Genomic DNA, 120883 nt, shown 5'->3' on the forward strand with positions numbered 1-120883 from the left:
TATATATATATATATATATATATATATATATATATATATATATATATATATATATATATATATTACATATATCTATATATATATATATTACATATATCTATATATATGTATATGTATATATACACACAGTTACATACCATTAGAAGTTCATCACTTGATTCTAAACTGGATTTTCACAATGAAAAAAATGAATGAGATGAGTAAATATGTTAAACCCCTGTTTTTCTATATAAAGGATAAGATTGAGTAGGCTGAAAAGAGTTAATTATGCTTGTGTTCCTTTCTAGTCCCTACAAATTTCTATAGGGTTGTCAACGACTTGGATTTATCTAAGCATTGACCTTAATCCGGATTAATTTAAATAAATAATCTCTATTTAATATCCATACATTTTAAAATTGGTTCTTAACACATCGCAATGCAATTCAAATTCGATTGTGCATCTAAAAGTTGAATTCAGAGACTCTGATGTAAATTAATGTCAAATTCAGATCAGATTCAAACTGAGAATCTAAAAATCAAATTCGAAAGTTGACAATCTTCGTTTTCATCACTACCTTATCACAAATTAGTAAGTAATAAATACTTTTTGTTTAATAAAACAACTTAATAATGTTGAAAAAAAAAATAACAATGGTGATGGAATGGGGGAACAATATATTTGAATCGCATAACAAATTATGCTGACAATACAAAGTATAAACACAATCTTATTTCTGTTAAGATCTAAATCAAATCTCACTAACAAAATTGATTCACATTTAATAATCTCTGGGAAACAATAAGATTTGCATAACTAAATTTGATTTAGAGGCCTACTCTAACTTATTATCCAAAAGCCTGATAATATAAAAGATATGACCTTGACTCCGGCTAAGGCAGGGCAGCATGGCTAATGAGTCTTATAACAATTTTTTTTTAAAAAAAAAGAGACGTAAATGTTTAGACATAAAGTAACGTGAAAAAAAAAATCAGACAGCATCATGTACATCTTGCATAAGCAGTAAATCCCGATACAAACATAAAACACGATTTGAAATTTTAGACATAAAAATAGGAATGTTAATAAATCCAATTTGAATATGTAACTGACTGAATTGCTTTAAAAAATATATACGAAAAAAAAGGATTAAATTAAAATTGGAACCGATTTGGATTAAAAAAAAATGATATCTAATCGAATTATCCTATTGGATTTAGGTTCTGATCAGATTTCATTTTAAATGAATATTCCATATTTAATGTCCATATATTTTGAAAGTTTGTTTGGACTTGGTTTAAGACTCAGCTTCAGATTTGGATATGGAATTAAAAATCCGAATCAGATTAGATTCAGACTGTGATTTCAGATTCAGATATGGTATAGACTTTCATTCATTCATATTTAAATCTGAATAGGTGGATATGAACAAGTGGATATAGTTAACAGTACATCAGATTCAAATCCGAACTATTAACATCCCTACATAAAGCATATAATTCATAGTTATCTTTTGTGAAAAATGATAAAAAGTTGGATTTTATATAGATGTAGACACATATATATATCAGGTAAACCTGAATACCAAATACATCCAAATAATGACAGAGACAATTTTGTCCTTTTTGAAGTTTGGATAACTCAAGACTGAGAAGGCTGCAAAGAGTTAAGTATGCATGATGTTGATTTCTAGTCCCTATAAATTTCTCTATGGTTGCCAACGACTCGGATTTATCTAAGTACTGACCCGAATCCATATTAATTTAAGCAGGTTTGCTGAGGAAAGCATGGATTTGGATAGGATATATGGTCAAACTACTTCAGAAAGTTGGTTATAACAAAAATTTAACTTCTAATTAAGAGACCATATCTGATTCGGATCCAAGAAACGCCATACGATCGGATATGGTTTTGGTTTTAAATGAATATCAGATTGAATCTGGATTCGGTCTTAAATAAATATTCTATACTTAATATCTACACATTTTGAAAGTTGGTTCTTAACACATCACAATGCATTTCAAATTCGATTGTTCTTTTAAAATTTGAATGCAGGTCTGATGTAAATGTAATGTCAAATTCAGGTCGGATTCAAGCTGTGAATCTAAAAATCAAATTCGAATATGGTATGGACTTTTCTTTTTTTGTATTTGTACTTGAATATGTAAACATCCAATAGATTGGATATGTTAAAGAGTAAATCCAATTCAAATCTGATACATTATCCCTTGTCAAACCAAATTACATATTAATCCAGACCTTATACTGAGTAGAATTTCTTCGGAATATTTCCAAGTTCAATAATATTTCCAATTTCAATACCAGATCAATTTGCTTGGATCCAATAACACCCTGGATCCGAATTGGGTCTGAACCTCTTCTTTGTGTTTACCTTAGACCTAAAATTATATATGTTTGTCGAAAAATGTACTCCTTTTTACATACCAAAAGCAAAATGTCCACATGTTGAAGGAAAACGACACTTCTTATTAAGAGAAGCAATAAAATTTCAAACATTGGTCTGTGATATTTACAAACCTATGTATCGATACAAACGTTGCCGATCTTCGTTTTCATCATTATCTTTTAGTTTATTCATGCAATTATATCTGTCTTGATAGTGACAGACAAATTCAGAATCGTCTTCTAGTTGACCATTCGAAATTAGTTTTTGTGGTAAAATTAGTAACTAATAAATACTTTTTGTTTAATAAAACAACTTAAAAAATACTAAGAAAGAGGAACGAAAAGAAATAACAATGGATGGAAAGGTGGAAGAATATATTTGAATCACATAACGAATTATGCTGACAATATAAAGTATAAATACAATCTTATTTTTGTCAGCATCTAAGTCAAATCACAAGTACACAATTGGTTCACATTTGACAATATCTGAAAAACAATAAGATTGGCATACCTACATTTTTCACATTAATAAATTTGATTTAGAGGCATACTCTAATTTATTATCCAAAAGCATAAAAATAGGAAATGTATGACCTCGGCTCCGGCTAAGGCGGGGCAGCATATGACTAATGAGTCTTATAACAAATTAAAAAAAAAAAGACATAAATGTTTAGACATAAAGTAACGTGTCTGTTTTTATTTTTTTGTGAATAATGATAAAAAAATCATATAGCATCATGTACATCTTGTGTAACTAGTAAGTCCCTATACAAACATAGAACACGATTTGAAATTCGAGACATAAAAATAAAAATGTTAATAAATCCAAATTGAATATGATATCCTACCTCCAACTGAATTACTTTAAAAATATATATGTGGCTAAAATTTAACATCAAATTAAAATTGGAATGATATTTGATCAAATTCGTATCAAAATTTAAATAAATATCCAATTGGATTTGGGTTCAGAGCTGATTCCATTTTAAATAAATATTCCATATTTAATGTCCATATATTTTGAAAGTTGGTTTGGATTTGGTTTAAAAGTCAGTCTCAGATTTGGACATGGAATTAGAAATCAAATTAGGATTAGATTCAGACTGTGAATTGTATAGACTTTCATTCATTCATATTTAGATCCGAATAGGTGAATATGAACAAGTGGATATAGTTCAAAGAACATCATATCCAAATCCAAACTATTAACATCCATACATAGAAAGCATATAATTCACAGTTATCTTTACTGAAAAATGATAAAAAATTGGATATTACATCAGACTATAATATGGATGTTGACACATGTATCTATCAGGTAAACCTGAATACCAAACACCCAAATATATGACAGAGACAGTTTTGTCCTTTTGGAAGTTTGGATAACTTAACAAGCAAGTCACATAATATACTTTTAATCCCTATAAATCATAAGAATGTTATATAACTAAGATTTTCTCTTCATTAAACTGAATTTTAAGTCATGCATACCAAGTAGTGACACATGGATTTTAACTAATCAGTTACATTATTTAATTTAAATACCTAAAGAAAATCATGGTAAAATCATATCCATCCTTTTCGCATTAAAACAAGACATGCCACTTTCGGTGTCCTCACGACGAAAGGCCGTTTAAAGATTGTAAAACTATTACATTTCTAAGAAAAAAATTTGGGATTCTTTTCGCAAAAATTTATGTAGGCAACTTCCTATTTAAGGCTTAATTTAAAAAACAGTCGTCAACTTCCAAGGTAGCATATCGACCTTATCTGCCAGTTACAGCAGCCATTTTAGAGAAACATGTAAAATTTGTCGCTTTTTTATATTATCTTCATGTTAAAAATGGTTATCACACTTCTAGAAGAAAAATATGCATTTTGAGTAATTAAATGTCTTAAATAACTTGACGTGTGTTAGCCCACAGTCTCAATTCATTAGTGATTAAATGGTTATTGCAATGTAAAGTGTAAACGATAAAGTAAATGCAAGTAATGAATTCTGTATTGTTCTCAATTATGTAAACGGTCTTGTATTACAAATTATAGAAGATAAAAGCTACAAGAAAAAAAGAAAAAAAGAGAGAAAAAAGAAACTGGAAAATGGAACACCCTTCTGAAATTGAGATTTACGATGCACTGGCTTCCAAAAATAAATACTACGTTTCATATTTACATATAAAATTAGATAAAGCTATAAACATATACCGTTACATCTTTACCATCTAAGACTCTATATACAGTTACACCCTTAATTGGAGATGGATGCAAAGTGGCAAACTGCACCACGCGCTGCAGTTTTTACATGCAGCATAGCTCCATGCAGCTATGGGAAGTCAGCAAGTGTTATTTATCCGCTATCAACATCTCCTAATGCACATTGATCTGCAACTGAAATAGTGCACAACTCACGAGTTTCAGATTCTATACTCATCACAGAGAAAGCGAGAGGAAGAGGGGGAGAGAGAGAGGTTGTTCATAGAGATAACCAGAGTATTAGGCCACACCCTACGGCAACATCTCTTTTCTGGTTTGAAAACCATCAAGGTCAAACCATATATATATATCACTTTGTAATTTTGGCTGCTAGGTAAAATATTCGCAAAGGTTTTATATTCAGATAAAACATTGATTACCTGCAGTGAAAGGCCCAATCAGAAAACAGAAGATCATCGCCAGTATTGTGCCCACCGATGTATGGTTTCAACCATTTGAGGAAACAAAGCACTGACACTATCATTGATGAGATCTTGAAAGAAGTGCACCGAAGCCTCATCATCTAAGTCTAACCGGAACTTTTCTTGAAGCTACAAAATGGAAAAAATGGAAAATTGCACGCTAGGAGGAGGAAGAAAAAGAAAAAGAAAGAACAAAGGATTGTTGTTACTACGATAATTACCTTGAGAATTCCTTTCTCGGGGTCAGATGCAATGTCAGGAATGTTTGATCCGGCCATCAGATGGAACAAATTCAGTATAAGATTGCTTGATTTCCGAAGAATGTTGTAAGCCTCACAGCAATAAGATTTGAAGCGGGTATAGTATTGGCTGGAAAGAAACGTAAAATTGTCAAGAGATAATCATGCTTGGAAATACAAACGAACAGCACCTACACAATTTGCTCCTAAATTGACCAATCCACACTGAAGAGTTACATCCTTTACCATCACGTGCACCCAACCACAATCTTGCCCAGCAAATGAAAGTGCAAAGAGTGCTAGGTGAAGCCTCTAATCACAGATAACTTTGAGGTGAAACTTCAAGTGGAAAGGCAGAGGATGATTTTCATTCTACCCAATTCACCGCTGAATTTAGATTATGGTACTTTACATCCTTGTGACACACAGCTAAAGGAACTTTTGATAACCCCATTACTAATGAAGTGAAGGAAAAAATCCAATCGACAGCTAGTCACAGGAACCCTAACTTCACCAAATGAGATAAACTATATATCATATGCAGCAGTCGTTTGACTCATACTGACAGTGATACACCAAGTGTATTATGCAGTAGTACCTTTAAAAGTTGCACAACCTATAAAATGATCCCCACAATCTGTCCCTCATTTATTTCCAGCATTGACTTCATTTCATAAGCGAAGTTTGTGCTTTTACATATTTCCATCCAACTTGTCTCACTCTCCAGCAAAAAGATATCATAAAAATTCTAACTGAATTAAACCAATACCAGCAATTCAAAGGCTTTTTCATCTTGTTTCGCCTCTTGCATTTACCACATGCAATCTATGCACTCATGTTTGTATGTCTAACATGACAATTTGCCTGTTTCATGCCACTTTTGCACCCTTGTTCACTACATCCATGTTAATTGAAGCTTTTTGCTTGAAGCGCATGAAGTAAGGTAGAACAACATTTTATTGCCACTTTGCATCCATCTCCAATTAAGGGTGTAACTGTATCAGTGTCACAGAAAACACGTTTTATTAAAAAAATGTGAAAAAAATTGTTAAAAACAAGTCAGCCAAAAGAAAGGGAAAGAGAAAAAAATGCCAAAATAAAAAAACGTGAATAAAACACATTTTATTCACGTTTTTGCGTTTGCTTGCATTTTTCACATTTTTTACATTTTCAGTTACTAGATTTTTATTTTCACATTTTTCACAATTTTATTTTCAGTTTTTTAAAATTTGCCACTATTTTCCAAAAAAAACAACTGTGCCGTATTGTACACAAGTAAAAACTTACCGTCTTATACATGAAAACGGTATTTGTTACAATGATTTTAACCAATGTATCATTTAGCCAAATTCTTCACAGGCCTACATTAAATAATTTTACCTCTCAGCTCCGCCCATAGCTTCCACCATTTCTTTACATAGTTTCATGGGTGGTGGAAAAGGTTTTGGATCCCGTCCAAGAATAAAACCAAAATCAACATGGAAAAGGCGTCCATCATCCCTGAGAAGAAGATTGTCCAGATGCCTGCAAGAAATAAAAAAATTTAGTACCTTGGTCCAGCTTCAGACATGTATACAACATGTTCATGTTGTTATAGAAGAATGAATGCCTATTAATGTTAAGTTCTGGAAAGCACAAGGCAACTATTAACTACTTTAGGTCAGACTGGAGGCAATGTTTGTGACCTAAATGAAGGCCCACAGACCAAACAAATACAGCTTTCGAATAAAAAAAGATCAAGACTACTGGACATTTTAAAAAATTACTACTACTACGCATTCAACTTATCCAATTATATATGACAAAAGGAAATGAGATATGCAAATGAAAGGGATGAAGAAGTGACTCTACCTGTCACCAATCCCCAAAATATAGGTGATGACAGAGTATCCAGCACAACTCTTTATAAAAGTCTCGAGACATGTTGCAGTTATTCCGAAAGGCCCATCTTCATCTGGGTGAAACTTTTGAAGATAGCTCACAATGCTGCGGTGTTCCAACAAAATCTGAAAGTTCAAAACCACATCCCAGGTCAGGTTCAAGAAATTGTTATTAGTGACAGAATATATTGGCCTCTCTCTCTCTCTCTCTATCTTGCTTCCTCGTTAGGGGCATGTAGCCAGCCCCCTAGATAAATATCCTTTTTCCATGCATATGTTGTATACGTACGTATGTATAGATAATTTGTGAAAAGAAACAAAAAGCTTCACTCTGTAAATTCTTAACCAAAATTATGAAACCTTGAGTCACAATTCAGACAAACCAAGAAGTCATTTCAAAGTTACAATCAGCATACCTGTGCAAGGGAACTAGAGGGTATAAACTCCAGCATTCCTTCATCTGGCCCTGTTGCAAGTACTCTATATGGAGTTAAGTGCAAGTCAAGATTCTCCAATTTAAGTAGTCGATCCATAAGAGAGACCATTTGAACAACCTATCATGTGAGAAACACCGTTGATAAGAAATTGACTGGAGGTAAGTTACAAGCTAGAGGGATATCCCATCCAATTAGTATAAGCGTACTCAGTTAAAGAAGCATGCTTCTTTGTTACGTATATTGTAAGCTTCATGAGTCTTGGTATTGTAAGCTTCATGATTTCTGGCTTTCAAGACACTAAAACACATGCATGATAATTTAGGAAGTTCTTAGAAAATGAACAATTTTCTCCTACATTAATGATTTTCTTTTTGAAGGAGTTTTCACAAAAACTGACGCCAAATGTTCCATGATGAAGTTAAAACCAGAATCAGGTAGATATGATCTAGGTTATAGAGGAAAGCTACTATAATGTCCATCTCATAAAAAAGCAACAGTTCCCGAGCCTGTTGATGTTCTTTTTAGCACACTCAAAATGAAACAAAACAAAATAACTACAAGTCATCTTTATCTACGAAATATATGTTATACACAGATAAAAACACCCATACTCAACACAATACGTTATTAAAAAGTTTATGTGCTGGAAAAAAATGTCCAATATTCCCACTGTAATATCAACTGAAAAAGATCTAGGTTCCACAAATACATACCAATTGATCTTGTCGTAAGTCATCTCCCTTCTTGAAGATCAATTTGCAACTTCCACCACTTGCCAAGCGAAACGTGAGACGGAGTGGATTCAAAGAGCTTTTAAAAATAGAAGATTCTGATGGTACAATCCCTGTGATAAGCATACCTGGTGCCAGAGGTGACCTTATTGGCTGGAAAATAAAAAATAATGGTCAAAATAATTTTGGATATACTGAAGATGAATGACACCTATCAATCAGCAGAAAATACAAAATCTTTGCAGAATTGTTAACTAATAAGGTTCTTTCTAACTAAGTATTTGATTTATCGCAGAAATCATGATGAAGAAGATACCTCCTCAAAATAGGTGAGTTCACTCAAAAGACCAGAAAGCAGCTGCCTTAGTTTTTCAATTTTCTTTTGCGTTCCACCACGTACATTCCTAACATCCCGCATTATGGAGCATAGCTGAGCAATAAGCTCTGTTTGACGCACCAAACTCTGCCACAACTTAAAGCCATCTTCATCTCCATTTGCACCTGCAGCTAACTATTGAGAGAGATAAAACCTTACCAAAAAAAGATATCTTGCATAACATCTCAAGAGTACCACGAAGGTCATAACACAACAAAAATAAGGAGGATCATCACAGCCATGACAAAATTCAAAAGAGAGAATCAAGAAAATCTCAGTGGGACGTACTTTCATCATATTGTCTTCTAGGATCTCATATGTGCAATAAAAGCGTTTCGCATATGCCGGATCATGAAGTTCTACAGCCACATACCACCGTAGGAAACTAGCCAATTCGATGTTGGATAAAGCTGTCAAATCACATAGCACAAAATCATAAAATTTATCATAAGAAAGCAAACAAAACATAAAGCGCTTCTATCTTACAAGAAGATTTTGCACAGCCAAAATGCATGAAATTAATTAAATGATTATTTACACGCCAAGTTCTCCAAAATCTGGGCACATGGAATAGAAAATGGAATTACTTTCTTAATGAATAAAAAGTAAATAGATGATGACAGAACACTCCAATTCTATGTCACATAGGTATGGGTACAGGTGCTGGTACGAGAAAGCGGGTACTGTTATGGCGTTTACACCAATCTTGGTATGGCGGTATGGTGATAATTATATACTTTTAATTAATTATATACATGAAATCAACAAAAAAAATAACATAAATATAAGAAACAGATGCCATTTTTGCCATAAATATGTTGTGTGAAAGTAAGAAAGAAGGAGGAAGAGGCATCAGGCCATTTAAAGTGGTTTGGATCGGTTCCAACTCATAGCTAGTCCAAACCATACCACCGTATTGGTACTGGTAGTGGGCATATCCCACGTACCACTGTGAAATAGCTCCAATTCCCAAGGCAGCAGCAAAGTAAACTGAAAATCATAGAACCATGCTAACTTTGCATTATAAGCACATTAGGTTTTTAAAAAATCTATAGTGACTAGAGAAACTTGCTCAACTATGTGAACCAGCTGCTTTTAGAAAAAACAGTAAATCAGAATCAATCTAGCATATCTTGAAACAAAAACGATCTAAGATGGTACCAATGTATAGCAAACTATGTGATTCAAGTATTAACCTAACACACCCACAACAATATTGCTTGTAGAAAATAGACCAAGGATTTGTTCTACACTATTATCAGTATAGAAGATCTTGCAACATGCCACACATGAATGAATAGAATAATTATACAAAAAATCACAGGACTTAACTGGTAAATGAACTTTACAGAAATTGTAACCTACATCTTTGCACCAGGAAAAGTGATAGGCAAGATTTGTCCGACCGTTCAAATCGAAGTGCCTGGACAAGTTGAAGCAAATAGCATTGGAGTTCTTCATCATCAGCTCTTTCAAGAATGCTTACTGCATAAGCACGGACCTGTTGGAATTGTTTTTAATATCTTCAGCAAAAAAATATATGGATAGCAATGAATTTTATACACAAATGCATGTTCAATCAAAGGAGACTGAGGAGAAGAGGGAAAAAACTGTTACAGAAAATAAATCTTTGGAATGGTAATGATCATGTGACAGGTCAGGGTCAACGATCACGTCATGTTTCCAGATTAAACAAAATGCCATGAAATTCTAAGATACCATGAATGCAGAAAAACATGTCTTGATTCACTACTTTGTGTCACAATCTGAATCCTGGTTGCATTCTTGCAACAAGTGTTGTCAAAAGGGCACAGAGAGGCACACTTTTTTGAACTTCAGTGTAATGCACACTGAAAAGCTTCAAAAACTTACGAAATAGCACGACTGGAAAAACACAGCTTTTCACACTTAGAGACGTGCACTAGAAAGCATGCCTCACAGGCATTGTGCATGCTATGTTCCATTTGCCCATGTATTTCTAAATGCATTATACACTTTATGATTTTGTTTATTTTCGTGCCTTACTCAGTTTGCCCTGCGTGAGCCATTTCTTCAGTAATCCTATTTTTCCTGTACAAATTTTTCTGTGTATTCATTTCAGAGTGTTTTCTCTACATCATTTGTGTGTGATTTACACATGCTAATGAAAATAATATTGTATTAACAATAAAAGTAACTGCAATCAGTGTAGAGACATTGCTGGGATATGGATTATGAACACTATTTCTTTTTGTAATTGCTATTTGCATTAAATTGCTTATTACATGATTCATATAGATATATAATAACTGATTGCCATTGTAATTCCTCAAATTTTGTGTGTGTATGCATCAATGTATATAATAGCTTTAGGTCTTTGTGTTATTATTCATTTTCCCATAGATAGATTATGTGTTTGTTTAATTTTTGTTTACTCAAGAAAGCTCATATTTTACTTTATGAGACACTTCAAGGCTGGCCATTGCACTTCGCTAAGCCTCAATGATTTTGGCAGTATTGCTTCAATGCATTTTTCTCATTGTACAATCACAAGTTTTCCTTCTTTTTAAGGACATAGAATGTTAATGACATGAGCATATATTACCTCTTCACTCTCAAATACAGGTGACAAAAGCTCCAAAGCATCAGTAGTGTCAATTGTTTCCCACTTTCCCATCAGTTCTACAGCCTGTTTTGCCTCCTGTAATTTGCACAAATGTTATACCTTGCGGATATATATATATATATATATAGAGGGAGAGAGAGTAAAATCAGCCGGCTTCCTCTATGGCTGGATAATTTTTGTCATTCTGTCACTAAAAACTGTCACAAAAAGTGCATTGGCAATGGCAAGTTGCTTCATCATGGTTATTAGAGACAGAATGCATTTTTTTGGGACGTTTATCAGCAACACAAAATAAACGACAACCATCCGGTTACAGAGGAGCAGCTATTTATATAAACATATAGAGTAAGGACCAAAAAGCAAAAGAAAAAAACATGAGATAATCATCCTAGGCAGCAGTCTGCAACTGCCAATGTGCACATAACTGATCCTTGTCTGTCATCACATAGCTCAAAGAGGCAACATGATGTAAAGAATGGATATCTCTTTCCAACTATGAGGCATGGACATATCAAGAAACAAGAAAGAATTCACATTACATGTTACTTGATGCAGGACACTAACACACTTTGTAGAAGTGTCCAAGAAACTGGATAAGGATGTCAAAGTGTCAGTCAACATCAAACATTGTTGGATGTTCCTAAAAAGGAATTAGAAATTATTTTGAACACTCACAAGTATCAGTGATATTTTGAAAATATTGTGTTTTTACTGCCAAAACAACATGATGATAGAAAAATCTTAGAATGTTTTAAAAGTCTACCAAAAATTCTCTCATGAAATTTCCCCTTTTTTATAAAAAAGTTTTCTAAATGTATTTTGAGTGCATGTTTGCATCTTTTATTCATTTTAAAATATTAAGAACTTTTTGAATATTAAACAATATGTTTGTAAAAAAATTAGTACAAAAAACTCTTAGCTTCATAGTTCAATTATTTTCTCATATATTTAAAATTTTAAAACCTTTTTGAATTCCTGAGATTTTCCCAAGGAACGCAAGACATACCTGAGAAGAACCTTGCTGATAAAGACCTGTAAATGATATTTATGACTATGATTCAAAAACCACAAAGGGCACTGAAAAGAACCATTAACACATTAACAAGCACTGAGTTGTCAGATATATCAAAAAAATTTAAACTCCAGTTCACTTTGACCAAATTACAGGACTATTATTCATGCTAGACAAAAAGTCATCCAAAACCAAATGTCACAAGGAAAAATAATTGAAATAACTGACATAAACCAAATGGGCAGCTTGGAGCATCAGGAAGAATAGAGAAAGTTCACAGTGAAGAAATATGGAAAATGAGCATATTCACAAAATTTATCTGGAAGCAGACAGATCCTGACCTGAACATCACTCCACTCAACACATCGAAGAAACTTTGTAAGGGCCTTTTTCTCTGACATCAACGAAAAACGGAACTTCCAAAGTAATTGTCTTTCATCCCCACTGAGGGTTCGTGTTGGAGGGTACTTGAGTATCCTCTGTATTGACCTAAAGAAATGAACATTTAGAAATTTTTGTATCGTACACACTTAAAAAGGATCCATCAAAGGTGTTGATTAGAGAGAGAGAGACATAGACTAATAACTTTCAGGAAGAGACCAAGAATTTGGAAAAGCAAAAGAAAATTCATAGTAAAAAGGTCAATCTTCAAGCAATCCAAAATAAAACATTAACATTTCTCAGACCTCAACGGCTCAAACCATTGGACGGATACTTACCAAACCCATTTTTGTCAATTTTTAAACTATTTACACAGTCCTGATTATTTCGTTCCTTCATCTTCTTGTTATCCATTTTAACTGTAAGGTTCAAAACTAAACAGAACCCAAGTCCTCATGACCATTTATCAATGACATACCATCTCAATCTGCCATTGACTTGGCCACGAAACATCTGAAAAATAGACACCTTTGATTCCCATTACAATCTGCATATCATCACCAAGCCTCATCGGACAAGCAACAAGTCATATCAAGCTTGAAATTATAGTCACCAACCATGTTACATGGACACTTCATAAGCATGAGGTGTTCATGACCGCACTTTCAGACCTGACAATATTGATGGTTATGCCCTTTTCTCATTTTTGTTCTTACTTGACAGAAAAAGAAACTCCATTTTTCCAGCCAAACTACAAAAAAGAGAAGATAGATGTTGACTGGCTATAAATAATAATATATTAAAAGGTTCTGTGAAGAAACATTTTTATTATCTGCAGTCATGCATGAGGAGAAAAACAAAAAACCTGTCCATTAAGCTCATGAACATGCCGATATAACGGCATGAACAGAAGCTTGACCTGATCTATGGAAGAATCCTTCATGCAGGGACACCCATCCCCTTAGTTGAGGGCCTGAGGCATCATGGGAAAAGATATCTCAAGTTCTGAAAGGTCATCCAAATTTCTTTTAGAGGAATTCTGCTTTTGCCACACAAATGCTTGCACAGTCGTAAAAGTGATTCTTTTCTTTGCATTCCTTGCATTCCATGACAGTACTTCCTGAAGGACTGACAATAGTGCTGCTTGAGTATGACTGGTAGACACAAGGGATGTTCAATCAGGGAAGCTAAGATAAACTCAGATTCTCAATATACATCAGCAAATGAACCATAAGTCCTGTAAGTGCAGCCAGTGTCAATATGGAATGACATGTGAGTAGAGATCCCCAACATCCCACTTGATGATGTCAAATAGGATTTGATGGAGTTAAATAGGGCATTAACATGCTGCCATTTCAGAGATATTAAGAACAAGATAAGGGACAAAGAATGGGAAATCTTCTGTTTCAAAAGTGAAGGTCCATCGTTCATGAGCAATGATGTCAACATTGCACTGATCACAATGCTTTTGATACAAGTTATTAAGATCAATAGATATCGCAACCAGTTCATAAATGTTAACATCAGTTCATGATGATCTATACATGTCAACTGAAACTAATGGTAAAATATTTCCTATGTTAATTTAGGAAAATACATTTAACTTGCCGTCTTGCAGTATGCTATTACATTAGTATCTTACTATTTTATGATTCTAAAACACAGGCTCAACAGCTTGCAACACATATCAAGACATTCAAACAACTAAATATTATATGCACAGACAAGAAGAGAAACCAACATAAAGATCGATATACTTTACACCACATGTCAAATCTCTTCGACCACCACAACAAACCATTATGTGATTTCAAAGCCAATTGTAGTCTTGTAGACAACAGAAAATAATCCTTACTTTCTTTCATTAGAGCTTGGTTTTAGATCTTTGTCAATAACTCCACGAGTCAAACTTCTTGCTAACTTGAGTTGCTTGTGCTCAGAAGGATTTATTCTTCCAACTTCAGGATCCCACACTATGACAAGTTCATTTGTTGAAGAAACAGGAGATGGAGAAAAAAGATTTGATCCTGTTTCCTGCATAGTCAAAAGAGAGAAGTTTAAGGCTTTGAACATATTTTTTTCCCATGCCAAATGATGTGAATACAGGAAGCTATAAAGATATATCAGCATTACATAATATCCACAAAGGGAAAATAAAATAATCAGACATCTTTTAAAAGAGAAATTTTATAGTCTTACTATACACAGATGAGAAGAAAGCTTAGAATAAACACATAATACAAATTCAACTGTGATGACACAACACCAAAATGTAAAACACATCGTTGCACAATATTACAGTATTTTATGGAGAATTAGCATCTGGCACAACGTAAAGAAAACAATGTGGCCACCACCATGAGTGTTCACTGAACAAAAGAAAACATCAGCTTCCGAGCAGCATGCTCATGTGTAAAGGAAGAGCACATGAAGATAGCTTTATCAGCCTACGCATTTTCCATTCTCAGATAAAAGTCAAAGAGGTGAAAACATCAGTTATTTGATAGGATGACAGAGTTTGTTCACGCTTAAAACATGCTAAATCTTCATATTTTCTAGTAAATTTCTTAACTACTGACCAGCTCATGGTATATCATCTTCTTTCATTCTACAAAGTCATCTAATCAATAATAACTGGCTTATTGAACTACAGATGCATATCATACCTGGAAAACAACTCGATGCTCAAAACTACCAAAGTCAACTACTAGATGCAAATGAGAGTCTCCATTTCTACCACTCTCTTTTTCTTTAATCTGCTCGATTGATTTAAAAGTAAGATGGTCCAACCAGTCAATCCGCTGAATCTGACCCCTTTCATACTTATTAACAAGCTTTTCTAGGCGCTCCATCTCTCCCCTCTCATGCCTAGGAACCTGCAACAGATGGAAGGGTCATGAATTATGTGAAACCATCAAGTAGTACACTTCAAAGTTCGATCAGAAGGATGTGCTACAACTGAGTAAAGATTAAACTTGTAAACAAAGATAAAACTTAGCAAAACAATCTGATAAAGTAGATGAAAACCTTTCCAGGAGTTGCTGTGGGAAATGAACCATCTGCTTCTTTGTGAAGCCAAAGCCTAAGTTTCTGTTTTCCTGTTTTAAGTTGTCTTTTGCTACTAAAAAATAGTATCGTCGCTCCACCAATAGGACCTTCCCTTGCAGATGAGACATCCCATACCTGTAGATTAGATAAAAAAGAAGGGCACGTGATGAAAACTCCAGTTAAGTACCAAAATTTGTACATTAATTTTGCAAACTCTATGCACCTATAAGAGTTGCGATTCTAGAATAACTAGCAATCTTATAAGCAAGAACTTTTAGAGCCCTTAGACCAATGTCCAGAAAGAGGGAGAGAGGATAAACAAGTGCATAATAAGATGTGTAGAAACACGAACCACAAGGAGAGAGCAGAGAAAGAACACACAATATACGTGGAAAACCTCAGAAAGAGGTGAAAAACCACGGGGAAGCTCTGACCTAGGGGCAAACCGCAACCCTAGGAGAGAGAAAATAATATTCACTTAACTCAACGATTACATGTAAGTGAAGAATATATAGGAGGGAGAGAAAGAGTGCCACCTAGGGATACCGAGGCTGCCTCGATATCCGTGCACCATAGGATCGGGTCCAGATATGGACCCGGTTCCCAATACAATATATTCTAACACTCCCCTCAAGCTTAGCATACATGTCAAACATGCCAAGCTTGCTAACATTTTTCTCAAATTGAGATGTACATAAAGACTTAGTTAAGACATCCGCAACTTGATCTTCAGACTTCATATAGGGCAGAATTAACTCCTTTGAATCTATGTGTTCCCGTATGAAGTGACGATCGATCTCCACATGTTTGGTCCTGTCGTGCATGACCGGATTGTTTGCCAAGTTAATCGCAGACTTATTGTCACAATACATCCTCATCTTCTCTTCCATTTTAACCCCAATATCTGCTAAAAGAATTTTGAGTCATAACATCTCTGTAACCCCCATAGCAACCGCCCTGTATTCAGCCTCAGCACTGGACCTGGAACAAACTTCTTGACGTTTACTTCTCCATACCACAAGGTTACCTCCAAGAAATATGCAGTATCCTGTGGTAGACCTCCTAGTATCTGTGCATCCTGCCCAGTCGGCGTCAGAGTATCATTCAATGCTTAGTTGATCTTGTCGAGTGTAGAGTAGTCCTTTCCCTGGATCATTCTTTAAGTATCCCAATACTCTTTTAGCACTTTTCCAATGACAATCAGTAGGGGCATGCATAAACTGACTTAACACACCCACAGCATACGTAATATCTGGGCGAGTAAGAGTGAGATAAATAAGTTTACCAACCAGACGCTGATACCTCCCTTTTCCTTCCTCATCCAAGATAGTCCCAGATTTGATACTTATCTTTGTGCCAGACTCCATTGGGGTAAGAAAGGGCCTGCATCCCAGTTTACCTGTCTCTTTTAGAAGATCCAACGTGTATTTTCTTTGGCTCATAACAAGCCCAGTCTCAGATCGCGCGATCTCAATCCCCAATAAATACCTTAGTTTACCCAGATCTTTGAGATCGAATTCTGCAGCTAACATTTCTTTCATCTTCCTTTTCTCTCCCTCGTCGTCACCTGTGACAATCATATCATCAACATATACAAGTAAAAGGCTCACCAGACCATTTCTCTGCTTGATGAAGAGGGTGTGATCACCATTTCCCTGTTTATACCCATTAGTCTTCATTACAACTCTTAGTCTTTCAAACCAAGCTCTAGGGGATTGCTTGAGACCATACAAAGCTTTCTTGAGATAGCAACACTTCCCGTTCCGAGCATACCCAGGCGGCTCATATAGACTTCTTCCTGAAGGTGACCATTCAAGAAGGCGTTCTTTACATCAAGTTGGTCCATGCTCCACTTCTTTTGCACTGCAAGAGCTAAGATGACCCTTACGATCTTCAGTTTCGCCACGGGAGCAAACGTCTCAAGATAGTCAATTCCATATTTCTGGCTAAACCCTTTAGCAACAAGACGAGCTTTATAGCGTTCTACAGTGCCATCAGGTTTGTACTTCACATTAAACACCCACTTGGAGCCAACTAAGTGAGTTCCCTTGGGGATATCAACAACCTCCCACGTATTGTTCTTTTCCAGGGCGTCCATCTCTTCTGTCATGACCTGTAGCCATTTAGGATCCTTCCTTGCATCTTCCACTGACCTGGGAATAATAGCCATAAATAAAGAGGTAACAAAGCACTTGTAGTCTTTACTGAGTTTTGCATATGAAACAAATCTCTGAATAGGATGAGAAGTACATGACCTGGTGCCCTTGCGCAGAGCTATGGGAAGTTCTTCATTCATTGGACTTGGATCATCCGGGGAGGTCACAAGATTGGGAAGATTGGGATTGGTAACATCAACATCTTTCTTCTTCCTGCTGTAAACCTGACCAAATAGGTGATCACGAGACTGTTCTTCCACAGGGCCCCCCTCCATCTGACTGTCTCTGTCTTCACTGACAACGTCTTCCACACTTGGAGAACTCACCGTATAATCCAAGAAATCCATGAACCGAATCAACTGATACGAAGAATACTCTTCCCTTCTGTCACCTAGACACTCCCCCTGAAGAGGATTCGCAGGAAAGTATGCCTCATGTTCATGAAAGGTCACATCCCTGGAGACATATACTCTGGAAGTGCTAGGGTCAACACACCTGTATCCCTTCTGGGTGGAGGAATATCCCAAGAAGACTGCTTTGATGGACCGAGGATCAAGTTTCTTGAGAGTGAGACTATGATCATGGACAAAACAAACACACCCAAACACTCGAGGGGTTAAAGGCCAGGGATTCTGAGTGGGCCACAACACAGAATAAGGGGAATGACCATCCAACACACGAGTAGGCATACGGTTGATAAGGTGAGCACTAGTGAGAAGTGCGTCCCCCCAGTACCTCTTAGGGACATGACGTTGAAACATAATTGCCCGGATAACATTTAACAAATGACGGTTTTTTCTTTCAGCCACGCCATTCTGAGAAGGGGTGTAGCTACAGGATGTTTCATGAATAATACCCTTGCTTCGCAAGAAGTCATCAAGGGATTGAGAGACATACTCTCGGGCATTGTCAGTACGAAAGGCCTGAACAGTGGTCTGGAATTGAGTTTCGACAAATGCCACAAAGTTTTTGACAATGTCGGGAACTTCACTACGTTCTTTCAACAGATACACAAACGTACACCGGGAGTAGTCATCAATAAGAGTCATAAAATAGTGAAAGCCACGACAAGTGGGTACTCCCGAAGGACCCCAAACATCAGAGTGAACCAAAGCAAAAGGACGGTTGGCTTTATTGAACGAAATAGGGTACGAGGCCCTAACATGCTTAGACAACTGACACACTTCACAGGCGAAGGTGTCCAAAGAAACAGAATGAAACATCCTAGGAAACAACTTTCTAAGCAACTGGAATGGAAGATGACCAAGTCTCTCATGCCAACGCATAATGACGGATCTGGCCTCCACGCCAGGCAACTGTCCACTGGTGGCTGAAATCAAAGCAGAAGCAACTCGAACGGGCAGTCTGTAGAGCCCATCAATAGCCGAACCAATCCCAATCTTCTGCCCCGTCCCCAAGTCCTGCAGGAAACAACGATCAGCAGAGAAAATTAGATTACAGTTTAGCTCTTTAGTAATACTGCTGACAGATAACAAATTTACGGGAATATTGGGAACATGCAGGGCATTATGAAGACAATATTTGTTCAGTAGTGATAAACTCCATTTTCCAGCCACAGAGATAGAAGAACCATCAGCCATAGACACACGCTACTGCCCAGAGGTCAACTTGTACTCTTGAAACATCGTAGGGTCCCCTGTCATATGATGAGTAGCCCCACTGTCAACAATCCAATCACCGAGAGGAGAATTACCTTGATCACTAGTAGCAACCAGAGCCTGGGCTAACTTAGCCCCCTCAGAAGTAGAAGCATCATCCTGGGTAGACAACCGACTAATGTAGGCTTGCAACTCTCTGAGTTGATCTGAGGATAGCTTGGATTTGGCAACATTGGACGACCCCGGGCTAGGCTCTGGCACAGAAGAAGCACGGCGATGAGGAGGAGGACGACCTCGGACGAGACGCTTCTCAGGATGAAGATCCCAACAAAAATCAACAGAATGACCCACTTTGTTGCAATGGCTGCATCGTCGAGTAGGACGCTGCCCCGTCCCTGAAGTATGGCTCACAAAGGCTGCTGGAGAACTCCCCTGATGGAAGTCAATATGCATAATCTGGCGCCGTTGCTCCTCAGACTCAATACGGGCATACACCTCTTCGATTCCAGGAATCTCATCACAGTTAAGAATCTGGCTTCGAATGGTTTCAAACTCATCACGCAGGCCTCCAAGGAAGATAAAAGTGCGGTCCATCCATTCCTTGTCCCAATACAGGGCATGATCTACACCACATTTCCAGTCATCATTCACATGATAGTCAAGTTCCTCCCATTTGGTCTTCAGGGCGGCATAGAAGGAGGCAACAGATAAATCACCCTGTTTAAGAGCATATATGCTACGTTGGATTTGATAGGCACGTAAAACACGCTTCTTACGACCATACATACGTGCAAGAACAGTCCACATATCATACGCCGTCGATTTACGCAAGATCAAAGGCTGAATATCTGCGGAAACCGAACTAATAATCCATACTTTAACCTGACTATCCTCCAACGCCCAGGTCGGCCATTGCGAATCAGTTTTAGAAGGTGCAAGCTTCTCCCCAGTGATATAGTGCAGGCGACCACGACTAGTAATCCCGATTTCTAGGGCAGCAGACCACGAGAGATAGTTATCCTTGTTCAGCCGAATGGAGGTGACATGAACAGGCAAGTTCTCACCCTTGGTATTGCTGCTCGTGTCGAGGGCATCATCAAGCTTGGGCATCGCTGCGTCAGCCATCACAATCCCCGAAGAAGGTCACAACCGGCGGCAGAGAGGGCACAACCCACGGCGGCGGAAACAAGACACCCGGCGGCGGCGCAGATAACCCAGGCGACGGCAGCAGGGCAGGGCAGCGCTGGGAACAGCGATGGCGGCAGGGCAGCGCTGGGAGCAGCGGAGGTAACCCAGGCGACGGCGGCGCTGGGAGCAGTGACGGCGGCGGCGTTCCTGGGCGGCGGAAAAAACGACGGCGGCGCTGGGAACGATGGACGGCGGCGGCGTTCCTGGACAGCGTCAGCATTGAAAACAGCAACAGCAGCGGCGCTGGGAACAGTGTCGGCGGCGGTGCTGGAAACGGCAACGAAGGCAGCACGTGAACGGCGGAAAAAACACTACTTGCACACCAACGATCTCACACGCGGTGGCTCTGATACCATGTAGAAACACGAACCACAAGGAGAGAGCAGAGAAAGAACACACAATATACGTGGAAAACCTCAGAAAGAGGTGAAAAACCACGGGGAAGCTCTGACCTAGGGGCAAACCGCAACCCTAGGAGAGAGAAAATAATATTCACTTAACTCAACGATTACATGTAAGTGAAGAATATATAGGAGGGAGAGAAAGAGTGCCGCCTAGGGATACCGAGGCTGCCTCGGTATCCGTGCCCCATAGGACCAGGTCCAGATATGGACCCGGTTCCCAATACAATATATTCTAACAAGATGAAATAGATTGTTCGTAAAGCTAATGTTACTGATAAAAAAAGTAAAAGAAAATTCTGTAAAAATCCTGCAAAAAACTTCTCAAGTGCAGCTGTGGAGAAGAGAGACCATGAATGTACCAGTCAGCAGGTGCTAAACTTTTGAAACCTGGGTTGGAATATAATTCATTCAAGGTGATCATAACTATGTTTACGTCATTGTGGATAATCCACAAACACAACTTTTTACATGAACTTTATGCCGTGTGATAATTGTGCCAAACAGAACGCCAAGAACAAAATAAGTTTATGATATCAACAAAAATCCAAATAAAAACAAAGAACCATCCCCATATCTATACGCCTCCAGCAAGTGAATAATGAATAATAGATTCTAGGAAATAACAGATAAGAAGAGATAAAACCTTTCCAGACAGACCCCATGTGCTATTCATGACTAGAACAATCTAAGTTGTCCAATTCATGTCAGTTCTATAAAAACTAGATGTTTTGAGAAATTATAAACATAAAAATCCACTAATTACCAACATACAGTCAATCCAAGTTGAGTATGAGCAGTTAAATCGCGATATTTGGCACTCAGTGTGATTAACTCATTCCAGCAATATGATTGTCCACCAGATTCCAACCTGGCACATGAAAAGTTAAGGAGCAAAATCAGGGCAAGCAGGAAGATGGTTGATATACAAAAACATATCGAAGCCATCAGTCTTATAGGTTAAGCAGACAATAACCTTGTCCTTGCACTGAGGCCAAAGGGAGCCCCATCTACATAGAGCATACACTCAACATATAGCTCAGGGCTTCCATTTTCTCCTGTTGAATCAATACCTGAGAGTCATTGATGTTAATTTGACACTTAAATGTTCCAAAGGTACAATTTAATCAGCCAAAAAAAAAAAAAACCATTTAAGAAGAGAGACACACTTTAGGCAATATTTAAAATTATACAAACTCTAAATAAAATCCATACTAACTAAAAAGGACAAATTCAAAACTGTATTATCCCGAGAAAATGCAGCAAGCCTAAATTAATGAAGTCATAAAAAATCAGATATTAGTTATGCATAGAACATACTTTCCATTGCTATATAGAACATTAAGCAAAGGAAGGGAGAAGAAGCAGCAAGGAAGTCAAACGAAACAATGGAGCTATCCTCATCATGATTAAATCAAATACTGCAATGACCTGTTAGTGTATGTCAAAAAGAACAAATGGAACTTAAGAATACTTCTTGGAAAGCAAGCAGAGGGACAAGCCCCTGATCCAAATTCGGAATTCTATCAGATGGGACCTCACCATCAGCTATGCCATCGGATGAAGAAACTGAAGGGCATAGAATTAACTATGGCATATTGGCATCAATCCCCTCACTTTATTTTCTCGAGTCTTTCAGCAAGGAGAACACCAATACAAATTCAAACCCCAGAAAAAAGATGTCGATGTAGACACCTGGTTCTTTTACTCTTTGTTACTGCAAATTGCAATTCTCATGCTAGTCATAAAAACCAATAACACAAAGAAGAATCTTTAGAGACGAACCCCTTGGGAAGGTCACCATCTGTCTTCATCCCAAACAAAAAACCAAATGCTCAAGAAACAAAGTTTCAATCCACCAATCTCTCATTATGCTTTCTTTCAGAGGAAGCTAAAGGGGAAAAGAGAAAACGAAAGAAGAGACAATAAAATCCTTTTCCCCTTGAGTTTTATTAAAATATACACTCCACATTATACTCAATTACGACACTCTAAGTCTTGATGCACTAAAATAATCAGAAACGAATGGGCAACCAAATTAGGCCGATAAAAGAGACCAAACAGTGTTTCGCCCGAACTAAACTAAACTACAGAGTACAGACCTAAAGAGGAGATCGCATCATAACCTCAATTGATTAGATGTATCAATAGAGAAGAGAATCATGAGAATCAAACCATCCTAACAAGAAATTAACCGCCCGTAAACCATCATCAATTCCACCCCACTTGACTCTAGCCAAAACCCCGTTATACTCCGATCAAACTCGAGATGGTATAACCAGAGTTCGAAGAAGAAAAGGGAAAACAGAGATCAATAGGCTAACCGGAACGAGTGTTTTTCGGCAAAATCCCTTCCAATTTCTCAACGCGGAACGTCACCGGCAGGTTGATGTCGCAAGAAAGGAAGAACCTGAACTCCTTTCCCGCGCTCATGGCGTACGGGACCTCTCCGCCGCTTTTTCCTCTCCGCAGAGCTTCTCCCCCGCGGAAAATAGAGTTTGGAGGCTAATAAATCACCCGGTGATGGTTCCGTCTATAGGACGGCATTTTAATCAACAAGCTTGGCTTCGGCCGCAACAAAAAACTGCTACCGTTGAGAACGACACATAAATGGAGAAAGTAGACTCCAGAAAATTTCATAAATAACTGCTTGATTTTTTATATATTACAAAATATTGAGAAAATTACGAGAACAAAAAGATTATTTTTAAAAATAATTTGGGTGGGTGAAAACGCTAAAAATGTACAAAAAAAAAGTTTCGTTTTTTTTTTTTAAAAATCCACAAATATGTAAGTAAAGATTTATCAACAATTTCACGTCTGTTCACACGTCGCTGGTCATTCGCCTTTTGTCATTGTAGTTACACAATAAAAGCAAATGAACCTTAGATCACGAAACTTCTCTATTTAAACATATTTGATTATAAAAATAAAAATAATTTTCAAAAAATAATATTTAATCTTCTTTGTATTTAGAACGCTTATGCATGTGGATGAGCATATAAACTTACAAGACTTGCCGCCAATGTCAAATGGAAGCTTCCCCATATTCGTGTTGCTATAAGGACACGGCAAAATGGATACTTGTCCATTTTTGGATCTGATTATTTATTCTTAGTGGATTTAGTTTGTTTTTAATTTGGTTTTTATTATATTTTAAAAGTTAATAGTCATTAACATGTATTGTTTTTATTTATATTATTTTCGCCTTAGATCTTTTATAATATATATATATATATATAGGTAACTACCAGACCCTTATATTAGATGGGAATAGTTTGAGCCGTCGATTTTAAAGAGATAAAAAAATAAAGATTAAGTTGAAAAAAATAAAAACCAAACTATATTTTCCAGAAACAAAAATACCCCTTATAAAAAGGCCATGCATGTCGATAAAGGAAACTGATTGTTTCCTCCTAGGCTTTGTTCGTGGCATCAATGGCGAGTGTGACAAAATATTTACAACATTCAAGCTACTTTTTTGACATGCCACGAAGCTCAAACTTCTTTATCATGTGACAAATTTGTCACAGTTAAGGATGTAAATAGATCGATCAGATATTCCTAATTCCTGGTTCAATTTTTAATTCATTTAGACAGACAATGATTGCAAAAGAGATACGAATTCCTTGGGGAATTTTATAGTTGAATTTGATTCTGAGTCTGTTTTAGGATCCAACAATGATTCTACCAGATTACATATAAATTTCATACCTTATATAATTTTCCCAAATTAAAGGACTAGAAACCAGAACATTCTATCTCTCTTGACCGACTCCTTTACACAGCTTCATTTTGCATTTTGTTTCTGCTGCTCTCTAGTTTTCTCCCAGTGCTAATAAGGAGTCAACAACATTCAGAGAATCTAAAACATTTACGTTTGAAGACTTCACAAAAGCATCTGGATCAATCAATGAGTCAATATGCAACAAATTAATTGAGTCAAGAAAATACTAACCATATAATCTGGTGCATGCCCCACCATTAATAAATGGTGGTCATCCAGGTGGATTTTTAAAGATTCGAGGCTACCAGCGCCTCCGCCGAACTTGGGATTTAATAAACGAGATTCGACCACCCTGTCCGATGGGCCAAACTCCAATTCTAACCTCTCAGACTTCCACCTTCCATTGAGGAACTCTATTGGATACAGGAAGAACCTTCTGAGGAACTTGAGCAGATGCTTCAAATTATGTGTGACTGTTCCCTTAATCTCTTTCACTGTAGCCAAATTAAATCGAGTCTTGTAATGCAGTCATTGTATCCTTGGACTCTGGCTTTTCTTTCAAGCTGGTGCGGTTGGAAGTGTCAAAGCCGTGTAGTCCTGTGGAAAGGCCATAACATTCTGGAGATGCACGAGCACGCAATTTCTTTTCTTTGTTCAATGAGTTTTTTTTGCTTGCCAAAACCCTGACGTAATAGAAAGAGAGCACGAGGGAGGGTTATAGTCTTTATCTTCTGTGAAGCCAGCAGTGACATAGGAAACATACTAATGGATTCCGTTTGATGGGGGAACTGACCTTGGTGCTCGAAGATAACTCTCGCTTGTTTCACAGTTGAATAATGTTGCTATACGACATACCCAGAGCAGCAACTTCCTTGAAGCCCTTTTACATGATTGATCAAGAGCAATCTAAGTTTGCCCATGGACGCAAAATCAGCAGATTTTACAGAACTTGTGATGCAAGAAGAATCAAGATTAAAGAAATCTTAATCCAACTGCATTTAAGTCTAAGCTAAAACTAAACTTAAACTAACTAAAACTCAAGCAAATGATCAAACTAACAAAAAGAAAAATAAGAAAACACTTCAAACTTTTTCTTGACTGTGTTACAAAATGACCCACGTCCCTTTATACAGAGAAAGGGATGGATTGCGGATATGGATCCATTTAACGAGTACCAAAAATCTAACTAGATCAAGTTACATGATTTGATTATGCTTCCATCTTGCATCAGACTCCTCTAGTTGGAGAATAGTCACCCTCGACGAGTTTAAATCTTTCATCCTACCAAAACTGGATCTGTTGAACAAAAAGGACCAACCACTCCCCTAGTTGGTGGTCCGCTCACTTCTCTTGAAGATGATCAAGGTGGCGGCTCAGGTGGTGGCTTTGGAGAAGAAACACAGGCTTGGATATGATCTAAGAGCATTCCTGGGACCTGATTCAATTCCAGTCTCAAGTGATGGGAAGAACTGGTTTGGATCCAAATCTGAACTCTTATACCCATGAATCGAGCGATATGGACCCGAACCAGGTCCAAAACCTGGTTTGGCTTGAACCAGTGCCAAAAGGAACTGGTCCAAACCCACGAGTGCCTCGAGCAGCAGCTCGAGGCGCTGCTCATGGTTACCCCTTTCCGCCTCAAACCGGGGCAAACCAGAGGGCTGAAGAGCAGCGCCCACCGCGGCCGCCCCATCTTGTCTGAATGGGAGAAGAGGCGGACAGCGGCTACCTGTTGCCTCCGGTCCGCCGGCAGGCGGCGATTCCATGGGCGGCACCCATTCAAGAGGCAGGGGAACCAAGACATTCACAAAGGCAGGACGTGGAAATGTGAAGCTGCCGCCGTTGCTGGCTGCGGTTCCCACACCACGTCCGCTGGGAGACAAAACCACCGGCATCTGCCACGCTGCCAGCCGAATACCCATGCCGATGGCAAGATTTTCTGCTAGAGGCGATGCCTGTTCAATCGAGCGATGGTGGGTGAACGGCGGTGGCGGGTGACTCCCCCTAGGTCCACAAACGTCGACGGAAAGCAAAGTGACGGGCAGCAGCCATATGGACAGAGGCACCACCAAATTTCACCCTACCAGTTGGGGAGGATTGCAGGCAACGTCCTTTTCACCTCCACGACTGGAGATGTTTGCCGCACCTCTTCCAGTGCACAGGAAGGACCTGATGTCATCGTCGCTCCCTTCGTTGGACATGGAGCCATCATCTGCCCACCGGTGAGCACACCCAGGAAGATCGGGACTTCTGCTTGACAATGGGAAGAAGACATGGTAGGTCCTCCATCTCCACCGGTTGAAATCAGGGGAGCTCCAGTGGGGAGACTAGACACTGGATTTGGTATGCCAACCAGCGATGGAGCTCCAACGAAAATCCCCTCCTTTGATGCATAATCACGATTCTAGATTTCCCCCAAAACCCCAACGCCTTTCTCAGAGGGATCCTATGACAGCTCGCGTCTTCTCGTTCCAGCGTCAGAAGCGCTGATGGCCGAATGAACGTCTGCAACAGCAAGTCCGTGAACGGTTTGCATGTTCTGCAGAGCCGGACGGAACATTTCTCTGAATTTGTCCATTAATCTATCGAGAGAGGCTTCCAATCCATCCACTTTTCTCGTAAAAGCAACAACTCCTTCTCTTAGACAAGATAAATCAGATTCCTGCCTTGCTACGGTCAACAGAAGGTTTGGTTTTCCATGTTGGTAAAAGCCTCGCTCTGATACCAATTGATGCAAGAAGAATCAAGATTAAAGAAATCTTAATCCATCTGCAAGTCTAAGCTAAAACTAAACTTAAACTAACTAAAACTCAAGCAAATGATCAAACTAACAATAAGAACAGAAGAAAAATAAGAAAACACTTCATTTCTTTCAACTTTTTCTTGATTGTGTTACAAAATGACCCACATCCCTGAGAAATGGATGGATTGCGGATCTGGATCCGTTTAACAAGTACCAAAAATCTAACTAGATCCAATTACATGATTTGATTATGCTTCCATCTTGCATCAACTTCTCTCCTCACTATCTTTGTGAACATCATCACTAGAGGCAAAATTAACATTCTCAATTTCTCCTACTTTCTACATATATTTTTCCTGCGACATTTCTGTGTACATCTCCACAACTGTCTATTGTGAGGAGTCCATTTGTATTTGGTGACATTCTTCAAAACTGGTTTTTCATCTCAAGTATGCTAAAGTGCATGACCAACAAACTGGTCTGTTGCTTTCCTTGTAGGCAAACTTTCCTTCTGATATTGTCAATTAATTAAGTTAGTACCTGCCATTCTTTCTCCAGATACCAATTCCTTCCAGAGTACGTTCATGAATTAGGTGACATAATTTTGCTTGTCATTCTCCATGTAAGAGAAGCAAGCCTTTCCTTAGTCCACCCGGCAAGTGTTTGAGCCTCCTGCATCCTCTTGCAAGAACCAAATCTAAGACCTCCAACTTCCTTAGGCGTGCCACTACCTCTGGCAATTCTTCCATTAATGTGTTTTGCAAGAGAAGTCCAGTCTGTGATTCAAGATCACTGATGGAATCAGGTAATCATAAACCTTATTACTACCTAAAAGATTCAAGCGCCTGAGGTTCTTCAGTAATCAGTAGTGTGAGGCAATCTAGTGATCCATGGGCAGTTAGAGAGTGATAGTTCTTCTAGAAGGGATAAATTTGCAATCCTTTTTGAACTTGTTAACCTCACCCATTCAATTCAATAAATGACTTTCACAAGGCTTTGATATGGTTCTTTCTCTTGTGAGAAAAAAATTAAATTAAAGTGAAGGCAAATAACCAGATGGGATTTCAGTATCAACAATATTAAGATCACACAAGCATCAAAGTGAAAGAGCAGAGGTTGAATTAGATTGGACATATGAATTAATTCAAATTCTCTTCTTATGAGGTTTATTGTAGGCGAAAAAAGTGGGCCCTAGATATAACTTAGATCCAAACCTGAATTTATGTGGAGAAAAGCCGGCAAAGTCTCGACGTCAAATAATTCTTAATAATAAAGTTGACAAAACTTACTTAATAAAAGCTTAATCACCAAACCAACTTAGTTCACAAAGTGATCTCAACAAATGATGACATAAATGCACCAAATATATTTAAATAATATACTTGCATTATTTGTCAACATAGAACTTACAAAATTGAGGTACAAGAACTCACCTCAACAAATTCACGTAGTGAATCTTAGACTCAGGGTTAATTTGAGAAATCTCCCTGAAAATATTTTTAACCTTTATAAAATATTCTGCTATCAACATGTTTCCCTAAATTAATGTAGCTAACTCATTTTCTAACGGTTGTAAGTTGACATCATTAGGTCGAGAACATAGCATTGCAAAAGCATCTCCTACTTCTTTGGGAGTCTTAGCATCACATATATGCTCTAATAAATCATTCTTAATTCCGGAGAACTGATGCTGGGGGTTTGCCCCAGAATTTATTAACAAAAAATGGTGAGAGTATATACAACAAAAATTAGGATCAGAGCAATCCTACACTTTACAAAATGTCCTCATATGGCCTCCAGTTTGGGGGAGGCCGATGCCAAACTTTGCTGGTAATAGTTATGTCCATCCTTTTAGGCAAATGAAACACCTCAGGCGCTGGGTCATCTCTGATAAAGACCAGCTTGTTTTGCACTCGACTATCGGAATCACCCAAAACCTACTGAATAGAATTGTTTCTCAAGCACTTGCAGCAATGACTAATGAAACTACTGTTGTTACAAATTACATTAACGATGCCATCAAACCTATCTATTTCTTGAACTGCTCGTAGGCAGAGCAGGAGGAGGCTTCCTTCATCAGTAGCTCTGCTGCCATCACTCTAACAAGCGATGCCAAAAATAAAACGCCCACTACCCTCTCTCACTAAAACAGACACATCCCTATTGTCCTTGTTAAGTTGCACTACAATGTGGATATTGTAGACAGTTCCATTTTCCCACCTCCAACAGCCCCAAGATAGCCCTACCTCTAACCATGTTTGGATAGCTTGCCTATCATTATGCTTCCAGTCTCTAGATATGATGAAATCAGTGCAATAACTCCATAGCGCCTTACCACTAAATTTCATAACGTGATTTCCCTCATGTTTGCAGCTATTGCGCTATTTCCATATATGTCAAAGGATAATGTGCAACAAATTCTTCCAGCACTTGAAAAGGAACTTATTTTTAAATTTGTGAAATGTCCACTAAACAAGAGCTTCCTTAACAGTTGTAGGCTGGAACTTACTCTGCCCAAACTTCCTTATAACCAACTCCCACAGGCTTTTGATTTCCATGCAATGAAGGAAAACATGGTTAATATCTTCTTGAGCATTATTGCATATATAACATTTGGAAGCAAGTTGAAGACCCCGCTTTTGGGCTCTAGCATCAACATGGAGGCGACCTTCAACTGCCAAGTAGGTTGTCCATGTAGCACGGAGAGGGGTCCAACTTTCCAAATGGAATTCCTCCAAGGTTGAACGGTACTGCTAGCACGCAACACATCCCAAATAAGGTATCGTGACAGTGGACGGTTGCCATAGTCCATCGATTCTAGTATGTCCTGCCGGTTATCCTCAAGGACAGGAAGTTGTAGTGAAATGTTCATAGAATAAAAAAACAGTTGGACATAGGTTTGCTGATCAGCAAGAACCTCCTTAATAGAGCAGTTTATGGTGTCTAGAACAAGGGGCCAATGAGCATGTGCAATCATGTTAGCGATGATAACACCATTCCACCGGTCACGCCAAAACTTGACTCTAGAACCATTATAGACTCTCCAATGAACTTGTGATTCAATAAACTGCCAACATTTGATCACCCTCTTCCATAAAAAGGATTCACTCCCGCTGAGTTTATAATGCCACAAACTTTTCTTAGCTAAATATTTGACCTTGACAAGATCAGTCCAAAGAGAATCCTGTGTGATTTCTTTGACCCCAAGTAAAAAGAAGTTGACCCTATTAACGTCCGCCATATGCCAAAGTCCAACTCCACCCTCCACCTTAGGCTTACAAAGAGTCGCCCAACTGATAAGGTGCGACCCTTTTGCCTCCATGTCGTCCCCCCATATAAAACCCGAACACAACCTATAAAGTTTATGGCAAATAGATAAGGGAATTCATACGACCATCATCCAATAGTTAGGGATAGACGACAAGACATGTTTAACCAGGCAAAGCCTACCGGCATAAGAGAGTAGCTTCTGTTTCCAGCCAGCAAGCTTCTGATTAACTTTAATCAGAAGATATTCACATTGGCTTGCAGAGATGACCTAGATTTGGAGAGGCAAGCCCAAATGTATGACTGGAAAATTGTCTCTTCTCCAACCCGTAATAGTACAAAGTCTGCTACATTCCAACTCCGAAAAGTTGAAAAAGAAAATAGATGTCTTGTTGGGATTAACTTTGAGACCCGAAGTCACCTCAAACTCAGCGAGACAATCTCTAAGGCCTAGAAAACACTTTTATTTTCCTTCAATGAAATGAAGAACATCATCAACATAAAAGGATGAGTGGATAGAACTTAAACAACTAACCTTGGGTGCCCGGATCCTTCCCACTTGCAAATAGGTCGGAAAGCTGCGGCTAAGTACTTCCATCGTAACGATGAACAGGTAGGGGGACAAGGGATTTCTCTGCCTCAGCCCCCTTTTGGTGTAAAACTAGAAACCTTCCCTGCCGTTAATGAGAAGCGAGGAGGACACAGTAAAAACTACAGTCATAATCCGCCTAATCCAGTTAGAACAAAAGCCAAAAAACTTAAGTCCATTCTCCAAAACTTGCCAATTCACTCTGTCATAAGCCTTGCTAAGATCGATTTTGATACATGATGCCTTAGACTTACTATGGGCAAGGGAATGGACCACCTCCTGGCTCAAAAGAAAGCTATCTTGAATGCTATGGCCCATCAAAAAAGTTGATTGATTTCGATAAAAAATACAACACAGAATAGGTCTCATCCGTAAGACCATGATACGAATGAGGAATTTGAGGATGCTATTGCATAGAGAGATAGGGCAGAACTTGTCCATGTTGCTGGCTCCCTCTTCTTTGAGTAGAAGAACAATGTGAGTTTTATTGATCCCCTTAACTATGCGACTGGATCGAAAGAATTCCTTAATAGCGAGGCTCACATTGGGTCCAATAATGGACCAAAACGATTGAGAAAATTGATTGTTAAATCCGTCTAGCCCAGTGGCTGAATCCTTATTCGCAGTGAAAACAGCCCACTGAATTTCCTCATCGCGAATAGGACTAACCAAATACTCATTTTCTTCTGCAGTCACCAACGGACCTGGAGAAGCATTAGAAGGAATGAGTCCAGTGCCAACATTCATCAGTCAACATGTCTTTGAAATATCTAGTGCAAGAAGCAAAAATATCATTCATCTCCGTAACCACTCTATCGCCATCCATGTTCATGCGGAGATGGTTTCTCCTTTGTCTGCCTTTAGCAATAGCATGGAAAAATTTGGAATTAGTGTCGCCTTCTCTCATCCACCTCACACGAGCCTTTTGTCTTAAACGCTCCTCATCCATCTTGATAAGCTTTAGGAGAGTGAGGCGAAGCTTCAACTCACGAGAGCTAGCTACCAGATCACCCTCTTCCACATGCTTTTAGGCCTCTTCCACTTGCAGTCGAAGTCTACCAATAATTGTCTAGGTCATTTGGACCTTGCTTAGACCAAACCCGAAGCTTATTTCTAACAAGTTGAAGTTTAGAAACCAATCTAACCATGGCAACCAATAGCCTGTTGAGCCCAACAGCCTACAATAAGGCGTCTACACTGGGGGAATTGTTCCCAATAGGTGAAGTAACGAAAGACTGATTTGCCACAGGTAAAGATGTGATTCCTCACACCCTCCATAATAATAGGGCTATGGTCAGAAGAGGTGCGAGGCAGAATGCAGAGAGACTGAAAAGCCAGTCACGGCAATCCCAACAGTCTTGAGAGACAAAGCAATGGTCAATCAGACTCTGCACATTATCGGGCCCCGATCTATTGTTAGACCAGGAAAATTTAACACAGGGATCAAGAATTTCAACGAACTGATTGGTCGTAATGAAATTATTGAAAAGAATGAACAGTCACAGGGCTGGGGGTCTACCTGATTTCTGCGACATGTTCCTTACCGAATTGAAATCTCCCAAGCAAACATTCAACTTACTTATGATAGAAAGCTCTGTGCTAAGCTCATCATACTGGAGCCTCCGAATACGAAAATCCGGATGGAGATACACCCCTAAAGCTGAAAAATTCTACCAGAGCTTTGGTGCTTAACCACGATAGAGATCCAATGAACTTGCACTTTCAAAGTTTGCACCTGCATCTTGTCTGCATCCCACAATAACCAAATCCTAGCCCACTGTCCATTGAGATGAATGTTAGAAATAGAATGATATCTGGGAAACTTGAAACTGAGCTTTTCCAAGGCTGTCTCATTCAATTTTGTATCTATGAGGACAACAATGTCTGGGTTAGCATGCTGAAAAATAAGCTATAGATCATGTTGGCCAGTGACACCGGCCAGCGCACAAGCGTTCCAAGAGAGGAACCTATTCGCGTCTCCATAGGGTGGTGGCATACACTACTACACCCTTCCAGGTCTTCTCTGTTAGGGCTATTTTCCTTTCCATCTATTTGGGTTTTATCATCTTCTTTAGGTAAAGGTACACTCATTTCCTGGTCCCCTGGATCTTCAGCAGCTGAGGAGGCTCTGGCTTCAGCTGCACTGAAGCTAGAGTGGTCCATAGTCTGAGGACTTAGTAGGTCTGTGTCTGTGCAAGAAATCATTAAACCAGTCAGGATCTTCTCTGGCTGAGGAAGACTGCTGAACCTCTTCTTAAAAGAGCTAGTAGTTTTGCTTTTCAATTGGCGTTTCTTCTCCATTGGGCTCTTCCGGTGAGACATCATGACACTAGATGGTTGATCATGAGCCTCATCTATGGCCACAGAATCCACACTCTACTGGGCTTGAATGCTGCTTGCGCTAGCCGTCATCTTAGATTCAGAGGGAGCATCCACTTTATTACCTAATCTATCATGTTCCACCACTACAACGTGAGTCTCCTTGCCCTGCGTAGGTATCCCCTTGGCCTGCTCCACCGGTTTCATTCTTGTGCTTAGTGATCCGCTCATAACTAGTCCCTCCCTCTTCTGCAGTAACACTCTTCTCCTTCTCGGGCAAACTGTGAAGGGCTGAAAATCTGTTGGCCTCATCGGCTGGACCAGCCATTTTGGTCTGAGCAAAGGACCGACATTCAAGGTTTTTAACTGTCATCCATGCCTTCCCATCTACTACTGTAGCAGGATCTACTGAGGGGGTTCTCAATTGATACCTTAATTGCAAATAGAGTTTTCCTTGCTTTGATCATCCATTTCTTCTTAGCTTCCTTATCGACAGGAAAATTTGTATTTGATCCCAATACTATATCCAATAATTCATGTCCTAAAAAATAGGACTCCATGCAAGATTTTCAATTGCTATAATTGCTATTGTTAAGTTTTTTAATATTATTTAATGCAACTGCTAATGTCGTCATAATTTTAGAATATAATTAGCCCAATTAATCTCACTACTAAACAAGCCCTTAGACTTAACCTTGCTCTGATACCAATTGTAGGTGAAAAAGTGGGCCCTAGATATACCTTAGATCCAAACATGAATTTATGTGGAGAACAATCGAGAGAGTCTCGACGTCCAAAATAATTCTTAATAATAAACTTGACAAAACTTACTTAATAAAAGCTTAATCACCAGACCAACAAAGTTCACAAAGTGATCTCAACAAATGATGACGTAAATGCACCAAGTATACTTAAATAATATACTTGCATTATTTGTCAAGATAGAATTTACAAAAGTGAAGTACAAGAACTCACCTCAAACAAACTCACGTAGTGAACTATCACGAAGTACCCAACTCCTTTGCACTTGAGCTCACACTTGAAACCCCCACACTTGAGCTCACGAAATGAACACACGAGCTAAACTCTTGCTCACTCACCACTCACTTGATTTTTTGATGCTTTACAAAATGGCTAGTCACTCCTATTTATAGGGAGGACAAGTCGGTGCCGAAGGTTCCACCACTTTTATTTTCTCTCCTTTTTTTTTATTATTAGTCACCGACTTAAGGGGAGGTTCACGAATTGCTTGAGTCTTCTCTACTCTTCCAAGAGAGTTGGTGATGACTCTTTACATTTATGTCTAATTCTTTCAGCAAAAAGGCTCTTTAGACATGCACCATATCCAAGAACATTTCCTGTGGATCAGATTTGGTTTACTACGTTGCTTTAAAGCAAAACTTCCAATATTTGATATAGCCTTTGATTAATCAAACAAGTACGTGACTCTTCACGTCGTAAGCGAATCACAAGCATGTTCATGAATGAGTTCAAATAATTTTATGTAAGAAAATACGGGGCCTTCGACGTGAATCTTATACCAATTTCAGATATTAGCTGGATACAAATGATGCATTAATATCTTAAAATTTAATGAGACAATCCGGCAGACTTCCAGTGTCTCAAAACAATATTCAATAACAAACTCAACAAAAAATCACTTAACCAATTGTCAGTAACCAAATCAATACAAGGTCACAAATTTAAATTAATCAAATAACATAATAACTGGCACAATACAAAAAATCACTTAACCAATTGTCAGTAACCCATATTTGTGGTAAAGGAGGGTCCGTGGCGGAACCTGCCCATTATAAGAACAAGAGGCACAAGTATGTTCTGAATCGTCTCAGACTTTCTTCTTGTCAATGATTCCTTCATATTTCTACTTGTGATTTGCCTCATAGGAGAAGCAAGTCTTCACTTAGTCCAACTGGCAAGTGTTTGAGTCTCTTGCATCCTGTTACCGACAACAATTCCAGCTTTTGTAACGATGTTATTGAACTTGGTATCTCCTTGATATTAGTGCCATGAAGGAGAAGCTGAGTCAGGTTTTCTAAATTTCCAATGGAAGAAGGCAATCTCTCAAGTTTCTTGCAAGAACCAAGATGTAAGATCTCTAGCTTCCTCAGAAATACCACAGACTCTGGCAGTTCCATCAATGATACGTTTTCCAAGAGAAGCTCAATGAGTGATCCAAGATCTCCGATGCAATCAGGTAAAGCTTGAATTCTATTACAACGTGAAAGGTTCAGATACCGGAGGTACTCTAGTGAGGCTATGGTGTGAGGCATTCCTGTGATCAATGGGCAGTTAGAGAGTGAAAGTTCTTCCAGAAGGCATAAGTCTGCAATCCATTCTGGTACTTCTGCTAGCAGTTGGCAGTTATTTAGATGCAACAAGTGAAGATTTTTCTGGAGAGAAATGGAGATCGGCAACTTCTGTATCCCTGTTCCGGAAAAATAAAGGTATTTTAAATGCCGGTCATCTAGGTGCTTCATTGCATATTGGTCCTTGGTTGAATGATTTGACTCATGCAAGCGGTATATTCCGGATGCAGGGTTACCAACGGGCTCCAAATTAGGGAACCCAATAATCTGAAGCTTTTTCAATGTCAATTCCCTCAATACTGAATCTGGCAGTTTATTCAAGCTACTGCAATTGGAAACGTCAAGTTCCTCAAGGGCTATCAATTGAACAATGCGGTCGGGCAGGCTTTCCAAGCTAGAGCAGTTTGCAAGGATTAGCCGTTTGAGTGAAGCCAAGGATGACATACAGTCAGGGAGCTCCTTCAGCTTTCCGCAGCTGCTCATACTCAATACCGCCAACCTCTTGGGATTTGCAATAGAATCATGGACCTTAAGCAAATTATCACAGCGATCCAGCACCAATTTCTCCAAGCCAGGGAATACAGACAGATTGGGAGTTTCGGTTAACTCATTGCAGGCGGTGAGATCAAGAAATTTTAGGCTTCGAAAGGCCGTTTTTGTTGCTTTTCTTTGTCCAGTAAGCCATCTCGCAATGCCTAAACCCTGACACAAAGAAAAGAGATAAAGAGAGAATCAGTAGCTATTTCTTCATCTTCTGCAAGACCAGCAGGGACATAAGAAACTAAATGAAATCTATCAAATGGAGGAACTGACCGCACTGCTCGAAGACAGCGCTTGCTTTGTTTGCACTCCAGTTAACTTGCTATATGACAGATCCATAGCAGCGACTTCCTTGAAATAAAAATCAGATGAAAGAAATTTCAGCGGGCACCCTTGCCACTGCAGCCACTTGATACCTCTAGGCATCCTTTTGCATTGACCAGATAAGTCAACATGATTGATCACGAGCAATCTAAGACTGTCCATCCAGGCAAAATCCACAACATTGATGGGGAATCTTAAGGCATGGCCATTTTCTCTCCGCCTTGGGTAAGTAAGGCTGATTCCTTCTATATTTCTTGCTCCCTTGTGAAAAACAAAATTTTTCAGAATGCATAAAGGGAGGGAAAGAGAGAGAGAGAGATAGCCGATAAAATGAAAATTATAACAAAATTCAGGAACAAGAAATCCCCTAAATAAAGGAGCAATCCGCAAAATCAGAACCAAAAAACAAAATATACAATACAATGCACAGTAAAACGAAATAAGATGAGTGAAAAAAGAGTAAGGCTGATTCCTTCTATATTTCTTGCTCCCTTGTGAAAAACAAAATTCTTCAGAATGCATAAAGGGAGGGAAGGAGAGAGAGAAAGAGAGAGAGAGAAAGAGCACCCATGAAATGAGAATTATAACAAAATTCAAGAACAAGAAGTCCCCTAGATACAAGAGCAATCCGCAAAATCAGAACCAAAAAACAAAATATACAATACATTGCACATTAAAATGAAATAAGAGGGGTGAAAAGAGAGTAGAAAGATGGAGTGACACATTCACTCAGCTGCAGACAGAGAACGGTGCCATAATTGAATGACAAAATGTACATCCCTTACACAAGACGAGCCACAGAATCCGGCAGAGAGAAGGTGCCCCAAAGACCATGTTGTTGCGTTTCTTTCAAATGTGCCACCAAGCTGAAATGAACCACAACTTCCAGAAAGAGAGAGAGAAAGAAAGATCATTTACTCTGGCTTAGTTTCTAAGATCATTACTTCCTCACCACATAGGATACCGGCTTTGTAAGTTTTGATCAACAACAATTACAGTACTGCTGAAACTTGTGAATTGCTTATTTTAGTAAAATCATCACATTATTTTCAATATATATATATATATATTTTAAGTTAAAGAAGTTATAACATGTTACGTAATTTCTTGCATCCTATTCAATTAGCCCTGATGCATGCTGTATGCCTCAGTAGCATTTTATGCTGCGTTCACATGTTCTTCCAAATGTTACTTGATGGATTCCTATTACTCCTGACGCCGATAAAGAAGTTCATAGTTTGGATGTATTTGTGTGTACATATATGTGTATTTGCATCCGCGTGAATGGATTCACCGAAACGTAGGAAAACTGAAGGATTAATTGAGCTCACAAAACTCATAATTTATGATTATTGTTTGCCATTCTGCGTCGCCTTACATCACTCTTACATGTCCCTTTCTCAAACGCCTAAATTCTTTAGCTACCTCATTCGTACTTCCCCTTTGTCACGATGTAAAAGAATGACTTCCTCCCGCGTTTCTATTTACTCACGCAGAAGAAAGAAATGAAAGAAAACCAAGAAGGTAATGTTACCTTTTGCAGCCGTAGCACATGCATCATTGCTTCTTGGGTCCACAACCTACTCCGCGTCTCGCGTCCGCTTCCAGGTTCATTTAAAACAATGTGCATGCCCAGTTCTCGCAAAGTGTCGTGCATCTCCAATTTGCCATTAACGATTTTTATTAGAGATTTGCGAGTAAGAGCTTCAACTGAAAGTCTTGACGAAAATCCACAAGCATCCCATATGAAAATGGCAGTTTCTTGATCAATTCCACTTAAGAAGCAGGCAACATCAAGGAAGATGGATTTCTGATCTCTGCTACTCAAACGGTCATAGCTCATTTTTAGCGTCCGGTAAATCCAGTAATCACCAAGTCTCCGGTAAAGCCAGTCACGACGAAGTCCTCGGTAAATCCAGTTATTACTAAGTCGGCGATAAATCCAACTATGACCAAGCCCCCTCATGGCGTTTAGTATTCTATGCCAATCGTTTGAATCTTTGTTATCAGTCAGAGTTGATGCCACGGTTCTAATAGCTAATGGCCAACCATGGAGGGCCCTAACTATTCCCAAGGATAGCTCTTCATATCCATCAGCTGGGGAGTTTTCTCTAAAAGCATACCAACTGAAAAGTTCGAGAGCTTCATTTTCATCCAGCTGTATTAGCGGCATGGAGATCTTATGTTTTTCCCAATCAGGAAGAGCATCGAGCACTCCCTCATCCCTTGTAGTGATAATGACTCTGCTGCCTGGATGGAACCATTCCTGTTTTCCAACCATTGCTTGAATTTGCTCTATACTATCAACGTCATCAAGAAAAATCAGTACCCTCTTCTTCTGCAAAATCTTCTGAAGTATAGCAGTTCCTTCACTGGCATTAGATATGTTATTCTGTACTCCAATTTCAGACATTTCAGACACCAATTTTCTTTGCAAGCCGACGAGTCCTTCTGTTCCGTGAGAATATTCTCCCCCAATGCTATCAATGAAGCAACAGGATTCAAACCATCTGTAAATTTTGTTGTAGACAGCCTTCGCAACTGTTGTCTTGCCAAGGCCTCCCACTCCTTGGATTCCCACCATTCTTGCGCCATCGTAAGAGTCGATTTTCAAATTCTTGATGATATCGTTTGCCCGCGACTTGATTCCAACAAGATACTCGCCTACATTTGGTGGAGCTTTATCTAATTCTTTTAGGATCCTCTGAACAATCATGTCAACTAGCGTTGCCTCCAGTCTGAAAATTAATTCAGCAAAAAAAGGATATATAAGAATTAGGAATTCGGCTGCTACATATCGATTTGGTCACCATGTTGATAAAGAACATAATGATTTTCTCGTGTAATAATTGGCATCAGCCGTCAGTACTACGATGACCCTCGGCCATGCTCGCCCAATGTCCTTGGTACTTCACGTTTCTTTAATCACAAATAAATTTTAAGAATATCTTTGCAACTATCTAACTTTTATGACTAAAAAATTTCTGCTTCATGGCTTCACGCAATGTCGATGTACACGTAATTTTCTAACGCATATTAGAAACTTGGTAAGACTTTAGAGTGTTGGCGTCTATGCTCTTCATGTTATAAGATTGAACTTAACACAGATAAGTTGGTTCTTCGGTTTTCAAATGTGCAAGTCTACGTGCAATTGGTTTCGAAATTCTTGTGTAAGCAAATATTGCGATTGCGTATTCCATAATATCCAACCCGCTTAAATATAAACTTCATATCATATTAGCCGTAGTGCTGGTCAGATCCGATTTTGGTTTTTAATTATAAGGTTTGAATCTGACTCTGAACCACAATCCGATTACATAGAATACAATTACATCCCCAATCATAGTTCATTTGGAGGGGAACTGGACTACTTTACCCGAATAGTTGAGTACCTCCATATGAAACACATCCATGTACACATGGTTGTGTTTATCAATTTCATCTCATTCATGTGGATACCCAATTGGTTAAAAAGGAAATTCAAATGATTGAAATCAAATTTATGGCTTTTATGTCAGTAGCGGAGTCAGAAGAATTATTTGGTTGAGGGACTTAGAGTCACTCGCCTGTGTGCCTCACGTAATTTTTAGTCTCTGGCAGGTAGCAAGGCGCTATAAGCGTCGAAGCAGTCGATTTGCGTCAAATAATTAACAACCCAGAAGCATGATATGAATTTTGAATGGCAGCCAAGTTAGAAAAGAGTGTGGGAAGTGGAGTTCATGCCTGTCTGGTATTTTCTCACTTTCATAACCAGGAAACTTTGATGCCTTCCTCAAAGCCTCCCTCCATTCCTTCACCGTCTCGTCGTTCACCCCCATATCTTTCTCGTGCTCCAGGACGGCGCCTGTGAACGGTTCCGTCTGCTGGCACACATCGGTTGGATCAATTCTATAGAAAACAGGAAGGATTAGCCTCCCAGCTTCTCCCGTCCTCGCTACCCACACGATCTTTTCATTCTCTGTGAGACACCAAGTGGAGCGTGCATAGTTCAAAGAAAAGACGACTACGAAGATCCGCGACCTCTCGATCACGTCAAAGAGCCTGCCGATCTCCTTGCGTTCCTCCAAAACCTTGCTGTCTCGAAATACTCGGACGCCGCTTTGGCGGAGAGCGTGGTAGAGATGGTCGGCAAATGTCTTGCCCGTGTCTATTTGCCGGAAGCTCAGGAAAACGTCATACTCGAACAGCTGTGCCGATGAAAAGGCCCTGGCCATGGTTCGTTGCAGCGGCGTTGCTTCTCCGTCGTTCAATCTTTTCGCCTAGCAATGCCAATGAACTCGCCTAGAAATGTCAAAGACACATCTTAAACCATAAAAAAATTATCTAGAAGGGCATAATGACCAAAATATCTTAAATAAAGTAACAAATGAAAAAAAGTTTAGAAAGACAAAAAATGAACAACAAAAATGTGAAGTCTAAAATATATATACTTTTATAAATTTTTAAAAAATACACCATACATCTTTTTTTTTTCTTAATTGTATATTTGTTGCGTGCATCCAAGTCCGTCACCCAAGGTCACATGGTCAAAAGGAAAGTTAAAATAGTTATAAATGAAGGTGTTTAATGACTATAATACCCTTCATTATAATTTTGAAAGCATTAATGAAAAAGTTAAAAGTGCATTTTTTTTTAAAAAAAATTCTAAAATACCTTACTCTGTTAATATTTTTTGAATGCACATATATATGTTATGTGTACATAGGAAAGCCCACATGGCATGGATTGATTTCAAGGCAAAGCCTGGAACTCTCCCCTTTCTAATATTCCCATGTTACTTAAACATGAAAATTTTAATACGTCCACCGTCATGGAAAATGAAAAAAAAAAAACTTGCAGTGTTTTTCATTTTTTCATGCCATTCAATGCTTGTTGGTTTCAACCTTTGTTTATTGATATAAAAATAGTTTCCATTGTGGTACAGTTCTACAAGTTGAACTGAAAAAGTTTAGAAACAGATATTTTTTTGAAAAATCCTTAAAATTCCCCAACTCTTACCTTCTTTTTTGGGGTGCATATATGTTGCACGACCATTTTTTTGAAAAATCCTTAAAATTCCCCAACTCTTACCTTCTGTTTTGGGGTTTGCATGCACCACCCTCATGCATACAACTCACTCTCTAAATTAACCAAATTAAAAGCATGAGATGAGACATCTTTTATTTTATATTAACTTGAAGGAGAATCAAACTTATTGTCACTATCAAACAAAAAAATAAGAAACAAAACGAAGAGGAGATTTAGATTACCTAAAACCAGCGGTGGAGTCCGAAAATGTGGCTGGAGGGGCATTTGTTTAAACAAACTCAAATTTGGTGGGATATATATATATATATATATATATATATATATATATATATATATATATATATATATATATATATATATATATATATAAAAGAATAAATATTTAAGAGTTCTATTTAAAAATAAAAAACTTTTAAGAGGCTGGTGTGGACAACTGCACACACCAGCCACAATGTGGCTATACCACTGCCTAAAACTAGTTTTTGAAGGCTAAATCTGGTTTTGATTATGTAACTAAGTTTTTGGAGTGTTTAAGTATAATCAAAATCGAGTTTGAAAAAAAACCTAATTTTAAAAAACCTGGTCTTGTAGAAAGGATTGAAAAACCTAGTAGTCTTAATCAAATGACTCACAAGAAGCCAGGTTTCAGAAATGTCACCTAGACAAACAACCGCAATATTCAGAACTCACTCAAAATATAGTTTTTATTGAACCAAGCTTCCATAAAACTAAGTTAGACTAAGGTGCCGTGGGCCTTCAGAACTATGTTTTTGAAATGGTTTGGTTACCAATAAATTTAGGTTGAAAGAAAATCCAATTTTGATAAAACCTACTTTTGTAAGAGAAACTGAGAAATGAAAACAACCAAATAAATAAATTGAAATTTTAAATTTCATTAAAAAACTTGGTTTCGTTGCCACTTGCATTTTTTAAAATTAACAAGAAAGTCATCGAGTACCCAATGGGTATAAAGTTAAGGGTCAATGACATCGAACCAGGACCAGCTCCACTTTGTATAGACTTGCACTGGCTTGACCCACTCAACCACAAGCCAAGTGTTTCTAAGGGTGCTATGGACAAGAAAGTCATTAATGATGTACTACAAGTTTTTAAGTCAGCCCATTGTTAGTATTGTACATTTATTTTTATATATAGGTGTGTGGTCCTTCAAGCCATATGATTTTTTTTTGGCCTACAATAGAAAATGCTTATTAATAAATCTTATTGAATAAATTTATATTATCCTTTACTTGCGGGAGCTTGATAGCACCTCATCCAACCTCTTCTTAATTTTAAAAATGCTAGTGGTAACCAAACCTAGTTTTACAATGAAATTTAAAATTTCAATGATGCAGACAAACAGATGCAAAAGTGACGAGACCTTTACAATGGTTGTGATGTCCGCTCGAAGATTGAAAAGTAAAACTTCAAAATTCTGCACTTGGCTTTTAAAGAAGTCGTTGTTTCGCATCATCCAAATGTGCCACGCATAAAACACATTGACTTGCCAACGAGAAACCTTTGCATGGGGAATGGGGCGCCCACATTGTGCATTAATACAGACCATCAGTTCCGCCTTGGTAACAAAATCCCTCCATCCAACGGCTCCATCTTTGCCCAAAACCCCAAAACCAATGTGAAGCACTTCCGCCTTCCTAGCAAATTCCTCAATCCAACGTCTCCATCTTTGCCCAAAACCCAGCCGTAACACTCAAGCAAGACTAAGATAAAGTAGAACGATGGCTACACGACAAGAAAGTTGTCTATCCGCTTCGGGAAAGGGTCGTGGCGGATGAAGCTAACCCGTCTCACTGGACCCGCTCTTTTATTTTACCGCGTTATTTAAGTGGAAGAGCAAGATGTGGGTAGGACCAAGTCAGGGGATGCGGGCAGGGAGAAACTGTTATTTCTCAACATCGGGAGAGAGAGAGAGACATGTGAACCATAATTCTCGCAATCCTGAACATGTCAACTTGCTATGAGCTAAGATCATATTCTTCAATACTTAATTTAAGTATTTCAGACTTTAGTTTCAATTCATTCTTTCTCTTTGAGTTCACTTACAAATCTGTAAATTCACCAAGGATCATCTAGTTCCAGACACTTCAGTTCCGTGCAACTCAATTTTTCGAGCAGGGTTCTGATCAATATAGGATTTAGTTCTCTGAATTCTTTGAATCGTTGCGATCAGATATTCCTAGCAGAGTATTTTTAACTTCATATTTGTTAACAAAAATGAGATAGTACCAGACTACCTGCTTCCAGAAGCAAAAGGAATTGGAGGAGGTCTTGCATGCATCATAACAAAAAATTTTAAATAAACTCAAAGCTCTTCTATTAGTAGCTGAAAATGGAAGTATATTACTCTTACATAACTGACAATTAGAACACTTTTCATTTCCAACATCATTATTAACATTTTTATGTGAAAAAAAATTATGTGAGTCCAACTTCTTAACAAATGACTCCTAGATTAATGAGCCTATCTATATGCCAAATGTTTATCTCATTCTCCAAAGCTACACTAAGAATTAATTTGGATGCATCAAAAGACAAGCGCGCCCCTTAGAAAATGTGGATGTAATATACGTGAGAAGACACTATCCCTCTTCTCCATGCTTCTTTGTCATGATTGCTGACGTACCTTGTAAACCATCCCATTCTCATCTTTTCCTTGTGAAGGTTAAATTTTGGGAAGACTGGTGGCATAAGAAATTATTTGCTTCTTCTAGGTTAAGAAATTAAAGTTATTCAATTTCTCAAACATAAAATGGCTTAGGAAAATGAAAAATTTAGAGTTGGAGGAATCTATGAAGGAGGTTCAAGGGAAAAAAGAAAATGAAACAAAGAGAATGTGCAAGGCTTGTTTGCCTTGTGTAGGCAGCACCCAAAAAGAAAACAATTGGAGCTGTGTCTGCTTTTAAGCACATAAGCTGTCCTTTTTTTTTGTTGAAAGATGACCCCTCCAATTTGATGAAATAGATCAGAAGATGTAATATGAAATGCAACAACTGATTTATACTTTTTTATTCAAAACTTTGATAATTTCAAGATAATGCCCGGTTGGGATGCTGATATTAGATTGAAAGAAGGTATGAGAAGTCATAACTGAAACTCTTTCAGTTATGACTTACAGAAACCCTTTCAATTATGTCTTTCTCATTCTTAAGGAAAGTCATTAGGTCATGACTCTCCCAAAAAAGGCTCAACAATGAGAACAAAGAAGATGGCAAGCAGCTCAGTGGGTAAAAGAATTGAAGGCAATAAACAAAATGGAATGACAACGTCTCCAGCCAATAACAAGAATCCTTCAAATTAAAGAAACTGATGAAAACAAAATATTAAAGAAATCTGTTTACAACAGTTCAAATGGAACCTTGATAAATACTAATGTCTAATGTATGAAGGAGGATGAAGAAATAGAATTCGGAGATGATCTCTCGTGGATGTAAGTCACATTTGGTTCTGCTCTTTCTTCTCTCTTTTATGGTATCATAGCCAACTTCAGCCCTTGTTTCAGCGTTTATTTCAACTATCAAGAAACTGATAGCCATGGTGGCTTCTCCAGCACCGATATTAAAAAATTTAAGATCTTCAGTCAATACAAGTTCTGATAGGATTTTCACTTCGCCACTCATGCAATACCCCAACAAATTTACAGCATTTCTTAAGTATCAAGCTTAAAGCAGAAAGTTAGTTGATATGGGAAATCTCAATTTGTTCCCATCTTGGTATCTTGTGATTGAATGAGGTTTATTGATGGCTCTAAACCTGTGCCACCCATTTATGTGGATAGATGTAGTACCGTAATCAATCAAGACTATGTTCAATGGCTTAGATAGGATCAGCTTAAGGGTGGGCATCGGGCCGGGCCGAGACAGCCTGACGGGCCTAAAACTCAGGCTCGCACCTGGGCCTAACCCGGCCTGATTACAATAATTTTTTTTAATTATAAAATAAATTTTTAATATAAAATATAATTTAATAATAAAATATATATTATTAAATTAAACAAACAAAAAAACATTTTTTAAGTATTAATAGGTCGGCCTGGGCCAACCCCAGCTGAACCATCGGGCTGGGCCGGTTTTTTTGACCCGAACCCATGCCGTACCGGGCCCCCGACGGCGGCCCAGCCCAGTGCCCACCCCTAGATCAGCTGTCGTTAAGCTGGATCAAATTATACTAAGAAAGCATTCTCACTCATATCGTAGGGTAGAATTCTTCTGCTAAGTGTGAAATCTCAAGTGATCATACGCCGCTCATTCTAGGTCTAGGATTATGCAATTGAAGTCTAGTTACATGACCTCAAAAAAGAGATTTTAAGCATGGAGACATACGTTTATAAGGTCAAGATGATAGCAAACAATTAGCTACAACATCAAAACCAGTTGATGAGGATGACTTGGTTCTCTACATTCTTAAAGGTTTACCTTGATAGTATGCAACCTTTAGAACTAGCATGGAGACTAGAAAAGAGGTTGTAACCTTGAATGAGCTCCATCGTCTCCTCTTTATTAAGAGGCAAACCAAAAGAAGAATGAAGACAAGTTGAGTCTTTGACTTCATCTTCTAAAGTTGTGACAAAAATCAATTATGGTAGGCATCAAAACTATAGAGGAAAAGGGAGAAATAATGATCAAAATAAAAACAAGAATTTTGAAGGAAAAGAAAGATCGACCTATCAAATATGTAAAAAATCTTGGCATGTGGCTAAAAATTGCTATTCATATACCAATCTTCTCAAAGAAAAATGATCTAACTCCGGATTGAGTCCTCAAGCCTATCACTCTCCAACTGAAAACTCTTACAACCAGCAGTAGGGGATGATAATTGGTATCCCACCACATCACCAACTACATTAACAATTTATCTATTCGTACTGAATATGAATATGGTGAAGATGCAGTAAAGATTAGTGATGGATCAGGTTTGCATATTGTTATCTTCCATTATTTCTCCAAACTTGTACGTAAATGGTATTCTTTATGTGCCAAAAATTACTAAAAGTTTAGTGTAGGTTCAAAAATTCTGTAGGTAATAATGTTTCATTCTACTATCAACATCCTAATCGGGCCTGGGCCCAGGTACTAAAATTGGGCATTCAGCCAGCCAATAAGTTGTCAAGTCAGGTCGAACTGACACTGAGAATGGGGCTGATAACTTATTTATAATACTATTTTTTTTACAAACATGGATGTTCATGTTATATATATATATATATATATATATATATATATATATATATATATATATATATATATATATATATAATTGTGGCCTTGGCCCTGGTTCCAGGTATTTGGGTCAGGCCCGCGCTCCATGCATGGTCTGCAGCTGGCCCAAGGTCGAGTTCTTATCGGTTCGGCCCAACCTGATGTCCTGTCCTGTTTGAAACAAGATCTAATGTAGAGTTGAATAATAATAAAAAGATGACATCTAGAGCAAGCAATATGATTTCAGAATGACCAACGTTTCAGAATCAGAAGTTGACGTCTAGAACAGGAATACTATGATCTTAGAACTTCGGTTTGAGGAAAGTCTTTAAGATTTCAAGGATAAATATGCAAAGTTGAAGGAATGCGATTGTCAAAGGAGAGAATATGATCTGACACAAAGAAAATGCACTTCGCTGGAGAAACAATGGTTTCCCAAGCCATTCTTTCGGAATCCAGGGCTGTTTTGAAACCATGTTGGTTGTCAATGTCCAAAGCCGATCAACTATGAGAAGCAAGATGAGAAGATGGAGAGGGGAGTTTGCTGCAGAAGTCGGCAGCCTTGGTTGCAGTTGACGTGCCCTGATGCTCTATGAAAACAAGAAAACACTTTACAAGACAACGATATATAACAAGAGTTTTAAATACTGCAAGTATAACACCACCCAGTTAATAAAACTGCACACACTCTTACTGAATGTGTTGAATCTCGACCAAATGAATACAACACGTCTTTTCACCATGCAATCTTCTTTAACAATGAATCGGGCAGTCTTTCGATGCTAAGGCAGTTCTCAAGGTTCAGCAATTTGAGCGAAGTCAAGTGTGATATACAGTCAGGCAGCTCCGTCAACTTTCTGCAGCTACTCATACTCAATACTTTCAAGTTCTTGAGATTTGCTATAGAGTCATGAACCTTGACCAGATTATCACAGCAATCCAGCACCAATTTCTCTAAGCCAGGGAATGCAGATATATCAGGAGTAACTTTTAACTGATTGCAGGCAGTCAGGTCCAGAAATTTTAGACTTTGAAAACCAGTTTCAGTTAGCTTTCTTCTTAAAGTAAGCCGTTCTCTGATGCCTGCTAAATCCTGACGCAAAGAAAAGAGATGGAGAGAGTTCTCATTTTATCATTTGTAAGGCTAGCAGTGACATAAGAAACACAATATATGGTTTCCATTTAGTGGGTTACCGACCTTGTTGCCGCCCTGCACTTCAGTAATGTCGCTATATGATAGATCCAGGGCGGCAACGTCGTTGAGATGAAAATCTCGTGGAAGGGATTTCAGGGGGCATCCATGCCACTGCAACCACTTGATATGTTGAGGCATCGTCATATATCCACCCTTTAAGTGAACACCGTTGATCATGAGCAATCTAAGTTTGTTCATCGAGGCAAAACCAGAAGCTTTCACAGTAATCATCTCCTTCTTATCATCACTGAGGCTGATCCCTTCAATTATATTTGTTCCCTTATCAATAGTAAAAAATTTTCAAAATGTGAGAAAGGAGAGAGAAAGATTTTACAAAAACCCAACACAAAAGTTCCGGTTTGTTGGGAGATGGAATTTTTTATAAAATTTAACTTTCATGGTACAGTTCCATCAATTCTGATACCACCATTTGGACCATTAATGTCTCACCACATAGAAACCCGTCTCGAAAGTTCTGCATTACAGTATTACTTAAAGTTTTTCATCGCTTATTTTAATAAAATCGCAATTTTCTAATATGTTCTAAAAGTTAAAAAGGCTGTAGATCCTACACATATTCCAGACCATGTGTCTGTGTGTCGACACAATCGTAGTTTATGCATTCATATACCATGCGAAAAGTTATTTATCAATTCCTATGTATTTATCTCGATGATAATAAATAAGTCCACATTTCGATCCAAAAACAAAATCCTTACATAATTTGTGTGTGCATACATTCATGTTTCTATATTCGTATGGTCAAATATTTTAAATTTTTGACTGAGTATTTGGAGAAGATTAGTGGAAACCCTGATCTTTATATTTTTCTATTATTTGTTCATATTTTCTAATTGCTTAAATTCCCAAATGTTCTGACAAAAGAAAATTCCCAACTAGTTCCCATGAAAAACCTTTCGGGATAAAACACAACCATATTCATGACAAAAGCAAATATATTTCAAATTTCACTTGTTCTTGCATTTATGTTAAGTGCATATGAAGAAAACACAAACAGAAGAAAATTAATTACAAGTAGAACAACGTTACCTTTTGCTGCTCTAGCACATCCATTATTTCTTTGCACTTGCTTTTGCATTTCCATTAAAAAATAAAAAGGAGGTGAAAGAAAACCAAGAAGATGTTACCGTTCGCTCTTCTAGCACATTCATTATTTCTTGTTGCTTCCACAGCCTACTGCGATGTTCCGGTCCTCTCCCAGGTTCTTCTTCAACAATACGCCTGCCCGTTTCTCGCAGGAGATGATGCATCTCCAATTTGCCATCATGATTTATTTTTATGAGAGATTTGTCAAGAAGAGCTTTCAATGAAAGCCTGGAGGAAAAGCCACAAGCTTCCCATGTATAACGTGCAGCTTTTTCATCAATTCCACTGAAGAAGCACGCAGCATCAAGGAAAATGGATCTTTCATCCCTATTGCGTAGACGGTCGTAGCTTGGTTTTAGCCTCTGGTAAATCCCGTCATCAAGAAGTGTTCCCCTCAACGTGTTTATTGTTTCATTCCAATCTTTTCTGTCTTTGTTATTATACAAAGATGATGCAAAGGTTTCAATAGCAAATGGTAAACCATCGAGGGCCCTAACTATTTCCAAGGATAGCTCTTCATATCCATCAGCTGGAGAGTTCGCTGTAAAAGCATGCCAACTGAAAAGTTCGAGAGATTCATTTTCATCCAGCTGCATTAGCGGCACGGATATCTTATGTTTTTCCCAATCATGAAGAGCATTGATTACTCCCTCATCCCTTGTAGTGATAATGACTCTGCTGCCTGGATGGAACCATTCCTGTTTTTCAGCCACTGCTCGAACTTGCTCTACACTATCAACATCATCAAGAACAATCAAGACCCTCTTATTCCCATAAATGCTTCGAAGCATAGCAGTTCCTTCACTGGTATGCGATATTTCCTTGTGTACTCGGGACATTTTAGACACCAATTCTCTTTGTAAGCCGACAAGCCCTTTTTGTCCGATGGGATATTCTTCCCTGATGCCTTCAATGAAGCAATGGGATTCAAACCATCTGTAAATTTTGTTGTAGATAGCACTGGCAACTGTCGTCTTGCCAAGTCCTCCCATTCCACGGATTCCCACCATTTTTGCATCTTTAGAGTCGAATTGCAATTTCTTGATGATATCCTGAGCCCGTGATTCAACTCCAACCGGATGTTCAGCTACCTTCCGTTGACAAATCTTTAATTCTCGTACAACTCTCTGAGCAATCAGGTTAACAAGCGGCGCCTCATGTCTGAAAAATATTGTAACAGTAAAAAAAGGGAGTGGTTCAACAGGTTTCGATCAAGTTTAGGGATCAAGTTTAGAGGAGAGGCAGAAAAGCATGCGGTAGACGCTGGAAAAAATGATCGTTATATATGTAATTGTCAATTAGCCTATCTTAAAATTTTTGGAAAATTATATTTTGGTTCCTGTTGAAATTTTGAAACTATAATTAGGTTCAGTAAAAAAATTCCTGTCTGTTGTCATTTAACTAACCAGCAGCACTGTAGCAGAGTTGAGACTACCAAAAAAAAAACAGAACTCTCTCGACGTATCTCTTACCATTCTTTCTTTCTCTAATTTCTTGGTTCTGTTTTGTAATTTCTAGTTCATAGCACAGAGCTCTGAAAGTTAATAATATAGCTAGTCTGAATGGCTGTTCAAATTATTGAAATTAAATCTATGGATTTTAATGTTTGAATATCATTCTTTTAACACAAAACTAAACATGATTTTTTTGTTAAAAGTTTTGATCCATAAGAGGATAATCGAATTCATGATCGACACGTTTGGATTTGCCTCAGATTAACAATACAGAAGCATAATAGGAAATTTAAATCACTGGGAACTAGAAAAAGAGTTTGAGGACTGGAGCGTGTCATACCCATCAAACATTTTCTCACTTTCGTAGCCAGAACGATCTGCTACTTTCCTCAACGCCTCCCTCCACTCATTCAATGTCTGCACCTCCACCTGTCTGCTCTTTCTATGCATTTTAAAAGCAGCTCCAAATGGTCCTGTCTGGTGTCGCACATGTTTGGGCTCAATTTTGTGGAAAACAGGAAGAATCCTCACGTTTTCCCCCTCCCCAACTACCCTCACGATCTTCTCGATTTCCTTAAGACACCATGTGGAGTGTGCATAGTTGTTGGAGAGGATTGGTATGAATATCTCCGACCTCTCGATCACCCCAAACAGTTCCTCTATGTTCTTGCCCTTCTCCAACCCCTCGCTGTCCCGAAATGCATGAATGCCGCTTCGGCTGAGTTCTTGGTAGAGATGGTCGGTGAATCCCCTCCTTGTGTCCTCTCCACAGAAGCTCAGGAAGACGTGATACTCGAACGGAAACGTGGACGGTGATGGTGTCGATGAAGAAGAGGTGGCGGCCATCGTCAGTTGCAGCGGCCTTGCTTCTTGTATCTCACTTGTCCTCGATCGAATCGCTAATAATGGTGAACTACTCAGGTCAACCAAATTAAAAGAATCAATTATGTAATAAAGGCCACAGAAAGACGTCACAGGAAGGCCCACATGGCATGGCTATGTTTTAATATGTCCATGCACAGGCTTACTTCCCCCATCCCCCAATGCGACCGCGTGCATACAGACCATTCCAACCATTCTTTATTAACGCAAACAACAGCCATTTTCCATTGCCGACGGCCATGTTGTGATTTGTTGGAGCCATACAATTTCATTGAAATTAATCGGGTAGGTTTCATTGTCTTACTTATTCTTCAGCATGTTTTCAATATTGAATCAGATAAGAGCCTAATTTATTATCTTATTAAATAAAAAAAAAGAAGAAAAACTGAGTTAAGATGCAGAGGTTCATGACTCTAAAAGGTAGATCGCACAGGTCACCAGCTCAGTACCTCATCGACAGGAAGAATGAGGCGTTCAGGTCTTCTTCGACAGCTTGTTAACCTCTCAATCAATCAAAGTACCTGTTTTATATGGAACAAAGAAAAATACAATATTTCCTGTGAAGAACACTACAACTGGCCAATTCTTTGTCAGAAATTTTCTGGGACATGATTTACATCAAAGCCAATAAACTGACCAAGGGCGATGCAGCCAGATGGCCAAGAACCGTCCACTATATTTGAAATAGAAAGACATGATAATAATAAAAGTGCATCAGACAACTCAGGACCCAAATTCGAACTCAACCTAAAAAAGAATGAAACGGGTTCCCTGAAACACATAGATTCCATTGACGAAAATGAAAAAGAAAGAGAAACAATACATAAAATCAGATTTTAATATGTGAAGACAATACATACTAGTTTTCCTGACAATGTTGACCATATATATCAGGTCCGATAATTGGCTTATCAAAACCGTGTTCGTCCATCCCAAACTAAAAACCAACCTGAATATGATGAAAATTCTCGGTTTTAACAAACTGATTTCTACTCAAGTACTTATTGTTTTTATCGGAATCTTGATGCAAGTACACATTAAACATGGTCATAAGTTACTGATCGCAGCTCTCACTAAGGGGGCGTTTGACTTGCTTGGAAACCAATGAAATTTTAGATTTACTGTTCTCATTTTTAAAAAAGATGAGAATTGCCTTATCAAACAAAGAATTTTGATTCCAGCCATTACAGCAGTTTGAAGTATTCCCAACCGTCCTAGCCATCGGCGAATACTGGCCAGGCCCATCAGGAAATCATCAATGGACGGCCAAGGGGCCGTCGGCTACACTTTTGTAAGGAAAAGTAACGCGGATGGTGGAATGCGTCGGTAAAAATAAACATTATTGTCAACGGTTTCAGGCGTGGTGAATTTAGATTCCCTTTCGTAACAATCTAACCCGCCACCAAAGATGCGATTTGCGGCTGAGGTATAGGATGTCCCGACACTCAAGACCATCGGGATATCTAACGTTTTTCCGACGGTATTAGCATTGGAAACTAAGGACTCCATTGCCGACGGTTCCAACCATTGAGAAATTATTTGAAGATCTCATCATTGGGAAATGGGTTTATCTACCTGCGGCTAGGTAGGACCCTCAAGAATGATATATATATATATATATATATATATATATATATATATATATATAATATATATATATATATATATATATATATATATATATATATATATATATATATATATATATATATTATATATATATATATATATATATATATATATATATATATATAGAGAGAGAGAGAGAGAGAGAAAGAAAGAGAGTCCATGAAAAAAAAATTGTACTCCTCCATCATGAATAACACACATTTAGTCAATTACATAAAGCCATGTGTCACAGTCCCAAATAACGTTTTAGAGTTTTAAACGATGTGTTTTTTTTAAGTATAATACGACAAACTTTAAAAAATGAAAAAAACAGAAAAATACTATAAATTTGTAAAAAAATTTAAAAAATAAAATAAAAAAAATAAAATAAATGAAAAACTAATAACACAAATATCAAAAGATACTTAGATTTGCAATGAATAGAAATAAAAAATGAAAAAAATAGTTTGACATTAAAAAACTGAAAAAATGGAACCTCAACTGCATATAGTTAAGACCTTATTGACTCTTTGGATCATAAGTCAACAAGAACTCTCTAAATTTCTTAGCAATTAAGCGGCGAGCCTCAACTATGGTAGCTCACTATCGGAGGGTTCCTTGTACCCGATACAGGGCATACTCACCTTCATCATCATCTTCCTCTTACAATATCCATTCATATGCATCAATAACTTTACAGACCATCCATACAAGTCAAACAAATTCCTTCGCAAATATTCATGTGGAATTCTTGTGGCAAGTTGACAACAACATATCAAGACGCAGATAGGAACCCCATATGGCTCATCGTTCGTTTGATTGGTCGTTGAAGTATCATCTTTTGGTAGCGATCAAGGTGGGTGAGCAGGAGAAAGCGTGTCTTCAGCATTTGCTGCAGTTCTTTGGACGTCAACTCTGAACCTTCTTCGGGTTCTCATATGTTGATCTTCATCGGTGTCTAGTATAAAACATATCTAATGTTAAAAGTTTGATTAATGAGGCTAGCATTTTTCAGAGATTATCATCCTATATGCTACAGCTTTGAATGGATACCAAACTCAGGATATATATCAACCAACTATAAGAACAAAGTGTTGACATTATGGTAAGGTACCTAATAAAGGAATGGACTACTTAACTGATTGCTGGCAAATGCCTATTCTTTTAGGCACCTAAGTTGCTGTTTGAAGCTACCATTCTCTTGTTTCACTAGAGAAAGTCGCTTCTTCATTTCTTCGACCTTTTCTTCTGCAGTTTCTGTTCTTCTAAAATATTCAGTAGCTTCTTGTTCAATGGTAAATCGACTAAGAGTTGGATCAAATACATCAGTGGATTTTGGTCCTATTTCATGTGCATGCAGCTACACCAATACATGTATGGAAGCCATATTCTGAAAAAGTGGAAGGGATCACGATGCTTTGCGGGAAATCTCATGACAGCCAAAAACAGTTTGAGAGTGGCGATTTTCTTGCTTCTTTGCAAACTTAACCCGACCCCCCATTGATGTCGACATTTTCGGCACTATCGTCCATGCATTTAACGACCACCTTCACCGTCGACAGTGCTTGGCCTCTCACTCAAACGCCGAGCGGGCTCCAAGCAAGTGACGCCTTGTGCTGTGAGATATTTTCTCAACCACTTTACCGTCGGCATTGCAAGCAGGCCCTGGGTCATGGTTTGGGTGATTGCAGGAAACAAAAAATTATATTAAAAAAATCAAACTTGGCCCTCGAATCGTTTGGCCCACCCTTGAAAAAATCCTGACTCACACCGACCATCAGCGGAAATTCATTTTGGCATAGTGAGAAATGTAAGCTCATCTTTTAATTTATAAGGGTCCGTGGTAACAAATCCTAATCCTAAAATCTGATTGTCATGTTGTTGTTGTTGAAATGATGAACGCAAGCATGCAAAAGACCTCCGCAGTTTGAATTAGGCTTGATTCGTAGTACTCAAACTTTTTTCTGTTGTTTTCCTCCTACCGTCATGTTCAGCGTTGAGAATCTCAGGTATAATAAATGTAAGGAGTTGTCCCTTTTGCCCAAAAAACGATAGATCAAGTGTCATGTGAGCAATATTAATGTTAATATTAATATTAATATCATTTTATTTTATTTTGTTTTATTGACAAGACGTACGTACTCCAATCAGGGGCATTTTGTAATTCATATACGTACAAAAAAAATGTAGCATTTCCAATGCACAGCTCAAAATATTTGGATGCATGATTCCCAACTTGGGTTCCCTTGTTTTCATCGATTCCATGAAAAAAAAAAGTTTGGACTTCAACACTCGAAAATGAATATCCGATTGTCATGTTGTTGAAATGATGAACGTAACGCAAGCATGCCATTAAAAAACGAATAAGTTTATTGAGGTGTGAAGGGCACAAGTTATACCAAGAATTAATTAAGAAAAGGATGGCAATAATGCCGAAACTAGTGTTTGTTTCCTGTACGGCTCTGCATAAAATTTTCTCCACTAGAAAACATAAATCTTTTCTGCAAATTCATCCCTGTTCCATACTGCAGAATCTTCGCCGATAATCTCTTTCTGCCGATTAGTGCTTACCTTTTTGTTAACTCTTGCAAAGCGGGCGCCCACCGGCCATGTTCCCCTTTTTTAAAACCCCTTGGGAATCGTCAGGGTTGCATTACAATATTCGGGAAGAGCAACCTACAAGTTTTGAAAATTTGGCATCAACCAACGACTTCACGTTTTCATTTTTAATTTTTTTCTTTTAAATACGGTATAAAAGTTTTAATTCAAGAATTCTAAAATTTTAATCAATTTTTCATCGAACAAGTCATGTTTAACTTTGGATTTAAAACTTCTGACGGTCAAACACAAAGTAAAACTGAGAAGGAATTTTCATTCCAAATTGAAATTTTGACCAAGGCATCACACACCTTGTAATATCACCTTTTTTCTTTGAGGGTGAGTGATTCATCTCCATCACCTCAAAGACAAGTAACTACACCTCCCTTGTTTGTAATATCACCTTTTTTCTTTCGAGGGTGAGTGGTTCACCCCCAAGATTCACAACTCACAAGATAACGCTCTACAGCATTAGTAGAGGCGTAAGAAGGACCAATTCACTGAAAGAGCTTTTAACACAAAAAGGTGTTGATTCTACTGTCACAAAAAACGTGTATGGGTATTAAAAGGTAAAGAAAAAAATAGGTATAATACCGCAAAATTTTATATCTCGAAAATAAAACGGGAAAAGTTTAGCAATTTTTTTAAAAATTTTAAACATTTAATATATCTTAAAAATTATAAAAAAATAAAAATTAATAAAAAACAGGAACAAAACGGCAAAAAGGAAAAAAAAAGTATAATATGGGTATTATATGTGCTTTTTATTTTTTGACGTTTTTTAAAAAAACGCATTTTATTCCCTTTTTATACAGCAGATGTGTTTATATTTTGGCGTATAATACGCGTTTTTTTTTTAAGTCATAATGTCATGCGGTCACATTCCTTGCAACCCTACGTTCTATCTTACATTCATAAAACACTGACAAAACATCTTCATTTGGAGCCACAATGCATTAACGAGGGAATGAATCACGACAACCCAAGGTGTACATCGACATGCATATCAGGTTTCGACTCATACAGTCACACTTTCACTGCTTAGTCTTCTTTTCCTCTTTTACTTAAATAATAGTATATATGTACAGGTTGTAATGGCGTCCGAGCTTTTCCTTAGAAAGCACATCGTTGGTACAACTGCCAGAGTGCAGTAGGATGCTTGAGGAAGGGATATCTTACACATATATACCTCGTCGCACCCCGGTTCGGGTCGGCTCAATGAGGTTTGATTAGATTCCATAATTTTAAAATAATATTTTTATTATTAATAATATATATTTTTATTGTTAAAAATATATTTTATATCTTAAAAAATAATTTTTTATTATAATCATAGGATACAGTGAGTAGTTGACTAGAGACTCACCTAAGTAAGCTTGATATTGCTCTTTCATTGGGCCACGAATAAGGACACAGGCGAGTTAGCACCAAAACTCAAACAGCTCCGCCAATAATCGGCTGACTCGTTGGATCCGTGACTCGGATCGAATCTGAAACTGCCTGAATTGAGTTCTTACTGCTTTAGGGTGTAAAAAATTGTCTTGACTCTACGTTTTTAACCATCTTTTGCTTGTTTCTTTCTTTTGAAAAGCTTTTATCAAAGACGTGAAGAAATGCTAATCACGATGTAATATGAGAAGATTTTTGTTGAAGACAAATGGAAATTGGAAACTCATGTATCTTTTATCCTAAAAGATGAAGCTCTTTTAAATGCTGGCCATCCAGGTGGTTTTTTGAAGATTCGATTCTAGCATTCCGCAATGCAAGTTTGGCAGCAGATGATACCGCACATTCATACTCCATCTTGCATCCCATAAAAAAAATTGAGGTATTTTCGAAATTTTTTATGTGCATGTTGTGTGGGCACGCAGTTGCCCACGGTGAAAGCACAAGTTTGCACCAAAAAAAAAAAAAAAAAGACACTATAGTAGATAAAGACTCACACAATTAGATGGTGCCTTAACGTTCAAGAAAAATTGGTTTGCTCATAATCTCATTACAAATGTTCCATAAACTTTTTATGTAAACTTTTTATAAAAATACAACTCTCTCTCTCTCTCTCTCTCTGTGTGTGTGTTACCTTGGAGAACAGTGACAATTTTAACGGTGAATAGTGGCTGGTTTTTTCATGTGCATGGCAAGGGGTTCATGACGAAAGGTACTTCACGTAGCAATCTTTGATTTTATATGAATGACAACTTTTAAACATGAAATTTTGTGAAAATCAAGTTTTATTGAACATGATTTTTTAACAAAATTTTAAAATCTGGCTTGTATTTGGGTGAAAAATTGTACATATGATGCAACAATGCTTTTCCGTTCCGGTATATGGCATGTAATGACCACAAAAGAAAGTGGTTGATCCCAAAACACTAGGTCACCACGAAAATGAGACTTTTAAATTTTTATTAAAACCATTTAAACCAAATCTAAACATCCTAATGCACTTATAAAAACCAATTTAATATAAAACATGCTTTAATTTATGTTGTTTTTATGAAAACTGTTGATTTTTCTGCTTCCACAATTGTATCATTATACGAGCCGTTCTTTTTTTTTTTTGTTATTATCCAGACATTATTAAACTAAAAAACGATTAAATTAATATGTGTTTCTCGTCAACTTATTATTGAGATCGTATGTATAAGATTATATTTCACACGACTCGATTAAATATATATATATATATATATATATATATATATATATATATATATATGAAAATTCAATGGTGACACTACTTAGCCATTTAACTAAGGTCGTTCGAACAATACTAAGAGAAAAACAATGAAAAAAAGTGATTAACATTTTTGTTGTATAGTATTAGTTTATACATTTTTCTTTTTGTTTTACTTTCATCTAAGGATTTGTTTCAAATCTAATGGCTGGGTAACTATGGACGGTCAAAATCATCATTGACCTACATTTTTTTCCTTATTTTTATGTCAGCCTTCCATGTACTTGAAATAAACAGCCTTGATTAAACGGCCAGGTTATTCGCCACCATCAGCAGTTTACGAGAGACCAGAAAAGAGGCTTGACGGAATCTACCAGTACTAGAAAATGAGGGGAAAAAGAAAAAAAAAAAAAAAAAAAAGACAGGACAATGATATCGATCGCGGCACATATGTTCGAATCAAATGGTTTTTTCTCATATGCACATATCGCCCTGAACTAATGGTTTTTTCTTGATCTGACTCAAATGTTCGAATCTTGGGTTTCGGACCTTGGTGGGTCCGGTTACCGTCTCCTATCTATCAAACACAAAACGTCCCCGAAGCTTCCAACATTTTCGTCTACTTTTACGACTTTTCTTTTTTCGGACAGCTGCGTTCATTTTTTTTTAAAAGAGTGCAAACGGCGGTCTTCTTTTTCGTTCATGATTAGAAATGTCAGTATATGCGATTTAAATTGGATATTCAATCGAATTGATTTGAAAAATATCAGGCATAAAAAAAAAATATTTATTTAAGAAAATCAAATTGAATTCTAATTAATAAATGGCATCACATTCAAATTTAGATTTGAATATGCATAATGTTCCCTCTCGCTTCGGCCAATTGGGGAGAGGCCGAGTTGGGTATCCCTTTGAGAGCGAACGAAGATCCTGTCCGGTTACATAGAAATATTGTATCTTATGTGTTCATGATATGCTGGTCAGATCCGATTTTGGTTTTAAATAATGAGATTTGGATCCAAGTTTGAGTCGGGATCCAATTACATAAACATAGCTCCAAGTTTATCACATGTTGCTGGAGTACCCAGGTTATCCTCATATGGAACTCAGCCACGTGGCACATGTCTAACCGGGGACAGCCGGCACGCATGCTTTGTGTTTCATGGGAGAAGAGAGCCTTTTATTTCTCAGGTCGAGTAGTCGAACGCCTCACATTCATTGGAACAGTCATTTGGACTAAATGGATCTTCAAATATTGGAAAATAAATTCAGTGGTTTTTAGAGCTTCATAAATTTAAAAATGGATATTACTAGATGTTTTAAGATCAAATTAAGTCGTGATGATTATTAATCGAATTTATGAACACGTTCCGATTGATTGATGAGGTAAAAGAGGGGTTGCTCCAAACTATGGTACTTGGATCCAAACTTTAAATCAGAACCTTCGTTGAGGCCGAAACCTTCAACAAAAATTTCGTTCCGTGTGAAGAAGCAAGTTTCCTCTCTCCTGGCAAGCACTATTGTTGTTAGTGATATCTGCCACATTCCCCTGTCCAATATCATCCTTCAAAACTGCTTTAATTGTGAATGGCATCTGTATCTCACAAATCAAATTAAGTTGTGCAAGTAGAACGCAAAGAACAGATAACTAGATGTGATTTCCATAAAGCACTAAAATGATAGGGCATCCAAGTGAAAGCACATAGGCTGAATTATAGATTGGAGAAGAATTTCAAACAATCTCCCTGTCAGGAACGTCAAGTACATTTAAATTACCTTTAGATTCATCAAATTCCACGATCAGTTCCTTCTTCGAATTGCTTTGTTACTTTCTGCACGCACCTGTAAGCAAATCTCCCATGTGATGTAGTCGTTGATTAATTATGGTAGTATTTGCCACTTTTTCTTCACGCACCAAATCAGACTAATTAGTTGATATCATTTTGATCTACTTGCCATTCTCAATGCAGGAGAAGCAAGTCTTCGCTCAGTTCATCTGGCATGTGTTCCAGTCTCCTACATCCTCTTACAGACATCAATTCTAGCTTTCGTAACGAAGCTATTGAACTTGGTAGCTCCCCGATATTAGTGCCATCAAGGAGAAGCTCAGTCAGGTTTTCTAAATCTCCAATCGAAAATGGCAATCTCTTGAGACGCCGGCAAGAACCAAGATGTAATATCTTCAGCTTCGTCAGCCGTCCCACCGACTCTGGCAATTCTACCAATGATGTTTCTTGCAAGAGAAGCTCGGTGAGTGATTTAAGATCTCCGATGCGATCAGGTAAAACTTGGACTCTGTTACAATGTGATAGGTTTAGGTGCCGGAGTTTTGTCAGTGATCCTATAGTGCGAGGCAGTTCTGTGATTAATGGGCAGTTTGAGAGCGAAAGCTCTTCCAGAAGGCATAAGTCTGCAATCCATCCTGGTACTTTTGCTAGCAGTTGGCAGTCATCGAAATTCAGTACGCGAAGATTTTTTTGGAGAGAAATGGAGACCGGCAACTCCTGTATCCTTGATCTTGAAAGATCAAGCTTTTTTAAATGGCGTTCATCATCGATGCAACAGTGGGGTAGGTCCCACGTGGGAGGCGCGCACCATACCACGCCCGATGGTAGGCCTGGGCGCCCGGCTGAGACGCCACCGGGTACCAGGGGGACTATGTGACATGGCTGAGGGGGGCAAGGGGGAAGAAGGAGAGGCTGAGGGGAGGGAGGGGGAAGAAGGAGAGGCGGAGGAGGTGAAGGGGAGGGGGGGAAGGGGGAAGAAGGAGGGGCGGAGGAGGGTGGAGGGGGAAGATGGGGGACGGCCGATAGGTCACAGTCTTCCGCCTCTCCTTCTTCCTCCTTTCCCCGCTCCGCCTCTCCTAGGCCTGGGCGCCGGGCTGAGACGCCACCGGGTACGAGGGGGACTATGTGAAATGGCTGAGGGGGGCAAGGGGGAAGAAGGAGAGGCGGAGGGGAGGGAGGGGGAAGAAGGAGAGGCGGAGGAGGTGGAGGGGAGGGGGGGAAGGGGGAAGAAGGAGGGGCGGAGGAGGGTGGAGGGGGAAGATGGGGGACGGCCGATAGGTCACAGTCCTCCGCCTCTCCTTCTTCCTCCTTTCCCCGCTCCGCCTCTCCTTCCTCCTCCACATCCTCCGCCGGCTTCTCCCCACCCGGCCACATCCCATAGTTCGCCTGGAATGGGGTATCTGCAGTCCAATAGGATTGGCATCGGGCGGGGCCAGGACCCGGGATATCGGGCCGAGACGTTGGGGCCCCGGTTTCGGTCATGGCTGGCCAACCCGACCTGGGCCCATGCCCATCCTCCAATGCTAGCCCGTGAGATGCGCACCATCCATTGAGGACCTCTATAGGATACATGGAGCACCTTCTGAGGAACTTGAGCACTTGTTTCAAATTATGGGAGACAATACGCTTAAGCATTTTCACTGTACCTAATTTAAACGGAGTATGCTGTGATACAGGCGGAGCCATTCTACGGTCACTGTAGATGTCGGAAACGCTATGACCTGTTCGAAGCTCATCCATTGAAGCTGATGCTTTCGAGATGGTGCAATTGGAGAGGTCAAGTTCCTTGAGAGATGCCAGTTGATCGATGCAGTCCGGCAGTCTTTCCAAGCCAATGCAGTTCGCAAGGTACAGCTGTTCGAGTGAAGTCAATCGTGATATACAGTCAGGCAGCTCCTTCAACTTTCCACAGCTTCTCATGCTCAATACGATCAACATCTTGAGATTTGCTATGGATTCATGCACCTTAACCAAATTATCACAGCGATCCAGCACCAATTTCTCCAACTTAGGGAACGCAGATAGATCAGGAGTAACGGTTAACTCATTGCAGGCAGTCAGATCAAGAAATTTCAGCTTACCAAAGACTGTTCCATTTTCTTTTCTTTGTTTCATAAGGTTTGGTTGCTCGCCAAAATCCTGACATAAACGAGAGAGAGCGAGTGAGTGAGAAAGGGTTATCGTCATTTATCTTCTGCAACGCCAGCAGTGGCATATGAAACAAATCTAAATGGATTAATCTACTTAATAGGGAACTGACCTTGTTGCCCGAAGGCCATTCCGGCTTCTTTCGAAGTTGAATAATGTTGCTATATGACAGATCCAGAGCAGCAACTTCCTTCAAATCAAAATCAGGTGGGAGGAATTCCAGGGGGCACCCTTGCCATTGGAGCCACTTGATACGTTTAGGCATGCTTCTGTATCCACCCTTTAATTTCACATTGTTGATCATAAGCAATCTAAGTTTGTTCATCGAGGCAAAGCCGCCAGCTTCCACAGGTCTGATCTCCTCGTCACTATCATCGTCATTATCACTGTGGTCGTTATCGTTTGCTCCACGCGGTGCCATATTGTTTCCATCCTTCTGCATGGTAAGGCTGATTCCTTCTATTTTACTTTCACTTGTTCCCTTGTAACCCAACAAAAAATTTTCAGAATGCATAAAGTAGAGGGAGAGAGAGACAGGGGGGAGGATCTACTTCTACAGGAGCACACCACAGTTTCTAAGACCACTAATTTCTTGCTACCTAGAGAAGGAACTCGTTTAAAAACTTCTGAGTTAACAGTATTATTTAAAGTTTTTAATTGCTTGTTTGAGTAAGATCACAATCTTCAAATGTCTTTTAAAAGAGGGGAAACAGATTAAACGGAAAAAACTACGACACATTAACAAAAGGCCATATGAGATCTTCAGAGTTTTTATCGCGTTTTAATTTCCGCGTTCCTTTCCCCTTTTCATAGAAACAAATTACTTTCAAAATAGTTCGATTTATTTTAGGGTAGTAACCTACAATTAGATGATATTTTGGATTTTTTATGAATGTCTTAAGAAAATTAGTAAAAAACTCAGTCTTTTTTATATTATTAGCTTTTTATTTTTCTAACACTTTCTAGTTTTTGGATTCCTAATTTTTTTTCTGAAAAAGAAAAAAAAAGAACTCGATAATACTTGATCGTGAATAACCTCCCTTATAAAACCCAAAACTGTGTTTGTGACAATACAAACCAAGAAGGTACTAGTGTTACCTTTTGCTGCTCTAGCACATTTATTATATCTTCTTTGTCCCACAGCCTACTCTGTGTTTCTGGCCCTGTTCCAAGTTCTTTAACAATACGCATGCCCATTTCTCGCAGCATGTTATGCAGCTCCAATTTGCCATCAATGATTTCTATGAGAGATTTGTCGATGAGAGCGTCAATCGAAAGTCTGGAAGAGAAGCCGCAACCATCCCATATATAAATTGCAGTTTCTTCATCAATTCCACCGAAGAAGCACGCAACATCAAGGAAGATGGATCTCTCATCACTGCTATTCAAATCGTCGTAGCTTACCCTTAGCGTCCTATAAATCTCGTCATCGCGAAGTTCGCTGACTCCGCTCCAGCGCTTCATTATTTCATCCCAATGCTTTGTGTCTCTCTTCTTATACAGAGTCGATGCGACTGTTTTAATAGCCAATGGTAAACCATCGAGAACCTTAACAATTTTCAGGGATAGTGCCCTGTACCCGTCGATCGGAGAGTTTTTTCTAAAAGCATACCGACTGAAGAGTTCGAGAGATTCATCTTCATTTAATGTTTTTGGTCCGTAGTTCTCATGTGATTGTTCCCAGCCATCCAGACCATTAAGCAGTCCCTCATTCCTCGTAGTGATGATGACTCTACTGCCTGGATGGAACCATTCCTGTTTTCCAACTAGTGCTTCAACTTGTTCTACTTTATTAACATCATCAAGAACGATCAAGACTCTCTTATTCTTCAAAATTCTCTGAATCATGCAAGTTCCTTCACTGGTATTGGATATTGTGATGTGTTCTTTGAAAATATGAAGCATCAATTGACTCTGTAACTTGACGAGTCCATCTAGTTCGAGGTATTTTTTCCTGATATCACTTATAAAGCCATGGAATTCAAATAGTCTGTAAATTTTGTTGTAGATGGCCTTTGCAACTGTTGTCTTGCCGAGTCCTCCCATTCCATGGATTCCCACCATTCTTGCATCTTTAGAGTTGATGTCCAATATCTTGATGACATCATTTGCTCGTGACTTGATTCCAACGAGCTGTTCATCGGCATGTTGCGGTCGATTCTTTAATTCTTCTACAACTCTCCGAACAATCATTTCAATAAGCGGTGCCTCGTGTCTTCACAAATTGTGATGGAAGAAAACAAGAAGAAAGATGAGAGGTTTTGGTGCGCCAGATTGATTTCAACTAATTGATTAAGAACATAACTGTTTGCAGTTACATCCACCAGAAAATCTATTAGCGAATGCAGATCTAGTATGTTCTCTGCTAAGTCCATGTCCAAGTAATGATAACCCTTTGATATCAAATAAAAATTCTTCTTAATTACAACCAAACTTCTTACCTGAGCCCAAACCTGAATCTAATTATGTGGAACATCTGCCCACTGGTTTCAGATCCATTTGTGGACTCCACTGGTGAACATACGCACACGCACACGCACACGCACACGCACACGCACGCGGTTTCTACAAAGTTGATGGATTTGAAAAAACAAAAAGGACACTCCCCACGGGGGGGTGGGGGGAAAAAGCGTCAAAGGGCATGTAGATGATAGATCCCACCAGTGTTCAGTAGTGTTTCATGGGAGAAGAGGGCGCCCGATTTCTACGGTCAAGTAGTTGAACTCCTCTTACTCATTCGAATATCCATTTGGTTAAGATGGAATTCAGAGCAGTTGAAACTTGAGTTTATGGTTTTACGTTTTTCATAAATGTAAATATTAGTAGACCTTTTAAGAACATTTAAACAAATTTAAAAAATGTTTTGAAGCAAAGGTCGTTCCAAGGAAACCGATCATGGTAATCATGAACTCGTTATGAACTTTGAAATGGCTACAAACTTGAAGAGGAATAAGGGAGGGTTCATGCATACGCACCCATCTGCTACTTTCTCACTTTCGTAGCCAGAAAAGCCTGCTGCTATACTCAACGCCTTCCTCCATTTCTTCACCGTTTCCTCCTCCACCTTATCGTCTTCCTCATACTTCTGGAAAGCGGCTTCAAACGGTCCCGTCTGGTTTCGCACATGGGTGGGCTCAGTTCTGTAGAAAACAGGAAGTATCAACCTCCCGCGTTCTCCTTCAACAGCTACCTTTACGATTCTCTGGATCTCCAGAAGACACCATTTGGAGTCGGCATAGTTGCCGGAGAAAATGGGTATGAAGATCTCCGACCTCTCTATCACCCCAAACAGCTCGCTGATCTCCTTGCCCCTCTCCAACCCTTCGCTGTCCCGAAATACTGTGGCAACGCGCTTCAGTGAGTGGTAAAGATGGTCGGTGAATGTCTTGCGCGTGTCCATTCCCCGAAAGCTGAGGAAGACATCGTACTCGGAGGAAGACATCGAGTGGTAAAGACGTTTGGTTATGTGAATCACACTTACGCACAAAGAACCAGTTTCGGTCTCATTTTATAACGTAAAGGTACTCCAGATCTCCGTTGCTTAACCTTCCCTCCACTTAATACCTCAAATTTTAAAATGAAAAGGCCCAGGATATTCAAAACTTCAAATATTCCTAGATTCTCACCAAACCACAGCCTATGGCGCGTGGATTTCTAGAGTTACTCGCTGAATTTCGTTGACTTAATTGGGGAAGTCTTTCTTACTAGTTGCAACCAACTTCTTTTATATTGATAACATTGATAACAGAAGAATCAAAGATGAATATTATTCAAGAGAAAAAAAGGAAGCAAAAAAATAACTAAGTCAAATGCATTCTTTTTGTATATATGCAAAAGTAACACAGTTTTGGATATGTTTCGACGATCCTGAAAACTGAATTTGTCAAAACAGAGTTTCTAAACAAGGTCGTTAAACAACCCCCCTCGTTTTTTATGCCAAAACGACGTTTTGGGCACCAAGGTCTTACTGCTGTGGGACTACTGGAAAACGTTTGAGGAACCATAATGGTGGAAGCAGCTGTTCACCGAATGATTGAGAGGCCCATGACGGAATATTAATGAGGACTAGCCTTAAAGGCGTGCAAGATTGAGGCGACAATCGAGATCTCTCCTGCGTAATCCTGCAGGGGAATCACATAGGGAGTCTGAATCACTAGCAACTCTGTTACATGGGTGCGAGTACGATGTGAATATGGGTATAAACACGTTAATTTTGGATACACGGATACACTCTTACAATCACGTAAGAAAGTTTGTTTTATCAGAAAACTGCTGAGTATTTGAAATAATTGTTCATGAAAATAATTGGATGCATCACAAAAAAAATGATAAAATAAAAAAAACATTAAATTAATAATTTATTTTTAGCGTGTCCCACCCGTGTCCCCGTATCCAAATATGCCTAACGTGTGCTAAACCACGTATCCGTGTGACATATCCGTGTGAGTGATATAGCTAGCAACCATGTTAAACTTCTCTGTTGCTCCCCTCCTAATATCTCATCTTTCTTACTAGTTGACTGTTCTCCAACCAACTTCTTTTTATATTGATTGCAGAAGAACCAAAAATGAATATTATTCAAGAAGAAAAAAGGATTAAAAAAAAACTAAGTCAGATCCATTCTTTTTGAATATATGCAAAGGTATATAACACTGAAAGTGTGTTAGGAACACACCCACAGTTTGGGGGATGTTTGGACGACCTTGGAAACTGAATTTATCAAAATCGAGTTTCTACGCTCCCCAACGTGCCAACGTCTACTGCTGTGGGACAACTGGAAGACGTTGGAGGAACAATAACGATGGAAGCAGCAGTTCACCGAATGATTGAGAGGCCCACGAAGGAATATTAATTGGTAATCATGCTAGCCTTAAAGATGTGCATGGAGAATGGCAACAATCGAGATCTCCGTGAAGTAATCCGTGAATACCCTTCGAAACTCGTTTTCTTTCGGAGATCAATCCTTAAGCAGAGAACCGGGATGGAGATCAATCCGAAGAAGAACAAGAGACGAAGACAACGAAAGGAAAGGAAAAATGATCAGAACTCAAGGAAGCGGAGGACTTGGCGGGAAGTAACGCGGAACTCGACGGATGCCGGCGTTCGAGGGCCGGGAACTATTTGTCCAGTTAAACGGGTCGGGTCAGTACATAAGTTCGGGTAATGGTGGTTCAAACTTTTTTTCTTGATCTGACTCAAATGTTCGAATCTTGGGTTTCGGATCTTTGTGGGTCCTTTTACCGTCTCCTATCTATCAAACACAAAACGTCCTCGAAGCTTCCAACATTTTCGTCTACTTCTACGACTTTCCTTTTTCCGGACAGCTGCGTTCATTTTTTCTAAAAAGTGCAAACGGCGGTCTTCTTCTTACTTCATGATTAGAAATGTCAGTATATGCGATTTAAATTGGATATAAAATCGAATTGATTTGAAAAAATCAGGTATAAAAAAAAAAATTAATACCTAATTAAGAAATCAAATTGAATTCAAATTAATAAATGGCATCACATTCAAATTTAGATTTGAATATGCATAATGTTCTCTCTCGTTTCGGCCAATTGGGGAGGGACCGAGTCGGGTAACCCTTTGAGAAACAATGAAGATCCTGTCCGGTTACATATAAATATTATATATTATGTGTTCATGGTATGCTGGTCAAATCCGATTTTGGTTTTAAATAATGAAATTTGGATCCAGGTTTGAGTCGGGATCCAATTACGTAAACATAGCTCCAATTTTATCAGATGTTGCTGGAGTACCCAGGTATCCTCATATGGAACTCAGCCACGTGGCACATGTTCAACCGGATACAGCCGGCACGCATGCTTTGTGCTTCGTGGGAGAAAAGGCATTTTATTTCTCAGGTCGAGAACTGGAACTCCTCACATTCATTGGAATAGTCATTTGCACTAAATGGATCTTCAAATATTGGAAAATAAATTCAGTGGTTTTTAGAGTTTCGTAAATTTAAAAATTGATATTACCAGATGTTTTAAGATCAAATTAAGTCGTGATGATTATTTTCTAAAGTATGTTTTCCGTGTTTGTGTTCGATTTTGGCGATACCAATCATTAGCAGTTAATTAAAAAATGACATATATACTGTCAATTTTGATTAACAAGACTATAAAGCACTATTGTCGTAAGGATGTCTGCCACCTTCCCCCTGTCCTATATCATCCTTCAAAACTGCTTTAATTCTGAATGTCATCTGTATCTCACAAAACAAACCAAGTTGTGCAAGTAGAACGCAAAAAACAGATAACTAGATGTGATTTCCATAAAGCCCTGAAATGATAGGACATCCAAGTGAAAGCACATAGGCTGAATTATAGATTGGACAAGAATTTCAAACAATATCCCTGTCAGGAACGAATCAAGTACATTTTAGTTACGTTTAGATTCACCAAATTCCAAGATCAGTTCCTGCTTAGAATTGCCTTGTTGCTTTCCGCACGCACGTGTAAGCAAATCTCCCATCTGATGTAGTCGTTGATTAATTATGGTAGTACTTCCCACTTTTTCTTCACGCATCAAATCAGACTAATTAGTTGATATCATTTTGATCTACTTGCCATTCTCAATGCAGGAGAAGCAAGTCTTCGCTCAGTTCATCTGGCATGTGTTCTAGTCTCCTACATCCTCTTACAGACAACAATTCTAGCTTTCGTAACGAAGCTATTGAACTTGGCAGCTCCCTGATATTAGTGTCATCAAGAAGGAGCTCATTCAGGTTTTCTAAATTTCCAATCGAAAATGGCAATCTCTCGAGACACCGGCAAGAACCAAGATGTAATATCTCCAGCTTAGTCAGCCGTCCCACGGACTCAGGCAGTTCTACCAATGATGTTTCTTGCAAGAGAAGCTCTGTGAGTGATTCAAGATCTCCGATGCAGTCAGGTAAAGCTTGGACTCCGTTACAACGTGACAGGTTCAGGTGCCGGAGTTTTGTCAGCGATCCTATAGTGTCAGGCAGTTCTGTGATTAATGGGCAGTTTGAGAGCGAAAGCTCTTCCAGAAGGCGTAAGTATGCAATCCAATATGGTACTTTTGCTAGCAGTTGGCAGTCATCCAAATTCAGTATGCGAAGATTTTTTTGGAAACAAATGGAGACCGGCAACTCCTGCATCCTTGATCCGGAAAGATCAAGCTTTTTTAAATGGGGTTCAACCACCCTGTACGATGGGTCAATGTCCGCCTCACATGTGTCAGAGTCCTCGTCGTTCGTGTCAATGTCTGCTTTCAAGCTGGAGCAATTGGAGAGGTCAAGTTCCTTGACTTTATAGATGCAGTCCGGCACTCTTTCCAAGCCAAAGCAGTTCGCAAGGTTTAGTTGTTTGAGTGAAGTCAAGCATGATACACAGTCAGGCAGCTCCTTCAACTTTCCACAGCTTCTCATGCTCAATACGACCAACATCTTGAGATTTGCTATGGATTCATGCACCTTAACCAAATTATCACAGCGATCCAGTACCAATTTCTCTAATTTAGGGAACGCAGATAGATGAGGAGTAACGGTTAACTCATTGCAGGCAGTCAGATCAAGGAATTTCAGCTTACCAAAGACTGTTCCATTTTCTATTCTTCTTTCAAAATCCTGACATAAACAAGAAAGAGCGAGTGAGAAAGGGTTATCGTCTTTTATCTTCTGTAACGCCAGCAGTGGCATATGAAACAAATCTAAATGGATTAATCTACTTAATAGGGAACTGACCTTGTTGCCCGAAGACCATTCCGGCTTCTTTAGAAGTTGAATAATGTTGCTATATGACAGATCCAGAGCAGCAACTTTCTTCAAATCAAAATCAGGTGGGAGGAATTTCAGGGGGCATCCTTGCCATTGGAGCCACTTGATACGTTTAGGCATGCTTGTGTATCCACCGTCTAATTTCACATTGTTGATCATAAGCAATCTAAGTTTGTTCATCGAGGCAAAGCCGCCAGCTTCCACAGGTCTGATCTCCTCGTCACTATCATCGTCATTATCACTGTGGTCGTTATCGTTTGCTCCACGCGGTGCCATATTGTTTCCATCCTTTTGCATGGTAAGGCTGATTCCTTCTATTTTACTTTCACTTGTTCCCTTGTAACCCAACAAAAAATTTTCAGAATGCATAAAGTAGAGGGAGAGAGAGACAGGGGGGAGGATCTAACACCACAGTTTCTAAGACCACTAATTTCTTGCTACCTAGGGAAGGAACTCGTTTAAAAACTTCTGAGTTCATAGTATTATTTAAAGTTTTTAATTGCTTGTTTGAGTAAGATCACAATCTTCAAATGTCTTTTAAAAGAGGGGAAACAGATTAAAAGGAAAAAACTACGACACATTAACAAAAGGCCATATGAGATCTTCAGAGTTTTTATCGCGTTTTAATTTCCGTGTTCCTTTCCCCTTTTCATAGAAACAAATTACTTTCAAAATAGTTCGATTTATTTTTGGGTAGTAACCTACAATTAGATGATAGTTTGGGTTTTTTATATTATTAGCTTTTTATTTTTCTAACACTTTATAGTTTTTGGATTCCTAATTTTTTTTCTGAAAAAAGAAAAAAAAAGAACTCAATAATACTTGATCGTGAATAACCTCCCTTATAAAACCCAAAACTGTGTTTGTGACAATACAAACCAAGAAGGTGCTAGTGTTACCTTTTGCTGCTCTAGAACATTTATTATATCTTCTTTGTCCCATAGCCTACTCTGTGTTTCTGGCCCTGTTCCAAGTTCTTTAACAATACGCATGCCCATTTCTCGCAGCATGTTATGCTGCTCCAATTTGCCATCAATGATTTCTATGAGAGATTTGTCGATGAGAGAGTCAATCGAAAGTCTGGAAGAGAAGCCGCAAGCATCCCATATATAAATTGCAGTTTCTTCATCAATTCCACCGAAGAAGCACGCAACATCAAGGAAGATGGATCTCTCATCACTGCTATTCAAATCGTCGTAGCTTACCCTTAGCGTCCTGTAAATCTCGTCATCGCGAAGTCCGCTCCAGCGCTTCATTATTTCATCCCAATACTTTGTGTCTCTCTTCTGATACAGAGTCGATGCGACTGTTTTAATAGCCAATGGTAGACCATCGAGAACCCTAACAATTTTCAGGGATAGTGCCCTGTACCCGTCGATCGGAGAGTTTTTTCTAAAAGCATACCGACTGAAGAGTTCGAGAGATTCATCTTCATTTAATGTTTTTGGCCCGTAGTTCTCATGTGATTGTTCCCAGCCATCCAGAGAATTAAGCAGTCCCTCATTCCTCGTAGTGATGATGACTCTACTGCCTGGATGGAACCACTCCTGTTTTCCAACTAGTGCTTCAACTTGCTCTACTTTATCAACATCATCAAGAACGATCAAGACTCTCTTATTCTTCAAAATTCTCTGAATCATGCAGGTTCCTTCACTGGTATTGGATATTGTGATGGGTAATTTGGAAATATGAAGCATCAATTGACTCTGTAACTTGACGAGTCCATCAAGTACGAGGCAGTTTTTCCTGATATCACTTATGAAGCCATGGAATTCAAATACTGTAAATTTTGTTGTAGATGGCCTTTGCAACTGTTGTCTTGCCGAGTCCTCCCATTCCATGGATTCCCAGCATTCTTGCATCTTTAGAGTTGATGTCCAATATCTTGATGACATCATTTGCTCGTGACTTGATTCCAACGAGCTGTTCATCGGCATCTTGCGGTCGATTCTTTAACTCTTCTACAACTCTCCCAACAATCATTTCAATAAGCGATGCCTCGTGTCTTCACAAATTGTGATGGAAAAAAACAAGAAGAAAGATGAGAGGTTTTGGTGCGCCAGATTGATTTCAATTAATTGATTAAGAACATAACTGCTTGCAGTTACATCCATCGGGAAATCTATTAGCGAATGCAGATCTAGTATGTTCGCAGCTAAATCCATGTCCAAGTAATGATAACCGTTTGATATCAAATAAAAATACTTCTTAATTACAACCAAACGTCTTAGCTGAGCCCAAACCTGAATCTCATTATGTGGAACATCTGCCCACTGGTTTCAGATCCATTTGTGGACTCCACTGGTGAACATACGCACACGCACGCTGTTTCTACAAAGTTGATAGATTTGAAAAAACAAAAAGGACAACTTCCCAGAAGGGCAGACAAAGGGTGGGGGGAAAGCGTCAAAGGGCATGTAGATGATAGATCCCACCAGTGTTCAGTAGTGTTTCATGGGAGAAGAGGGCGCCGGATTTCTCCGGTCAAGTAGTTGAACTCCTCTTACTCATTCGGATATCCATTTGGTTAAGATGGATTTCAGAGCAGTTGAAATTAAGTTTATGGTTTTAACTGCTTCATAAAGTAAATGTTAGTAGACCTTTTAAAAACATTTTAAAAAAAATTAAAAAATGTTATGATGCAAAGGTCGATCCAAGGAAACCGATCGTGGTAATCATGAACCGATATGAACTTTGAAATGGCTACAAACTTGAAGAGGAATAAGGGAGGGTTCATGCATACGCACCCATCTGCTATTTTCTCACTTTCGTAGCCAGAAAAGCCTGCTGCCTTACTCAATGCCTCCCTCCATTTCTTCACTGTTTCCTCCTCAACCTTATCGTCTTCCTCATGCTTCCGGAAAGCAGCTTCAAACGGTCCCGTCTGGTTTCGCACATGGGTGGGCTCAGTTCTGTAGAAAACAGGAAGTATCAACCTCCTACGTTCTCCTTCAACAGCTACCTTTACGATTCTGTCGATCTCCTGGAGACACCACTTGGAGTCGGCATAGTTGCCGGAGAAAATGGGTATGAAGATTTCCGACCTCTCGATCACACCATACAGATCGCTGATCTCCTTGCCCCTCTCCAACCCCTCGCTGTCCCGAAATACTGTGGCAACGCGCTTCAGCGAGTGGTAAAGATGGTCGGTGAATGTCTTGCGCGTGTCCATTCCCCGGAAACTGAGGAAGACATCGTACTCGGAGGAAGACATCGAGTGGTAAACACAGGAAGCAAGAAAGTGGAGCTACGGGAATCGACCCTCCTGTACAAGTAGAGTTTACCACCTTATAAATAAATTGTTCAATGCCATTGGATTTTGGCGTTTGTCTTCACCTAATGCATGGTAGCTGTCCGGCCTAATGCATGGTAGAGATGATCGGCAAATGTCCAGCGCACTTCTGGACCACGGAAGCTCAGTAAGCCGTCATATTTGAATGGAGACCCTGATGGCGCCAATGAAGTGGCGGCCTCTTCAAAACAAAAGGACGAGATTCTAAGCAAAATATAGAGTAAGATGAAAAACAGTAAACAATTATGTGTAGGTAATATCAACAGGGTGAATAGCAAATGTACGGCAAAAAGCAAAACACAAAACCAATCACAAAGACACTCAAATTACGTGGTTCGTTGGATAGACTGTTTGTCTTCGTATATCCATGGGGAGAAACTAGCATCAAAAAATACAGTGAGATTCAAGAAACCAGAACATACTAAATCCCCTTACAAAACAACAATGTCTCTGCCTGACCTTCAACCCCAAAACTCTCTTGCTGTTTTTTGTATGTTCCTCACATAACCTCAAAACTCAAAAACATACCTCTTTTTCTAAAAACGACACACAGAATAACTGCCCACAAGAGATTTCAGCAAGTGAGAGAGTTGGTTGTGGAGTCTCCATGTTGACGACGACATCTTGAGACGCTCCACCAAAATGGTAGGCCACTCGTTCAGTTTCTCCACCAAAATAACATACCACAAAAGAATGGCGTGAGGCAAAAAAGGGAAAAGATGTCGAGCCCTTTCATTAAGCAAAATAAGGGTTTTAAGAAGAAAGACATAAATGCCCACTGTTGACTTACAAATGGCCAAGTCAAAAACTAATAACAGCGGCCATCACCTGCTATTGGCGCAGCTTTGCTACTCTTATCTCGCCCTGATCAGGTCGCCTAGAAAGGAGAGGTCCTGCACGTCCCAAGCTAATGAATCGAAAGGTGGATCCATTAGACCAAGTCTTCTAGGTTTTTAAGTTCCTTTTATTAATTTAAAAAATCCATCCCGTTGTCTAGATACCACTAATATCTGGAATTACTTAACAATTAACTCCTACTAAAATGTTACATTTTATATTTACAGGACAAAAATCAAACATAGTATATCATTAAATAAAAGTGAAAAAAAGAGCAGAATGGACCAAGTCAAAACTAAGCTCATTTCCCCAATAAGCGGCTAATTGGGTGAGTCGGCTGATTCAGCATTTCGTTCAACAAAAACAGCTGTAAATTGACGGAAATATTAAAATATTTATTCCACAAATAAATGAAAAAAATAAAAATAATTAGCTAAAGCTCTTAAAATAATAAACAAATCGCACCGTTGAACCGGCTAATATTTTCAAAGGGCCGGAATGCCATTAATCTTTTTCAAATCGGCCAATCTATAAAAATATCTGCTAGACCTTCCAAGGTGCCTGCTTGTGGCTTCCAATTAAATTTTGAGAGAGACACTAATGTCCACTTGGAGTCGAGTAAAGAAAAGCGGTCTTTCTTGTGGGGGAACTTCAATTCTATAACTAGCCAATAATACACGTAAGGTTTCAATATTAATAGAAATAATAATACCCAAGTATTTTCCTTGTTTTAAAAAGTCCCAACCTAAGTTTGTGTTCCATCATATGTGGTACAAATATATTTCCCAAACACATTAATAAACAGAACCTTTTTGGGACATAACCTTTTAATTAATTTGGAATATACCCACTTCATGGATATTTTTCTTAATAGATTTGAATGTTCTCTAAGTAATCTAACATACGGCAGGAATTGTTTTTTCCATGAGAAAGTTGTGCCTAATTGGTTTTACGACAGAAATTGTTTTTATTGGCTAATATTTTACAAAAGATAAATATAAATTGATCCGAGTTTAGCTAGACCAGCTCGAGTTGATCTCAACTCGACTCCAAAAACTCAAGCTCATGTCGAGTTAAAACTCAATTTGAGTTTCATATAGGAGGCTTGAGCTCGACTCAATGACATAGTGTTGAGCTCAAACTTGACTCAATTAACTTGTTTAACTTAACCCGTCTTGTTTTTTTAACTTGTTTAACTGGTTTCTATTAATTAATTCAACTATAAATGACCATCTTGCATAAAATCCAAAGAAAGAATATTGTACAACTGTTGGCATCCAAACACCCCCTAAAGAAAACCTAAGAAACAAAAAATCTCTCATTCATAACATACTTATATAGTTGACCCGAGCTTAGACAAGTTTAAATGAGTTGAGTTCAACAAGAACTTGTTCAACATTTCAAGCATAAATTATAAAGAGTTTTTTTTGGTAAGTTTGAGTGGAACCCAAGTTGGCTTCACCCGGTTGTGCAGCCCTACTTGAGCTTGAGTTGGGGCTGGAAGATATAATTTATTTATTGGAGGCCCTTGTTCCCTCTTTTTGTAGTTGGCCTTTATTAGCACCATTAAAGAAGACCGCTAGCTAGTCGACGCTTGTTGGCATCATTGAAGAAAACAGCTATTGTTGACCGCTAGCTAATGGACGCTATTGCCACGGAAAATACTGTGCACTAGGTAAAAAGAGAAAAAAATGTACGACTTTTCCTGGTGTTATCAAACACTGGCGCGGTAAATAATGAATTTGAGGGTAAATTTCCCCCCAAAAAAAGTCGGACCGCAGAAAGAGGAAGCCCGTTAGGGCTTCTTCTCGCCGACCACTTCGCGAGCTTTTCCTCCCCTGCTTTATCCTCTCTTCCTCATCCTCGCTTCCTCTTCCTCATCCTCGCTTTCTCTTCCTCTCTCCCCGAGCTTTTCTTCTCTTCTCACCATGATTTTCTATTTATCCTTCTCCCCCATGACAACCCCCCTTTTCCCGCCGATCGCCTCTTCCTCTGCGATAACCCCCAGTTGCTGAGCTCCATCTCTGCGCTCTCCAACTACGGCTTCTCATGGACCAAGCTCGGCTTGCTCTACAGTCACGACGCTTTGATCTTCGACATTGATGGATCGCTCCTCTGCCGCCGACTGGACGCCATTATCGAGTTGGGGTTCAGCAGGACGCAGTTGGTCGGCATCTGTCTGGCGTTTCCCTTTGTTTTGGGCCGCCAGGAGGAGGAATCAATGGGCGAAGACGACAAATTGTTTGATGATCTCAAGTGGGTCTTGCTCAAGAGTCATCTCGCGCCTTCGCGTTGCTTGGATTCGTGCTAAGTTAATTGCAGGAAGGTTGGGATCTTTTACGATCATGACAACACTTTGGTATGGGAATCGAGCACTCTGAATTAGTGAAAATGATGCTTTTGTCGCCTAAAATCCTTAACCAAAGCGTTACCATGATCGAAGAAAAGATCGATTTCTTTCAAAATGGATTGAATTGTCATGCGTTGTAACGGTCAATAATTTTTTGCATGAAAAAATTTTCCTCTTTACCAAACTAAGGATTTTTTACCCTGAAAAAAAATTCCAGGCCATCAAACATGGCCTGAAACGGGAAAAAGAAAAATTTACCTTCATGTCAGTTTACCGTGAATTTTTTTTCCTGAAAAAATTCCCCTTCAAAAAAATCCAAGCCATCAAACGTGGCCCGAAGAAAACAGCTATTGTTGACCGCTAGCTAGTCGACGCTAAGCATCATTGAAGAAAACAGCGATTGTTGGCATCATTGAAGAAAACAGCTAGATTGTAGCAGTTGGCACTTTTTGGCACCATTAAATTGAGATCATTGGCATAATTAAATAAGACAGCTAGGTTGACAGTTGGCCATTATTGGGATCAATAAAGAAAGCAATTGGACATAGGGTTGAAGCCAAAGGGGCCAGCAGAGACTTGTCCCCTTGTTAGGTGCGGGTGCGGATACGGGGAGGGACACGACAATTTTCACAATTCTTAGATACACAATACGACAAATATATAGTATTGGCAAATATAATATTCTCCTCACTGAAAACTTAATCTCAATCTTCTGTATCAGAACCATGCCAATCTAACATGATACCTCAAAGCAAATGGTTTAAGGACTCGTTTTTTCCTTAGAAATGAAGGATTCTCTTTCTTCCCGCTTTGAACCGATGGACTATGTTGAAGCCCATCCTGCGCTGTCATGGACGAGTTGTATATTGAGAGGGAGGGAGAGATGGCCACTGTAGTCCTGTATCAAAAATATCTAAGAAAATTAAATAGCATATAATTCTGCTGCTGTAAATATCAAAGAAAATTAAATAGCGTATACCTCTCGCTTTGGTAGTGTTGGGTGAAAGGGAGAAGAACTCGATCTAACTTGAAATCGAGTCTTTTGTCGGCCACGTATCTGTGTCACTCAGTGGAAAATTATATACTATCAAAGGCTTTGCAGAATATTTAATGGTCATTGCACATTCAAGAGAATAATCAAAATTTTGTAACTGCCTTTTTTTTCTCCGGGTGTTGCTGATGGAAACAGAGTACAACTAAGCCACGACTGAGAAGCACCTGCATCAAAATAGTAGAGAAAAAGGAAGAATCAAGAGATAAATTGATTTTGGGGGTTTGTTTATAAGAGGCACAGGTTGATTGATTTTGATTAGATATGAAAAAAATTAAAACCAAAATATTAATATTGTGATTTATTTTCTGTTTTAATTTCGTCACTGCAGAATCTCCTTCTCCTTTTCCTTTTCCCATCAGTTGCTTTCCTTACATGGTTGAAGAGATTGATCTAAAGGAATGTGCGTACAGCATCTAGAAGAATATGCACTAGTATCCTTTACATCTCATGAACATTTTAGTTGTTTTCAATAAATTATGATTGTGGATATATATGACTTATATGCATGGTTGAATTGGTAAAAATCAATCTTCACCCGATATAAAAGCCGCATTTTTTCAGCTAACCAACCTCGACCTTTCTTCGACTTCATGACTCTTGATTGTTTAAATGCTCTCAAGTCATGTTTTCCGTGTTCCTGTTGGATTTGGGCGATACCAAGCTTTAACACTTAATTAAAAATGATATCTATACTGTCAAATTTGATTAACATAACTATAAAGCACTGTTGTCATAAGTGAGGTCCGCCACCTTCCCCCTGTCCAATATCATCCTTCAAAACTGCTTTAATTCTGAATGGCATCTGTATCTCACAAAACAAACAAAGTTGTGCAAGTAGAACGCAATAAAACAGATAACTAGATGTGATTTCCATACCAGCACTAAAATGACAGGACATCCAAGTGAAAGCACATAGGCTGAATTTTATAGATTGGACAAGAATTTCAAACAATCTCCCTGTCGGGAACGTCAAGTACATTTATCTTTAGATTCACCAAATTCCAAGATCAAGCTTTTTTTAAATGGTGTTCATCATCGACCACCCTGCCCGATGGGTCAGAGTCCCCCCCGCATGCGTCAAAGTCCTCCCGGCCCCATGGTTCAAAGTTCCCCCCTAATTTAAACGGAGTATGCTGCCATACAGGCGGAGCGTTTTCCAAGGGACTTACACTGTGAAAGCAGTCCCAGAAAAAGGAAAGCTCTTCCATAATTCCTTTGAAGCTAATTATTTCAAGCTGGTGCAATTGGAGAGGTCAAGTTCCTTGAGGGATGCCAGTTCATCGATGCAGTCCGGCAGTTTTTCCAAGCCAAAGCAGTTCGCAAGGTTTAGCTGCTCGAGTGAAGTCAAGCGTGATATACAGTCAGGCAACTCCTTCAACTTTCCACAGCTTCTCATGCTCAATACGACCAACATCTTGAGATTCGCTATCGATTCATGCACCTTAACCAAATTATCACAGCGATCCAGCACCAATTTCTCTAACTTAGGGAACACAGATAGATCAGGAGAAACGGTTAACTCATTGCAGGCAGTCAGATCAAGAAATTTCAGATTATCAAAGACTGTTCCATTTTCTTTTCTTTGTTTGATGAGGCTTGGTTGCTGGCCAAAATCCTGACATAAACAAGAGAGAGCGAGTGAGTGAGAATGGACTATCGTCTTTTATCTTCTGTAACGCCAGCAGTGCCAAATGAAACAAATCTAAATGGATTAATATACTTAATAGGGAACTGACCTTGATGCCCGAATACCACTTGGGCTTCTTTCGAAGTTGAATAATGTTGCTATATGACAGATCCAGAGCAGCAACTTCCTTCAAATCAAAATCAGGTGGGAGGAATTTCAGGGGGCACCCTCGCCATTGGAGCCACTTGATGCGTTTATGCATGCTTCCGTATCCACCCATTAAGTTCACATGATTGATCATACGCAATCTAAGTTTGTCCATCGAGGCAAAGCCGCCAGCTTCCACAGGTTTCATCTCCGCCTCACTATCATCGTGATTATCACTATGGTCATTAACGTTTGCTCCACGCGGTGCCATATTGTTTCCATCCTCTTGCATGGTAAGGCTGATTCCTTCTATTTTACTTGTTCCCTTGTAATAAAAAAAATAATAATTCAGAATGCATTAAGTAAAGGGAGAGAGATGGGGGCAGGATCTACTTCAACAGAAGCACACCACACACCACAGTTTCTAAGACCACTAGTTTCTCGCTACCTAGGGAAGGAGCTCGTTTAAAAAGTTCTGTGTTACTGTATTATTTAAAGCTTTTAATTGCTTGTATGAGTAAGATCACAATCTTCAAATGTCTTTTAAAAGTTCTTAAACCACTGTCACGAATATGTGTGTTTTCTTACAGATTAAACGGAAAAAACTACGACACATTTTGTGCCATATGAGATCTTCAGAGTTTTTATCGCGTTTTAATTTCCGCGTTCTTTTTCCCTTTTTACATAAACAAATTACTTTTAAAATATTTTGATTAATTTTAGGATCTCAAACTAAAAGTAGATGATATTTTGGATTTTTTATGAATGTCTTAAGAAAATTAGTAAAAAAAATCGGCTTTTTTTTATATATTATTAGCTTTCTATTTTTTTAACACTCTGTAGTTTTTCGATTCCCAGTTTTTTTTCTCCGAAAGGAAAAAAACACACAGAACTCCTTAATAATACTTGATCGTGAATAACCTCCCTTATAAAACACAAAACTGTGTTTGTGACAATACAAACCAAAAGGTATTAGTGTTACCTTTTGCTGCTCTAGCACATCTATTATTTCTTCTTTGACCCACAGCCTCCTCTCCGTTTCTGGCCCTGTTCCAAGTTCTTCTCCAACAATACGCTTGCCCATTTCTGGCAGCATGTTATGCAGCTCCAATTGGCCATCAATGATTTCTATGAGAGATTTGTCAATGAGAGCTTTAATCGAAACTCTTGAGGAGAAGCCGCAAGCATCCCATAGATAAATTGCAGTTTCTTTATCAATTCCACCGAAGAAGCACGCAACATCAAGGAAGATGGATCTCCCATCACTGCTACTCAAAACGTCGTAGCTTACTCTTAGCGTCCTGTAAATCTCGTCATCGCGAAGTCCACTCCAGCGCTTCATTATTTCATCCCAATGCATTGTGTCCCTGTTTTTATATAGAGTCGATGTGACTGTTTTAATAGCCAATGGAAAACCATCGAGAGCCCTAACAATTTTCAGGGATAGTTCCCTGTATTCATCGATCGGAGAATTTTTTCTAAAAGCATACCAACTGAAATGTTCGAGGGATTCATCTTCATTTAATGTTTTTGGCCCGTAGTTCTGATGTAGTTGTTCCCAGCCATCCAGAGCATTAAGCAGTCCCTCATCCCTCGTAGTGATAGTGACTCTACTGCCTAGATGGAACCATTCCTGTTTTCAATCAAGTGCTTCAACTTGCTCTACTTGATCAACATCATCAAGAACGATCAAGACACTGTTGTTCTGCAAAATTCTCTGAAGCATGCAAGTTCCTTCACCAGTATTGGTTATTGTGATGTCTTCTTTGAAAATATGAAGCATCCTTGACGAGTCCATCAGGTACGACGCATTTTTTCCTGATATCACTTATGAAGACATGGAATTCAAATGATCTGTAAAGTTTGTTGTAGACGGCCTTTGCACCTGTTGTCTTGCCGAGTCTTACCATTCCATGGATTCCCACCATTGTTGCATCTTTAGAGTTGATGCCCAATATCTTGATGATATCATTTGCTCGTGACTTGATTCGAACGTGTTCAAAAACAAATATGGGCCTTTGATATAACTTAGATCCAAACTCAAATTTTCGTAGAAGAATTGATAATCTTAAAATGTAAACTCTTTATTCATCAAACTAGATATTATAAAAGACTAGATATTATAAAAGAGGATTCGAGAAAACTCACATCAGCTCACTCACTAAGTAGTGAGTTAAAACACCCAATACCTTTGCAGCACACACTTACACTTTCACGAAGTGAACAGGAGCTAAAACTCACCAGCTCACAAATTAAGCATACGCTTAACTCACAAAGTAAACAACTCACTTGCACAAAGACTTGAGACTCAACACACTATGCCATTAAATGAAGAAGTCGATGGCTCCACCGATTTCCACACTTTTTATTTTTATTATTTTATTTTCTTTAATCATTACATAAGTACCGAAAGAGGAAAAGAAAGAGGAGTCATTCCAAGAGAGTCGGTGATGACTCTTTACACAACGAGCTGTTCATCGGCATCCTGCGGTCGATTCTTTAATTCTTCTACAACCCTCCGAACAATCATTTCAACAAGCGGCGCCTCGTGTCTTCACAAATTGCGATAGAAAAAAACACAAGAAGAAAGATGAGAGGTTTTGGTGCGCTAAATTGATTTCTACTAGTTGATTAAGAACATAACTGTTTGCAGTTAAATCTATCAGGAATTCTGGATCTGGTTGCCAATTAGCGAATGCAGATCTAGTATGCAATCTCGCAGCTAAATCCGTGTCCAAGTAATGATAACCCTTTGATATCATCTTAGAGTAGTTGAAATTATGGTTTTAAGTGTTTCATAAATGTAAAAGTAAATATTAGTAGACCTTTTAAGAACATTTAAAAAAATTAAAAAAAGGTTTTGATGCAAAGGTCGATCCAGGGAAACCGATCGTGGTAATCATGAACGGACATGAACTTTGAAATGACTACAAACTTGAAGAGGAATAAGAGAGGGTTCTTGCATACGCACCCATCTGCTACTTTCTCACTTTCGTAGCCAGAAAAGCCTGCTGCTATACTCAACGCCTCCCTCCATTTCTTCACCGTTTCCTCCTCCACCTTATCGTCTTCCTCATGCTTCCGGAAAGGGGCTTCAAACGGTCCTGTCTGGTGTCGCACATGGGTGGGCTCTGTTCTGTAGAAAACAGGAAGTATCAACCTCCTGCGTTCTCCTTCAACAGCTACCTTTACGATTCTCTCGATCTCCTGGAGACACCATTTGGAGTCGGCATAGTTGCCGGAGAAAATGGGTATGAAGATCTCCGACCTCTCGATCACCCCAAACAGCTCGCTCATCTCCTTGCCCCTCTCCAACCCCTCGCTGTCCCGAAATACCGTGGCAACGCGCTTCAGCGAGTGGTAAAGATGGTCGGTGAACGTCGTGCGCGTGTCCATCCCCCGGAAGCTGAGGAAGACATCGTACTCGGAGGAAGACATCGATTGGTAAAGATGGTTGGTTATCCTCACACTCTTATGCACAAAGCAACCAGTTTCTCTCTTTTTATAACCGAAAGTTACGACGTTTTCTTTGCTCAACCTTCCCTCCTATGTCCGAAAGTTCAAATACCCCTAGATTCTCACCAAACTACAGCCTATGCCACGTAGTTTCCTAGTGTTACCCGCTGAATTTCATTGACTTGAATGTGGAAGTCTTTCTGACTACTCGAATCTTCTCCATTTTTATATTGATAGCAGAAGAATAAAAAATAATTATTATTCACAAAAAAATCGAATGCATTGGACTTGTATAAAAAACTCAAATTTAGTAGAACACTTATATATATATATATATAATATTTAAGATTCCTATTTAAAAATAAAAAACTTTTATAACACTGTCGTCGCCCCACTATCCATCATAGTTTTGGGGATGTTTGGATGACCCTGGAAACTGAATTTGTCAAAACCAGGTCTCTGGAAAACGTTGTTCACCAACTCCCGAGGGTATTTATGTCAAATCGACGTTTGAGGAACAATAACGGTGGAAGCAGCGGATCACCAAATGATTGAGAGGCCCACGAAGGAGTATTAACGGGGAATCATGCTAGACTTAAAGACGTGCAAGATTGAGGCAACAAGCGAGATCTCCATGAAGTAATTAATCTGGCAGGGGAATCACGTAGAACATGAATAACGGTGACGGCGAGTCTAATCACTGCCAGCCATGTTAATATTGCACATATATATAGCAGTCTGCTCCACTGAGGACAAGCTTCCTATAATCCTGTAAATACAACGTTCTAGTTCCCAAGAAGCGGGCTGGGGCATTCCCCCTTCCATTAATACAAGTTTCTAGTTAAAAAGAGGCGCATTACAAAGATCCAAGATAGGCGTTCTTAAATGGGGAAGTCTTTCTTAACAATTAAATGTTTTTCATCCTGCTTCTGTTTATATTGATAGGAGAAGAACCAATATGAACATTGTTCTACAAGAAACAAAGAAAAGAAAAAAAACAAAGCAAAGTCAAGATGGTACACCTAATCTTTTCCGATATGGAAAACTATATACTATCGAAGGTTTTGTTGGATGCCATCATACGGCTTTACCGCATGCATACAGCCAAATTTATTTGGGCTGTATAAGTAGGTGAGCCATCTCAAACTTTTTAAGTGGAAGCCAAGTGGGGTCGGGTGGAGCTCGAGCTGACCCAACTTGTTGTAGTTAAGAAAACTTGTTGCAATTATAGTTACTATTTCTATATCCAATAATCAAATATTGAACATAGTTACACTGCTATATGAAGCACTGATTAATTTTATCAGGTGAAGGGGAATTACAACCTGTTTTCCAAAACTAAGGAAACATCAGAATACACCAAAACCATATGATAACACTTCATGTGAAATGTGCTGACTGCTAAAGGCACGAACGTCACATAGCTAAGTGTGAAAGGCTGGAAACAGGTTGGTGGTTGGATCGCTTTACTCTTTAAAGTTATTTCTTCGATCTGCAATATTGCCAAGCATGCCACATTCTTGCATCCAAATGAAGATGACATGGATCATTCAATGGGAATTCAGGAATGCAATTATTCACGTATAAATACTCCTACTGCCAGGTTTCCAAGGGGACTATTTGGCAAATGTAACGTTATGTTACTGTTTTATATATCTATCCAAAACTTAGGACAGATTTATATATATCTATCCAAATATTCAAATAGGTTTACAGAACATTTTTTAGGTTTACAGAAAGTTGTTTAAAATGTTTCATGAACCTATCCAAATATTTGGGCAAAATACATGGAACGATGTATCAAACAACCTCAACGTCGTCAAAATAATGTTGTTACTGTTACCGAACGACCTCAAAGTGTGTCAGTCCTTTGATAATTAATGTTAATGTTCATAAATAACTGCTCGATTTTTTATACATTTAAAATAATACAGAATAACGAGAAAAAAGCTGATATTTTTAAAAAACATTTGAGTGGCTGAAAACGTTAAAAATGAACAAAAATACTGTTTTAATCCTAAACAAAAAAGTTTCTTTAAAAAAAAAAAATCCACAAATCACATGTTTAGAAGCAACGATTTATTAACAATTTCACGTCTCTCCACAGGTCACTGGTCTTTCGCCTTTCGTCTTTGTGGTTACACAATAAAAGCAATTGAACCTTACCCAAAATTGTAGATAATGAAACTTCTCTATTTAAACATATTTTCTTATAAAAATAAAAAAAATCAAAAATATATTTAATCTTTCTTGTATTTAGAAAGCTTGTGCATGTGGATGATCTTATGAACTTACAAGACTTGCCGTCGATGTCAAATGGAAGCTTCCCCATATCCGTGTCGCTATAAGGACACGGCAAAATGGATACTTGGATATTTTTGGATCTAAATTGATCTACTTATTTTTAGTGGATACGAAGAACAAGAGACGAAGACAACCAAAGCAAAAGTCTTTTTCTTTAGAAAAAGGAAAAATGATGAGAACTCAAGGAAGCCGAGGACTAGCATGGAACTCGACGGATCCCGGCGTTTTGTCCAGTTAAACGGATCGTTTCAGTACATAAGTTCGGGTAATGGTGGTTCAAACTTTTTTTCTTCATCTGACTCTAATGTTCGAATTTTGGGTTTCGGATCTTGGTGGGTCCGGTTACCGTCTCCTATCTATCAAACACAAAACGTCCTCGAAGCTTCCAACATTTTCGTCTACTTTTACGACTTTCCTTTTCTCGGGCAGCTGCGCTCATTTTTTTCTAAAAAGTGCAAACGGCGGTCTTTTTTTCGTTCATGATTAGAAATGTCAATATATGCTATTTAAAATGGATATTCAAAAGAACTGATGAAAAAATCATGAAAAAAAAAGTTTAATATCCAATTAAGAAATCAAATTGAATTCAAATTAATAAATGGCTTCACATTCAAATTTAGATTTGAATATGCATAATGTTCAATATGCATAATGTTCTCTCTCGTTTCGGCCAATTGGGGAGCGGCCGAGTTGGGTATCCCTTTGAGAGCCAATGAAGACCCTGTCCGGTTACATAGAAACATTGTATCTTATGGGTCCATGATATGCTGGTCAGTTCCGATTTTGGTTTCAAATAATGAGATTTGGATCCAAGTTTGAGTCGGGATCCAATTACATAAACATGACAACAATTTTATCAGATGTTGCTGGAGTACTCAGGTATCCTCACATGGAACTCAGGTATCCTCACATGGAACTCAGCCACGTGGCACAGGTCAAACCGGAGACAGCCGGCACGCATGCTTTGTGCTTCGCTGGAATGGTCATTTGGACTAAATGGATCTTCAAATATTGGAAAATAAATTCAGTGGTTTTTAGAGTTTCATAAATTTAAAAATGGATACTACTAGATGTTTTAGAACCAAATTAAGTCGTGATGATCATTAATCGAATTTATGAACACGTTCCGATTGATTGATGAGGTAAAAGTGGGCTTGCTCCAAACTGTGATACTTGGATCCAAACTTTATATCAGAACCTTCGTTGAGGCCGAAACCTTCAACACAAATTTCGTTCCGTGTGAAGAAGCAAGTTTCCTCTCTCCGGGCCTTCATCCATTCAGCCGCCTTGACCGTTCCTCTTTCCGTATCATCTTTCCGGACGCACGCCTTGATCACATTTTAGTTGTTTCCAATAAAATATGGCTGATGATATATATGACTTACATGCATGGTTGAATCGGTAAGAATCAAATCTTCACCCGATATAAAAAGTCCCATTTATTCAGCTACCAAACTCGACCTTTCTAGTCTGATTCTTCACGCACCAAATCAGACTAGAAGTATGTTCATGAATAATTAGTTGATATCATTTTGATCTACTTGCCATTCTCCATGCAGGAGAAGCAAGTCTTCGCTCAGTTCATCTGGCATGTGTTCCAGTCTCCTACATCCTCTTACAGCCAACAATTCTAGCTTTCGTAACAAAGCTATTGAGCTTGGTAGCTCCCGGATATCAGTGCCATCAAGGAGAAGCTCAGTCAGGTTTTCTAAATTTCCAATCGAAGATGGCAATCTCTCGAGACACCGGCAAGAACCAAGATGTAATATCTTCAGCTTTGTCAGCCGTCCCACCGACTCTGGCAATTCTACCAATGACGTTTCTTGCAAGAGAAGCTCGGTGAGTGATACAAGATCTCCGATGCAATCAGGTAAAACTTGGACTCCGTTACAATGTGAAAGGTTTAGGTGCCGGAGTTTTGTTAGTGATCCTATGGTGCGAGGCAGTTCTCTGATTAACGGGCACTTTGAGAGCGAAAGCTCTTCCAGAAGTAACAAGTCTGCAATCCATCCTGGTACTTCTGCTAGCAGTTGGCAGTCATCGAAGTTCAATATGCGAAGATTTTTTTGGAGAGAAATGGAGACCGGCAACTCCTGCATCCTTGATCCCGAAAGATCAAGCTTTTTTAAATGGTGTTCATCATCGACCACCCTGCCCGATGGATCAAAGTCCATCCTGCCCAATTTGTCAAAGTCCATCCCGCCGAATGCGGGAAAGCAAATCCTGCCCGATGCCTTTGCGTCAATATCGAGATCGCCCAATGCTGGAAAGCCGCCCAAGCCTGTCCCGGACCCCCCGTCAAAGTACTTCCCCTCTTCCGTGCACCATTCATCGAGCTTTCTATGATGCTGCCCGTGACACGGGCACCTTCTGAGGAACTTGAGCACTTGCTTCAAATTATGAGAGACAACACGCTTAAGCTTTTTCATTGTACCTAATTTAGACGGAGTATGCTGCGATACAAGCGGAGCCATTCTACCGTCACTGTAGATATCGGAAACGCTATGACCTGTTCGAAGCTCTTCCCTTGAAGCTGATCCTTTCAAGCTGGTGCAATTGGAAGCGTCAAGTTGCAAGAGGGATGCCGGTCGATCAGGCAGCCTTTCCAAGCTAACGCAGTTCGCAAGGTTTAGCTGTTCGAGTGAAGTCAAGCCAGATATACAGTCAGGCAGCTCCTTCAACTTTCCACAGCTTCTCATGCTCAATACGACCAACATCTTGAGATTTGCTATGGATTCATGCACCTTAACCAAATTATCACAGCGATCCAGCACCAATTTCTCTAAATTAGGGAACGCAGATAGATCAGGAGTAACGGTTAACTCATTGCAGGCAGTCAGATCAAGAAATTTCAGCTTACCAAAGACTGTTCCATTTTCTTTTCTTTGTTTCATATGGTTTGGTTGCTCGCCAAAATCCTGACATAAACGAGAGAGAGCGAGTGAGAAAGGGTGATCGTCATTTATCTTCTGTAACGCCAGCAGCGGCATATGAAACAAATCTAAATGGATTAATCTACTTAATAGGGAACTGACCTTGTTGCCCGAAGACCATTCCGGCTTCTTTCGAAGTTGAATAATGTTGCTATATGACAGATCCAGAGCAGCAATTTTCTTCAAATCAAAATCAGGTGGGAGGAATTTCAACGGGCACCCTTGCCATTGGAGCCACTTGATACTTTTAGGCATGCTTTTGTATCCACCCATTAAGTTCACATAATTGATCATAAGCAATCTAAGTTTGTCCATCGAGGCAAAGCCGCCAGCTTCCACAGGTCTGATCTCCTCGTCACTATCATCGTCATTATCAGTGTGGTCATTACCGTTTGCTCCACGCAGTGCCATATTTTTTCCATCCTTTTGCATGGTAAGGCCGATTCCTTCTATTTTACTTGTTCCCTGGTAATCCAACAAAAAAATTTCAGAGAACATAAAGTAGAGAGAGAGTGATGGGGGGAGGATCTACTTCTACAGGAACACACCACAGTTTCTAAAGACCACTAGTTTCTCGCTACCTAGGGTAGGAACTCGTTTAAAAAGTTCTGAGTTACAGTATTATTTAAAGTTTTTAATTGCTTGTTTAAGTAAGATCACAAACTTCAAATGTCTTTAAAAAGCTCTTAGACCACTGTCACGAATATGTGTGTTTTCTAGAGAAGGTAGAATAAAACATGAGGGGAAACAGATTAAACGGAAAAAACTATGACACATTAACAAATGGCCATATGAGATCTTCAGAGTTTTAGTCGCGTTTCACAAAAGAACTGCTCAATAATACTTGATCGTGAATAACCTCCCTTATAAAACCCAAAACTGTGTTTGTGACAATACAAACCAAGAAGGTACTAGTGTTACCTTTTGCTGCTCTAGCACATTTATTATTTCTTCTTTGACCCACAGCCTACTCTGCGTTTCTGGCCCTGTTCCAAGTTCTTCTCCAACAATACGCCTGCCCATTTCTCGCAGCATGTTAGGCAGCTCCAATTTGCCGTCAATGATTTCTATGAGAGATTTGTCAATGAGAGCTTTAATCGAAAGTCTTGAGGAGAAGCCGCAAGCATCCCATATATAAATTGCAGTTTCTTCATCAATTCCACCGAAGAAGCACGCAACATCAAGGAAGATGGATCTCTCATCACTGCTATTTAAATCGTCGTAGCTTACCCTTAGCGTCTTGTAAATCTCGTCATCGCGAAGTCCGCTCCAGCGCTTCATTATTTCATCCCAATGCTTTGTGTCTCTGTTCTTATACAGAGTCGATGCGACTGTTTTAATAGCCAATGGTAAACCATCGAGAACGCTAACAATGTTCAGGGATCGTGCCCTGTACCCATCGATCGGAGAGTTTTTTCCAAAAGCATACCGACTGAAGAGTTCGAGAGATTCATCTTGATTTAACGTTTTTGGCCCGTAGTTCTCATGTGATTGTTCCCAGCCATCCAGAGCATTAAGCAGTCCCTCATCCCTCGTAGTGATGATAACTCTACTGCCTGGATGGAACCATTCCTGTTTTCCAGCTAGTGCTTCAACTTGCTCTACTCTATCAACATCATCAAGAACGATCAAGATACTATTATTCTGCAAAATTCTCTGAAGCATGCGAATTCCTTCACTGGTATTGGATATTGTGATGGATTCTTTGAAGATATGACGCATCAATTGACTCTGTAACTTGACGAGTCCATCAGGTACGAGGCATTTTTTCCTGATATCACTTACGAAGCTATGGAAGTCAAATAGTCTGGAAATTTTGTTGTAGACAGCCTTTGCAACTGTTGTCTTGCCGAGTCCTCCCATTCCATGGATTCCCACCATTTTTGCATCTTTAGAGTTGATATCCAATATCTTGATGATATCATTTGCCCGTGACTTGATTCCAACGAAACGTTTATCTTCGTCCTGCGGTTGAATCTTTATTTCTTCTACAACCATCCGAACAATCTTTTCAACAAGCGGCGCCTCGTGTCTTCAAAAATTGTGAGAGAAAAAAACAAGAAGAAAGTTGAGAGGTTTTGGTGCGCCAGATTGATTTCAACTAATTGATTAAGAACATAACTCTTTGCAGTTAAATCCATCAGGAAATCTGAATATGATTGCCAATTAGCGAATGCAGATCTAGTATGCAATCTCGCAGCTAAATCCTTGTCCAAGTAATGATAACCCATTGATATCATTTTAGAGTAGTTGAAATCTGAGTTTATGGTTTTAAGTTTTTCAGAAATGTAAAAGTACATATTAGTAGACCATTTAAGAACATTTAAAAAAATTTTAAAAATGTTTTGATGCAAAGGTCGATCCAAGGAAACCGATCGTGGTAATCATGAACTTTGAAATGGCTACAAACTTGAAGAGGAATAAGGGAGGGTTCATGCATACGCACCCATCTGCTACTTTCTCACTTTCGTAGCCAGAAAAGCCTGCTGCTATACTCAACGCCTCCCTCCATTTCTTCACCGTTTCCTCCTCCACCTTATCGTCTTCCTCATGCTTCCGGAAAGCGGCTTCAAACGGTCCCGTCTGGTGTCGCACATGGGTGGGCTCTGTTCTGTAGAAAACAGGAAGTATCAACCTGCTGCGTTCTCCTTCAACAGCTACCTTTACGATTCTCTCGATCTCCTGGAGACACCATTTGGAGTCGGCGTAGTTGCTGGAGAAAATGGGTATGAAGATCTTTGACCTCTCGATCGCCCCAAACACCTCGCTGATCTCCCTGCCCCTCGCCAATCCCTCGTTGTCCCGAAATACTGTGGCAACGCGCTTCAGCGAGTGGTAGAGATGGTCGGTGAATCCCGTGCGCGTGTCCATTCCCCGGAAGCTGAGGAAGACATCGTACTCGAAGGAAGACATCGATTGGTAAAGATGGTTGGTTATCCTCACACTCTTCACACTCTTATGCACAAGGTAACCAGAAAGGTACTCGACTTCTCCGTTGTTCAACCTTCCCTCCTTTTAATATCTCAAGTTCTTACATAGCAATGTCCAAAGATACTCAAAACTTCGAACACCAGTAGATTTTCACCAAACTTTGGCGCGTGGATTCCTAAGGTTACCCTCTGTATTTCATTGACTTAAATGGAGAAGTCTTTCTTACTAGTTGAAACTTTTCCAACCGACTTCTTTTTACATTAATAGCATAAGAACCAGGATGAATATTATTCAAGAAGAAAAAAGGAGCCAAAAAACAACTGGCAAATAAATATATACATGTAAATGAATTCCCCGTCAAGCTGAATTTGTATGAGGCTGCTTGACAACAGTACCAATTTCTTTTTGTTGCCTCAAAAATAAATAAAAAAATTATAACAGACATATTTCAACACAGGCTGCTGCCATTGCCAGACAGTCCCAACTAATCGCCTGAGAGCCGAACAACTCAAAAACATGAGGTTCTTCTACATTTAATTCCAACCATAAGTATAAATATTTGAAACAAGTTTCATGATGCTTTGAATTGCATAAAAGCAGAAAGTATCATAAGTTGCTAAAGTATTTACAATAAAACAAATAAAAGGCACTTGATTTTGAAGCACGACCACTTTAGTTTATGCAGGTCATGAGGGGTACGGAAAAGCACTGTCAGTTTGAGGCAGAGACATAAACGTGACTTCACTGTTCTCTTTTCGAGCAGCAGATGCCAACTAAGTGGTCAAAATACTTTTTCTTTTTTTTTTAAGAAAAAAAGAATGAAGCGACCACAGGTAGGGCTACTCGACTCAAAGAGCTCGAGCTCGACTCGACTCAAAGAGCTCGAGCTCGAACTCGACTCGAGCTCGAGTCGAGCTCCCTAACACAAGCTCGAGCTCGACTCGATTATACAAAGTCGAGCTCGAGCTCGACTCGCTTAACTCGAGTAACTCTGTTAATATCCAGCAGCGTCTTGCCCATTGCGAACTGAACTAAAAATGCCCTCTGAGAATAAGCAAAAATAAACTAACTGAACAAGGACCTCTAAGAATAAGCAGAAAAACAACACATTTGCTCACGCCTTGCCCTGGGCCCATCTTCTTCTCTATCTTGGCCAGCATTTCACGGAGAGCACCGGCCACGTCCTCCATCTCCTTAAGCCTTCTCTTCATCTGACCCAATTCCTAAACAAAGAAAAATCCAATTTCAGCTGTGTTGTGAATCGTTGTTAAAAAGTCCCAAATGAAAGAAACCCTAGCTCTAACCTTGGAAAATGAAGTCTCCCGTCTGCAGCTCCGACCATATCAGCGTCCATCTCGCCCTCCTCTTGCACGCCGTCCTCTTTGTAGACCCCATTTTGCCCCGACCTGCCTCTGCTTCAGCCTTCAGAAGAGAGAGAGAGAGAGAGAGAGAGAAGTTGGGGAATTAGAAAGGGCGTGGGTGAACGACGAGCGTAAGGTGAGAGAGAAACGAGAGGGAAATTGATGGGAAGAGTAACGATGAGAGTGTAATAATGAGAGTAAAGGGGTATGTGGCTCCGTGCGGGTTAAGGGAGTGAAAAGAAAATGAAGAAAATGTGGGAAAACTAAAAACGTAAAACAAAATTAAAGCGAGGTTGCGCGGGTAAAGAGAGGGAAGAAAGAAGGAAAAGCGATCAGTCGAGTTTTACAAAGAACACCCACCATTCAATGTAAAACATTTTACCCTAAACCGGTGAACCGGTTTCAATAAGTTAGTGTATCGGTTTTCAACATTTAACTCGTTTATAACGAGTCGAGTCGAGTATAAACGAGTCGAGTTCCTAAAACTCGAACTCGACTCGTTTATTGTTTCGAGTTTTTTTGTAAGCTCAAACTTGACTCGTTTATAAACGAGTCGAGCTCGAACCGAGTTTTTCCGAGCGAGTTCGAGTCGAGCCTGAGTTGGCTCGACTCGTTGTGCAGCCCTAACCACAGGAATTTAAACCTGTTCCGGTACCCTACATAATATAAACATGCTTTTAAAAAAGAAGGCCACGTGGTCCACATGTCATGATAAAAAAGGCCACGAGGTCCACGTGCCATTTAGGTGGTGCCACCACACGGCTTTACCGTATGCATAAAGCCAAACAGTACACTAAATAACATAAATATGCTAAAGAAAATATAAAGAGGAAGACAATGTGGCCGACAATGTACAATTAGTTGAGTCCCAATTTGTTAAAGTGAAAAGCCCGTTTTTTGGGTTGAGTTGATCCCAAGCTGGCCATCTGAAGTAGGTCTGAACATCGGGTCGGGCCGTCGGCGGGTACTCTATATTCGGTTCGGTCGGGTCGGGCCGAGGTTTGAACCAGAAAAATCGGGTCTCGGGTCGGACTACGTTGTTCAATAATATACCATGCTTACTGCGTAATGATTTTGCCTTCATCAATAAGGTTAGTGTCTACCTTGTTCAATTTTTCAACTACTGATGCTTATTTTTGTCTTCAGATGTTCCTGGCACTGGTAAGTCGGTTTGAGGCATGTACGTTTGCTTCTCCTAATTAGCAGCAGGGACAAGTTCAACCAAATTATATGGATGACACTAGATGCTTATATGATGCAAAACTCTTTCTTCTTCTTTCTGTTGCATGCCTTTTATCCATTTGGTAAAACCAAACTTGTTAAATTATCCAACTAATGGATCCTACCAATGTATGGTGATTCTTTCATTTGATCTTTTAGCTTGAATAATCCCGTAAATATTTGCCTTGTTACTGTGCCTCTCACAGATAGAAGGTGCATTTGTTCAAGGAATAGGTTTCCTTATGCTGGCAAAACATGTCACAGGCTCTGATGGGCAAGTGTTATCAAATGGCACATGGACATGAAATTCCTAGAGTTGACACAGTTCCATAACAGTTCAATGTTGATATATGAAGCAGCGGCCATCACAAAAATAGTGTTTTGTCCTCCAAAGGTGCTCTGTATCCTCCATGCTGTTATACTTTTCATGTTTTCATTCTCATCACTTTCATCGTTCAGAAAAATTCATGTGAACCTGGTCTCTATCTTGTTGGTTCAACATTTGGTTCGACTTGTCAGGAAAAGTAGGTACTAGAAGACACCCTGTCGAAGGGAGCGGGTGCTCAATGTGCCACCCTCCCCACGGCATGAGACGACGTGCCTGTCACCCCTGCCCACCATGAAGGGACCATGGGACGCTGTGTCACATGGATAATGGGATCCACAAAGAACCAGCTTTGGTCCACATGTTATTGCCAGTATTAAGGGAAACATTAGAACTCTTGTCCTGGTTCATCAGTTGCATATTTTTTTTACCTTTCCATGGAGTCCCACTATTGGAACTAAATTCGGCCCACACTTTGTTGCTGGTATTGGCGGATACATCAACTCCTGTCGTTGTATTATCTTATTGCCTTCCCATGCAATCCTAGCTAAACCAGCTTTAAACCACATTGTTGTCAATTTTAAGTGATATTAAACTAGTTCATCAGCTGATTTCTTTTTCGGCGGAATCCCGTTTGACGACATACTGGTGTCCGTGTTGGGGGAAATTTTCAACCCCTGGCCTGGTTCATCAGTCTCGCAAGTACTGATTGATCTTTTACCTTTCTGAACAGCTTCTGGGGAACCACCATTACTTCTGGCAGCTTCAGTGAACTGTGCAGCAAGGGAAGCCATGAAGGCATCATGAAGTGATATACGTACTTACAGTAATTCTGAGACGCCTTCGGCATTCTTTAGGATGGATACTCCTGCTACCATTGATTATATCAAAGAACTATGCAGGCTAGACAATGTTCAGAGGTAATTGCAGAGTGTGATCGCCCACAGCTAAGGCACTCCTGATGCTGTGTTTCACACGTGGTTGCATGAATTCGTATGCCGAGATTTCCTGGTTGTGTGACTTGTGTCACTCATTCTTTATCCTGTAGAGTCAAAATATGTCAATTAAGGCTGTGCTATCACTTCTTCCAGTGGGGCGTTTGGTAAGAAAAACGTTCTTTCTTGCCGAAACAGCCCTGCTGGAGGAGCGTCCTCCTAAATCAATTAGTTAAAATAACAAGTACAAAACTTGGTACAGAAACGAGCCCAACATCAAACTAACAAGGAAATGGTCTCCACCGCCGGTTCAGTTTTACAAACCTCCAGGTTGTGAACGACGCTTGCGATTCGGCTGTATCTACGGGCAAAATTGAACATGCCTGCACAACTCTCCTCCACCCATTGTTTTTCAAAACTTGTGGCTAGAAACCAGAAATATTTTGGACCAAAAATCAGCATTAATACAGCACAGCAGTTTATCAAGAGTTTCATTTGCAGGCAACACGGAATCTCCCGTGGCCTCGTGGGATCCAAGGTAACAGATATCTCCATTGCATTGCTACCTTTTGCACCAAAAGCAATATGTTACCTATCATATCTGCATAAATGAAAAACTTTAAGGCATATCTGAGCCGTTTGAAGATGAGGCCACTCATCTGCTGCAACACCAGTCACTGGCCACAATCTGATAAGCAGAGTGTCCTTTTCATTCCTAGCATTTGCAATGCAAGCATCTTCAAATTTTTTTCACAGTTCTTTTGTCTTCCCCTACGATATTTACATCAATGAAGTTAAACATGAACCTATTCCTTGAGGTCCGAAGGCCCCAAATAATAATGCCAAAATAAATCCTCCAACACACAGCGAGCCTCTCTTGAGACCATTAGTGAACCACCACGTGAGGCCTTCAACCAAGCTTTGAAAAATGAAGAGGTTCTTCTGGAACTTGGCCATAAAGAAAAACTACGATCCTATTGATGATATTGAAATTCCATCTGGTTATCCACTTTCACCTTCTCTTTTCATAATTTGATTCAGTTTTTGCGCCTTATATATATATATGCCGTGCAGGAAAGGGCCCTACCCTTGCCGAATGATTTTTGGACAAGCCTTCTCGTTGTTCTCAAGCGAGTTTCTTAATCTATATTTGCTATTCTTCGCGAAAATGAGATGGTGTATAATCTTGTTGGTCAGTCCAATGTTGGTTGTGTTGACATTGTTAGGCTGATAATGACTTTTATTATGTCCAACTTGATTATGTTTCTAATATCTAATGACAGAAACATTGGCGATGAATTCGCTTTTGATAGATGTGCTTTCTGAAGTTCTACTAATAGAAGATTTCAATCAGATTTAAATGTCTGAAAGAACGCATGCAATGCGTTGTTACTAATTTAAATGTTGACCATGCCAGAGTCATTAACTGGCTTAAACACTAGTTTTTCTATGACAACACTCAAAGCTATGCACAATCCAAACTCATAATTCAATTGAATATGAAGAAACGATGGCTTAAACACAAGTGTTCGTGAACATGTAGTTGCCAATCACAGCCTTCAGGCTTGATGAATTACGTATTGCTGAAAATCTAGTTTCAGCTTCTAATAACAGTTTTCAGTCTTTCTAAGGAATTATTTGAGTTATTGATGGTCGGGCAACAAACCATATATATGGTGAATATTTTCCTGACTGATTGTCATTGACTCATTCACTAAGCTAGCTTTTGTAAATTTTTGGAACTTTTAACTCATATTAATCAAACGTTTGTGTGTGTGTGCGTGTGCGTGTGTGTATATATATGTATATATATATTGTATGTATATATATTGTATGTATATATATATTGTAAACAAAATGTGGGTGCCCTAACTGTGCGTTCATTAATGCTAATTTAACATGAATTAATAATTTTATAACAAAATTGGTCTTTTTAATACCAAAATTTTGATGTTATAAGAGTCGTTTTTTTATTACTATAATTTTACAAAGTAAGATTGAAAAAAATGATTTAATAATTAATTTTAATAGGTTAGTTTCTTTGTTTCTTACCAATGTGGTCTGATATTTATCAACTTAAATATATATATATATATATATATATATATATCGGACATTGTCATGGGAGAAACATGGTCGTGTTTCCTACATTTCTTATGTCACTGCTGGCCTTGACGAAGACAATCCTTCCTCTCTACCTCTTTTGCTTTTATCAGCTTTCTGGCTTTGCCCGCATGCTAGAAAACTGTACTAACCGAAGAAAGGAAAAAGAAACGGTCTTTGAAAAGCTAAAATTTATCGAGTTGTAAGAGAATTCAAGTTTTACCTGACTGCATCGGAGATCTTCAGTCACTCACTGGGCTTCTCATGGAAAACACGTCGTTGGTGGAACCGCCGGTGTCAGTAGGATGCCCGAGGAAGCTGGAGATTTTACATCTTGGTTCTTGCGAGCGGCTTGAAAGATTGCCATCTTCCATTGGAAATTTACAGAACCTGAGATAGCTTCTCCTTGATGGCACTAGTGTCGGGGAGCTACCAACCTCAATAGCATCATTACAAAGGTTAGAATTGCTGTCATTAGTAAGAGGATGCAGAAGACTCAAACACTTGCCAATTGGACTAAGGGAAAGGTTGCTTTCCCGTAGATTGACAAGTAAAGAAAAATCTCAACTAATTCATGAACATACATTTGCAAGAATTTGGGCAGAACTCAAATAACACTTACAAGAAATTGCAAGAACATACACAAGATATCTTGTTTTTACTGATGTCAGCAGAACTCGATAGCGTCAGTAAAAGGCAGTCTACATTATGTTACTGAAACTTTCAATAACATTTGGTGGCAAGTAAAAGAGGAAAGGGGTTCTGAGCATGACGATTAATAGGTCCAACATATTCCAAACTTCAAATAGCAAAGAGAAAAAACAAAACTAAGTCAAGCAAAGGAAAAGGTACATAATATGGAAGGCTTCCATGAGAAAAAGGAATCAACGTGACTGTTTCATTCTTTTTGAGTAGTAGATGTCAACTATGTAGTTCATAATACCCTTTCTTTTAAGATGAAGCCATCACAGTAATGTTTATTTACCCCATACATAAAGCCAAACATGTGAAGTAACCTAAATAACATAAATATGCTATAGAAAAGATAACAAGGAAGGCCATGTGACCGACACGTCAAGTTGGAAACCTGGAGCCCAATGTTATTAAAATCGGCTTCAATTCTGTGCAGTACTTTGCCGGTTCGATACAGTGGCCAATTCAAAGGACTCTAAAAATCGGCTTGTTTAACTAAGAATCGGTTGGGTGAATCGGGCGATTCCATGTGAATCTTCCGATTCTGACGTTTAAAATAAGTTCATGTGATGCCCCAACGGCAAAAAAAAAAAAAAAAAAAAGAAGAAAAGAAAAGAAAAGAAAAATCACGTGACGCTGTACAATTTTCTTTTCATTAGTCATTATTTTTGTTTTTTCCTCCTTCGTGGCGTGCGTGCATGATCGCATTTTTTCAACTTTCATTATTCATTGCATCCTCCTACAGCCGGGGCTTAGACAAATATATTTTGACCACATGCTCCAGTGATAATTTAAAATTGATCACTATTTGGACCGAATGTACTTCCTATGAAATCACCATCTAACATGTGATTTAGTTTGTTGAGTATCTTATTTCATTTGGTCTTATGTGTTGTTCTTCATGAAACAATAAAGTTCCTACATTAATTTTTGTAATATTTTGCTTATTTTGTTGTTTTTGTCAAATTTTGTTTGATTAACTCATTAATAAAAATTCATTTTTAACAAATCTGATTCGTTAACGATTCCGATTCTAATTTGATTCATTGAATCACTATGTCTTCTGTCTTCCTGTTTCGATTCAGATAACCATGTTGACAATATTGCTAAAGATCCATGTTTGGGGCCACAACATTTAATTTGCTCCCTTAAGCATTAGCTGCCGTTTCTCTTAAAATTTTATTGATGCACAAGAATTTTACTGAGCAGAGGAGTAACTTTTTCATATATGTGCGGTTTATAAGTGGTTCATCAAACATTGAAAAAACTACCCTGCTTCACAGGATGAGTTCGGTATAATTTAACCAAGAAAAAATTTCCAGGTAAAAATTTGAGGCCCGTTAGGGCTGTCGCCATTACTCTGGTGTTTCTTTCTACCTGTTGGAGAAGTGTAGCAGAAGCAGTTGAGGTGCATCTTCTTTTCAAAGCGATTCTCTTCAGATGTGCATGTAACAAATATGCACCAAAAGGGAGAAGAGGTGTTTCTGAAATTTTTTACAAAGCAGTGGACATTGTAGACTCTTTCTTTCATAATATTTTTACCCTTTCAAAAAGTTTCTTTTTGTATTTTAATAAGTAGCGTTTATAAAGGCATAGTTACGAGGTTCACCTTTTCTTTAAAAATATTTTTTACCATAAATCTAAGGATTTAAGACCGGTTTCTACCATAATTTTGAAATATTTAAAGCACAAACATTTTTGACAAATCTTTATGTTTTTAAATATCGTTAAACTTGAGGGAGACAATTATCGATTAGGTTAGAGAGGCCTGCATGTAGGGACAATGGTCACAATACACCTTTAACTCAATGATGCTTTCTTAAATGGATCGATGATCTGAATCGGCTGATTTAGCCTGGCCGGCCCATGCAACCATATCCGGCTTCTAGTTTAAATAAAATAAATAATAATCATCATCATCAGTGCATTGTCATTTTTAAAATATTCAGATCATAAGTTCAATGTAGTCCACATACAGATCGATTCCCTGCCCTTTTCCGTGATCTTCATCTCCATACACTTTTAGACTAATTTGTTAATATTTACATTTGCATTTTAACAGTGAATATATATATATATAGTCTGAACCACAGGTCTAACAATGTTTATGTGGATTTCAAATCAAACACTGCCTTAGTATTTGCAACGTTATGTTGTTGAGGAAGTGACAGACCAAATCTCGGCAGGAAGACTGAAGATGAGGGACAATTTATTAATCTTGCAGTTGTTGTATTTGAAAAGACCTTTTTTTATGTTGAAATAGTTGCTGACAAATCTACTTGATGTTCTTGGCAAGGAAATCATTTCGAACATTCCAAGTGCGACCTAATTAAACCTCTTCTTTCATTTTTTAATTCAGTTTTTGCGCATTACATATGCCATTTCCAATAACTGATAACAACTATATATATATATATATATATATATATATATATATATATATATATATCCCTTGCTGCCGTGCAGGAAAGGGCCCTACCCTTGCCGGATGACATTTTTGCGTGGTCGAGTTTCTTCTGGTAAAGTCGACGACCACGAACCAGATGATATTAACTTTCGTAATCTATATTTGCTATTCTTCGCGAAGATGAGATTACGTATAACCTTGTTGGTCAGTCCAATGTTGATTGTTTTGACATTGTTAGTAATTGTCACAAATATAATTCTTGTGTTTTTAACGGCAAGATTTTTATTTTTTTTTTGTAGTTTTCGACAAAGGGAAATCTTGAAAAAGACTAAAAAAAACATAAAAATAATAAAAAAATTATGTATAAGTGAAATAAATCAGAAATTAATAAGATAGCATGAACAATACTATATAAAATCAATTAAAGGAATGTTTTAACGATGATAAAAATGATGAGAAATAATTTAATCTATGTTTAAATTTGACATGATAATATCAATGCTAAAAAATAGAATCATGAAAAAAGGTGAAAATAATGCGATAATAACACAATGATATTTTCCCATTTTTCATAATATTTCAATTTTTCTTTTTCTTATATTTTAGGTTTTATCGTGACATTTTCACAAATGTCACGATATCTGTCATTGATAATGACTTCTATTGAAACATTTGTGATGAATTCGCTTTTGATAGATGTGCTTCCGGAAGTTCTACTGATCGAAGATTTCAATCAGATTTAAATGTCAACTAATTTAAATGCGGACTACGTCAGAGCCGATAACTGGCTTGAACACTAGTTTTCAAAACCATAAACAATCCAAACTCATTACTCAATTGAATATGAAGAAACTATGGCTTAAACACAAGTGCTCATGAACATATGGTTGCTAATCACAGCCTTGAGGAATATATGTATTGCTGAAAATCTCGTTTCAGTTTCAAATAATAGTTTACCGTCTTTCGAAGGTATTATTTGAGTTATTGATGGTGGGGCAACAGACCATGTATATGGTTAATATTTTCTTGACTCAAACTGTTATTGGCTCATTCACTAAGCTAGCTTTTGTAAATTCTTTGAACTTTTAATATATTTTAGGTTCTCTCAAAATGTGTATCGGTTCATATATACATATATATATATATATATATATATATATATATATATATATATATATATATATATATATATATATATATATATATATATGTATATGAGCTTTAAATTTGTGTTAAAAAGTAGTTTTAAACAAAATATGGGCCCTAATTATGTGTTTATAAACGCTAATTTGACATTAATCATATCTTAGTTCAAATTATTTTGTAAAAAAATTGTCTTTTTAATACCAAAATTTTGATGTTATCAGAGTTGTCCATTTTTTTATTATTATAAAAACATTAATAAGATTTAAAAATGAGCTACCTTAATATATGGTTTTCACCAAATTACTGTTAAGATCATATTTACAAAGTTAGATTGTAATAAAAATGATTTAATAATTATTTTTAATAGGTCAGTTTTTTTGTTTCCTACCAATGTGGTCTGATATTTATCATGGATTGGGGAGCGAGTCCCACGCACCATCCTGCAATAAATATGTTCCCTAAAAAGAAGGTAGAAGTTGGGTATTTTGGATATTTTTTAAAAAAGAAATGTTATTTTTAACCTTTAAATTTTAATTTAGTAGCTCCTTTTGTCCTTATAACAAGATTCTCTTTTTATTGACAAGGTTCATTTTGGTCATTGAACACACTGGTTCACAATATTTTGTGCACCAAGGATTAATAGAACCAGCTTCTCAAAAAATGGTTACTTGCAAAATGGTAGGGATGCAACGAATCAGACAAATAGTCGAAAACAAAAACTGCTATACACATCAGTTTCTCCCACAAAAAAAAAAAGGATACAGAACAGATGAAGGCGCAGAGAAGACTATCTCAATCTGGAAAAAAGAAAAGAAAAAAACTACTGCCTACCTTCAAAAAAAAAATCACTCGTAGAGGGACTACGAAAACGAAAAGCCTGCTATATACCAGTTTATGTGCGAGAAATTCAACCAGCATCATTTCTGCCATGAAGAACACCATACTGATTGCACAAGAAAACGTTAAGAATTCTTAGATTGTACATTAATTTTATTTCTGATTGCGATCAATATCGTAGTTGCTTTCAATAAAACTCATTACATATATGACCAGTATAGTTGATTGGGTAACAATCAAACTTGGAGCAACATATTTAAATGAATTTGCTAAATATGGCATTTATATCGCTATCATGACCCACGACTTTGGATTATCTTAAATCCTATAAATTAAGATCCTCAGTACTTGTTAGATTTTGGAGATTCAAGCGTTGTAGTCAAATTTGATTAAAACTAAACTAAAGTATTATATTGTCATTATTCGCCGCCACCTTTCCGTTTTCTACCGTCTTTCACAACTGCATTGCTAACAAACTAAATTGTGAGAAAAGAAAGTGAAAACAGATCAAAATGGGATTTCAGTATCATCAACAAGATCACACGGTGAAGGTTGAATTAGATTGAACGTGGATTTCAAATCATTAATTACCAGGAAATCAAGTAGATTTATTTGCAGTGCGGTTGAATTAGATTGGACAAGGATTTCATCTCCTTAATTGTCAGGAATATCAAAGGCTCTTCTGATACATTAATTCCAAGACGCGTAAACTGTCCCTCATCTGCATTCTTCCTCGTGAGATTGGCCTCTCGCTTTCCCTGTAAACGGACCTCCCATTTGTCACAGTCCATCTATTAAGCTAGCCCTTTGTTCTTCACGCACCAATTCCTTCAAGCGCATGTAGATGAATTACTTGATACGTTTTTTTGCTTGCTGTTCTTCTCTTAGGACAGTCAGGTCCTCCCTTAGACCAGTTGGCAAGTGCTCGAGTCTTCTGCATCCTCTTACCGACAACAGTTGCAGCTTTTGCAATGATGCTATTGAACTCGGTAGCAGCTCATCAATATTGGTGCCATCAAGGATAAGCTCAGTCAGGTCTCCCAATTTCCCAATGGATGATGGCAATCTCTCAAGCTGCTTGCAAGAACCAAGATGTAGGATCTTCAACTTCCCCAAACATCCCACTGACTCTGGCAGGTCCACCAGTGATGTGTTTTCCAAGAGAAGCTTAGTGAGTGATTCAAGACCTCCAACGCTATCTGGTAAATTTTCAATCCCGTTACAATGTGAAAGGTTCAAGCTTTGAAGTTTTTTCAGCGATCCTATAGCGTTGGGCAGTCCTGTGATCGATGGACAGTTGGAGATGGAAAGGTCTTCCAGAAGGCATAAGCCTGCAATCCATTCCGGTACTTCTGCTAGCAGTTTGCAGTCATTCAGATGCAATGTCCGAAGTCTTTCTTGGAGAAAACAAATGGAGAATGGCAACTTTCCTATACTTGTTCCTGAAAGATAAAGCTTTTCTAACAGGCGCTTATCTTGGGCCATCACCGACTCGTCCACAGAGCAAGCGTTTGATACCTGCGAGTCACTTTGGAGCATCCAGTTCAACAAATCAGATAAGCTAACCTTAGGCCCTTCCGGTTCAAGAACCCTTTCCCTCTCTCGCGCTTCTTTCAACTTGGGGCAATTGGAAGCGTCGAGTACAACGAGGGATCCCAGTTTACCAATGCAGTCGGGCAGCTCCTTCAACTTCTTGCAGCGACTCATACTCAATAACACCAACTTCTTGAGAAGCGCAATGGACTCGTGGATCTTAACCAGATTATCACAGCGATCCAGCACCAATTTCTCTAAGCCAGGAGATGCAGATAGATCAGGAGTGATGGTAAGCTCATTGCAGGCAGTCAGATCAAGAACTTTCAATTTTTCAAAGACTATTTCTTTCACCATTCTTCGCTCGATAAGCTTTTCTGGCGTGGCAGAAACCAGACATAGACAAAGGAGGACGAAAGGAGCCAATGTCGTCGGTAAGGGCACCGCGGTGGACGTGAGAAATGTGAGAAACATAAGCGGCAGTGACATAAGTGACGCAAGAAAAATGGCTATGCGTCTCGTAGGCCACCCTTGATTTCTTTTCACTTTGACGATGCTGCTGTATGAGAGATCGAGAGCCACAACTTCCTTTAAATGAAAATCAGGTGGAAGTGATTTGAACGGGCACCGTTGCCACTGCAGCAACTTGATACGTTTAGGCATTCTTCTGCATCTACCCTTTAAGTCGACATGATTGATCATAAGCAGTCTAAGTCTGTCCATAGAGGCAAAATCAGCAGCTTCCACGAGTCTCTTATCGTCGCTATCTGTGTCATCATCATGATTAGGGGCATTAATAAGAACATTATCATGTTCTTCACGCTCTGCCTTGTCATTTCCTTTGATAAGTCCGATTGCTTCTATCTTACTTGTTCCCTTATCAACCAAAAAAAAAAAAATTCAGATAGTTGCATGCAGTTTATAAAACACGATTTTATTGCGTTCTATTGATAAATAAATTCATAATTGGGGTGTGTGTGTGTGTGTACACATGCATGTTTGTGTCTGCGTGTTCCATTGAGACTGAACTTACGAGCATTGGTTTCCAAAAAATTCTTATTCACATTTTCCCTTTCCCTAAACATTAGTTTTCTCTTTCTATTTCAGAATAAACAAACTTTCTCATTAGTACTCGTGAAAAAATCCCTGATTAAAACCCAAAAATCATTCTAATTGTGACAAAGAACTAACCGCACTTGGGCCAATCTAATTTCTTAAATCTATGTACATATTTCAGCGAGCTTCATGTGAAGATCCACCTCTGGTTGGAAGCACTTCAGTTGCAGTAACAAAACCTTGCACCTGCTCCAAATGCTCTTGCATTCCCATTTGAAAAAGAAAAAAGGAAGTGAAAGAAAACGAGGAAGGTTGTAATGTTACCTTTCGCTGTTTTAGCACATCCATTATATCTTGTTGCTTCCACAGCCTACTACGCCATTCCGGTCCTGTCCCAGGTTCTTCTTCAACTATACGCCTTCCCATTTCTTGCAGTATCTTGGGCATCTCCAGTTTATCATTAATTATTTTTATGAGAGATTTGTGAATAAGAGCTTTAATCGAAAGCCTTGAAGAAAAGCCACAAGCATCCCATATATGAATCGCAGTTTCTTGATCGATTCCACTAAAAAAGCACGCAACATCAAGGAAAATGGATCTCTGATCACTATCAGTTAGACGGTCGTAGCTTACCTTTAGCGTTGTGTAAAGTCGGTCATCACGAAGCCCCTTCAAGGACCTCAAGATCATTCCTTCATCCCACTGATCCTTTGCATCTCCGTTATTATACAAAGTTGATGCAAGGATTTTGATAGCTAATGGTAAACCTTCAAGGGCCCTAACTATTCTCTTGGATAGCTCCTCATATCCATCAGCTGGAGATTTTTTTCCAAAAGCATGCCAACTGAAAAGCTGGAGAGATTCAATTTCATCCAGCGGTGTCAGCAGCATGTAGATCTTATGTTTTTCCCAATCAGGAAGAGCGAGCGTTCCCTTATCCCTTGTGGTGACAATGATTCTGCTGCCTTGCTGGAACCACGCCCATTTCCCAGCTAGTGCTTGAACTTGTTCTACACCATCAACATCATCAAGAACAATCAACACCTTCTTATTCCCATAAAGCCTTCGGAGCATGCCAGTTCCTTCACTGGTACTGCATATCGTCCTTCGATCTTTGGAAATTTCAAACACCAAATCACGTTGTATGTTGACGAGTCCTTCTGGTCCCGCTGTTTTTTTGCTGATACCCTCTATGAAGCAGTGGAACTGAAATCGTGTTTTAATCTCGTCGTAGACGGCTCTTCCAACTGTGGTCTTGCCAAGTCCCCCGATTCCATGGATTACCACCATTCTTGCAGCCTTAGAGTTGAGGTCCAATTCCTTGATGACATCATTTGCCCGTTTCTTGATTCCAACAAGCTGTTCCACTGCATCCTGTGGGTAACTCTTTACTTCTTGTAGAACCCTCTCAACAATCTCATCAACAAGCCGTGCTTCATGATGTCTGAAAACATTATGGCATAAAAAAAAAGGGAACATTGATTATTGGTGCTGTATACACGTCTAATAGAGAAGTTGAACATATTTATCACCTATCAATCCTCTACAATCAACAAAGACCAGAATACTTCCCATTCCAGTTGCCTCTTCGGCCTTGGTATGTATTGGAGCTTGAAATAAACACAGACATCTATATATAATAGGTCAATGATAAAAAGCAGACCCACTGATTTTGCTAAAAACTATTTTAAATAAAATATAAACATTTTAATATGCTTATGAAGACAATTTTGATATAGAATATTCTTTAATTCAAGTTGTTTTAATGAAAATATTGATTCTTTTTATTATCATGTCATGGGAGTTGCTCATTTTTTTTTATGATAATAACACTACTAAAATTTAACAAATGATCAACTTAGTATATGTTTTACATAAGATCATATTAATAAGGTTAGATTACAAAAAGAATATTTTAAAAATCAAAACCAAAAGGTTTAGTTTTTATTCTTGGCTTAAGTGTTTAGCTTTTATTAATCATATGAGGGTTGGAGCTTCATACCCTTGACATTCGTAGGCGAAAAACCCTGATGCCGTCTTCAACGCCTTCCTCCATTCCATCACCGTCTGTGCCTCCACCTCCTCGTCTTGCTCATGCACCCTGAAAGCGGCCTCGAACGGTGGTTTCTGGTCTCCCACTTGTTGGGGCGTAACATCGTAGAAAACAGGAAGGATCAACCTCTTGCTTTCTCCCACCGAAGCTACCTTCACTATCTCCCGAATCTCCTTGAGACACCATATGGAGTGGGCATAGTTACTAGAGAAGATGGGTATGAACATCTCCGACCTGTTGATCACCCCAAGCAGATCATCGATCCTATCGCCCGCACGCAAACCCTCGCTGTCCCGGAATACATGGATGCCGCTTCGGCGGAGTGCTTGGTAGAGATGATCGGTGAATGTCGTACGCGTGTCTACTCCCCGAAAACTCAGAAAGACTTCATACTCAAACGGGAACGCGGACACCAACGGCGATGGTGAAGAAGAAGCTTCCATGCTCAGTTTCAGCAGCCCTTCTTCTCCTCTCTCGCTCCGATCAACTCACCAGCAGATGTGGCGATGGCAAGTTCTCATGTCTCTGAATTTAAGGGCTTCTGCCATCGAGTGGAGTACCAGCATGGCCCACACCGCGTGGCTATGTTTCCATCTACAAGTCTTCTGTCAGGAAAGAGCGCCCGCCTTCTCGCTCAACCTTCCCTCCTTTTAATATCGCAATTTTTTACATCTACAAGTCGGATCAGTGAAAATAAGTGCCCCATCGGCAACCCCAAAAAATAAATAAATAAATAAAATAAAATAAAATCACGTGATGCCGTACATTTTTCTATACATTAGTCATTATTTTTGTTTGTCCTTCTTCTTGGCGTGCGTGCATGATCGCAGTTTCATTATTCATTGCATCCTTCTAGCCTTTGCTTAGTCAAATATATTTTTGACCACGTGCTTCGGTGATAATTTAAAATTGATCACTATTCTCAGATCTTCATATCCATATACGAAGGCTGCTTCGTGTTCTGGAAACGCTTTGTACAAACAATTTTTTTTATGGGTTTTTTTTCTTAGTACCACCATATTATTGAATTGTCAAATTCATCCTGTTTCAGTTTAGCATTTTATATTAATTTTTGAAATTAAATTTTCTAAGGAAAGCCGTTTTTCTTTTGGGGAAAGTTTAAATCTATGACAAGCCAACGATACACCTAAGGTTTCAGTATTAGTAAAAGGATAATACCCAAGTCTGCTCATTGTTTAAAAAAAAAACGAGCTAAGTTTGTCTTCCCCCATCAGTGGCAAGAAACATTTTTGCCCGTAAGAGAAACATACATAACATTTTAAACTTAAAAAAAAATTCAATGAAGGAAAAGGATAAAAAAGGATCAACTTGAGTTTTCCTTCTTTTTTTAGCTTTTGAAAAATATATAAAGATTTATTATTAATGCTACAAATTTCAAATTTTTTCCTTTTGAAAAAAAATCTACTGGCAGTAACGGATTTACCCCAAAATCTAGTAGATTGTTGTTGTTTTTTTATCAATTATTGACTAAAATCATTTCAAACTTAATGGTAAAATGTAATTCAAACAAACATCTAGCTAAATATTGTAAAACTTTACAAGAAAAATTAAAAAAAAAGATAGAGAAGAAGAAGATAAACAACATATAAACCAAATAAAAACAGTTTGTACAAGCCTACCCAAATTAGAATTTCCAAATGAACAAAAACCATTCATATGGATCATTGAAACAGATGCTTTAGAATCTAGTTATGGATCAGTGTTCAAATATAAATATCTAGATGTCGGAAAAGAATATCTTTGTAGATATCACTCATAAAGCTTCAAAGAAAATGAAATAAAATGGGAAATAAATCGAAAAGAATTACTATGATTATATTATGCACTATTACATTTTGAAATATATGTGGTCTATACAAAATTTAAAGTTAGAACAGATAACACACATGTAAAGTATTGGTTAAATGCTAAACTGGAAAATTCAATTGTTAAAAAAGAAATAAGGAGACTAGTAAACAACATCAGTTATTTGATTTTGAAATTGAAGTAATCAAAACTAATGAGAATTGCTATGCAGATTATTTATCCAGAAATGTAAAGTAACAAGCCAGAAGAATAAAGATGTTAATTATAAGAACTAATTAGCACAATACACACACATTGGTAATCATATTCACCAATCAACCACTACAAGTGGAAAAGAATATGGCTAGTACAGAGCAAACGGCTCCTGGTAAAGACAAAACAAATCCGTTGATGGATGGTCACTTTCCAAAAGTGATAAAACTAACTGTCACAAACACACACAGAAATCAGAGAGAGGGAGGAATGCCGATGGTCTCCCCCACCCGACCCCCTTGCCCCCCACCTGTCGCCCTTCGATGGAGGAGGAGGGGGATGGGGAGGGGGAGGGAGACGGATGAGGGAGGGGGAGCGGCGACGAAGGAGGAGGGGGAGCGGCGAGGGAGATGGAGAGGAGGGAGAGGGAGAGGGAGACGGAGGAGGAGGGGGAGCAGCGAGGGAGCCAGAGGAGGAGGGAGAGAGAGGGCGGGAGTCGGGCCGAGCCGAGCAGCCGCCAGGCCGGCCTATCGGGCCCTGGTCCGGCCCAAACCAGGTTTTCCCCGACCCGAACCCCGGTCCGATCAGGTCGGGCCGGCGGCCCGACGCCCAGGTTTAGTTGGAAACCCACATTTTGAGTCAAAACACAGAAAAGAATAAGAACACATAGCACAGACAATAATGATTTTGATGAAAATCCAACGATTTCTCAACATGTTTTTTGCTAAATCTTGTTTTAGAATCTTTTTCGAATCATCGCTGCACAATTTTTCCTACGCTTACATCTTGCTTTGGATAAACTTCGGGACAAACAAAACAAAAAATAAGTCGAGTCAAACTATATTGCTCTTATTTTACTTAATTAAAAGTAAGGGCCACGCCCCTTGCTGCATAGGTCTCTTTCTTTTATTTTTTAAAAATATTAATTTGAATTTAAAGGGTTAAATATGTAAATTAATCTTATATTTTGATATTTCTTTATGCAAAGGGACTGTTTGTGAGTTTCCTGAAAAAACTAGGTGCTTATTCGTGGTATTTGAAAGGTTGAGGGCCCACTTGTTATTGCTCGAACGTTAGGTTGTCTTTTGTAATATTTTCTTAAATTTATTATAAAAGATCTTTCTTTTGGGAAACCTTTAAAAGCAAATCTAATTTTTATATAAACAACCAATGATGGACCTAAGTCTGTCTCTTCTTAAAAAATACTGGTCATTTGATATTGGTTGAAAGTTGATGCTTGCCGCCCGTCATCAATAAACTTTCCCTAATGAAGAAAAATATATAGTATTTAACATTTTTATAAAAAAAAAAATCAAAGTTGGTAAAAAGAATCATAAAGAGATCCACATGAGGTTATTGGTTTGTGAATTTTCTTGGATGCGTAGGCGAGATGCAGCGTTCCAAGATCCTCCAAGTATCTACAGAAAGGAATTTCGTTTTTTTTTTTTTTTTCGGAGGTGAAGTAGGCTTGAGATTTATGTGAGGTGAACAGTCTTGAGATTATTCTCAAAACTTGTTTGGAAGGGCACTCGGTCTCATATCTTCACATCTGAAAGAACCTGTAGGAGCACCCATATATATATATAACAGAGAAAATATTGAATAATTGAAAGGACGAGGTGCCTTCTCGGAAGGCTCAGATGGAGGTGCCGCATGCCTTCCTCTTGAAGCCTCCTGATATTTCTGGGAAGGTTCACATTGAGGAAGTCTGATTTCTTGTAGGGATGGGAACGAACTCCGGTCCATCTTAGAGCAACGAATTCCGGTCTATCTTCCCTCACCATGGAGTACAACTTGACAGCAGGGGCCTAGTCCTAGTCTCACTTCAATTAAAAAAAAAAAAAAAAAAATTACATGTAAATTTTAAATTTTACTTGTCTTACATAAAATTTTTGAAAATTAATATTTTGGCCCGTGTCAAAATTAAAAATTATTTTTATGAGAGATTTGTGAATAAGAGCTTTAATTGAAAGCCTTGAAGAAAAGCCAAGCCACAAGCATCCCATATATGAATTGCAGTTTCTGGATCGATTCCACTAAAGAAGCACGCAACATCAAGGAAAATGGATCTCTGATTACTATCAGTTAGACGATCGTAGCTTACCTTTAGCATTGTGTAAATCCGGTCATCACGAAGCCCCTTCAAGGACATCGTGATCATTCCTTCATCCCACTGATCCTTTGCATCTCCGTTATTATACAAAGTTGATGCAAGGATTTTAATAGCTAATGGTAAACCTTCAAGGGCCCTAACTATTCTCAAGGATAGCTCCTCATATCTATCAGCTGGAGAAGTTTTTCCAAAAGCAAGCCAACTGAAAAGCTGGAGAGATTCATTTATATATATATATATATATATATATATATATATATATATATATAACTGGTTGGAAATCAAACTTGGGAAATCATATGAGGGTTGGAGCGTCAAACCCGTGACTCTCGTAGCCAGAAAACCCTGATGCGGTGTTCAACGCCTTCCTCCATTCCTTCACCGTCTGTGCCTCCACCTCCTCGTCTTTCTTATGCACCCTGAAAGCGGCCTCGAATGGTGGTTTCTGGTGTTTCATTCACCTGTTCTCGAATGGTGGTTTCTGGTGTTTCATTCACCTGTTCTCGAATGGCGTGGCTGTGTTTCCATCTACAAGTCTTTTGTAAAGAAAGTGCACCCGACTTCTCGCTCAACCTTCCCTTCTTTTAATACCGGAATTTTTTACATGAAAATTTTCAAAGGTCCAACATATTCAAAAACCTCAAATACCTCTAGATTTTCACCATACATAAGCCTGTGGCGCGTGAATTCCTACGGTTACTCGTTCAATTTCATTTACTTGAATAGGAAAAGCTTTCTTAACCACTAAATCTTTTCCAAACTACTTCTTTTATGTTGATAGCAGAAGAAAACCAAAAGAAATATTATTCAACAAAAAAAAAGGAAAAAAACAAAACGAAACAAAGTCATGGGGAAAAGTATATAGTATTGAAGGTTTCCATGAGAAAAAGGAATGAACGTGACTTTTTCATTCTTTCTGAGTCGTAGATGTCAACTATGTAGTGAATAATACCCTTTCTTTTAAGATGAAGCCGTCACAGTAATTTTTATTTACCGCATACATAAAGCCAAACATGTGCAGTACCCTAAATAACATAAATATGCTGGAAAATAGATAACAAGGAAACTAATAAAGTTTATCATCGAATGTACGACCTATGAAATTTATCATCTAACTTGTGATTTAGTTTGTTCAGATTCTTATTTCATTCGGTCTTATGTGTTGTTCTTCATGAAATAATAAAGTTTCTACATTTTTTAAAATTTTGTTTGATTAATTCTTTAATGAAAATTCATTTTTAACCAATCTGATTCGTAAACTATTCTGATTCTGATTTGCTCCCTTGAGCAGCAGCTGCCCTCTCCTCTCTCTTAGAATAGAATTTTATTGATGCACAAGAATTTTACTGTGCAGACGAGGAAACTTTTCATATATGTGAGGATTATATGTGGTTTACCAAACATTGAAAAAATTACCCTGCTTTACAGGATGAATTCGGTGAAATTTAACCTACAAAAAGTTTCCAGGTAAAAATTGGAGACACGTTAGGGCTGTCGTCTTTTCCCTGGTCTTTCTTTCTACCTGTTGGAGAAGTATAGCAGAAGCAGCTGAGTGGGTCTTCCTTTCAAACAAAGGGATTCTCTTCAGGTCTGTAAACTGGTCGCTTGCTTGAGATTGAGTTGAGTGCACACCACTGTAACAAATATGCGCCAAAAGGGAGAGGGGTTATTTTTAAAAATTTTTGTAAAGTATTGGACATTTTAGACTCTTCCTTTCACAATTTTTTTACCCTTTCAAAAAGTTTTTTTTTTTTTTTGTATTTTAATAAGTAGTGTTTATAAGGGCATAATTAGGAGGTTCACATTTTCTTTTAAATATTTTTTACCATAAATTTGAGGATTTAAAGACTGGTTTTTGCCATAAATTTGAAATAGTTAAAAGCATAAATATTTTTGACAAACCTTTGCGATTTTAAAAATCGTTAACCTTAAGGGAGCCAATTATCGAAAGGGAGGGGATTGAAGGGCTGAAATTCTTCCACTTTCTCCCGTCTCCAAATTTAACTCAATGATGCTTTCTTAAATGGCCAATTTTTAAAATATTCAGTTCATAAGTTCAATGTAATCCACATATAGATCGATTCCCTGCCCTTTTCCGTGATCTTCATCTCCAAACACTTTTAGACAAATTTGTTAATATTTACATTGCATTTTAACAGCGATACAGCATATATATATATATATAGTCCGAGCCACAGGTCTAGCGATGTTTGTGTGGATTTCAAATATGAAGTAATCGAACACTGCCTTAGCATTTGCAACGTTATTTTGTTGTTGTTGTTTCCTTCTTTAAAACAAAAAGGAGTTTAATCCTAATCGGTTGGTCATGTTTTTGGTAATTTGTAAGGATCTAAAGCTGGTTATATGCACACCCAGTGTAGTAACATGAAGTGAAAAATGAATGTTAAAAAAAAGATAAAAAGAGTTTTATAAAAAAGAAAAAAAGACTAAAAAGTATAAAAAAATTCTAAAATAGCTCAACATTGTCTCTTTTTACTAACCTCAAGCCTTTACAAACTAGATTAATATTAGTTTTGAATCGCTTCACAGGTGGGAACGGTGGAAAATATTTAATAATTAAGTTGGCAAAATATGTGCCTGCAGGTGAATTCCCAAATGCATTAGACTTCACGACGATGACAACAACCAGACCATCATATATATATAAATCCCTTTTTCTCTTGCTCCAATACTCACAAAACAGAAAAAAGGCAAAAAAAAAAAAAGAAAAGAAAAGAAAGAAAGAAAGCCTCAAACAAGAAACGAAAGCTTTATGATCTCTCCAACAACCACCCTTGTTACCTGAAATGATTGGAACAAGACCCTCCACCTCCAGTGACTTTTAATTTGTCAAGCAAGGGCCGCTTCAATGACTTACAATACAACAACTGTGATGGCAAAGCTCTAATTTGAGAGCACTCGCTGAGGTCAATCTCTTCAAGCGATGTCAATTGCCAAACTCCTTCAGGCAGTTCTTTTAGTGATTGGCACCCCCACAAAGACAAATAAGTCAAGCTCTTGAGTTGCCCAATAGATGGATGAAGGTTAGTCATATTAAAACAACATCCAAAATTCAATTTCTCTATATTTGGCATGCAAGTAAAATCTGGACAGATGACAAGATTGACGCAGGAATCGAGATTCATGACTTTTAATTTGCCAAGCAAAGGCCGCTTCAATGACTTGGAATCCACCAACTGTGATGGCAAAGCTATAATTTGAACGCAGTTGCTGATGTCAAGCTCTTCAAGCGATGTCAATTCCCAAACTTCCTTAGGCAGTCCCCTTAGTGAAAAGCACCAACGCAAATTCAAGCGAGTCAAGCTCTTGAGATGTCCAATACTTGGATGAAGTTCAGTCATCTTTCGACAATTAAGAAGATCCAGTATCTCTAGATGTCGCATGGTCGTAAAATCAGGACAAATGTTGAGATTCCGGCATTCACTGAGATTTAGTACTTTTAATTGGCCAAACACCTTACCGAAAAAAAAAAAAAAATCAGCCTTGTCAAAATGAATTGCATAAGCATCAATCTATGCATGTCTTACTGCAACAATATTATAAGTGATGCGGATCAATCTTGTCAATCCCAATTTCTAGAAAACTCCCAAAGGAACTACCTATAACACTAACAAGCAGTCTATTTCTCCATTTTCAATTTAAAAAATAAACAATATACAAAAAATATAAATAATTATTTATATGTCTAACTCCTTTCATGGTCGATATAATGTATATAAATGGCCACAACTTCGATAAACTTAGTTTCTATAACACCATGTTGCCCATAAAAACAAAACTGAAAAATAGGCACATACATGAAAAAAGATTTTCATTCACCTTGGTCTCTTTATATCCGTGGTTGTTCCATACTTGAGTTATAGAACTTCTTGATAAATCAAGAACAACAATATTCTCAAGAGGAAGGGTGCTAGGCAATGAATCCAAGTACCGTGGGTTCCAATTCAACCATTTGAGGGTCCTAGGAAGATGCCCATATTCTCCTCCCAATCTCACGTTCCCCAACCGAAGCATTCTAAGTTGAGACATTCCTGCAAAGGACTCTACGTCTACATCCACTGAATCTTTCAATAAAGACATTCCTGCAAAGGACTCTGCGTCCACATCCACTGAATCTATCGATGGACAAGAGATATCGATGGCTTCAATTTTTTCTGTTCCCTGCATTACACATTTGTTGGCAGTTAGAAGGAAATGAATTTAGTTTATGATAAGAGAAAAACTAGTTTTACAATTGAGAGGCATATCTATAGGGAAACAGTTCTCTAGGCATACCAGTCTGGCAACTCTATTTGTCAAACCTTGGCACATCCACAATTTACTAACAACTTGTTTTCAATATATGGGCCGGCATAAGGTACTCTAACGGAATCACCAGTATATAAAATTGCTCATTAGAAAGAAGCTAAAACAAATTAAGCTTATAATAATAATAATAACAACAGTAATAACCATTGAAGTGATAGATTGACTACCCTACCCTCTTGTTTGGCAGCACATATAGTATGTCATCTTTCTTCCACAACCTGCTGCGCATTCCTGGATCTGAACCGCTCTCATCTTCCACAATTTTTCTTCCCATGTCTCGAATATGGTCATGCATTTCAAACGCTCTTGTATCTTGATTTATATTGACTAGACACTTGTGCATTAAGACTTCGATTGTTAGGTCTGGAAAGAGCTCGCATTCTTCCCACATGAAAGTTGCAAAACTGGTTTGTTCACCGACAAAGAAGCAAGCTATGTCCAAAAATACAATTTTTTCTTCTTTATCAAGGGCATCAAAACTTATCTTCAACCTCTCATGGATATCTTTGTGTTGATCTTTCTTCAACTTTTTCAGCATGGCTTCTCGTTGTTTATTTGTTTTCTGGCACAAGAAATGTCTACCGAATATTTTGAGGGCTAGTGGCAGCCCAGCAGCAGTAGCTGCAACTTCCTTTGATAAATTTGCAAATTCAGCTGGTGGCTCCTCTTTCCCAAATGCATGCCAACTGAAAAGCTGAAGTGCTTGGGCAGGATCGAGTTCCTTAATCTCATACACATTTTTTACTCTTAGTGTTGGTGGCCCAATCAACACCTGCTTATCCCTAGTAGTAATGATGATTCTTGACCCAGGCCGAAAATGATCCACACTGCCGACCAATGCACCGAGCTGTGATTCACTATCAACGTCGTCAAGAACTAGCAGAACCTTCTTATGCTTAATTCGATCCATGATCATGCCAGTTCCATGAGCAGTGTCATTTACTTTCACCTTTTCATCCTTGAGAACATCACGAAGCAGCTGTTCTTGGAGGGAAACGAGTTTGGACTGTTTTGCTGCTTCTCTAACGTCTGAAATGAAGCTACAAGCATCAAAATGCAGAAAGAGTTTGTTATAGACAGCCCTGGCAAGAGTCGTCTTGCCGATCCCACCCATTCCATGGATCCCAACCATTTTGACATCATTATGGGCTTCAACATCCAGCACCTCCACCAACTCTGCAATTCTAGAATCTAGACCTATTGGATGTGTGGCTCCAATAAATAGAGGGGCCCTGTTTACTTCTGTCAAGATCCTCGTCACAATTTTTTTGATCTCAGTCGCCTCGTCTCTGCCAAAAGGCCAAAAGAATACAAGTCAAAGTTATGACTCGTTGCAATCAATGCTTAGAGTATCTAAGAACTTAAAGCTTAATTCAAGCACGAAATGTATGATTCTTAACTCAGTTAATATTTTGCAAACAGGGGAATCATATCTTTATAGTTGGTTAAGGGAAGCTGTAAATGAGAGGAATTCGGGACTTCCAATTATGTGTACAGTTTGATTTAAAATTCACAATCTGGGCAGTAAGGTTAACACGATCAGATTAACTACGAAGTAACACACAAGTTATCCTTGGTTTTCATGGTGTAACCCAAAAAGAACATATTACTCAAGCCTACAACCATTGACAGTTTTCTACCATCGATTCAAAAGTTTATGCCCGCAACTTAGGCCTGACAAAATACTCTCTCTCTCTCCCCGATATATATATATATATATATATATATATATATATATATATATATATATATATATATATATAATTCATCCATATGGTTTATCGTATAAAAGAAAGTCGAATTTTTCATTAATTTGCAAATTTTAGTGCTAGATAGAGAGAGAATCATGTAGGAACTACGCTACTTACACACAAGTATTGGCCAAGGTATACCCTGAGACTTCCCCTGCTTCGATCAGAGCATTTCTCCATTTCCTCACCTCCTCCTTGTTTGTTTTATCATTTTCAACATATCTTGTGAATGCTAGTTCGAAAGGGCCGGATTGACCACGGACATCTCTTGGCTCAATATCAAAGAATACTGGTATGATGAGCCTCTTGCACTCCACCATCTTGGCTATCTCTTTCAAACACCACTCTGAATCGGCATAACCTTTGGAGAAGATAGGCACAAATATTTGGGATCTCTCTATGTACCCAAATAGCTCTTTCACCTTCTGACCCTTCTCCAACTCCTCGCTGTCGATGAAAGTGTGGATGCCCTTGTCTTGTAATGTTTGATAGAGATGGCTGGTGAAGCCCTTGCGAGTGTCCGGTCCCCTAAAGTTTAGGAACACATCATACTGGAAACCATCTTCCCTCACTGGTGGGTGGGACGATGAAGAAGATGCAGCTTCATATTCCTCGTAATCCGACCGGTCGGAATATCGGGGTGACCTTGATCTTTTCATAAGTCTTAAACTGGCTCCTCAATACCAAAGAGTGAAGTGGAAACAGAGAAATCAACAGTTCTAATTCGTCTGGCCTCTCCTCTTAGACGATGTCAGGACCGTGGATCACCTTTAGCTAGCGCTTAGGCAATTCACCTGGCGAGCACATGCTCGCCTTGCCTTTCTGCGTCCGCTCAGCACCAGCTTTTCCTGTCCTCCCTCCCTCAGCTGCTTCTCTTTGTCCTCTCGGTCCGCCATTTGGGACTGATGCTCGTTCAGATGAAGAAGACAACTAAGGCAAAAGAGATACGCATGAGGTAATTGGGTTGTCAATGCGTGTGTCGAAGGATATATAGGAAAGATGCAAAGCTTCAAGTTTTTTTGCTTTCGGAGGTGAAGGATGCTTGAGATTTTTGGTAAGGAAGCTGTGGCGGAGCATCAAAAATATTTTGGGAAGGCATTCATTCTCAGATCTTCATATCTGAAGCCGTGTGTAGAAGGATATGCGCCGGAAGGTTCAGGTGGAGGTGACCCGATGTTTCCCGGAAGGTTCAGATGGTGGTGCCGCGTTGCCTTCCTCAGGACGCCGCTCGCTATTTGTCGGGTCCACCTACCATTGAACTCCATGTTCTTTGGTTATTGGTGAAAGCCATAGAGAGAGAGAGATGATGTTTGGTGGAAGCCAGGGATAGAGATGATGCTCGGTATTTTTCAGGCAGGACTTTTGAAGTCCATGTTCTTTTTTTTCTTTTTTACAAATATTAAAGTTTGGTATCGACTATGCATTCCGTAAATCAATTATTAGCTATGAACGGGCACCAAAAAAGCCTTTTAGGGACTTTTTTTTTTTCTTCTCTCTTATTCTTATTACTTTTGTTTTCATAGATCAATAGCACTATATAAGATATTAAGAGCACAGAATTTCATGAGGTTCGGAGCATCTGTATTTCTAAAACACCATCAGAGTTTGCATCGAATCAAGTGCAGATCGGACATGGGTGCAGTAAAATGTCATATTAGTTATTTTGATATTTTTTTATGCAATATAATTATGTTAAATACATTAATAATTAAATTGTAATAATATGTTTATTTGAGAAGTACCATTTTGGCACTCGCACCCTACACTATAGAGACATAGCTGTATTTATTTTAAATTTATCTCCTTTGTAGGCCTTTCATAGTATTCTCGCATTGACTGGAACACCCATCCTTCACGCCAATAACAAACGGACTCACCCTCAACCTTTAAACTACCACAAATAAGCCTTCAATTTTTTCATGAAACTCACAAAAAACCTCATTTTAAAAGCTTAAATTATAAATTTACCCTTTAATATGAACATTAATTTTTAAAAAACATCAAAATAAAATAAATAAATAACCAGGACGGCCGCTATCAGCAGTGGTGCATCGACCATCTATCAATCCTCCCTGTTTTAGGGAGGATTGGGACATCGTCATCACACCAGGGAGGTTGAGGCCCCTGGACAGGCAGCAAGGGCGCCTTGCTGTCCACAAAATCGGTGGCGGGGATTGTAGAAAAAGAAATTTCTAAACTAAATCAACTCGAAACTCAAGAAACTTGGTTCTAAAATACTCCAAATCATGCCTAAGTAGAGATAAACCAACCAAGAATGGGCTGAGCTCGTACGGGTGGAAATTGTAATAATTTTATGAGCCAATGTTTGAGCAGCCGAGCTTTGTTTTGTCTTTATAATTATATTACATACCTGAAGAATATAATTTCTTCATAGATTCTTTAACTTGCATAGAGAAAAGCTTAGATTTATATGCCTAGTTTTATAAAAAGTAGGCAAGCTGGTTCCAGTAACTGCAATGGATGGCCAAACATTAATAAAGAAGCTTCGCCCCGGCAAGCTTCCGGTTTAATGAATAAGCGTAGAAACAGAGTCGATCTTTGCCTTTTTTTAATTATTTTACAGAAAATATTCTTATATTTTACAGTCATCCACATAGTTATGCATAAAACTGAGTGGGAGAAGTTCTCAATGTAGCACCAAAAGTTAGGGTTGAAAATTAGGCTGCCATATTTGGTTGAGTTTTTGCCAGTCAGGTCATGTCCCACCTTATGTGTATAAAAAAAAATGAGACAAATTCATGGAATGCCGTAACAATTGTACCATAAGAAGCTATTTCATAACATTACAATGTGTTATGTGTATAAAAAAAAATGAGACAAATTCATGGAATGCGGTAACAATTGTACCATAAGAAGCTGTTTCATAACATTACAATGTGTTACGCATCTAACCAATTTTTTGGGTTAGATGCATGAGACAGTGAGACAATTTTATTGTTCCCAAACTGCCCCTAAAACATATCACATTTTTTTAGGCACATTCATGCGATGAGATGGTAATATTGTGTTATTGTGGATGATGTTCAATCATCTTCTTACAACCATGAAAATTCAACGTCTCTAGCACCTCCGTTTCTCAAACCAATGGCACATCCACATTTTACTAACAGCTTGTTTTCTTCATAAGGTAGTTTAACCGAATCACCGGCATCTGAAATTACTTGTCAGAAAGAATCCATAACAAATAAATTGCTTTCTTTGGAAAGCCTCGATCCCCCTGATAAAGCTCGAAACGGGATTCGTTCTCTGAAAAGTGAAAACCCAACCAGATTTTGTGAAGTTGGCGCTGCTAGATTGCCGAACTCGACCACAGTTTCATATCAAAGATTATCTTGCCCAAGTTGTATACAATATATGCCAGTATTCGGTATTACTTTGAATGTTTAAATATGAATTAGGGCAAGAAATTATGATTAGCTGACCAGGCTTCCGATCAATTATGAGCTGAATTGTCACACTTGACATAAAAGCCAAGTTCAATATTAGTGCAGATGTATGTGGTTAAATGATTGCGTAAAATTTTAAGTAGAGAGATCGGGTTTGGGAGATGAAGGCCAATGAAAGTATCGGCACAATTTTTTATGAATATTTGGATCAACTGTGGACGAGAATCCAATGGGTAGAAT

General features: G+C 38.6%; 8 protein-coding genes and 1 pseudogene across 9 annotated transcripts; all 9 read right to left on the reverse strand.

Moving 5' to 3' along the window:
- Positions 1–4369: 4369 nt before the first annotated feature.
- Positions 4370–23709, reverse strand: LOC116248157 (phosphatidylinositol 3-kinase, root isoform). 2 transcript variants are annotated; one of them, XM_031620793.2, is made up of 18 exons: positions 23462–23709; positions 22114–22195; positions 21912–22008; positions 15753–15908; positions 15392–15601; positions 14581–14759; positions 12686–12833; positions 11312–11407; positions 10093–10228; positions 9016–9137; positions 8668–8862; positions 8334–8504; positions 7600–7737; positions 7155–7309; positions 6684–6827; positions 5286–5433; positions 5023–5193; positions 4370–4777 (listed from the first exon to the last, which is right to left on the reverse strand). In XM_031620793.2, exons 1-17 carry the CDS (start codon positions 23568–23570, stop codon positions 5056–5058), a joined length of 2424 nt encoding a protein of 807 aa, XP_031476653.1. In that variant the 5' UTR covers positions 23571–23709; the 3' UTR covers positions 4370–4777; positions 5023–5055. The 2 variants fall into 2 exon arrangements, with proteins under 2 accessions (XP_031476653.1, XP_031476651.1); XM_031620791.2 differs by having other exon boundaries at positions 22114–22210; positions 23462–23708.
- Positions 23710–35516: 11807 nt separating this feature from the next.
- LOC116247250 (disease resistance protein RUN1-like) lies at positions 35517–41190 on the reverse strand. Its single transcript, XM_031619297.2, has 4 exons — positions 40700–41190; positions 38511–39714; positions 36926–37237; positions 35517–36814 (listed from the first exon to the last, which is right to left on the reverse strand). The coding sequence occupies exons 1-4, from the start codon at positions 41188–41190 to the stop codon at positions 35684–35686; spliced, it is 3138 nt and encodes a 1045-aa protein (XP_031475157.2). The 3' UTR covers positions 35517–35683.
- A 6700-nt stretch (positions 41191–47890) lies between these two features.
- On the reverse strand, positions 47891–51862 carry LOC116247251 (disease resistance protein RUN1-like). The gene is made up of 4 exons (XM_031619298.1): positions 51317–51862; positions 49564–50683; positions 48419–48694; positions 47891–48313 (listed from the first exon to the last, which is right to left on the reverse strand). Exons 1-4 carry the CDS (start codon positions 51820–51822, stop codon positions 47957–47959), a joined length of 2259 nt encoding a protein of 752 aa, XP_031475158.1. The 5' UTR covers positions 51823–51862; the 3' UTR covers positions 47891–47956.
- Positions 51863–60429: 8567 nt separating this feature from the next.
- On the reverse strand, positions 60430–66118 carry LOC116249144 (disease resistance protein RPV1-like). The gene is made up of 5 exons (XM_050076425.1): positions 65652–66118; positions 63775–64891; positions 62789–63157; positions 62086–62667; positions 60430–61662 (listed from the first exon to the last, which is right to left on the reverse strand). The coding sequence occupies exons 1-5, from the start codon at positions 66116–66118 to the stop codon at positions 60703–60705; spliced, it is 3495 nt and encodes a 1164-aa protein (XP_049932382.1). The 3' UTR covers positions 60430–60702.
- A 2809-nt stretch (positions 66119–68927) lies between these two features.
- Positions 68928–73818, reverse strand: LOC116246935 (disease resistance protein RUN1-like; annotated as a pseudogene).
- A 5363-nt stretch (positions 73819–79181) lies between these two features.
- On the reverse strand, positions 79182–82842 carry LOC116249151 (disease resistance protein RUN1-like). Its single transcript, XM_050076426.1, has 5 exons — positions 82702–82842; positions 81221–82282; positions 80713–81097; positions 79693–80055; positions 79182–79571 (listed from the first exon to the last, which is right to left on the reverse strand). The coding sequence occupies exons 3-5, from the start codon at positions 81088–81090 to the stop codon at positions 79182–79184; spliced, it is 1131 nt and encodes a 376-aa protein (XP_049932383.1). The 5' UTR covers positions 81091–81097; positions 81221–82282; positions 82702–82842.
- LOC116248205 (disease resistance protein L6-like) lies at positions 81370–83168 on the reverse strand. The gene is made up of 2 exons (XM_050076427.1): positions 82721–83168; positions 81370–81548 (listed from the first exon to the last, which is right to left on the reverse strand). The coding sequence occupies exons 1-2, from the start codon at positions 83166–83168 to the stop codon at positions 81370–81372; spliced, it is 627 nt and encodes a 208-aa protein (XP_049932384.1).
- Positions 83169–86914: 3746 nt separating this feature from the next.
- On the reverse strand, positions 86915–92950 carry LOC116248201 (disease resistance protein RUN1-like). Its single transcript, XM_031620854.2, has 5 exons — positions 92659–92950; positions 90870–92577; positions 89345–90455; positions 88526–88888; positions 86915–88408 (listed from the first exon to the last, which is right to left on the reverse strand). The coding sequence occupies exons 2-5, from the start codon at positions 91334–91336 to the stop codon at positions 87008–87010; spliced, it is 3342 nt and encodes a 1113-aa protein (XP_031476714.1). The 5' UTR covers positions 91337–92577; positions 92659–92950; the 3' UTR covers positions 86915–87007.
- Positions 92951–102997: 10047 nt separating this feature from the next.
- LOC116249152 (uncharacterized) lies at positions 102998–118580 on the reverse strand. Its single transcript, XM_031622325.2, has 9 exons — positions 117354–118580; positions 115658–116774; positions 114997–115338; positions 113959–114632; positions 111575–111672; positions 111039–111329; positions 106974–107511; positions 105296–106415; positions 102998–104791 (listed from the first exon to the last, which is right to left on the reverse strand). The coding sequence occupies exons 1-9, from the start codon at positions 117893–117895 to the stop codon at positions 103232–103234; spliced, it is 6282 nt and encodes a 2093-aa protein (XP_031478185.1). The 5' UTR covers positions 117896–118580; the 3' UTR covers positions 102998–103231.
- Between the last annotated feature and the right edge of the window lie 2303 nt (positions 118581–120883).

Source organism: Nymphaea colorata, chromosome 2 (assembly GCF_008831285.2).
Source record: "Nymphaea colorata isolate Beijing-Zhang1983 chromosome 2, ASM883128v2, whole genome shotgun sequence".
NCBI classification, from domain to species: domain Eukaryota; kingdom Viridiplantae; phylum Streptophyta; class Magnoliopsida; order Nymphaeales; family Nymphaeaceae; genus Nymphaea; species Nymphaea colorata.

Excerpts from the sequence above, each read along its gene's own strand:
- LOC116248157 (XM_031620791.2), bottom strand. The coding sequence starts at position 23,570 with ATGAGCGCGGGAAAGGAGTTCAGGTTCTTCCTTTCTTGCGACATCAAC. Across the intron at positions 15,602-15,752 it reads CCACAGCAACTCCTGGAAAG|GTTCCTAGGCATGAGAGGGG; the intron begins GTTTTCATCTAC and ends CATCTGTTGCAG. Across the intron at positions 8,863-9,015 it reads TAGAAGACAATATGATGAAA|TTAGCTGCAGGTGCAAATGG; the intron begins GTACGTCCCACT and ends CTCTCTCAATAG.
- LOC116247250 (XM_031619297.2), bottom strand. The coding sequence starts at position 41,190 with ATGGCCAGGGCCTTTTCATCGGCACAGCTGTTCGAGTATGACGTTTTC. Across the intron at positions 37,238-38,510 it reads ATGTGCTACGGCTGCAAAAG|GGAGCAAGAAATATAGAAGG; the intron begins GTAACATTACCT and ends GTTTTTCACAAG. Across the intron at positions 36,815-36,925 it reads CGCTGTCTTCGAGCAGTGCG|GGTTTAGGCATTGCGAGATG; the intron begins GTCAGTTCCTCC and ends TCTTTGTGTCAG.
- LOC116247251 (XM_031619298.1), bottom strand. The coding sequence starts at position 51,822 with ATGGCCGCCACCTCTTCTTCATCGACACCATCACCGTCCACGTTTCCG. Across the intron at positions 48,695-49,563 it reads ATGTGCTAGAAGAGCGAACG|GGAACAAATATAATTGAAGG; the intron begins GTAACATCTTCT and ends ACTATTGATAAG. Across the intron at positions 48,314-48,418 it reads AAGTGCAGGGCGGCAACAAG|GATTTAGCAGGCATCAGAGA; the intron begins GTCGGTAACCCA and ends TCTTTGCGTCAG.
- LOC116249144 (XM_050076425.1), bottom strand. The coding sequence starts at position 66,118 with ATGTCTTCCTCCGAGTACGATGTCTTCCTCAGCTTTCGGGGAATGGAC. Across the intron at positions 64,892-65,651 it reads AGTGAGAAAGTAGCAGATGG|ACACGAGGCACCGCTTATTG; the intron begins GTGCGTATGCAT and ends CAATTTGTGAAG. Across the intron at positions 62,668-62,788 it reads AATGGCCTTCGGGCAACAAG|GATTTTGGCGAGCAACCAAA; the intron begins GTCAGTTCCCTA and ends CGTTTATGTCAG.
- LOC116249151 (XM_050076426.1), bottom strand. The coding sequence starts at position 81,090 with ATGCATTGGGATGAAATAATGAAGCGCTGGAGTGGACTTCGCGATGAC. Across the intron at positions 80,056-80,712 it reads ATGTGCTAGAGCAGCAAAAG|GGAACAAGTAAAATAGAAGG; the intron begins GTAACACTAATA and ends TTTTATTACAAG. Across the intron at positions 79,572-79,692 it reads AGTGGTATTCGGGCATCAAG|GATTTTGGCCAGCAACCAAG; the intron begins GTCAGTTCCCTA and ends TGTTTATGTCAG.
- LOC116248205 (XM_050076427.1), bottom strand. The coding sequence starts at position 83,168 with ATGTCTTCCTCCGAGTACGATGTCTTCCTCAGCTTCCGGGGGATGGAC. Across the intron at positions 81,549-82,720 it reads AGGCTTTTCTGGCTACGAAA|GAAAAAATGCGTCGTACCTG; the intron begins GTGAGAAAGTAG and ends AAGTGATATCAG.
- LOC116248201 (XM_031620854.2), bottom strand. The coding sequence starts at position 91,336 with ATGTCTTCCTTCGAGTACGATGTCTTCCTCAGCTTCCGGGGAATGGAC. Across the intron at positions 90,456-90,869 it reads AGTGAGAAAGTAGCAGATGG|ACACGAGGCGCCGCTTGTTG; the intron begins GTGCGTATGCAT and ends CAATTTTTGAAG. Across the intron at positions 88,409-88,525 it reads AATGGTCTTCGGGCAACAAG|GATTTTGGCGAGCAACCAAA; the intron begins GTCAGTTCCCTA and ends CGTTTATGTCAG.
- LOC116249152 (XM_031622325.2), bottom strand. The coding sequence starts at position 117,895 with ATGAAAAGATCAAGGTCACCCCGATATTCCGACCGGTCGGATTACGAG. Across the intron at positions 114,633-114,996 it reads ACGGATATAAAGAGACCAAG|GTGTTTGGCCAATTAAAAGT; the intron begins GTGAATGAAAAT and ends TTTTTCGGTAAG. Across the intron at positions 107,512-111,038 it reads AATTCATATATGGGATGCTT|TTGATCGGAGCGAGAGAGGA; the intron begins GTGGCTTGGCTT and ends TCTGCTGGTGAG.